Here is a 144,179-nt window from a genome sequence, read left to right as displayed (position 1 = left end):
TTTCCCTTGGTCACCCAGTAAGTCAGTGGCAGTGCTTAGAATACAATTAGCAATCCTGAGATGCAGTCACCTACTCTAACCACTACACCAATGCTTCCTCCCTCCAGACTCTGATCTTATTTACACAGGAGTCAAGATGCACTAATCCCATTGAAATGAGACTGGGGTGTAACTGAGATGAAAATCTGGCCCTGCTAGTCTTCTCTTTCTTTTCATTTCCCCCATTATCATTTGCCCTTTTTCTCAATGATAACACGCAGGTTCCATGCTGAGCCTATCATAGCACTGTCTGATTTTATATAAATGGTCTCTGAGAACACAATGCACTGAAGCTGAGAGTGGAATGCATCACTAGGGAGGGAGAGAGACTCATACCAGCAGTAAAAAGAGGCCAGCTGTAATCTGTTTCTCTTTCTAAACTGCATTTAGAAATGACATTATTTGTACAGTGGCACAAAAGGTTAGGTCTCCCATTTGAAGAGGCAATAATGCAGAAACTTCACTGGGATAAGAGTCTTCAGCCAAGTTAATTGCCTCATAAAATGAGAAACCCAATTCTTTTATTCCTTAATTAAAATTAGAACAGGAAAAGAAGCTTAAATTGATTTAATTGCTATCCACCTGTCATTTGCAAACATAATAATGGTTTGTCCACAGGATGAGTAAGAAATAAAGCTGACACAGTAGAGTCTTTCCAGGGACCATTGATTTGCAGATTCAGCTTTCTTGTCTGTCTTGTTAGAATGCATGCCAAGCATGGTCACATCACATAATATATTTTTATTAATGTGCTCTGTTACTAATTGGAATGGTGCAAATTCAGTCTAGACATACAATGTGCTCTGAAATACCAGCATGGATTCTCTCAAGACTGTTTGCAGAGTTGCTCTCAAAGGAGTTTGCAGGAATTAGGCAACATCAGCTACACTGTGACCTTTGTTGATTTCAGAGTGAATCAGTCTATTGACTTTCTAAAGGCTATCCTAAGTTTACATTCAGCTTATTTCAAGGTCTTTCTTGGTCTCTTGAACAATTTAATTGCTATATTTGGTCACTGAATTATTATTACAAGGCATTAATATAATGGATCTGTTATAGCATAAAATTAGAGAGGAAAAATGCTTAGTAGGACATCTTGTCCATTTCCCTGTCAATAGATGAGTGTTTCTTGGGCCTGGTCTACACTAGGAGATTATGTCGAATTTAGCTCCATTAACTCGAATTAACCCTGCACCTGTCCACACAACGACGCTATTTATTTTGACATAGAGGTCTCTTTAAATTGATTTCTGTACTCCTCTCCGACGAGGGGAGTAGCGCTAAATTTGACATGGCCATGTCGAATTAGGGTAAGTGTGGATGGAATTCGACGCTAATAGCTCCGGGAGCTATCCCACAGTGCACCACTCTGTTGACGCTCTGGACAGCAGTCCGAGCTCGGATGCTCTGACCAGCCACACAGGAAAAGCCCCGGGAAAATCTGAATTCCTTTTCCTGTCTGGCCAGTTTGAATCTCATTTCCTGTTTGGACATTGTGGCGAGCTCAGCAGCACTGGCAACGATGCAGAGCTCTCCAGCAGAGGTGACCATGCAATCGCAGAATAGAAAGAGGGCCCCAGCATGGACTGATCGGGAAGTCTTGGATCTGATCGCTGTGTGGGGTGATGAGTCCGTGCTTTCGGAGCTGCGATCAAAAAAACGGAATGTCTGAAAAGTTTTTTTGGAAGTAAGAGAAGTGTAATAGGAAAGTAAATATTATTTTGTTGGCGGGGGGGAGAGCGTCCGTTTGACTCTTTGGGTCTTCTGGTACCCTTGTCTCAGCTCCTTGATTTTCACGCGGTACTGAATTCCGTTTCATTTATTTTATTTTTAAAGGTGTGTTGGAAGGTGGGGGAAGGGGATTGGTAACTGGAGAGGATAGTCAACATTAACTGGGTAAAGAAACGGGGGCAGGTTCAGCTTCTGTTTAAACAAACTTAATAGTCACAGGTTACCCTGCTCACTCTGGAACCTAGCTTTCAAAGCTTCCCGGATGCATAGCGCGTCCCGCTGGGCTCTTCTAATCATCCAGCTGTCTGGCTGGGCATAATCAGCAGCCAGGCGATTTACCTCAACCTCCCACGCCGCCATAAACGTCTCCCCCTTACTCTCACAGAGATTGTGGAGCACACAGCAAGCTGCAATAACAATGGGGATATTGGTTTCGCTGAGATCAGAGCGAGTCAGTAAGCTTCTCCATCTCCCCTTCAGACGTCCAAAAGCATACTCCACCACCATTCTGCACTTGCTCAGCGGGTAGTTGAAGAGTTCTTTTTCACTGTCCAGGGCGCCTGTATAGGGCTTCATGAGCCAGGGCATTAGCGGGTAGGCTGGGTCCCCGAGGATCACTATAGGCATCTCCACATCCCCAACAGTTATTTTGTGGTCCAGGAAGTAAATACCTTCCTGCAGCCGTCTAAACAGACCAGAGTTCCTGAAAACGTGAGCATCATGAACTTTGCCCAGCCAGCCGACGTTGATGTTGGTAAAACGTCCCCTATGGTCCACCAGTGCTTGCAGCACCATTGAAAAGTAGCCCTTTCGGTTAATGTATTGGCTGGCCTGGTGGTCCGGTCCCAGGATAGGGATGTGAGTTCCATCTATAGCCCCACCGCAGTTTGGGAATCCCATCACAGCGAAGCCATCTATGATCACCTGCACGTTTCCCAGGGTCACTACCTTTGAGAGCAGTAGCTCAACGATTGTGTTGGCTACTTGCATCACAGCAACCCCCACAGTAGATTTGCCCACTCCAAATTGATTCGCGACTGACCAGTAGCTGTCTGGCGTTGCAAGCTTCCAGAGAGCTATGGCCACTCGCTTCTGGACAGTCAGGGCTGCTCGCATCCGCGTGTCCTTGCGCTTCAGGGCAGGGGACAGCAACTCACAAAGTTCCAGGAAAGTTCCCTTATGCATCTGAAAGTTTTGCAGCCACTGTGATTCATCCCAGACCTGCAGCACTATGCGGTCCCACCAGTCCATGCTTGTTTCCCGGGCCCAGAATCGCCATTCCACACCATCAACATGACCCATTGCAACCATGATGTCCACGGCGCGGGGTCCCGTGCTTTGTGAGAGGTCTGTGCCCCTCTCAGACTTAATGTCCTCACCGCGCTGCCGTAGCCTTCTCGCCCGATTTCTCAGCATCTGCCTCTGAAAAAGGTGGATGATAAGGTGCGAGGTGTTGACAACGGCCATAACTGCAGCAATGATCGCAGCGGGATCCATGCTCGCAGTGCTGTGGCGTCCGCGCTGTCAATCACCAGAAAAGTGCGCGAATTGATTGCCCGCCAGCGCTTTCACGGAGGAAGGGCGGGAGGAGGGTTGAATGACGACAGTTACCCAAAACCACCCTCGACACATTTTTTGCCCCAGCAGGCATTGGGGGCTTGACCCAGAATTCCAGTGGGCAGCGGTGACTGCGGGAACTGTGGGATAGCTGCCCACAGTGCACCACTTCCAATGTCGATGCTTGCCCCGTTAGTGTGGACTCACAAAGTCGAATTACTGTCCTTAGTGTGGATACACACGTTCGACTTTGTAATATCGGTTCCACAAATTCGCTTTAAGTAAAATCGAACTACTCTCGTAGTGTAGACATACCCTTAGAGTACATTCTTGAGTGCTTTGTCCACTCTACTTCTAAATTCCTCAAGCAATAAGGCTGACATAATTACCCTTTGGACAATATTCCAGTGTAGCAGACATCACTGTTAAGGTTTTCCCTGACAATAAGTCTAATTTTTTCTTTGCTCAGTTTCAGCTCATTACTCATAGTTTTGCCCCCTTGGTCCACTCTGAACAATTCCTCTTTCTCTTAGTTGATTAAGCCCTTCATTCAAATAGCTGTAGATAGATATCTTGTCACCACATTTCAAGCCCTGAAACGCTTTTACCCACTTAGTTATACATAACAGGAGTCATTCTCTCTTGCTTTTATGCACTTATGCATATGTGTTGTAAAATTTTACTGCATTGTATCTTTGTACTCATTTTGCACAGGACTAGATACTAATCTCCCACTGGGAAGTCTTCCTGGGGATGCTACAAATAGCCTCTGAGTTATGGCTGCAGGGTCACGTGACCAAGTCACCATCAGCACCCACTTGCCTGGACACCTGAACAATGCGTTTCATTTCTTTGACATCTCTTACATACTCGTGAGGGAATGGCTGACAACATTCTGGGAGGTCAGACTATTGATGTAATGGTCCCTTCTGGCCTCAGAATTTATGAATTTATGAATCTTCATTAGGTCCCTCCTCATGAACGGCAATCTACCAGAGCATACACCCAGAAAGACCTGCTGGAGAACACAGACACCATTACAAGATCATATAAATGCAAGAGGTAATAGTATGAACTGTAATGGCCAAAAGTTATTCATTTTCCCACTTATTCCTAACAAGTAGTACTATCCAGGAGATACCAGTTACTTTCCTTATATTATAACTGTAAATTCAGATTATAATATCTATGTACAATCTAAAAGATTAACAAATTTTATTGGTACAAGGATGCCAAAAGGTGCATGTTGCAGTTACTCTCTGGCTACTCTCTGGCATTACACCTGGCAGTAGGTTGCTCTACCATTTTGTCAGTCTCTGGCTAGCACTCCATCTAGGCACTGGGGTTTCCTTGTTACTTTACTCCTTAAAGACATAAATGAGCAGACTGACTGGCTCCTAAACCAAGCAATATTCAAATGTAGCCTCTTGCTCAAAAAAACAAGTATTATCACAGATGTTCAGTCCCTTTAATAATCAGGCCTCTTTAAAGTGTCTGAAGTTAGCCACCCAAAAATAAAAGCTCCCAAAAGCACTAATGACTTTTGAAAACTTAGGTCTGTATCTACAGTGTTAAAGTTTGGGAATAAACCATAGATATGGATAAGACCATAAGAATTGCCCTACCAGATCAGACATGAGGTCCATCTAGTCCAGTATCCTGTCTCTGACAGTAGCCAGTATCAGATGCTTCAGAGGAAGGTGTAAGAACCCTGCAGTAAACAGATGTAGGATAAGCTAAGACCCACATTAGGTCTCATCCTGATATCAAATGATTAGAGATTGTTAAGCCCTGAAGCATGAGGTTTAATATCCCTCTGAAAGTTTTATCATTAATTATGATAATTCTGGATATTCTTGATAGGCATATAAGTGTCCAGTTCCTTTTTAAATTTTGCTAAATTCAATAACATTCTGTGGCAATGAGTTCCTAGTCCAATTATTTGTTGTGTGAAAAATTATTTCCCTTTTTTTGTGTCAGTTCTGAATTTTGTCATCTTTTAAATTCACTGAACATCCCCTTGTTCTTGTGTTATGAGACAGGAAGAATAGAAGTTCCTGATCTCTTCCCTATACAATTCATCTTGTGAGGGTGCTATGCTGGTTCTATACAAACAGGAACAGTATCAGGTCTAGATAATACTTAGTCCTGCATTGAGTGTAGGGGACTGGACTAGATGACCTCTCGAGGTCCCTTCCAATTCTGTGATTCTATTTGCATAGAATGAGCTTGATTCTGAGCTTATAAGTGGATAACCAAGAGACTACACTGTATAAAAAGAGGATGCAATTGTAGTGTAATTGCCATTGATTCTGTAGTGGGGTAAAAACATTCAGATAAGGGCATCTAAGGGGGGAAACAAAGCTAACAGGGTATAAAAATATGGAAGGGGGCATAATCTATACAAGGGTAGGAACAAAGTTTGAACTGAATATAACCAATACAGTTTTGTCTTCCTAATATACACAGCCTGAAACAATAGCTCTGAGAGGTGTGAATGTCCTCTATTCATCTCAATGGATTGCTAACTCTAAAACCCAAGGGTCACAATCAAAATCCCAACATTGTTATTTCACTACACATAATTTTAGTAGAAACATCCATCTAATGTGTTTATCTCACAATCCCAAACTGCCTCACATATCTTCCAAGTTCCAAAAGCCTCAACAGTCTCCTACCCAGATGCCAAGATTCCAAGCTCCCCTATCAAAAACAACTTCTCCAATGTATAACAACCTATGCCGCTAAAAACTGAAAGGGTGGAGATGGCATAAAATAAATTGAATTTAAGATCAAAATGAAATATACAGTTGACATTCTATGTATTCCATATTCACTTTGAATGCTTACATTCAAATTTATGTTGCAGAGAAGACAAAATGGTTTTTTGTAGAACTTGCCTGTTTTAACAGTAATAGTTTCTAATCTAATACATCCTCAACCGAATTTTTGGTGGGTTCTTGTACTGTGAGATCATTTGTAGCACAATATGGCACCTGTAAGTGGAAACAGTAATACACCATATGAGATCTGACATAGTCATATTTTTCTGCCTCTTTTCCCGCTCATTAATCATTGACAGATACCTGTAAGGATTTGCCATTTTCTGATAAGCAAGAACATGTTAGCCAAAACACATTGCTGTTTACGCAGCACTGGAAACATCCCCACACTGCTAAGCTGAGAGTCATCCCCAGAAGACACTTTTATTGTAAACCTGTCAAATTGTCTTATCTGCAGTAGCAACAATAATGTAAGCAGATACATTGCAACAAAAGAAGATGTAGTAGTGCTAAACACCATCATGAGTTTCTAGAAAGTCATACAAGCAGGAAGCTTTAGGAGAATAATTTCTCTTCTGCACATACATTACTACCTTGCATTTCCCCTTGTGATCATGACATATAAAAGGTTGAGATATTAGTTGTCCCAGTTACAGGGCTGGCCGCACTTCTGTGTCCCTCTGATTTCTCTGAGTGCACCACCATGGTGTTAGCCTCATTCCTATACCTATCCTGGGGTGGAATTCCACAATTCTCCCACTCTTAGACCAGACCGTGAAGCTACAGTACCCTGTGTCTCAACCATGCTTACCCAGCAGGGCTGATGCACACACTCTCATGAATAAATATCTTTACCATAAAAAAGTGCCAGTTCTTAGTGATATTAGTGTGATGGATTTGGAGCTGCTCTGTAATTATTGAATAAATTAATATTGTATGTTGACCTGGATAATGGGATGTTTGCTACATGAATATATTGGTTTAATTTACTGGGGGGCTGTTGGGGAAAACAAGCAGGAAGGAAAAAGAATGGATAAAGATAAGCTACCCTGCTGCAAACATTTAAGAACTCTTTAAGAGACAGTGTGAGGACAGGAACAGGCTATAGTGTCACCAAATATACCACCCAGGATTACAAAACTAAACATACACCTTTGTTTAAAAAGAATTACAGTTAAAAATGCTTAAATGCACTCCAACTAATACTAAAAATATTATTACATTTCCATTACAAAAATTCTACACATTTAAAAAATTCAAATGTTAAAAATCTGGAAATGAACAATTAAGGGCCCTCCCACTTCCTACTAGGCATATAAACCTTCATGTAATACCACCCCATCTGATTTACACCAGCCAACCAATATTAACTTTGTCCCTTTGTTTGTTCTGTTAAGGAAATATGCTATTGAATATATATTGTTCATTTTATATATTATTAAACGTGTACCAAATACTCAAAATGAATACACTCCCAGGAAATATTGTTATATCGCAGTTCTATATATTCTCGTATTATAACATGTTGGCAGAGTGAATATTTTTATGAATGGAATTTAAATTCAAGTCTCACCTCCTCCACTGACTGCTGTTAATATTTCTGTGCACTTCACAACTGTTATTATTGAGAAAGGCTTCACACATCCCTCCCTATGATGCAGATAATTATCATTCCTCTCATTTTATAGAGAACTTCTGCCAGAGCAGGGAATAAAACTGACATTGCTAATATGGCAGACCCAGCTCTTTGTCCTATCCCTGTCTGATCTGGGGAGGAGACAGTCCTCTTCCCCTCACCCACCACAGGGCCTGACTCTAGCTTTCTACTGCTTTTTTTTTATATATAGGCTCCAATGACTCTAGTTAACTTGTTCCCTCGCTAATTTAATATGGGGTATGTGTATTCCTCACAAGTTCTTTATTACTCTATATCTTTTGTAATTCCTCCCCTAACCCCAGTCACTCCAAATACTATAAGGCAGTGGTTCTCAAAGCCTGTCTGCTGCTTGTTCAGGGAAAGCCCCTAGAGGGCTGGACCTGTTTGTTTACCTGCCGCGTCCACAGGTTCGGCCAGTCATGGCTCCCACTGGCCGCGGTTCGCCGCTCCAGGCCAATGGGGGCTGTGGGAAGCGGCACGGGCCAAGGGATGTGCTGGCCACCCTTCCCGCAGCCCCCATTGGCCTGGAGTGGTGAACTGCAGCCAGTGGAAGCCGTGATCAGCTGAACCTGCGGATGCGGCACGTAAACAAACCAGCCCAGCCTGCCAGGTTCTTTCCCTGAACAAGTGGCGGACCAACTTTGAGAACCACTGCTATAAGGCATCTCTTCTAAGTAAGGTCAACAAAACTAACAAATATTGTGTTTTTAGCCCAGCTATTTTGGAGAGAGGAGCAAAAATAAACAAAAACATTTCTGAAAAGTCAATAACAAGGACATTTTTAGACACCATAGCTGAGTTTTTCAAAGGCATGTAGGAGATTTAGAATCACAACTCCAACTGATTTCAATGGGAATTGTGCTTCTTAGTTCCCTAGGCAGCTTAGAAAACCTCATCTTATAATTTTAATACTACTTTTCTCTTTCCCCCCAAAAAAATTCCCTGAAAAACTGTATCAAAGTAGGAAATGTGGTAGTGAAATTTCAGAATAATTAGTTACTCATGTATGTGCGTTGAAAATTGGGCTTCAGCTGCTCCATAATAAATAACAAAACCAAGAGACAACTAATTAAATCATTAAAGTTTGCTGGCATTTAAATTTGTGAAGTTATTCCCAGGACATGAATTTAAATCCTTCTGAATGTAAGTGTTTTTAAAGGTGTCCTAAACCAGAAGAATGTAAAAATCCAGAGTTTGAGCCATGACCATTATATTTCAAACATTTCAGGTGTGTGATAAAAATAAACAGCTTGACTTGGTCAGTTCAAACTAATTTTGTTGCATTAAGTATATATGCCAAAGGGGGTGCAACTAAGAAGGTAGCATGAGGCATTTCGAAGACATCATAAAAAAAGAATACTGCTGAAACTAAATTTTAAAAATAGAAAAATTAAGTGAACTTGATATTTCAAAGTGGAAACATAATTTTTAGTGACCTTCATGGAAGCTGCAAAAGAAAATTAGCTGCCCCACGAGATACTGTTAGGGTATGTCTACACTACGTGATTACTCCAATTTTAGAGAATTCGATTTTTGGCAACAAATTGTATAAAGTCGAGTGTATGCAGCCACACTAAGCACATTAATTCGGCGGTGCACATCCATGTACCGAGGCTAGCGTCGACTTCCGGAGTGTTGCAATGTGTGTAGCTATCCCATAGCTATCCCATAGTTCCCGCAGTCTCCCCCGCCCATTGGAATTCTGAGTTGAGATCCCAATGCCTGATGGGGCAAAAAACATTGTCGCGGGTGGTTCTGGGTACATCCTCCCTCTCCCTCCATGAAAGCAACGGCAGACAACCGTTTTGTGCCTTTTTTTCCTGGGTGAACTGTGCAGACGCCATACCACAGCAAGCATGGAGCCAGGTCAGCTCAAGACAGCAGTCATGCACATTGTAAACACCGTGCACATTATCGTGCAGTTTATGCTGAACCAGAACCTGAAAAACCAGGCGAGGAGGAGGCGGCGACGGCAGTGCGGCGACGAGAGTGATGAGGACTTGGGACATAGAATTCTCTCAAACAGCGGGTCCCGGCGCTTTGGGGATCATGGTGTCACTGGGGCAGATTCTAGCCGTGGAACGCCTATTCTGGGCCCGGGAAACAAGCACAGACTGGTGGGACCGCATAGTGTTGCAGGTGTGGGACGATTCCCAGTAGCTGCGAAACTTTCGCATGCGTAAGGGCACTTTCATGGAACTTTGTGACTTGCTTTCCCCTGCCCTGAACCGCCAGAATACCAAGATGAGAGCAGCCCTCACAGTTGAGAAGTGAGTGGTGATAGCCCTGTGGAAGCTTGCAACGCCAGACAGTTACCGGTCAGTCGGGAATCAATTTGGAGTGGACAAATCTACTGTGGGGGCTGCTGTGATGCAAGTAGCCAAAGCAATCACTGAGCTGCTGCTACCAAGGTAGTGACTCTGGGAAATGTGCAGGTCACAGTAGATGGCTTTGCTGCAATGGGATTCCCTAACTGTGGTGGGGCGATAGATGGAACCCATATCCCTATCTTGGCACCAGAGCACCAGGGCAGCCAGTACATAAACCACAAGGGGTACTTTCAATGGTGCCGCAAGCACTGGTGGATCACAAGGTACATTTCAACAACATCCTGGAATGGCCGGGAAGGGTTCATGACGTGCGCGTCTTCAGGAACACTAGTCTGTTTAAACAGCTGCACCAAGGGATTTACTTCCCAGACCAGAAAATAACCGTTGGGGACGTTGAAATGCCTATAGTTATCCTTGGGGACCCAGCCTACCCCTTGATGCCATGGCTCATGAAGCCATACACAGGCAGCCTGGACAGTAGTCAGGAGCTGTTCAACTACAGGCTGAGCAAGTGCAGAATGGTGGTAGAATGTGCATTTGGCCGTTTAAAGGGTCACTGGCACACTTTACTGACTCGCTGAGACCTCAGCCAAATCAATATTCCCATTGTTATTGCTGCTTGCTGTGTGCTCCACAGTCTCTGTAAGAGTAAGGGGGAGATGTTTATGGTGGGGTGGGAGGTTGAGGCAAATCACCTGGCCACTGATTACGCGGAGCCAGACACCAGGGCGATTAGAAGAGCACACCAGGAAGCGCTGCGCATCAGAGAAGCTTTGAAAACCAGTTTCATGACTGGCCAGGCTATGGTGTGAAAGTTCTGTTTGTTTCTCCTTGATGAAAACCCACCCCCTTGATTGACTCATTCCCTGTAAGCAACCCACCCTCCCCTCTTCGATCACAGCTTGCTTTCAAAGGAAATAAAGTCACTATCGTTTAAAAATCATGTATTCTTTATTAATTGATTATAAACATAGGGAGAGAACTGACAAGGTAGCCCGGGTGGGGTTTGGGAGGAGGGAAGGAAAAGGCCACTTCAAAAGTTCAAAATAATGACAGCCTTTTGCTTGGGCTGTCCACTGGGGTGGAGTGGCAGGGTGCACGGAGCCTCCCCCCGGAGCATGTCCGTTTGATCATGCAGCAGCCGCAGCGTTGCATCCTGCCTCCTCTGATCTTCCTGCCGCCACCTCTCACCTCGAGCATCCCTCCTGTCCTCACGTTGGTCCCTCCTGTCCTCACGTTCATTGNTCTCACCTCGAGCATCCCTCCTGTCCTCACGTTGGTCCCTCCTGTCCTCACGTTCATTGGCAGCATCCTGTACTTTGATACCGTGTCCTTCCACTCATTCAGGTGAGCTCTTTCATTGCGGGTCGACTGCATGATCTCTGAGAACATGTCGTCTTGCATGCATTTTTTTTTCGCCGCCTTATCTGAGATAGCCTTCGGGACGGAGGAGGGAGGCTTGAAAAATTTGCAGCTGCGGGAGGGAAAAAAAGGGAGAGAAGTATTTAAAAAGATACATTTTACAGAACAATGCTTATACTCTTTCATGGTGAACAACACTATTCACATTACATAGCACATGTGATTTTGGTACAAGGTCGCATTTTGCATCTTAATATTGAGTGCCTGAGGCTTTGGTGTTAGAGATCACAGACGCAGGGCCGGGCAACAGAATTCGGCTTGCATGTGGCCATGGTAAGCCATTGTCTTTCGGCTTCTGCAACCTTCATAAAAGCAGCGCCCTCCTTTCCCATACCAAGCAAAGCCCATTGAGTGCTGCGGCTTTCGTGTTAATGTGCAGCAGCAGAAACCAAACTAACCCCCGCCCCATCCAATTCTCTGGGATGATCGCTTTACCCCTCCCACCACCGCGTGGCTGGTATCAGGGAAGATCCCTGCTAGCCAAATGCGAAAAGCTCAGCGCCAATGCCCCCCTCCTCCCCACCGTTTGGCTAACTGCAGGGAAGGATTTCTTTTCAGCCACAGGTAAACAGCCCAGTAGGAACGGCCACCTCTGTCCCCTTAATTAAATTCCCGTATTTCAATCAGGTTATCATGAATGATATCACTCTCCTGAGGATAACACAGTGAAATAAAGAACGGATGTTGCTTGAATGCCAACAAACACCGGGACCATATGCTGCCAGGCTTTGTCATGCAATGATACCAGATTATTTGCTTCTAGCATGGCGAGGTAAAGTGTCCTACCATGGAGGACGGAATAAGGCTGCACTGCCCAGAAACCTTCTGCAAAGGCTTTTGGAGTACCTCCAGGAGAGCTTCATGGAGATGTCCCTGGAGGATTTCTGTTCCATCCCCAGACATGTTAACAGACTTTTCCAGTAGCTGTACTGGCCAAGAATGCATCCCAAGTCCTCAGGGCAAATTAATCATTAAAATCACTTGCTTTTAAACCATGTTTTATATTTACAAAGGTACACTCACCAGAGGTCCCTTCCATGGCTTCACTGTCTGGGATACCGCCTTGGGAGGGTTGGGAGGGTACTTCAGTCAGGCTGAGAAAAAGATCCTGGCTGTTGGGGAGAACGGAGTACTGTGTGCTCTCCACAAGCTCCTCCACCTCCTCCTCATCATCTTCCCCGTCCGCAAAATCCTCAGGCATGGCTGAGAGTACCCCCTCACCGGAATCCACGGTCAGGGGTGGGGTAGTGGTGGCGGCCCCCCCTAGAATTGCATGCAGCTCAGCATAGAAGCGGCATGTCTGCGGCTCTGCCCTGGAGTGTCCGTTTACTTCTTTGGTTTTCCGGTATGCTTTCTGGTCTGAGCTCCTTAACTTTCACGCAGCACTGATATGAGTCCCTATTGTGGCCTCTCTCCATCATGCCCTTGGAGATTTTTTCAAATGTTTTGGCATTTCGTCTTTTGGAACGTAGTTCTGCTAGCATGGAATCCTCTCCCCATACAGCGATCAGATCCAGTACCTCCCGTACGATCCGTGCTGGTGCTCTTTTTTGATTCTCAGACTGCATGGTTACCTGTGCTGATGAGCTCTGCGTGGTCACCTTTGCTCTCCATGTTGGGCAAACAGGAAATGAAATTCAAAAGTTCGCGGGGCTTTTCCTGTCTACCTGGCCAGTGCATCCGAGTTCAGATTGCTGTCCAGAGCAGTCACAATGGTGCACTGTGGGATAGCTCCCGGAGGCCAATACCGTCGAATTGCGCCCACACTAACCCTAATTCGAACTGGCAATGTTGATTTCGGCGCTACTCCCTTCGTCGGGGAGGAGTACAGAAATAGATTTTAAAAGCCCTTTATGTCAAAGTAAATGGCTTCGTTATGTGGAAAGGTGCAGGGTTAATTCGATTTAATGCTGCTAAATTCGACCTAAACTTGTAGTGTAGACCAGGCCTTAGTAAATGCTGAGCTAAAGAATGGGGGGAGGGGAGCAAACTTTTTGGAAATTTTGCATTTCATTTTATTATCAGCTAGTCTTTAAAGACTGACTTTTTTGTAAAGAACATGGTTAGGAAGGAAGGTGTGATTTTGAGAGGATGGGGCAGGCAATGAAAGGGTTGGGATGAGGAAGGGAGGGAGCAGAGTGTGAGGGTTCGGGGCAGGTAGTGACAGGGTTGGGATGGGGAAGGGAGGGAGCAGAATGTGAGGGTTCGGCAGGGCCGGCCCACAACATTTTTGCACCTGAGGCGGGGAGCTCAAATGACGCCTCCATGTCCCCTCGCTTGGGCCAAAACTTTGAAAGGTCTCAATTCTGCCTTCTTCCTGTTCTATTCCTCTCATGGTACTGCTCTGCTATCTACCCCAATAAAGGAGAACTAACAACTTAAAATGCCTTGTTCAAAAATTTTAAGTAACACTTAACTTTCAAACACCTGAACAGCAAATGTAACTTTTCTTGTCTGAATAGTAAACCCTGGCATTTTTATATGTTTGAATAATCAAAGTGGTGCTTCCCTGCCTTCTTGGTTGCAAAAATTTGAACTGCTTTCTGAAGGTCCACAGGCTGGGCCAGCTCATGCTCTATTGAGACGGTTGCAAGGCCGACCACCCTCTACTGTGTCATTGAGGAGCGTAGATATGTTTTTATTAACTTCCGCTTGGAGAAGCTGTGTTCTCCACTGGCAACTGTTACAGGAAATGTTAGAAGTATGCACAGAGCAACAAAAGCATTTGGAAAGAGGGTCATCTTATTTGTGCACCTATATTCCAGAACAGCCTTTGGAGTTGATCCTGCTGAAATGTATCTTGAAAGGGCTTTCAGTTCATCACCTAAATCACTTGCATCAATATCGCACATGTCATCATGCGTCAACACTGTCTTTAGTGCCCTGCATTGCTGATATAGGTCTTCTTCAGCTATAGTGAGGAGTTTTGGAATATCCTACAACATCCCAAATGTACTGCTGTGTTCCTTGAGCTGCATGAAAGGTTCTTCAACTGACTGTATTTCACAATCTAGCACCTGGTTAAAGAATTCAGCTTTGAATTGCTGTTTGGGGTTTCTTATGGGATTATCCCATGCCTCATAATCAAAATGTCTTCTTCTTCAGTGACTCTTGTATTCTTGAACGGGTGGGAAAATAGCTTCAGTGTGAAGTTCCTCTGCCAACTTCTGTACACTCTTCAGAATGTTTTGAAACCCCTCATCTGACCGATAAGACTGTAGGTATGACTTTGCTTTGTCCAGTTGTTCCATTGCTCCAGATATATCAAGGTCAACACCTTGGAGTCTCTTGCTTACAACATTTATTTCAAACAGTATGTCATTCCACAACACTAAGACACACAGAAATTTGAAGTTATGTATGTTTCTGGCGGTTCCATTTCCCTCTGCCACTGTTCTCCCATGAACAGTTCCTGTCATAGCATTATCCTCCATAATGGCAACTATGGCATCATCTATCTTCCCAATTTGGTGTTTGATAGGCTTTATCGCCTCCACTAGACTTTCCCATCATGTGGCATTCAGTGGTTTCAGTGTCAGAGAGGATGTTCCCAGATGTTGCTTCAAAATTTGCCATCATAAGAACATAAGAAAGGCCATACCGGGTCAGACCAAAGGTCCATCTAGCCCAGTATCCTGTCTACCGACAGTGGCCAATGCCAGGTGCCACAGAGGGAGTGAACCTAACAGGCAATGATCAAGTGATCTCTCTCCTGCCATCCATCTCCACCCTCTGACAGACAGAGGTTAGGGACACCATTCCTTACCTGTCCTGGCTAATAGCCATTAATGGACTTAACCACCATGAATTTATCCAGTTCTCTTTTAAACTCTGTTATAGTCCTAGCCTTCACAACCTCCTCAGGTAAGGAGTTCCACAAGTTGACTGTGCGCTGCGTGAAGAAGAACGTCCTTTTATTTGTTTTAAACCTGCTGCCTATTAATTTCATTTGATGACCCCTAGTTCTTGTATTATGGGAATAAGTAAATAACTTTTCCTTATCCACTTTCTCCACATCACTCATGATTTTATATACCTCTATCATATCCCCCCTTAGTCTCCTCTTTTCCAAACTGAAGAGTCCTAGCCTCTTTAATCTCTCCTCATATGGGACCCGTTCCAAACCCTTAATCATTTTAGTTGCCCTTTTCTGAACCTTTTCTAGTGCCAGTATATCTTTTTTGAGATGAGGAGACCACATCTGTACGCAGTATTCGAGATGAGGGCGTACCATCGATTTATATAAGGGCAATAATATATTCTCTGTCTTATTCTCTCTCCCCTTTTTAATGATTCCTAACATCCTGTTTGCTTTTTTGACCGCCTCTGCACACTGCGTGGACATTTTCAGAGAACTATCCACGATGACTCCAAGATCTTTTTCCTGACTTGTTGTAGCTAAATTAGCCCCCATCATATTGTATGTATAGTTGGGGTTATTTTTTCCAATGTGCATTACTTTACATTTATTCACATTAAATTTCATTTGCCATTTTGTTGCCCAATCACTTAGTTTTGTGAGATCTTTTTGAAGTTCTTCACAGTCTGCTTTGGACTTAACTATCTTGAGCAGTTTAGTATCATCTGCAAACTTTGCCACCTCACTGTTTACCCCCTTCTCCAGATCATTTATGAATAAGTTGAATAGGATCGGTCCGAGGACTGACCCTTGGGGAACACCACTAGTTACCCCTCTCCATTCTGAGAATTTACCATTAATTCCTACCCTTTGTTCCCTGTCTTTTAACCAGTTCTCAACCCACGAAAGGACCTTCCCTTTTATCCCATGGCAGCTTAGTTTACATAAGAGCCTTTGGTGAGGGACCTTGTCAAAGGCTTTCTGGAAATCTAAGTACACTATGTCCACTGGATCCTCCTTGTCCACATGTTTGTTGACCCCTTCAAAGAATTCTAATAGATTAGTAAGACACGATTTCCCTTTACAGAAACCATGTTGACTATTGCTCAACAGTTTATGTTTTTCTATGTGTCGGACAATTTTATCCTTAACTATTGTTTCAACTAATTTGCCCGGTACAGAAGTTAGACTTACCGGTCTGTAATTGCCGGGATCATCTCTAGAGCCCTTTTTAAATATTGGCGTTACATTAGCTAACTTCCAGTCATTGGGTACAGAAGCCGATTTAAAGGGCAGGTTACAAACCTTAGTTAACAGTTCCGCAACTTCACATTTGAGTTCTTTCAGAACTCTTGGGTGAATGCCATCTGGTCCCGGTGACTTGTTAATGTTAAGTTTATCAATTAATTCCAAAACCTCCTCTCGTGACACTTCAATCCGTGACAGTTCCTCAGATTTGTCACCTACAAAAGCCAGCTCAGGTTTGGGAATCTCCCTAACATCCTCAACCGTGAAGACTGAAGCAAAGAATCCATTTAGTTTCTCTGCAATGACTTTATCGTCTTTAAGCGCTCCTTTTGTATCTCGATCATCAAGGGGCCCCACTGGTTGTTTAGCAGGCTTCCTGCTTCTGATGTACTTAAAAAACATTTGGAGTTTTTGGCTAGCCGTTCTTCAAACTCCTCTTTGGCTTTTCTTATTAATTTGGCAGCGTTTATGCTCCTTTCTATTTGCCTCACTAGGATTTGACTTCCACTTTTTAAAGGAATTCTTTTTATCTCTCACGGCTTCTCTTACATGGTTGTTAAGCCACGGTGGCTCTTTTTTAGTTCTTTTACTGTGTTTCTTAATTTGGGGTAAACATAGAAGTTGGGCCTCTATTATGGTGTCTTTAAAAAGCACCCATGCAGCTTGCAGGGATTTCACTTTAGTCACTGTACCTTTTAACTTCTGTTTAACTAACCCCCTCATTTTTGCATAGTTACCCCTTTTGAAATTAAATGCCACAGGGTTGGGCTGCTGAGATGTTCTTCCCACCACAGGGATATTGAATGCTATCGTATTATGCCATCGATGAGTTGATGCAGAGAAAAATACTTAGATGCTTTGAATTACATTAAAAAATTCAGCAGCCTCACTAGAAGATGAAGCTGCTTTACTCACCACTAAGTTCAATGAATGAGAACTGCACGGGACAAAAAAAGCTTGAGGGTTTAACTCTCGGATCTGTGTCTGTGCTCCTCTGTTCTTTCCTCTCATGTTGGCACCATTATCGTAGCCCTGACCTCTCATGTCAGCTATCGCAATTCCTGTATCTTCCAGCTTTTTAAGAAGCACATTTGTCATACCCGCTCCTGTAGTATCATTAATGTTAATAAATTCTAGAAAATGCTCTCTGACAGTCATCATTGGAGGGACATTTTCACTAGGTTCTGTTGTTGTTACAAAACACACCATTAAAGTCATTTTTTCCGTATGGCTGATATCAGGTGTGCAGTCCAGAATAACAGAACAATATCTTGCTTACTTCAGATCTGCCACAATCTTCTGTTTGACTTTTGTTGCCAGTAACTCTATGATCCTATTTTGAATGGTTTTTCCAAGGTAGTGGTGTGTGTACATTTCTTGGGTGGTGACTCTTCTTAGATGCTCCTGGAGTACAGCATCAAACTCAGCCATCAGCTCCACAATTTTAAGGAAGTTTCCATTGTTTGGCACATAGAGCTGATCTGAAGTGCCAAGCAGTGCTAGGTTTTGAGTAGCAAGCATTCTCACAATGGCAATGAGCTTTTTCAGAACATTTTGGCAGTAAAGAGACTCTGATGCAATCTTCTCTTGATGCTGATAATCTATGGTGGCCTTTAACCTTAGTCTCATCTCAAGCTCTTTCCACCTATGGAATGCTCTCTGGTGATTTGCTGCCTTCTCGTGGCATGCCAGATTTCTAGCTAGATTTTTCCAGTCCTTTGTTCCTGGAGAACTCAATGCGACTGGAAAGTTAGACTGGAAGAGTTTGCAACAGAAACAGTATGCAGCATTCTGGGTTTTTGAGTACATAAGCCATGGCCTCTCCACTTTGTCACCATTGGGGATTTCATGCCAGTAATGTGTTGGATGGAAACTTCTATTTTCATTGTCTTTGGGGAACATGAAGTTTTTCACTTGCTGTGGCCCATGCAGTACAAGGAAGTCCCTCAGGCTACTGCTCAAGTGGGTCCACAGTCCTGGATCATCTAGACTTAAGGAATTAAACTCCGCAGCAGCTGTTTCTTGCGCCTCCATCACACTCTTCTCTGATCTACACTTTTCTTCAGGAATGTGCATGGTTACATCCATTTGAGATGAAGATATGGATGCTGGAGTAGCTACCAGGTCACCCGCACTCTGACTAACTGGAAGATCAGGCATCTCCTCACCACTCACATCCTCACTGGGGCCGAAAGGCTCACCGTGAACATTTGTGTCTATGTATCTCAGGAGACGTCCTTCCTGCTTAGATAGAAAAGCTTCCTTTGCTTTCTTTCTTTTTCTGAAACCTGCCCCAGAGGGGCATTTTCTTCTTGCACTCATGACTGCTGTTCTGTGCCAGCTATAGTGGCTCTCAACACTCAAGTGAAGGGGACAAATAAGCAGGCTGGTAGCAGGGCCTGAGTGAGGGAAGATATCAGGGTCTTAAGGGCCTAACTGGCTCCTACTACTTCAGTTGACTGCCTGTTCTCCTCAAGTGGGTTCAGGGAAGCATCAGGAAACAGGAAGCTCCCTGAGAAGCTGGTGTTAATCAGTCTAGGCTCCTGGGGGTGCTAGAGAGGTACATAAGAGACACCTCCTCCTTTCACTCCCTGCAGCGACTGCTGCTTTCTGTTAGTCCCTCTCACCTTTTCTCCTGCCTGCCTGTTATATCTCTTGTGTCCTCCTTCCTCCAGCACACCACTCCACCATCTCCGTGCATCTAGAGCAGAGAGAATACATATGCGCCAGCAGCAGACACAATTTTCTACACTCTGGGTCCTAGTGGCGCCCCCCTTCCCCCCACAGTCTGGCACCTGAGGTGGCTGCCTCAGTTCGCCTCATGGTTCGGGGCAGGCAATAACAGGCTTGGGAGGGGGCTGAATATAAGAGTTTGGGGCAGGCAGTGACAGGGTTGGGGCGGTGAAGGAACAGTACTGAATGTGAGGGGCAGGGCATGGTAGGTCTTGGGCAGTGAGGTCAGGGGTTGGGAGACAGGGCAGAGTGTGACAGGTAGGGTGACCAGGTGTCCAGTTTTTAACCAGAACACCTGATCGAAAAGGGACCCTGGCGGCTACAGTCAGCACCGCCAACCGGGCCATTAAAAGTTCGGTCTGCGGTGCTGCGGAGCTAAGGCAGGCTAACCCTACCTGTCCTGACTCTGCACTGCACCCCGGAACTGGCCGGCAGGTCCAGCTCCTAGGCAGGGGGGCCACAGGGCTCCGCACATTGCACCCGCTCCAAGCACCAGTTCCACGCTCCTACTGCGAGGGCGATGCCTGCGGGCGAGAGCAGCACGCAGAGCCTTCTGCCATGCCTCCACCTAGGAGCCAGACCTGCTGGCTGCTTCCCGGTGCAGCGCGGTCCGCAGTGCCAGGACAGGCAGGATGCCTGCCTTAGCCCCCACGCTGTGCCACTGAGTGGGCGCCGAAGCCCATGCCCCAACCCCGAGCCCCAACCCTAGCTCTGAGCCCCCCCCAAACCCAGAGCCCGCTCCTGCACCCAAACCCCTCATTCCCGGCCCCACCCCAGAGCCTGCACCCCCATATGGAATCCTCACCCCCTCCCGCACCCCAACCCTCTGCTCAAGCCCAGAGACCCCTCCCACACCCTGAGTTTCTCTGGCCCACACCCAGCTTGGAGCCCCCTCCTGGGCCCCTCATTGCCAACCCCACCCCAGAGCCCACACCCCCAGATGGAGCCCTCACCCCCCTGCACCCCAACCCCCTACCTCAACCTGCAGCCCCCTCCTGAACCCTGAACCCCTCATCTCCATCCCCACCCTAGAGCCTGCACGCCTGAGCCCTCACACTCAGCCCCCTCCACTCCCCATCCCAACCCTGTCATTGCCTGCCCTGAACCCTCAGACTCAGACCCCTCCCCGCCCTATCCGAAGCCTGTCATTGCCTGCCCCATCCCCTCACACTCAGCCCCCTCCCTACCCTCCCAACCCTGTCATTGCCTGCCCCATCCCCTCACACTCAGCCCCCTCCCCATCCCAACCCCGTCATTGCCTGCCCCGTCCCCTCACACTCAGCCCCATTCGCTGCCCAGTCCCCTCACCGCCCCGCCCCCTCATTCTCTGACCCGCCTCCTGCCCCGTCCCCTGCAAGTCCGCTGGTCTCAGACCCTGAGCCTGACCCTTTCCCCGGTCCCGCCCCAGCTCCTTTCCCCAGCCCGGTCCTGCCCCGCCCGTCCGCCCTCGCCCTCCAGCCCGCTCCCCCGGCAACGCGCCTCCTCCCGTTGGCCTTTCGCGTTGCCCTGGTAACAGGAGAAGCCGCCGGGCCTGTCCTGTAACCGCCGCGGGGTGCGGGAAGGCGGCAGCCGGGGCGGGACGGCGTGGCTGGGTGGCGGGTGCCGGGGGCTGGGACCGCGCTGCGCTGCGGCCGGCGCACGCACGCTCGCAGGAGCAGAGCAGGAGCCAGGCTGGTAACTGCCCCTGTCCGCCCGGGGGAGCAGCGAGACGCCGGGCTGATCCCGCGCTGCGTCCGAAGCTGAGCAGCGCCGGGGTCTGGGGCCGACTCCACCGCCAGCACCCACCCGGCGTGAGCGTCCCTGCAGCGGGCACTGCCACAGAGCCAGGTACCTACCCGTGCCAGTGCCAGCCTCACCCCGACTGCTCCCTGCCCCCACCCAGCCGGGTACCTACCCCGTGCCAGTGCCAGCCTCACCCCGACTGCTCCCTGCCCCCACAGAGCCGGGTACCTACCCCGTGCCAGTGCCAGCCTCACCCCGACTGCTCCCTGCCCCCACACAGCCAGGTACCTACCCCGTGCCAGTGCCAGCCTCACCCCGACTGCTCCCAGCCCCACAGAGCCAGGTACCTACCCCGTGCCAGTGCCAGCCTCACTCCGACTGGTCCCAGCCCCACAGAGCCAGGTACCTACCCCGTACTAGTGCCAGCCTCACCCCGACTGGTCCCTGCCCCCACAGAGCCGGGGCTGCCCCTGTGCCAGTGTCAGCCTCCCCCGACTGGTCCCTGCTCCCACAGAGCCGGGTACCTACCCCGTGCCAATGTCAACACCAGCCCCACCCTGACTGGTCCCTGCCCCCAGAGAGCCGGAGTTGCCCCTCTCCCCTGTGCCTGTGCCAGCCTCACCCTGACTTGTCTCTGCCCCCAAAGAGCCAGGGCTACCCTCTCCCATGCCAGTATCAGCCTCACTCTGACTGGTCCCTGCTCCTGCAGTGCTGGGGCTGCCCTCCCACCTCTGTGGAAATGTCAGTCTCACTCTGATTGGTCTCTGCCCCCACAGGGCCCCTGCCCTGCCACCATTCTAGTGTCAGCCTCACTCTGGTACCTGGTCCCACAGAGTTAGTGGTGCTCTACATTGGCTGCTCTGCACCCCAAAGGCACATTCACTCCAACTGAACCTGCTCTACACCCTGTTTTCACTCCTCCTTTGATCCACCTTTACCATGGTGCTGAGTCAACTCCACACCCCAGTGTTACTTTTGCTGTGTCTCGTCCTTAACTCCACAAAGATGGGGCTGTTCCAAACTCTATTGTCATGTTGCTGCACTTAAAAATGATAAAAGAAATAGTATTTTTCAATTCACCTCATACAAGAACTGTAGTGAAATCTCTTTATCATGAAAGTGCAACTTACAAATGTAGATTTTTTTTGTTATATAACTGTACTCAAAAACAAAACAATGTAAAACTTTAGAGCCTACAAGTCCATTCAGACCTATTTCTTGTTCAGCCAATCGCTAAGACAAACAAGTTTGTTTACATTTACGGGAGCTAATGCTATCCGCTTCTTATTTACGTCACCTGAAAGTGAGAACAGGCGTTCCCATGGCACTTTTGTAGCCAGCATTGCAAGGTATTTACATGCCAGATATGCTAACCATTCGTATGCCCCTTCATGCTTCAGCCACCATTCCAGAGGACATACTTCCATGCTGATGATTCTCGTTAAAATATAGTGTGTTAATTAAATTTGTGACTGAACTCCCTGAGGGAGAATTGTATGTATTCTGCCATATATTTCATGTTATAGCAGTCTCAGATGATGACCCAGCATGTTGTTCATGTTAAGAACACTTTCACGGCAGATTTGAAAAAATGCAAAGAAGGTACTAATGTGAGATTTCTAAAGATAGGTCTAGCACTTGACTCAAGGTATAAGAACCTGAAGTGCCTTCCAAAATCTGAGAGGAACGAGGTATGGAGCATACTTTCAGAAGTCTTAAAAGATCAACACTCCAATGCAGAAACTACAGAACCCAAATCACCAAAAAAGAAAATCAACCTTTTGCTGGTGGCATCTGACTCAGATGATGAAAATGAACATGTTTTGGTCTGCACTGATTTGAATCGTTAGTGAGCAGAACCCATCATCAGCATGGATGCATGTCCTCTGAAATGGTGGTTGAAGCATGAAGGAACATATTAATCTTTAGCGCATCTGGCACGTAAATATCTTGCAATGCCGGGCACAACAGTGCCATGCGAACGCCTGTTCCAACTTTCAGGTGACAATGTAAACAAGAAGCGGACAGCATTGTCTCTTGCACATGTAAACAAACTTGTTTGTCTGAACAATTGGCTGAAGAAGAAGTGGACTTGTAGGCTCTAAAGTTTGACATTGTTTTATTTTTGAATGCAGGTTTTTTTGTGCATAATTCTACATTTGTAAGTTCAACTTTCATGATAAAGAGATTGCACTACAGTACTTGTATTAAGTGAATTTTATTTTTACAGTGCAAATATTTATTAAAAAAATATAAAGTGAGCAATGTACACTTTGTATTCTGTGTTGAAATTGAAATCAATATATTTGAAATGTGGAAAACATCCAAAAATATTTAAATAAAAGGTATTCTATTATTGTTTAACAGCACAATTAATCGTGCAATTAATCACAATTAATATTTTTAATCGCTTGACAGCCCTACTCTGAACCCTAGTGTCAAGACTTCTCCAATTCATTGCTGTAGGTGTAGAGCTAGGACTGCGCCAATCCCAAATTTCACACTCACTCTAACTATTGCCACCACAGGACTGGAGTTTCTCTAAACCCCCGGTTTGTTGCTCCTCTCTAGCCTGTGCTGCCACCACACAGCTGGAGTTGATCCAAACCCAACTGACATACCATCTCTACCATGGAGCGGAGGCTGCTCTATCCCTAGAGTTACCTCAAAGCCACCACCCAACAGAGCCAAGGCTCCTCTAAACCCCGGGGTGTTGCATCAACTCCAAGAGCTGCTGTCACAGAGCTGTGGTTACTCCAGATCCCAGTGCCATACTCACTATGAGCTATTCCACAGAGCTACTCCACAATTCAGTGTGCGTGGGGTATTTGCAATTGAAAAGTTACAAAATTAAAAAAAAGTTGAAACACTGCACATGTAGTGAATGTCTGTGTAAGTATACACATAAGAGTCTAAATTACTTTATTTCATTGTTTGCTTTTGACAGTTTAAAAGAAAAATATAGAGGGGAAATGGAGCAGAAATTTCAAGTGTTGCAGGAACAATTTGTGGTTGGGTAAGCACTGGCTTTTGTTTTGGGGGTTGGAGCCCTTAATGGAATTGAATTTTTGTTGTTTTTTTAAAAGATGTAGAACATAGTTTTAAGATAATTCTTCTCCCATGCCTTTCATTGCTTTTTCTATGTATATTATGGAAAAGTAGTAGTCACTATTAAGTAGGGCAGTACAGCTCACTCCATGGTAATTTAATAATCTGATACCTGTCTGTCATTTATTTAAATGTTTAAAACTATTTTAATTTACGTGGACAAAAGAAAGATGTATGAGCAATTTTTGGAAGCCCTAAGAATTTTCTTAAAATTGTTTTTAAAAGAACAGTTAAAGTTGGTAAGCCACAGTAGTATAGATACCGATCACATCATTTACAAAACCCAAGCTCTTAAGAGCAAGGAAATGAAAAGTTAGATATAATTAATCTTAGGTTGCCTACATAATAAACATAAACACATTATTTTGATCAAGTATTAAGAAATGCACTTTTTATCACAACAGAACAGTCTTAACTCTGACACAAAATAAATACAATTATTTCATCTGTAATCTCAATACAAAACCTTTCTAAAGAAGAAATATAAACATTGCCAGATTGTGAACTTCTTACTTAGTTACTGACACAAATAGTACCATTTAAATCAATGGGACTTATTGCAAAGCACTGTACTACTTAACATAAGTGTGGCAGAATCTGGCCCTACATATGTACACATTAATGAGACATTTATCAGCTTCAGATACAAGTCCATATACATATAGCCAGACTATGGCCCATCCTGCTCACTGCTAGAAGGGAGCAGGGGCATCGTAAGGGATCCTTTTACTCTTTTCTACCAGTGCCACATACCTCTTCTTTTTTCATGCAAGGGAAGCAGGCTTTGCAGAACCACTCTGTCCCTGCCTTCACCCAGGTGGGTGAAACCTTGATTCCACATGTGGTGTAGTTAAGTTGACACATCAGGGAAAATATACTACAAGTATAGAGACCTGGATAGTTTATCCCTTCCCAGAGCAGCAGAAAAACCAGGAGAGAGATTGTGACTTACTGTGGTTTTCCAGGAGCAGCACAACAAAGTACCACCCTTTATTATGGGTTAGACAACAAACTGATGATTTGGTCCATAATTTATAAATAAAAAATGTTATATGTTTTCCTATAAAGCAACATATACAGCATTGTAAATCTCGAGTAATTATAACTATTTTATAAAAATATTCTGTCTATAAATATAATACTTGAAACATAAAAGTATTCCTTAAAGTTATACAAAAATCAATATAACACATTAAAAATGCCATGGGTCAGAATAAAGATTGTGTTGTATTGAAAAAGGTGTTTGTTTACACTTGATAAGAATAACATATTTATGTTTTGTATAGAATACGTTAAAAATGTATAATGTTACATATACGGTTTAATATGTCTTGAATTATTTTTCTTTGCTTATAAGTGCTTGGATTTTGTAAATGATCTGATAGGTAAGTATGGTGATGTCACACAACAACCTTAACTGTTTTTTTTTTAATAAAATGTATTGTTTTTAGACTATATTTTAAAATTAATTGGAAGGATCCTTTAAAGGTCAAATTTGCTCTCCTCACTAATAAATCTGACAAATTTTTTACTTTATTTTATCAACTGGTGGTTTAACGGCTTTGGTTGAGATTTGAGACATTTTTGCAGTAATTCACTTCACATAAAAAGCAGTTTTAATTTAAAAGTTGGAAGTTTGCAAATTTTTTAGTCATATTATAAACTAATTCCTTTGGCAATAAAAAAAAATCCATTGGCCAAAATATTGCTGTCTTAAAAAGCAGATACTGCTCTTTCTAAAAGATTTTAATATGCATAGTTACTGGGACTAGCACAGTGTACACTTAGCCATCAGTGTACTAGGGAAAAAAGAATATTCCTTGAACATTAGCAAGACAAATTGTATAAGGGTTAGCAAAATAATAAAGATTATTTTATTGCTATAAACACTCAGAATACACAGATTATCTATCCACATATGTGTATGGATGATGGAAGGAGTGTAACTGTTAAGTAACTGAGCTCTGACTAATGCAATTAGGTTTTGGAGAATTTGATATTTTTTAAATGTTGACAGATAATACTGATGTTTATTTTTAAACGTTTTGATTTGTATCTATTTAAATTTTCACAGTTGTACAAAATTATGCATTTTAAGCCTTTTTTAATCAATTTAGATTTTCAAATTGTGGGAAATTGTAGAGGAACCTGACAGTAATTGTTTTATGACAGTGGACTTTGAGATTCAAAAAGTTAAACCTAAACTGTTAAAAGTTAATCCATTAAAACATGAATTCTCAACATCAAATGTCAAAATATACAATGTAAATATCCTTAAATTAAAACTCTAATAAATTCTCAAGCAACATTTTTCTTACTTTGCCTATCTGGAAATTTAGATGATCATAGATGGAAATATTTTTTCATCAGTTTGTGTATGTATGGTGAAATCAATGTTGTTTACTGATATTTTCACATAAAAATCTAAACCATCCAAGCCTAAATTTAATGGAATTTAATAGCAGCAGATCCTGATGGACTATTGCAGGGATAGGCAACCTTTGGCACGCAGCCCATCAGGGAAATCCGCTGGTGGGCCGGAACGGTTTGTTTACCTGCAGTGTCCGCAGGTTTGGCAAATCGCAGCTCCCACTGGCCATGGTTCACCGTTCCAGGCCAATGGGGGCTGCGGGAAGCGGCGGCCAGCACATTCCTTGGCCCACACCGCTTCCTGCAGCCTCCATTGGCCTAGAACGGCGAACCGCAGCCAGCGAGAGCTGCGATTGACTGAATCTGCGGACGCTGCAGGTAAACAAACCAGCCCGGCCCACCAGCGAATTTTCCTGACGGGCCGCGTGCCAAAGGTTGCTGATCCCTGGACTATTGTATTAATAATCAGATTACATTATTCCTTTTTTAAAAGCTATAATAAAGGAAAAATACATTAACATTCTAGTATCTGGTTTAAATATCTAAAGACAAGTGAACTTATGATTTAAGATGAAACTTTCCTTATCCTATGTTGTTGTGCATAGACTTCGGTTCACATTTACATACATAATATCGTAGGTGATGATACAGATGTCTGCAAAATCTAAGTATAATGAGGAGAGAGGGCAAAAAGGAAAGAATGATTTTCTGGACACAGCATTTTTAGAAAGTTTTAGGCTCTAATTTCCGTTTCTAAATTAAAATTTTAACTATTATAAAGAATAAGGACAAACAGGTTCTTCTTATGTCTATTAGGAAACATTAGGAAAATTATACAAACTGTTTAGAAACCTGGATGAGAAGGAGAATGAACGGAATTGGTGATTGACATGTCACCCCTTAACATTCTCTTTGTTAAACTAAATAGATTTAATCTATCACTATAAACCAGGTTTTCTAATCCTTTAATCATTATTTTGGCTCTTTTCTGAATCCACTCCAATTTCTCTACATCCTTCTTGAATTGTGGTCACTGTACTCCCAGCAGCAGTTGCAGCAGTGCCAAATATGGAGGTAAAATAACCTCTGTATTCCTACTCGAGATTCCCTTGTTTATTCATCAAGGGAGTGAGTGCATGTTGGCCACAGTATCACACTGAGAGCTCATGTTCAGCTGATAATCCACCATAAACCCTAAATCTTTTTCAAAGTCACTGCTTCCCAGAATATAGTCCCCCATCGAGTAAGTCTGGCTTATATTCCTTGATCCTAGATGTGAACATAACACACATTGTTTGCTTGCACTCGGTTTACCATGTAATCCAGATTGCTCTGAATCAGTGACCTGTCCTCTTCATTATTTACCATTCCCCCAATTTTGTGTCATCTACAAACTTTATCAGTGATGATTTTATGTTTTCTTCCAGGTCATTAATACAAATGTTAGGGCCAAGAACCAATCCTTGAGGGACCCACTAGAAATACACCCTTTCCATGATGATTCCCTGTTTATAGTTACATTTTGAGACCTATCAGTTAGCCAGATTTTAATCCATTTAATATGTGCCATGTTAACTGTATATAATTCTAGGTTTTAATCAAAATGTCATGTGTACAAAGTCAAATGCATTACAGAAGTCGGAGTATATTACATTAACACAATTACTTCTATCAACCAAACATGTAATCTCATAAAAAATAATTTAGTTTGACATGATCTATTTGCCATAAACCAATGTTGCTTGGCATTAATTATGTTACCCTTCTTTAATTCTTTATTAATTGAATCCTTTATCTGCTACTCCATTATCTTGCACAGGATAAATGTCAGACTGACAGGCCAATAATTATCTAGGTCAGTCTCTTTATCCTTTTTAAATATTGGCACATTAGTTTTCTTCCAGTCTATTGGAACTTTCCCAGTGTTCCAAGACTTATTGAAAATCAATAAAAACAGTCTAGCTTCTCAGCCAGCTCTTTTAAAACTCTTGGATGCAAGTTATCTGGACTTGCAGATTCAAAAATGTCTAACTTTAGCAGCTGTTGTTTAACATCCACCTGAGATACTAGTGGAACAGAGTGTTATCATCATATGGTGAGACAATATCATCAGTCTTTTCCCAAATACAGAACAGAAATATTTATTGAACACTTCTGCCTTTTTTGCGTTATTATATGTAATTCTACCATTTACATCTGTAACCCTTCTGCCAGGTGAAATCGGCAACAACAAAGGCCACGTTCAATGTCTAGTGGTTTCTCTTAACAACACAAAATAGAACTGGCTCAAGGTCTCACCAAGGAATCTGGGAAAACGAAATAACACCGTTGGGTGCTTCTAAGGGGTAATACTTTCCCTCTCACAAGCATTAAGTCTGTGTCCAACAAAATGATCGTTGATTAAAAGGGGAAGGAGGACCCAACATTAATTTGGCAAAACACCGCAACCATAATTCAAAAGCATGTGACGATAGGCAAACACCCACCACACAGTATGTTGGGCATTATTCTTTGCTTCATTTTCTCACTTTGCAGTGTGAAAGCCCAACAAACAAATGTCCCTTAACACACACACCCTCCTCCTCCTCCTCCTCCTCCTCCTCTGTAGGACCCACTCACAGTTGCTTGGTTAGTGGAGACCCAGAGTTCAGAGGTGCATTCACAGAGGTTCACCTCCCATCCCGCGAAAGGTGAAGGAATGGAGCAATGCCTCTGCTGCTGCAGCCACTGCTGCAACTGCCTCACAGTTGCTGCCATTCACTTTGCCATTGCTGCCCACGGCTGCCGCTGTTCACTCTGCTACCGCTGCCTCTCTGCTACATCGTTCACTCTGCCACCTGCTTCTCTATCGTGACATAACATCCTGAAGTTCCAACACATAATCCAGCTCTCAATGACTTCAGCAGATAGTGGGGAACCTCATTGTTAGTGCAAGCTGTGCAGTCACTTTCACTGCAACACTGTCCCACAGCAGGTGTAAGGTTCAGCACCCAGACCTGGTTATCAGTGACTTCAGCTCTAGTGATCACTGAACAAAACAGAGACTCTCAACTGACTCTAATCAGCTACCTCTTTAAACAGTGGAGACAGGAGGCCCAAATGATGTCTAGAACTCCTTAGGCAGTACCTACACCACCATATAAGAACACATAGGCGCCAACTTTTCCCGGTGCTCGTGCACCTCTGGCCCCGCCCCGATTCCACCCCTGCCCTGCCCCCATTCCAACCCCTTACCCAAAGTCGGCATCCCAACTCCGCCCCCTCCCTGCCCCTATTGAACCCCTCCCCAAATCCCTGTCCCGGCCCCGCCTCTTCCCCCGAGCGCGCCACATTCCTCCTCCTCCCCCCTCCCTCCCAGCACGTGCCCCCGTGAAACAGCTGTTTCGCAGCGCAAGCGCTGGGAGCCAGAGGGAAAAAATGGGCACGCAGCACACTCAGGGGAAGAGGTGAAGTGGAGGTGGAGGTGAGCTGAGGCAGAGGGGCGTGGCAGGGAGCTGCTGGTGGGTGCAGAGCACCCACCAATTTTTCCCTGTGGGTGCTCCAGCCCTGGAGCACCCACAGAGTCGGCGCCTCTGTAAGAACACCTACCCCCACCCCCTCTCTTCTTCACTGGGATTTGGCATTCCTTCCCCCTGCTTAGAGAGTGAGATTCAGTTTAGCTTTTACCCACTTGATCTTTCTTAAATAGGTTGTAATAATTGATTTTAATGTTCCAGTTACGTGAATCATCCCACCAAGTTTCAGTAATAGTATCTAGCTTGAATTCATGCTAATAAATGAGCAATTCTAATTCCTCTTGTTTGTTACCAAGGCTCCTAGCATTGCTTTGTAGATAATTAAATAATTCCTTCTCTTCCTGTCCTTTGGTTCCTTGTTTAATTTTGTACTCAACATCTTGATTCTGTGCTAAATGAGTCCTCGTATCTTCCATCTTTTTACCCTCCCCTTTTGTTACTAGTTAAACCCCTCCAGCCCACTGAACTTATTTAACTTCAAGAAGTTCATTTTTTACGAGGGGCAAATTATGGTCATGAGCAGTGAATGGTTTCAGTAGACATTTTTTGCTTCAGCCAGAGAAAAGAAGAATGGGCATAATATTTGCTAAACATGTAACTTTTCAGATTAAATATCAGTTTAAGAATAAGGAGGGATGGTTTATTTTATTAAAGGGCACAATTGCTGGCTTAGTAATAACAGTGGGCTCAGTATATACTACGAGTCAAAAGCAAATAACTTTTTAAAGGATTTCTTTAAAATGTTGCAACATTATTATGGGAAAGGGAAATTATATTTGGAGGAGACTTCAATTGTACACTGATTCCTTACTGGGACAGATCTGATAAAAAAAATTAGCTAAGGAAATGAATGCAGCATTAGACTTTCTATACCAACAATTCTGTCTCAGATTGCTGGAGAGAATTGCATCCAGCAGAATGAGATTATACATTCTAGTCAGTCATAATTTATATACAATAATAGATTTAGTGTTAATCTTTAAATCCTTAAAGAAATGAGGGTAATCTACAGAAATTGGTCCTATTACATGGTCAGATCGTGTCCCATTGGAAGCAATAATTGATAGTTTGGATGGGTCCCAAAGATCACTTTTTTGGAACATGATTTTTTGCTTCTCCAGGACAAAGATTAATCTGCAGAACAATATAAAGAGAGTTCTACTATAGGAGGCAGGTAAAGAAGTATTTAGGGATCAGCTGGTTAGCAGAGCCTCTCATTTGAAAAGGGAAATAAGTCAAGAACAATTAAAAGCAGAATAGGACATAAAAAGGTTACAAGAGATTCATTAAAACATAGGTTCAAAAAAAGTATACAGATAATTCATTAATATTAGGGGGGAATTGCATATGTTGATGACAGACTACTGAAAAAGCCATTAGATATACGGATGTTTTACAAAAAAGGAAATAAAAGTGATAAGTTATTGGCTTCGAACTCTAAAGGCATTCAGTAGCAAAACAATCAGCAAAAGAGAGTTGTTCATCCTAATGAAATGTGTCACTTTTGCTGCTTATTATAAAGGTATATATACTTCAGATACTCCAAGCTCTGAAGGTATTCAAAATTATCTAGAAATACAGCAGGCTTGCCAAAGATGTATGAAATTGATAAAGAACTTTTAGAGAAAGAAGTATCAGAAGAAATTGTAGAGGCAATTGCAAGGATGAAAAGTGATAAAACTCCAGGATCTGATTGATTTTCAGCTAAATGTTTCAAGATGTTTATATTGGGGGATACCTTTAATTGTCAAGGAACTTCCACTATCTATGAAAGAAGCTACTGTTGTTCTCCCTAAAGTTGGAAAAGACCTTATCTTTATGCACCTCTTATAGGCCATATCACTGCTGAATCATGATACAAAGATTTTATCAAAAATGCTAGCTAATCAATGTGCAATCCTGGCCATGGAGGAGAATGAAAACAGCAGGAAAGATAAACTATTATTTTACCTTATTGGGGAACAAGACAGAGAAATCTGCAGCACTTTGAAGCTCACCATTGCCTCCAGCCTCACTGCAGTCCTAGGAGCCCTGGAGACCTGTTGTTCCCCACAGCAAAACGAAACTGTGGAGCAACACAGGTTTTTCACTAGAGACCAGTTTGAAGGGGTGTGGAGATAGATCCCTATGCTACTGTTTTATATATATATGGGGCTAGACAGACTTCCTTAGTCGGGACTGTGGCAGTTGGGATCACCACCTGTGGGAGCGGCTGCTCAGGGAAGATGATCCCATATTAGACAGATGCTTAAATGTCGGGCATGCAGTAGAAGCCGCAAAAGACAGGATGAAAGCCCTAGGAGGCACAACACCCCAAGAAGTACATGAGATGGGACAACAGAAAAGGAGAGTAGGTGGCCAGGATATCATACCCATAGTGAGATGCATTTACTTTGGGAGAAAGCATGAGCTGGTAAAGGAGCAGTGCCCTGAGCTAGGACAGTATTGCATGTGGCAATTTGAGCCATTTTGTCAGTGTATGCAAGAGCAGAGGAAGGTCTCAAAGATTCAGTGAAACTTGTACAAGAGGGAAATGGACAGCAGTGATGACATGAGTCCAAGAGCATATCAGGTTCAGGCTGCTGGGACACAAAAGACAACACCAACCTCTGTACATGCAACTCTGTTAATAGTGAAATGCCCTCTGCGATTTCAGCTGGATGGTGGGGCTTCCCGCAATGTGATTCCTCAGTGTGAACTGGACTCAAACACACTCATTACAAAGGGAAGGCGCAGTCTGCTAATGTACAGTGGGAGCATAATGTAGCCCAGGGATTGGCAACCTTTGGCACGCGGCACACCAGGGTAAGCGGCGTGGGCCGAGGTATGTGCTAGCCGCTGCTTCCCGCTGCCCCCATTGGCCTGGGGCGGTGAACCGCGACCAAAGGGCGCCGCAATCAGCCGAACCTGTGGACACGGCAGGTAAACAAATCAGCCTGGCGGGCCGTGTGTCAAAGGTTGCCGATCCCTGATGTAGCCTATAGGAATATGTGACCTCATAGTATTAACTGAAGTTTGTGGTGGTGGATGGTAAGCACTCCAGACCTCTCTTGGGGTATACAGCTATAGAAGCCATGGATCTGATCAGGATATAGTGTCAGAATTTTATAGCTGCAGTGCAAGAAGCAAAACGGGGTGTTCCGTGGACAATGGAGACAATTTTAAAAGCATATGGGGATGCTTTCAAAGGCGATGAGTGCCTCAAAGGAAAGCTGCAACCAGACGTAGACCCCAGAGAGATAGCTCAGTGGTTTTAGTATTGACCTCATAGACTCATAGACTTTAAGGTCAGAAGGGACCATTATGATCATCTGGTCTGACCCCCTGCATGCTGCAGGCCGCAATACCCTTCCCTGGACTCTGCCGTTGAAGTCCCCAATCCTGTGTTTTAGTGACTTCAATCGGCTGAGACCCTCCTGCTAGTGATCCCTGCCCCATGCTGCGGAGGAAGGCGAAAAACCTCCAGAGGCTCAGCCAATCTACCCTGGAGGAAAATTCCTTCCCGACCCCAAATATGGCGATCAGTAATACCCCGAGCATATTGGCAAGAGTCTCTAGCCTGACCCTTGTTGGCCATTATGCTATTCATGTACCGTTGCTTGGTTTTCCTTGGCTACTATGTTTTACCATTAAACCATTCCCTCCATAAACTTATCCAACTTAATCTTAAAACCAGACAGGTCCGTCGCCCCCACCGTTTCCCTCGGAAGGCCGTTCCAATATTTCACCCCTCTGACGGTCAGAAACCGTCGTCTAATTTCAAGCCTGAACTTCCCCCCGGCCAGTTTGTATCCATTCGTTCTCGTGTCCACATTAGTACTAAGCTGGAATAATTCTTCTCCCTCCCTTATATTAACCCCTCTGATATATTTGAAGATAGCAATCATATCCCCCCTCAGCCTTCGCTTTGTCAGACTAAACAACCCAAGCTCCTCTAATCTCTTTTCATACGACAGGTTTTCCATTCCTCTGATCATCTTAGTCGCCCTTCTCTGCACCCGTTCCAGTTTGAGTTCATCCTTTTTAAACATTGGAGACCAGAACTGCACACAGTACTCCAAATGAGGTCTCACCAGTGCCTTATACAACGGAAGCAGGACCTCCCTATCCCTACTAGATATACCTCGCCTAATACATCCCAAGACTGCATTGGCTTTTTTCACCGCCACGTCACATTGTCGACTCATAGTCATCCTGCGGTCCACAAGGACCCCTAGGTCCTTCTCCTCTTCCGTTACTTCTAACCAATGCGTCCCCATCTTGTAATTAAAATTTTTATTAGTCATCCCCAAGTGCATCACCTTACACTTTTCACTATTAAATTTCATCCTATTTCTGACACTCCAATTCACAAGCTCATTCAAGTCTCCCTGCAGAATATCCCTATCCTCCTCCGAGTTTGCAACTCCTCCCACCTTCGTATCATCCGCAAACTTTATCAGTCCACTCTTGCAATCGGTCCCGAGGTCAGTTATAAATAACCCTGCTAAACCCAGGGTTGTGAGTTCAATCCATTTAGGGATCTGGGGCAAAAAATCTGTCTGGGGATTGGTCCTGCTTTGAGCAGCGGGTTGGACTAGATAACCTTCTGAGGTCCCTTCCAACCCTGATATTCTAACCTTGGGTTTTTTTTATATTCTAACCTGTGTGCTTACCACAAAAGGAAAATTGCAGTGACACTGTGCCATCCAGTACTGAAGGAGCTTGAAAGTCTGCAGAGCAGGGGTATCATAGAACCTGTAGAAGCCACTAGAACCTGGGTAAGCAGCATGGTGGTGGTAAAGAAGCCAACAGGCAAATTACACATCTGCAGAGACCCAAAGCCAGTGAACCAGGCATTGAAAAGATGCCACTATCCACTGCCCACAATTGATAAAATTTTGCCAGAACTTTCCAAAGCCAGAATCGTTATGGTATATGATGTGAGGAATGGGTTTGGGCACATAAACCTGGATAAAAAGTCCAACATGCTGACACCTTCGCAACACCATTTAATTGCTACAGATGGCTGTACATGCTGGTGGGCGCAAGCCTAGCACCCAAAGTGTTCTAGACGGGACCCTGGAATGACTGCCTGGGTTAAAATAATTGCAGATGATATCCTCAGTATAGGTGAAAGGAGCAATGAAACAGAAGTTGAACAAGACCATGACAGAAAACTACAGGCTTTTCTACAGCAATACAAGGACAAGAACATAAAACTCAGCCAGAAAAATGCAATTCAAAGAGCTCGAGGTGATATATATTTTGGGACATCTGCTCACAGCAAAGGGACTGAAAGCAAATTCTAACAAGATCAAAGCAGTCAGAGACATGCCTGTGCCAGTGAATATGCAAGGGGTATGGCTCATAGGAATGATACATTTTCTGTCCAGTTTTTCTCCCTTCCTGTCTGCAGCAGTGGAACCAATACATCAACTCACAAGGCAGAATGCTGAGTGGGCAGGTTCCCAACAGCAAGCATTTAACATACTGAAATAAATTATAATGGATGCTAGGAGAGCCACTGACAGTCCAGTGTGATGCATTGGAGAAAGGTTTGGGTGTAGCTCTTTTACAGAAGCAGCCGGTTGCTTATGCCTACAGAGCCCTGTCAGAGATTTAACATGGGTATGCCCAAATAGAAAAAGGGTTTGTGGTTGTTGTATTTGGGGTTGAGTGATTCCATCAGCACACTTATGATCACTCATTAATAGTGCAATCAGACCACAAAATTCCTAGAGACAGTCATGGCAAAGTCCATTCTTAGTGCTCCAAAGAGATTGCAGTTCATGTTGATGCACATCCAGCACTACCAGGTAGAGATCAGATGTTGTCCAGAACAATTACTGGGGTTAGCTGACACCCTCAGCAGGTCATATATACCCAGCACGAGGGAGTTGGGAGAAGAGAAATCAGGATATTAAATCCATTAACATGCACTATCTTCTAGGTTAAGCTGATGGAAATCAAAGACATTATGAAAAAAATCCAATTACAGGCAGTCAAGACAGCAATACTAGCAGGGTGGCCAGAAGACATAAGCTAACTACTGGTAGGAGCAGAACCATATTTTCAAATTAAAGATGAGCTGAGTTGCAGGATATAATTATATTTTGAGGAAGAGAGCTATTGTCCCCACCTCACTGCATTGGGATGTCATAAAAAAATATGCCTCACTGCCAGGCATGACAGCTGTCTTAGACAGGCTCAAGAGTATATTTACTGGCCAGGAATGAATACATTTGATAGAAGGGTGTGACACCTGTTGTTTGTGTGATAACCACTTGCAGAAAGAGACTGTTACCACATGAGCTGCCCACCTGACCATAAGAAAAAGTTGGAGTGGACTTATTTACCTTCAAGGAAAAACAGTACTTGTTTACAGTGGATTACTATTTGTATTTTTGGGAGTTTGATGCTCTGCCTGATTCCATAAGGAAGTCAGAGATCAGCTATACCTTTTTCATATCCACTGGTTCTAGAATGTCTCTGTCTGCCTTGATCTTTACCTGTCCCACTCTCCCATGGTACCAGTGCCCTCAAGTTAGGCATTATGGCTCAGATCCTCAAAGATATTTAGGCTCCTAACTGCCTTTGAAATCAATGGAACAGTGGTTCACAATCTATTTACCACTGTGGATTGCATATGCAGCTCTCTAATATATATACTACCTCTATGGCCCTGAGGGTGTCACATGGGTTGCAGCTGTGTGCTGATTGGGCCATGGGTTGAGAACAACCGCAATGGAAGTTAGGAGCCTAAATACCTTTGTGGATCCCATCCTATGCTTTGCAACTTTCTAGAAAAGTTATTTTATACAGAAAGCTAACTTTCATAGACACAATGGCTTCTGGTCAATTAGGAAAGAAAAAATCTAACTAATTTATATCAATCTTTGAATAGAGTCATAGAATTTAAGGATAGAAAGGACCACAAGATCATTTAGTCTGACCTCCTGACATCTTTCCTAACAAAGCAATATGGTTTATATATGCATCAGAGGAAAAGGATTTGGATAGACAAATTACTCGAAAGGAATGGGCTTTGATCTGGAAAAGAAGATGACCAGAAACTTCAGTTTGTAGTACAATAAAAGAAAATTTGTTTAAGATCCTGTTTCAGTGGTACTTTGCGCCAGTCAGGTTAAAATGGAAAGAGACATTGAACAGAGGAAATGTTGGAGAAATTGTGATGAAAGAGGAGATTTTATGCATGATGGACATTTCCAGTCATTAGAGAGTATTGGGATGCAATTAGTAATGAAATATTAAAAATCGTTGGGGCTTCATGGTAGAAATGGTCGCACTCAGAGAAATGAAGAATTAGTCACTCATGTGCTACTATATTCCAGGCTACTGATTGCCTCTCATTGAGAAAAGAAACACAGCGCAAAATTAGAGAAGTGGTCCTAAAAAATAAGGGAGGATGTTGTTATGGAAAAATTAACCTTCAGTTACATACCCCAGTAAAATAGAAGACAGATGCTTAGATACTTGATTACTATTTATTCAATACTCAGACAATGTACATTCGCCTGCAAAGAAACTACCATGCCTATCCAATTTTTTTGGAATATTAATGTTTGATAGAGACACCTGGTTTGATAAATAGTAGTCAGTCGTTTCATACAATTTAATAAAATCACCAGAAACAAGACAGGCTGGTGGTAAGAGGCTCACTTTGTAATATGATAATATCCTGCTAAATAGAGAGATGTTCACTATTATATCATTGCATAATGTTTCTCTAAACAAAAATACAAGCCCAGTGTTGTAATATTAATGTTTTATTCCTGACAATTATATGGCAATTATTGTAAACCTTCTTAAATAAACAGTTATAAAAATGGTTAAGAGGTGTAGTCCTTCTCAAATATACGTTCGATTTAATGTTTGGATAATAATTGAAAATATTTAAATAAATTTTAAAAATGAGATAATATCCTGACTTACTTTTAATCGAGAAGGCAACAAATACTGAGTTTCTGATTACTGCCTTTAATATCCAGTTCAGGAATGTAAATACCGGGCTAGTTAGTCTCTGTTCAAATCTCTCGACAGTAAATAGCCTTCCTGCTTATGAAGAGTCATGACCTGGAAGTAACATTGTAAAAATGTCATTCATCAGTGTCAAAGGAGTCTGTTGAAAAGGATGAATTTCAAACTTAACTTCAGAGGTTTGGAAACCTTACTACTTTGTGTTTGAAGATATTGTGCAACTCTGCTTTTAGGAACAGCACAAGTACAATGGAAAAAGGTTTCTTCATCTGAAGGGGATATTTTCTCATGACTGGGCTTTTTTCTCTTTTTAGTGAATGTAAAACTGTTGATTTAATAGGGAGATGCTTTGTTGCTTGAGCTCTTTTACCAGTCAGACTGGGAAAGTCAATAACTAGCAGTCTTGTTAACTAGACTTAGTTTTAACAACCTTTTGGCCTTCACATTGGTCAAACAACGGGTCACAAAGACCTCTAAAATACTTTTGTTGTTTTGGTGACATTCTGGAAGTTATTTCTGTACTAGGACTGCAGGATCTGAATGATTGCTTCAGTCTGATAGTGGGAAGACAATGGATATGTCTACACCAGAGCAGGAGGTATAATTTCCACCTCTAATCAAGCTAGCACCCTACAAATAGTAGTGTTGCAAGTGGCAGGATGGTCTAGCTGCTTAAGTATGTATCTATGTTTCAGATGGGATCGTACTCAGATGGCTAGCCCATCCTGCTGCTCACATCACCAGGGCTATATTTCTACTTTTAGCACACTACCTCAATCAGAGCTAGAGCAGGTATGTATATCCAAGCTGGAAATTACACCACCAGTTGCTAGATATACCCAGTGTCTGTCACTTTCTCCTACACTATGTGAAGAGCACAGTCTGTCTACTATTCAGAGATGCTAATCGCATCAGTGAAAAATGAACCTGCTTGAAACAAGGTGTTTTTTAAACTTATCTAAGTGTCTGATGTTATAACAAAAAATAATGCTGTTAATATATCAAGCTTTTCTAATTAAAATGTTTATATATTAAAATTGTTAATCTGTTTCTGAAAATATCAGTTCACTTATATGTGATAGAGTTAACTGTTTCCCCTTGAATAATTAGAATAACCACCTTTTCTTTTGGGTAGGGATATCTGTGCTTGCTATGTGCAAGCTTTCTAAATACTCAGCTAATTTAAGTCTTTCCCTATAGGATTTTCAGGGTAGGTTTTACTTAAATGCCCAAATTAATAGAAGGGTTCAGTCAAAATATTCCCTTCAGCTGGCTTATCAAGCTTGACCACGCTAATTTTTTAGTTGCTCTCTTTTGGTAAGGCTGGACTCACAACAGTATTACTCTAGTTTTACACTGGAATAAATCCACAGAAATGAAGTTACACCTGTGTAAAACTGGAATAATGCAGCAGTGAATGAGGTTCATAGTTAAAGAAAAAGACATAACTTTTCCATATGAGAGGGTGAATGGAGAAGAAATCTCATAGGACAGATGCTGGTCTTCCTGTTTATCCTTCACTCTGGAAGGCACCCACATACCACGATAATGGGTATGGTCTAAACAATATAGAAAAGAGACATAGGGATGGAAGCACTATCTGACAGCCCTTCTTAGGGCAAATAAAGATTGGGAACCATTACATTAGCTATGGGTTGTATGACCAAATCCAGGTCTGGCAGGATGTAGTTTTGAACTCTCCACACTTGGGATTTTGAGAGATGGAACTTGGTGGAAATGAAAGTTTACTATTCAGCAAAGCATGTTATTTATATGACCTACTATCAGATCTACAGGGGAAAATATCTGTTTGACAAAAAATAATGAACACAAGCTGCTAATTTAACTATATATTGTTCATATGGCAGCACTATTGTGTGGCTATTATTGTTGCATTGATTCTTCCACAGTAGTCCACTGCCTGTTCAAATAACATGCTAAATGGATGGTAGACTATAATCAGAAAGTATTATAAGGTATTTATACTTGATAGGAAGTCCAGAATACATGCTGGAACTGCCATGCGTAAGGGCTTTGAAAAAAACACTGTAGCCTCTGACCCTAACTTCAAGCTAAGGTAAGAATCATGAACTGGGATTCTGTCTATGTTTGAAGTCATCCTTTAGCTTTAAGGCTCCTCCCCTTCTGCCCCCACCCCTAAAGACCTGGTATTTCTATGAGAGTAAATAAGTTACAGTAATCTGAATAAAAATATTTTTTGTCTCTAAATCTATATTTGGAAAATTTGTGTTTTTATTATTAGAGCTTCTCCATGTGAAGCTGAGCTTCAGGAATTAGTCCACCAAATTGACATCATGGTAAACAACAAGAAACTGGAATGGGAAAGGAAGGTGCGAGCTTTAGAGGCAAGAATGGATGTCCGGGATCAAGAATTAGCAAATGCCCAAAGCAAGTTGGATCTGAAAGGTCAAGAGGTACGTACATGAATACCATCTCCTATAAAGAAAGCATTTAATTCTGGGAGTTAGTTAATAGCATGCTTTATAAATATGCCTGTTCAGTGTATCACATCAGAATACAGAACAAGTTCTTTAAAGATCAGTAATGATCTCTGATATTTTGTATTAAAATGTGGTTCTGCTCTGAAAAATTACTGTAAAAATGTCATTGAGCGGTTCAATATTTAGTGTGTCTCAATTATGTCCAGTTCATATATGTCCACTGTTTACAAGTAAAAAGTTGATTTGATGGTTTTTCTAAATGCCAGCCCAGCTAATTCAATCTGGGATTTTAAAGTCAAAATTGGTTCATAGAATCATAGAATATCAGGGTTGGAAGGGACCTCAAGAGGTCATCTAGTCCAACCCCCTGCTCAAAGCAGGACCAATTCCCAACTAAATCATCCCAGCCAGGGCTTTGTTAAGCCGGGCCTTAAAAACCTCCAAGGAAGGAGACTCCACCACCTCCCTAGGTAATGCATTCCAGTGTTTCATCACCCTCCTAGTGAAATAGTTTTTCCTAATATCCAACCTGGACCCCCCCACTGCAACTTGAGACCATTGCTCCTTGTTCTGTCATCTGCCACCACTGAGAACAGCCGAGCTCCATCCTCTTTGGAACCCCCCTTCAGGTAGTTGAAGGCTGCTATCAAATCCCCCCTCATTCTTCTCTTCTGGAGACTAAACAATCCCAGTTCCCTCAGCCTCTCCTCATAAGTCATGTGCTCCAGCCCTCTCATCATTTTTGTTGCCCTCCGTTGGACTCTTTCCAATTTTTCCACATCCTTCTTGTAGTGTGGGGCCCAAAACTGGACACAGTATTCCAGATGAGGCCTCACCAATGTCGAATAAAGGGGAACGATCACGTTCCTCGATCTGCTGGCAATGCCCCTACTTATACAGCCCAAAATGCTGTTAGCCTTCTTGGCAACAAGAGCACACTGTTGACTCATATCCAGCTTCTCGTCCACTGTGACCCCTAGGTCCTTTTCTGCAGAACTGCTACCTAGCCATTCGGTCCCTAGTCTGTAGCAGTGCATGGGATTCTTCCGTCCTAAGTGCAGGACTCTGCACTTGTCCTTGTTGAACCTCATCAGGTTTTTTTTGGCCCAATCCTCTAATTTGTCTAGGTCCCTCTGTATCCGATCCCTACCCTCTAGTGTATCTACCACGCCTCCTAGTTTAGTGTCATCTGCAAACTTGCTGAGAGTGCAGTCCACACCATCCTCCAGATCATTAATAAAGATATTAAACAAAACCGGCCCCAGGACCGACACTTGGGGCACTCCGCTTGAAACCGGCTGCCAACTAGACATGGAGCCATTGATCACTACCCGTTGAGCCCGACGATCTAGCCAGCTTTCTATCCACCTTACAGTCCATTCATCCAGCCCATACTTCTTTAACTTGGCGGCAAGAATACTGTGGGAGACCGTATCAAAAGCTTTGTCAAGTCAAGGAATAACACATCCACTGCTTTCCCCTCATCCACAGAGCCAGTTATCTCGTCATAGAAGGCAATTAGGTTAGTCAGGCACAACTTCCCCTTCGTGAATCCATGCTGACTGTTCCTGATCACTTTCCTCTCCTCTAAGTGTTTCATAATTGATTCCTTGAGGACCTGCTCCATGATTTTTCCAGGGACTGAGGTGAGGCTGACTGGCCTGTAGTTCCCCGGATCCTCCTTTTTCCCTTTTTTAAAGATGGGCACTACATTAGCCTTTTTCCAGTCATCTGGGACCTCCCCCGATCGCCATGAGTTTTCAAAAATAATGGCTAATGGCTCTGCAATCTCACCCGCCAACTCCTTTAGCACCCTCGGATGCAGCGCATCCGGCCCCATGGACTTGTGCACGTCCAGTTTTTCTAAATAGTCCCGAACCACTTCTTTCTCCACAGAGGGTTGGTCACCTTCTCCCCATGCTGTACTGCCCAGTGCAGCAATCTGGGAGCTGACCTTGTTTGTGAAGACAGAGGCAAAAAAATCATTGAGTACATTAGCTTTTTCCACATCCTCGGTGACTAGGTTGCCTCCCTCATTCAGTAAGGGGCCCACACTTTCCTTGATTTTCTTCTTGTTGCTAACATACCTGAAGAAACCCTTCTTGTTACTCTTAACATCTTTTGCTAACTGCAACTCCAAGTGTGATTTGGCCTTCCTGATTTCACTCCTGCATGCCTGAGCAATATTTTTATACTCCTCCCTAGTCATTTGTCCAATCTTCCACTTCTTGTAAGCTTCTTTTTTGCGTTTAAGATCAGCAAGGATTTCACTGTTTAGCCAAGCTGGTTGCCTGCCATATTTACTATTGTTTCTACACATCGGGATGGTTTGTTCCTGCATCCGCAATAAGGATTCTTTAAAATACAGCCAGCTCTCCTGGACCCCTTTGCCCTTCATGTTATTCTCCCAGGGGATCCTGCCCATCTGTTCCCTGAGGGAGTCAAAGTCTGCTTTTCTGAAGTCCAGGGTCCGTATTCTGCTGCTCTCCTTTCTTCCTTGTGTCAGGATCCTGAACTCGACCATCTCATGGTCACTGCCTCCCAGGTTCCCATCCACTTTTGCTTCCCCTACTAATTCTTCCCTGTTTGTGAGCAGCAGGTCAAGAAAACCTCTGCCCCTAGTTGGTTCCTCCAGCACTTGCACCAGGAAATTGTCCCCTACACTTTCCAAAAACTTCCTGGATTGTCTGTGCACTGCTGTATTGCTCTGCCAGCAGAAATCAGGGTGATTAAAGTCTCCCATGAGAACCAGGGCCTGTGATCTAGCAACTTCTGCTAGTTGCCAGAAGAAAGCCTCGTCCACCTCATCCCCCTGGTCTGGTGGTCTATAGCAGACTCCAACCACGACATCACCCTTGTTGCTCACACTTCTCAACTTTATCCAGAGACTCTCAGGTTTTTCTGCAGTTTCATACCGGAGCTCTGAGCAGTCATACTCCTCTCTTACATACAACGCAACTCCCCCACCTTTACTGCCCTGCCTGTCCTTCCTGAACAGTTTATATCCATCCATGACAGTACTCCAGTCATGTGAGTTATCCCACCAAGTCTCTGTTATTCCAATCGCATCATAGTTCCCTGACTGTGCCAGGACTTCCAGTTCTCCCTGCTTGTTTCCCAGGCTTCTTGCATTTGTGTATAGGCACTTAAGATAACTCATCGATCGTCCCTCTTTCTCAGCATGAGACAGGAGTCCTCCCCTCTTGCGCTCTCCTGCTTGTGCTTCCTCCCAGGATCCCATTTCCCCACTTACCTCAGGACTTTGGTCTCCTTCCCCCGGTGAACCTAGTTTAAAGACCGCCTCACTAGGTTAGCCAGCCTGCTGGCAAAGATGCTCTTCCCTCTCTTCGTTAGGTGGAGCCCGTCTCTGCCTAGCACTCCTCCTTCTTGGAACACCATCCCATGGTCGAAGAATCCAAAGCCTTCTCTCCGACACCATCTGCGTAGCCATTCGTTGACTTCCATGATTCGACAGTCTCTACCCCGGCCTTTTCCTTGCACAGGGAGGATGGACGAGAACACCACCTGCGTCTCAAACTCCCTTCTCCTTCTTCCCAGAGCCACATAGTCTGCAGTGATCCGCTCAAGGTCATTCTTAGCAGTATCATTGGTGCCCACGTGGAGAAGCAGGAAGGGGTAGCGATCCGAGGGATTGATGAGTCTCGGCAGTCTCTCCGTCACATCGTGTATCCTAGCTCCTGGCAAGCAGCAGACCTCTCGGTTTTCCCGGTCGGGGCGGCAGATAGATGACTCAGTCCCCCTGAGGAGGAAGTCCCCGACCACCACCACCCTCCTCCTCCTCTTGGGAGTGGTGGTCGTGGAACCCCCTAGGACAGTGCATCTTTTGCCTTCCAATCGGTGGAGTCTCCTTCTGCTCCCTTCCCTCAGATGGGTCATCTAGTCCACTCTCCGCATTAGTACCTGTAGAGAGAACATGGAAACGATTGCTCACCTGTATCTCCATTGCTGGTGCATGGACTCTCCTCTTTCTCCTTCTGGAGGTCACATGCTGCCAAACCTCTTCACAATCCTTTTGTCCCTGCTGCGCCTGCTCTGAATCTTCAGAACATTGTGGCCGTAGAAGCATCTCCTGACGTCTGTCCAGGAAATCTTCATTTTCCCTTATGCAACACAGAGTCGATACTCATTTCTCCAGCCCTCGAACCTTCTCTTCCAATATGGAGACCAGCTTGCACTTTGTACAGACAAAGTCGCTTCTGTCCTGTGGAAGAAAGACAAACATGGCACAACCTGTGCAGGTTACAACAGCTGATCGCTCACCTTCCATATCACCGTCCTCTTAAGAACTTCCTCAACTGCTGCAGGAACTACTCAGAGAAACCTGCAGATGAAAGCCTCAAGCTCTCCCCAAGCGAACTCCCAGGCAAACTCCCGCTGTTAGCCTCTGCTGTTCACCACTCAGCTGGTTCGCTGCTGACTGCCCTTATATACCAGTCAGGCCCACTCAAGGCCCACCTGGAACAAAGCACTCCCAATTCACACTTTTCAAACAAACAAGCAAGCAATCAAGCACACGGTCAAACTGACCAACTGTCCCAGCAGCAGACACTCAGATACTCACCAACACAGCCCCCCTAATGCAGCACTTAGCGTACCTCCTCTCGGACAGCTCCCAGGCAAACTCCCGCTGTTAGCCTCTTTCCTTCTTGTGCATTCTCACTAATTATAAAGGTTCTCCAGGCCAAATTAGGCCTTCATTTACACCTTGGCAACTCCATCATTATTACTATTTATATTGCAGTACCACCTAGGATTACTGATCGAAGATCAGACACCCTTTCTGCTAGACACTGTACAGATGCACAGTCATATCTACTGGGTATACATTCAGAGACTATAGTGCAATCCTAGTATCTCCCAACAATTTGCATTTGTGTAATTCAAGTTTAGTAAAGAAATGTGGACAAAAATCCATCTTGTGAACTCTTGGCTATGTTGGCTCTGCAGAGTTAATAGGAGTAAAAATTAGCAAAAAAAATTGTTTTGTCACTAATGAAAGCAGGTGTGATTTTCTATACACACATGAAAGACGATCTGTGCAGTAAAGTTCTATTTTACCTTTTTCACTATCTACAATGGCAACCCCTTCTGTTATTCAGATTTACCTACATTTTGTTGCCACGATGCTTGTGAGTTTGTTTCATTTTAGCGGGATGTTTGTTTGTTTGTTTGTTTTTGTGTTTTGTTTTTGTTTTTAAGTAATGCATAAACGTGCACATGAAAAGATAAAAATGTAAAGAGGTTCATTGTTGCCTTAAATGAGTGATGGGCACTGCTTATTTATGAGGATAGTCCAGCAAAATTTTCACGCAGATGTTAATCTGCCCAGTTCTCAACTCAGCTACTCAGGTCAGGTGGTGGTCTAAGGAATTGCTCCTAAGACAAGATCTTTCATTACACAATTATATAATGCTATAATCAAATTATAATGTAAATATGCAATGGACTTTTTGGGTACAAAATCTCAAACTTAAGCAATTTAGTTTTGTGGTATCTAATTTTACTTTTTAATAGCTTGTTAAAATACGTACAATAAAAATATTTACCTTTGGGGCACCAGTCCTATTTACAATTTTGTCTATGTTAAATATTAACCTTTTAGGAATTATTTGGAAAAAGTAAAATTGAATGTTTATTCTAAATGTAGGTAGGGATACTTCGACAGAAGTTAGACAGCTTGCAGAAGACTAAATATGAGATGGCTCAGGATTTCGAAGCTCAACTTCAAGCACTGAAGTCTCAAGTAAGGAAAAAGTCAGATTCAGTATTTTACAGTGGTTCAATATTTTCAGGTTAGTTTAGTAGATTTTGAACAGTTTTCTAAACTTACTTTATATTTCCATTTCTAATCATATCAGCTAATATTTCTTTAGAATTATATTTAAAGACTTACTTTGTGTTGAGAATTTGGTTTGATAAATATGAAGTGTTTTTGTACTCGTTCAATTTGTGTTATCTACATTTAAAAATTTTATCCTTAACTATTTTCTAAAAAATGTTTCTAATGTATAATTTAATAGATGTGTCTTCATGGATTTGTTAATGGTAAATTATCACACTTTTTAACTTTGGGTGACCATATCCACTTTCTTGGGTTCAATTATCATTTCTATAAGGAGAACTCTGAACCTACTTCTCCACACTGATCAAAGGACATGGAAAGAGTCTCTGCCAGATGTAAGACCTGTGGACTATGGACTAAGTACCTTAAAGGGCTAAAATCACTTAATCAGGGTCATGATAATTAGAAGATGATTGCACACAGGGAATCTTGATTTGAGAACTGTCTTTATGTTGACATGTTTTAGATTGCTCAAGGTTGTCTTGTTTTTAAGTTAAGATTATTTGTGTTATGAAGGCTACTGGAAAGCTCTGGAAACAGCTTTCAGGTTCATAGTTTTCAGGTTCATAGTTCCAGCTATGAACAGATTGGTAGTTTTCCATGAGAGAGGAGGTATAAAAACCAGAGGGAACTGGAAGGAGGAGGCATCAGGTTGGATTCATTTTGCTTTTTGATTATTTTGTTTGCTCCATGTCTGTCCTTTTTCTCTGTTTTTCTCTGTTTTCCACTCTTAGCTATGAGTCTAATGGGTGTCAGGTTAACTGAACTTCAGTCCATAGTAATACAGACTAACACGGATACAGACTAACATGGCTGCTACTCTGAAATCAGTCCATAGTGTTTCTCAGATTTTAACAATGTAGCCTAGACAGTCCTAGATTTGGTCTTTTCTTTCTTATCTGATGATGTCTTCAGTGTTTTCTGCTAATGGGAAAGGGAAAGAAACAAAGGCTTGGGCTATACTTAAAACTTATACCAGCATAGCTATGTCAGTCAGCGGTGTGAAAAAAGCCACACCCTAGTGACATAGCTTTGCTGATAAAACCCCCAGTGTAGATGCAACTATGCCAAGAGAGGAGTGCTTCTGTTGGCATAGGTAATGTTATTTGGGGAGGTGGTGTTCTTACACCAGCAGAAAAACTCCTCCTGTCAGCGCATGCTGCATCTACACCAGGGGCCTGTGCCTGCATAAGCTCTGTAATGTAGACATAGTTTGTCCAACAACCAGACCTCTTCAACAAATCAGCCTTCCAGTAAAACCTCAGATGGACCTCGGACGTGGCGTGGCCAAGTAAAGAACTATAATTTTGATCTGATGGTGACAACATTCCTTACCCACATACCACCAGACCATAAAATGGAGCATCTGTTCTTTTTTAAACTTCCATTTCCCTTCCTAGTCTTCTGTTTTATCTGTGTTTGCCTGTATTTGGTTGGAGAAATTGATTTGACAAACAAACAGCTTTGTAAATAAGCTGAGAGTGTTTTGGTTGCCAACTAATTACCACTTCCAGTCATTTACGAAAACAGTTATGAAACAAAAGCTGTTTTTGTAACTTACAATGTTTCCCTGCATTGTAAATATAGATACAAGATTTACATCTTGGTGTGACTACTGAGAAGTTAAGCATTAGACTGTGAAAAAAAGAACTCTAGTTTTCCTCTAGTGATTCTGTACATATATATTCCACAGTATATAAATGTAAGTAGGTATAAGTGCATCCAGTGCACTAGAGTCGGAGACTTTTGCTACTATTACCACCAAGTGGCTTATGCTGCCCTGCTTTCCTCATGCTCAGAAACAAAGGGCATAAAAGGGGCATGACCACCACATCTTTCTCAGTTCCTTCTTACCATCTCTAGCAAGAAGTGGAGCTCCCCATCACTCTTCAGCTTCAGTTAACCAGCCACTAGTCAGAGATTTCTCTAATTGTACAAGGTTCTGGTTATAGTTAGCCTTAGCATAATTTAGTTTATTAGATAGAGTTCTTTTATTTAGGAATTCAGTAGGAACAAATCCCCAAGATTCAAACAATGTGCCACATGCTGGGCTGTGATTGTTGTTACAGATAGGCACAAAAGCTGCCTAATTTGCATAGGTGAGGGATGTGTGAGGGACAAATGTCCTATCTGTACCCCCTTTCCTATGAGGATGAAGAAACTGGGATTTCCACCTCAAAGTCCATCTTATAAAAGATTTAATGCTTCCCTCCATAGTGCATGACCCTGATCACAAGAGAACGAACAGCTCGGCCACAAGGAGCACCCCTCCAGCTGCCCCAGAGTCTAAGACAAAATGCTGCTCTTCTTTTTCTCCGGTGGCCTCCTTGAAACATTTTAAACTTTCTTCTTTATCTGAGAGGCAGTTGAAGTTTCACTCTGCACCCCACATGAGTTCTCCAGTGTCATGTCAAGGTCAGGTCACAAATACTGACACTTACCAGCACTGTCTGAGGTGACACTGTCAACACTGTTTCCACTGGTGCCATTGAGCTTGCGGTCTTCACTGTTATAAAAACATATTTGTTCCCAGCACTGTTCGGTCCAGTACCCCTGGCACCTGCAGCAGAACACTTGCTTCTTACCTTACCTTACAGTCTCCCCCAGGTCAGTGCCACCAGCATCATTTACAATCACAGATTCCTCACTTCCACTGGCTTCTTCATCACAACCCTCAATGACGGCACTGTCAGCACCACTGACACTGACCTATTCTTTTGCCTTCCGACCATTTTGCCTGCTTCCACCAGCTCCGTCATATACATCCTCTATGTCAGTACCTTTAGGACAGCACCAGGTTTTGCTGACATTGAGACCTCCACGAATGCCAAGTGGAATGCTCATCCATTCACTAAGGAGAGTTATACCGCCTCTTCAAATTTGGACCATGATAGACCTGTATTTCCTCCACAGTCTTTCGGGTCTCCTTTTAGATCACACTCTAGTGATGCCAGAATCAAGGGACAAGATTGGCATTTTTACAAGGAAGTCCTTGTATTATGCCTATCACCCTCATGGGCAGTTCAAAGAGTGGAATCCCCCTTTGGCTTTATTGCGCATCTTGGACTGCCCCAAGAGTGTCTAGACCACTGTTGGAGTCTCAGTGTAGGAGATGATTGCATTCTCCCTTTCTGGAGACTTCAAGGGAGGATCCTCCTACCATCCCTCAATCCCCTCCTTTGCTGAAGTCCACAGAAAAAGATGCAAGAGAAGAACATCTAGGTGTTCCCATCAGCATATTTCATCTTCTTCGATGCATAAGGCCATCATCCCACAGTTGACATCACCCTCCTCCCCACCCCACAGCCAATAGAGGGCTTTAAAGTGTTTCAGGACCTCATGGCCACATCTCTAGGATTGCAGGAAGAGGCTGGTGCAAGACCACCTACAGAAGTTTTTTGATATCTTACAAACACCTACCACAAGAAGGGTTGTCCGTCCCATTAATGAAGCCTTGGCAGATGCTGGCCTCTGTCCTGCCCATTCTTAAACATGTGGACAGGTGTTATCAGGTTTCTCAGCAGGAATTTGATTATTTCTTCACCCACCCTGTCCCAAAATCCCTTGTGGTTATGGTAGCCAATGACTGTTCAAAGCAGTCTCATCCTAGGCCACTCCAAAGGATAAGTTTAAAAGATTGGATTTATAGTGCCTTTCTGGCACTATCAATCGGCCTATATCACTGTGCTTCTTCAGATGATGGTGTTGAGTTATCAGGCACTGTACCTTTATTAACTGGTGAGCAGTTTCCAAATTGGGGGACAAAACTGCCTGAAGAATACAAAGAACAGTTCTTGGCCACGATCTCTGAAGGACATCTCACTGCCTGAACATCGCTCAAAGTGGTCATCAGTGTGGCCAACACTACCTTGTTGTGTACAATGGATTGTATATGTGCACAATCACGTAGGAGGAAGAACAGTTATTTACCTGTACAGTAACTGTTGTTCTTCAAGATGTATTATGCACATATACATGCTTCAATTCTCCTGCCTTCCCCACTATTCGGATATTAGATAGGCAGTGGTCTGAAGGAACAGAGAGGGAAGCTGCAGTCACACCCCTTGTATGCCATCAGTCTGAGCACGGGGAGAGCAAATGTTGCCTGTTGTGCTGCCTGGTGATAATGCTGGCAAAAGTCTTTGGCTCAACTGCATTGGGCACACTTATACTTACAGTGAAATATATATGTGCACAACACATCTCGAAGAACAATAGTTACTGTACCAGTAAGTAACTATTTTTTTTAGCACTAGTTGTGGGGTGGATTTTGGTACAATTAAATAATCCATAAATTACATCAGATCTAAATCCTGCCTTACATTATCATATTTCCTGTTATCGCTGTGGTATCTTGTATGGCTTGTCATCAACTCAAGTTAAACATTTTTTCTCCAAATGCTCTCCACTGCCATCATTTTCTGTTTCTGTTAACAACTTCACCATCCTCTCTGTTACTGAGACTCACAACTTGGCGGTCATAGATTTATAGATTCCAAGGCCAGAAGGGACCATTGTGATTATGTAGTATGACCTCCTATATAAAATAGGCCATAGAACTTCCTCATAATAATAAATAAGAAATAATAATAATTAATGAATAATTAATGTAATCTTTCATGACAATTGTGCCCTTGAGTGTATTTCTTTCTTCTGCACATCCAAGCCATGAGCAAATCCTACCTGTTCCCTTCATAATATTTTTAAAAAATCTGACCATTTCTATCCATCTTAACAACAGTCAGATTATTTGTTTACACTCTGAACATCTTCAACACCAACTAGCATAATTTCTCTCTCTCTCTGGTCTTGGGTCCCAGCTTGCCAAAATTTTCTTTGTTATCCAGCACTCAGACCATTTCAACCCCTTCATTGATTTCTTATTGCTCTACAGGTATGAAGTGCAAACTTCTTGTTCTGGCTTGTAAAGCCATACATCACTCTCTCCTGACTTCAATTGCCACCTGCCCCCTTTGCTTTCTGCGACTTCCTTTGTTCTACCAGACATGCCAGTCTTAATGCCCCCTTCATTACATTCTCCCTCTTCTGCTTCTTTGCCTTCTTTCATGCATCTCTTTGCATGGGACATCCTTCAAATTCTTATTCATTAAGGTACCACTCACTCTTTCCTCATTCAGATCCCTCCTAAAAGCGCAATTCTGTCCTGAAGAAGATGAATATTATGTTACACTAATAAAATAATACCAACAGGATCTTATAAAGTGGGCAAGGCAAAACGCCACATTTATTGTAAATACAGAGCGAGAGAGAAAAATTAGGATATGCAATTCAATATTATTTCACTACCATTCCTTATTCATTCACACATTCATTCACACATTCATTCTGCAGAGTTGGTATAATTACCAGCTTAGAGGTTGCTCATGGCAGAGTACTGGCCAGGTAGTCTACACATGAGGGTAGAGCTGAGTCCTTGTCAGATGCTCATCCGATGCTCCTGGAGGGTGGTTGCAGAACTGGACTCAAAATTTTCAGTCTTTAGAGTCTGTTCTTATAGGATTTTGTCCTTATACAAGTCTATGGGAATTGCTTCATTCTGCTGATGTTTGTTTGAGGTGATTTTCAAACGGCAGGTGGCACATTCCTGATGACTGAATGTCTGAGTGTTATCTTGTTCTCGGAGTCTTCAGCCCTCCATGGGCGGGCGGGCGGGGGGGGCACTTGGGTGGATTCCAGCCTGCCCTCCGGTGGTCATCCGGTTTTCTCTAGTCTGCACATTCTTCAGCCAATCGAGACTGAAGTTGTAATTCCTAGGCTGGCACTTCCCTGACCATTCATTCTTTATCTAAATCAAGCATCCATTCACATACATCCTCTATTTTAACATACATTTATCACTTATTACTTTACTATTTCTTAACTTCTAGCAACTCTCAGGATGTTGCAAATCTACTTAAACCTTAACATATATAGCAAACAAGTTAAGAGCTGTGTTCTGTTTTAAAGAACAATTACAGTTGTTTTTGAGAACAGACTTTCTGTTTTAGGATGTGTTAACACAATTAGCAGTTTGGCCTTGCATGTTTCTCACAGAGAGGGAAAGACACAGAAATGGAAAAGCAAGAGGCCTAAACTGTGGGGAATTCAATTGAATTCAATCTTACCCCTTGTCTCTCTTGGCCTCAGACTTGTTATACACATACGCTTTATGGTTCTAATACAGAAATTCCCTGATATGGTCCAACAATAAAGACTCCCTACCCCAGATGTATCAGTTTATATACATGCCTAAACTAAGTAGCCACATGATCTGATTAGTGTAATCCTTTTCCGACCTCATTTCTTCCATTCCCCTCATTTGTTTACTACCCTCACTTGTGTGTCATACCTAAACCTACACTGTGAATTCTTCAGGGTTGAGACATGGGGCCCAGCATACTTTTGAGTGCTAAAAAATAATATATCATAATAATATAGGGTGTTAATCTTGAGGCCCTGCTAATTAAGATTAACATTAATTTAGGGCTAAAATTCAGTGGAATGTAAACACAAAACTCTGGTGGCTGAGGGACTGGCAGCTACTAGACTCCCATATTATTTGGAGAAGTGTCCATGGTAAAAATTGTAAAATATTGGCAAATGTGGTGACAATGGCCATTTTAAGTATGGCCCACTTCCTTCCACCTCAACCCCTCCGAGAATCCTCCTGCTACTGCCTGATTCCCTCCCTTTACCCTGTCACCAATGTCTTCTGCTGCTTAGCTTACCTTCTTCCATCTTGTACCCAGCACCTGAGTTGTTCTTTGTCCTCCTGTTGTCTACCTCCCTGTTCTTTCCATGGCTCCAGAGCCATCCCTTCATTATAGGTATCAGTATGCAGAGTTATATTTGGTATTATTTGGTACCTGATGATCCCAAGGTAATGAAACCATCATATCCCTAATATATCAACAGTTTTAATGTTAAAATTAAGCATTTAAATACCTTAAACTGCTAAACGTCTTCATGAATAAGTGAATATAAACCAGTTAATCTCTTATTCTGGTTACTGAAGTACTTTTAAAAATTGTCAACACAAGATGGCACTAAACAAATGTAAAACAATTCATATAAATACAGTACAAGAATTGATTTTACATGATTAAAAACAAAAGTGCCATACAAAATTTCAACAGAAAAAAACAACAGTGAAGTAAATCTGTGTTTAACTGGGCAGTTAATAAACACTCAGGGTTATATGAAAGCTTAGTCTTGTTCATCTTTAATCATTTACTTTTAGTAACTGGTGCTTTGTTACAGAGATTCACTAATTAGAATGTTTAAGCTTCACTGCATTTACTAATTATGACTTAAATAAAAGATTATCTGAGATAGAAGAGTGACACATATTCTTAATATTCATCTCTCCTTTCATTTTTAGTTTTGTAAACTGACACAAAGCTATGAAAAACTACAGTTACACCAGATAAAACAAGATAGGGTTCACGGTAAAGAAATATGTGCAGAAAATCTGGAAACTCCATTTGAACTGAGCAATTTAAACCAGAAATTGGAAGTAAGTATATTTTGCTGTTATCTAGTATATCCTCAGGATTCATACTTGGTTTACAGTTTCAGGCTGTAAATCCCATAAGCATGTACAGTGTTCTGTATACAATATGGAAAGAACTGTGTGTTGACAGTGTTTTCTGTTCTTCAAAGGCATTAATTTTATTAATACTGTTTTTAGTCCTGTTAATATAGATCAGCCAGCTCATAAATTTAAATTTGAAAGAAACAGTTACTCTGTCCCTGATCTCTGAGGGACATATTATTCAATAAGGGAATGGTTCAGAGGAATTTTTGCATTCAGGGGGATGTTCTAGGCTTTTCATGTTTTGGTCACTATTAATTAGTTTTAATAGATTTCAAGACTAGAAGGGACAATTTTGATTATCTAGTCTGACTTCTTGCGTAACACAGAGCATAGGATTAACTCCTCCCACCTACAGAGGATTGTTCCTGCCTGATAGGGCATATCACCAGCCCTCCAATAGAGGTGTGGCTATCTCTTCCACATGGAAAAGCCCATACCATTATAAAATCTGTCAAGCCTTGGAGCCCACCAGAGTGGCTAACAGTTGTTACTACGAGAGTAATGCATGGTTTATGCATCCATCTAGGGCTAAATATATATCTTCCATGACACTTTCAGAACCTGCTAATCTGAGAATGACCTTATCCAAGGTTTGAACATGAATACAATGCAACACAGTGCTACCAGTTGGTAAATTATGCAGTATGAAAAATGAATGCTTGGAATGTGTTCAGCAGAGTCTAGTTTTAAGAAAATAATGACTGTATTGAAAATCTACTGAAGCTCAGCAATACTTTACTAGTTTCTTGAACCAGCAGTCCTCACTTTGTAGTCGGATGAATATGCATTGTATCTGATGTTGTGAAGAAATAAAAGCTGTTTATATTTGCTTATAATTCCGAAACAGACAGTAGTAAAAGTATAGAAAAATTATGGATCAATCAGCTTCATAGGGCATAGATGCAGCAAACAGAATCTGACTGTTCAAAATTCATAATTACACTGAGATAGGAAAACTGCACAAATTTATCTACGTCTCTGGAACCTACATTTCCATTTGGAAAAATGAAGTTCCTAGTCTTGGTTTTAAAGGTATTTGGGGGGGCGGGGGTTGTGTGTAAATCAATGCATTGTTACTTTGATTCTTTAGCCAAACTGAAAAAGCAACAATCTCCAGTAGCTATGGAGTACTACTAATTATTTTATTGGGTATAATCTTCAAAGTCTAGTTATGAATATTTAAATTCGAATACTTTTAAACACCTAACTAAAGCTCCGTTACAGAAATATGAAAATAATAGAAATTGCTAATCAGGTTTGGGTTTAAATTCTGTGGACTCAAGGCAGGAATTCCTCCTACCACTTAAAAAACTTCACAAAAACCATTACCAGAATGAGCAGCAAAAAAGGGCAAGAGAGGAAAAGTTTCCCCCTTAGCTGCCCTCCCACATTCTTAAGAAAAAATATAATTCTGCACTGAAATTGTTCATCTGAACACCAAGAGCCTGACTTACTACTGCATTATTCCAATTTGTACTGGTGTAACTCCATTGAAATCAGAAGAATCACACTGTATAAAACTGGAGTAACACAGTGGTGAATCAGGCCTCTAAGGTCTACAACAACTGAAGATATATGAAACTTTAAACATTTTTCTAACATTTTACTTCAGTTATTGTGGATATTATTCAGCGTGCTCAGAATAACAACTTTTTCAACTGCTGGAATTTTCTCCTGTTGCAAGAAAATGAAAAACTTTTTTTTTTGCATTTCCTGACTTCTTTTCTTTCCACAGATTTGATTGTCCCTCATTATTAATAATAAATATATATTAATTACACAAGTGACTTTTCTTAGAACTATAAAAAAAATCTGAATGTTCATTATTAAGAGTGCACTAGTGCAACTTGGAGAAAAATGATTTCAAGGCTTAGTGACCTTGTGTTGCTTTTTTCAGGAATTTAAAGCAAAATCAAGAGAATGGGATCAGAAGGAGTCACTATATCAAAACCATCTCATTTCTTTAGATGCTCAACGAAAATTATTGTCTGAGAAGTGTAATTTATTTCAGGTATAGTTTCTACCTTCCTGCTTTAGAAAAATATTAATTGAACCATGAGCTCAGCTAAAGAGCTATTTTAACTAACACTAAAATGTTTCTAAAACACTTGTTTGCAGCGGTGTTGTAGCCGTGTTGGTCTCAGGGTATTACAGAGACAAGGTGGATAAGGTAATCTTTTGTTGGACTAATTTCTGTTAGTGAAAAAGGTCCTACACACTCCTATCACAACATGCAGTATATCTCATCCAGTGCACTAAGTGCCCTAATAACAACTGTGTGGGTGAAATGAGACTATGTTCTCAAATTAACTCACACAGAAAAATGATAAAAGACAAAAGCACCATATTGCCCCTGGGTGAACACTTTTCAGAAAACAATCACTCCATATCTGACCTCTCAGTCCTCATTCTCAAAGAATCCTCGTCACTTTAAAAAGATTCATAATTTTGTTAGACACTAAAAATCATGGACTCAATAAAGACACTGGATATATGGCTCATTACAACAATCTATAACCCACTAACCTCTTTTGTTCAATGACTGCAGAGATGTTAACTGCCCACTTCACCTTGAATGGTCTCTTACGTGTTAACTCTTTATGCTAAACAATCTATTCCACCTTGTATTTAGCTGTGACCTTCTGAGTAACTTTCCCAGACCTAAAGAAGGGTTCTGTGTAAGCTCAAATGCTTGTCTTTATCACCAACACAGGTTGGTCCAATAAAAGATATTACCTCACTCATCTTGTCTTTCTAAAACACTGCTAAATTTACCGTGACTCTAAAGAAGAATTAATATGCACAAATTGCTGTAAATCCAGGGGAATCCTCTCTGAAACAACTAATACTTGATACTTGGAGTAGTTTTTATTTAAGTTTTTCTTATATATTGTGAATACGTACCAAGTGAGTATTACAAATATTTGGAATAGATAAATATGGAAAAATAATGTATACTCAGTTTTGCTTTAAAAAAGCATGATGCATATAGGGTCTTGCTCAGGTTCTTGTCTAGGTGGTACCTCTTCTATGCTATTTATTAATATACAGTTCATTAGGATGATCTGTACTGCAAGAAGACTTGCAAAGTAAGTAGTGCAAATTATTAGTGTTCATTCAATAATTGTCTATGTTGATCCCCATTCATGAGAACAGTGCGACCCCAGAATCCAAGCTCAAAAATCTTCTAGAAAGTAATGTTTGATGTATCCACTCATCCTTCTTTCCTTGCACTGATTTCTGGGATTGTAACAGTTGAAGTGGCTTGACACACTTTCCAGTCCTCTTGACCACCAATGGTTCAGCAAGTTGTCCTCTGTGCTCTCCTCATTGGCTTTGAGGTTTACTGTTTTGTTTATATAGTTACTTGGTCAGTCAGTTTTTAATTTTTTAATCTACTTTAGCACAAAGGGTACATTTTTTTGGAGTCTTGATAGATTATACAACTATAAAAGCCTTCTTGCCTAAAGACAGGTTCCATGCCATCCAGGAGATAGGCTCCAGGCTATCAGAGAAGAAGAAGGCTTGCGGAGAAGCCTGGCTGGGGCCAAGATCTGGGGTGGACTGTTCCCAGTCAGGGCCTCCCTGAGGGAAGGGAATAGTTTATATTTCTTTGCATTTATTTATTTTGAACTTTGGGTACCCGGGGAGGGGTGGAACTGCTATGTGACCTAACTGGAGGGCTAAATCACCTGGAAGGTATTGAAAGCTGGATAGATCAGCTGAAGGCCCTGAGAGAAACAGAGGCCGAATCTCTGCCATAAGAAGGCATGCTGGCATTGAATATGGCCACAGACAGATAGGTGCCTAAATACTTTTGTTGATCTAGCACTTCGTGTAATATGAGGCTAAAACCTTCGGTCAGTTTACCTGAGTTTAGACGGGTGTTGAGCCACCAAAAGATATCAGAACACACAAAATAGGACCTAAGACAATCTATAGCATGCCTTTTCACTGCCTCCATCAATGAAATATGCTACTTGTAGTTCTGTACACTTTTTTATGCAGCATTACTCTTTCAAGTGAGCTCTAGACCTGATGCCCAATTTGAAGGAGCAGTCCTGCTGTCATTTTTCAGCTAATTCAGACCCATCTTCTGGATAATTACTGCTGCTTGTGAATCTTCCAGGAGTGGGGATCCACATGGTCAATTCTTGAAACAGTGAAAGTGGTTACCATAGTAACTGATTTTCCAAGGTGACTGTGGATCCATAAACACTGCCCACTTTCCCCAACTTTCAGTTGAAGGATTCCCTAATTAGTAAAAGGGACTACAGGATGGTTGGAGGCCAATCCCATTATACCCTCAGCTCAGATCCCTGTGTAATAGTACTTTCTAGAAGATTCTGAAGGTACAATTATTCCCCAGCTGAGTGGATCCATGTGGGCAATCATCTCAGAGAAGCACAGTTACTATGTAACTAACTGAGTTTTTTATATATGGATCGTGTGGTGTTAGCTTAAAAGTGAAGGGCAAATTTCTGCCTTCAAATGCACATACACAACTCTTATTGAAGTCAATATATTGGAGGGCAAAATTGCCCTCAACTAATTATTTTTCTGTAGCTATGTGGTCCAAATATATCATTACATTCACATTAGTATTTACTCACATTATTGTCTATATCTTTCCCTTCTAGGGAAATAAGCACAAGAAGGGAAAACTCTTTGAGAAATTCTGCAAACTTAAATTTTCAGAGTTTCGACTACATTCTTCCACTGAGGGAAAGGGATTTGAGGCCCAATAAAGACAAGAGTGGAACATCCCTTGTCCTTTGGAGAAGCAGCAAGGAAATCCTCCAGCGTGCACGAGCCTCTCTGTGGTGCTCTATCCAACTCCCATTGTAGTTAATGAAAAGACCGCTATTGATTTTATTGGTAGTGGTCTGGACTAAATGGACGAAATATAGTTTTTGAATTTCACTGAAATTATTTCCTTGTTCTATAGAAACAGACACAGAATTATCAATTCCAAATCAGCAATAAGAACCAGAAACAGGAAGATGTAGCTACCTCCAGCCAATCCAAAATTGAGAGGGATGAGTTCATCATTGAAAAATTAAAGTCAACTGTGAATGAAATAGCAATGAACAGGAATAAGTTACAAGAGGAAAATCTAAAACTACAACAGGAACTAACAGTGTACCAAACACAGTGCCAGGTAATGACTAGTAATGGTATTTCTTCTCTATAAGTACAGTGGAATAAAGCTAAAGGAATTAATGTTGAAGCATTAATTATTGAGGAATACATTTTCAAAATTCCTTTGGAACACTTGTATGGAGGATGATTATGTAAAGTACATTCATTCTTTACAAAACCCATAATGTGCTTCCAGATGTGCCATCTTTTGAATGACACACAAGAGAAAACAAAAATGTTTTTGATATGCAGTACTGTCATTTATTTTATTCTTGTCTATGTTTTATTCCTCACACTTTATACTTCACCAAAGAAACCCAGCTTCATTCACTGTATCTTGTGTATCAATGGCTTTCATGAATGTTGTTCGTCTGGCTTACGTAGAGTAGTACACAAGATGCTATGAACTTGTATCTAAGGATCTAGAAAAAATGTATGGTAATATATTTTGTTATAGGCAGATCTGGTAGCGCAACCTGGTATTAGGGTTGCCCACCACCCTTGAAGCCTGTCGAAGTTGTGGTAGCCTGTCCCCTGGTTTTGTGGGATTCAGTGCTGTCCAGAATCTCTGCAGTGCTATATACTGCAGCCCCATCTGCGATATACCCTTCTTTCCCTCAGCTTGCCTTCCATGCCAGAACTTGGGAGGGTATCCTTGGAAGGCAGTCTTACGGGTATCTTTTTTAGTTCTTCTTTGACTAGGGTCTCTATGGGTGCTCCAGTTCTGTGTGATTTTTGGTAGCAGTGTCAGCTATATAGGGCTGTGTGGGCAAACTGCCTTCAGTTCCTTCTCAATCACCTAGGCCTCTGATAGAGTATTTAGCATGCCCACGTTAGAGCTGGTCAAGCTTGCCTCTGACTTTCAGTTAGTTATAGTGTTTTGTTTAATTTAATGTAGTATTTAGTATTTATTTTCTTTATTCTTGAGAGTCTTTACTTATTTCCCTGATCATCCTCTCACCCTCTCCTCCTGGGACGTCGCCCTCCATTTGAGGAGATATGCCAGAATCATTGGGACTCAAGCATGTGTGACATTTATGCAAATTATTTGCAAATATCTAATTAAGTCATTTGCATGTATGCAGATTATTTGTATATACACATACATTTCTGCTTAACATCTAAGCATCACAAAACTTGGCAACTGTGGCAGGAGGGTGGATGCCTGAAAGGTGTATTGGAGCTGCCTTGGTGGGGAGGTAAGCTGCAGCAGGTGGATTTGTGGGATGGTCTGGGGGTTGTATGGGTGGAGGTGGCTGAGAGATGCTGGGCCATATCTGAGGTTTATGGAGCTGTTTGGACAGAAAATGGGGTAACTGTGGTATTGTAAGGGAGGCTGGATGAAGCTGTGTTTGTAGGAGTATCCAAGAGGGAGAAGACGGGGGTAAAGTCATTGCATGAGGGAAGATGAGTGGTAGCTTAGGGAAGATATGTTTGTGAGGGTGTCCAGGAAGATAGTAGGGGAGGTGTCTGGGAGGAAGAAGGAAAGAGCTGGAGAGGGTATCTTGGGAAAGTTGGGATGAACCGAGTGGGGCGGTGAAGGGTTGGGGGAGAGCTGGGTCCTATTGGGAATGAGGGAGAGAGGAAGCATGGATGAGGGGGACTGGCTAGTTACTATGGTGGGTTGCCTGGGGCTTGTATTGGGCCCCCCTCACCTTCTGTCCTTCCCACCATTGATTGCCTGCTCCTTCTGGCTGCGTTTTCCCCCACTGGGATCCAACAGGGAAGCAGTGAGCCAGAGGCCAATTGGCTGCCTGCTCAGGGGGAGCCACAGCAGCCGAGATCTTAGAGTCATTGTGGAGAGTTCTCTGAAAACATCCATTCAGTGTGCAGTGGCAGTCAAAAGAGTGAACAGAATGTTAGGAATCATTAGGAAAGGGATAGGTAATAAGACAGAAAATATCATAATGCCACTATATAAATCCATGGTATGCTCACATCTTGAATACTGCATGTAATGCTGGTTGCCCATCTCAAAAAAAGATATATTAAAATTGGAAAAGGAACAGAGAAGAGTAATAAATATGAGTAAGGGTTTGGGACAGCTTCCATATGAGGAGAAATTAAAAAGGACTAAAGGGGGATATAATAGAGATCTATAAAATCATGAATGGAGTGGAGAAAGTGAATGAGGAAGTCTTATTTATACACCTTCACAAAACACAACTAGGGTCTCCCAATGAAATCAATAGGTAGCAGGTTTAAAATAAACAAAAGGAAGTACTTCTTCACACAACGCACAATCAATCCGTGGAACTAATTGCCAGGGATGTTGTGAAGGCCAAGCGTATAACTGGGTTCAAAAAAGGATTAGATAAGTTAATGAGGATGGGTCCATCAAAGGCTATTAGTCAAGATGGTCAGGGATGCAACCCCATGCTCTAGGTGTCCCTAAGACTCTGACTGTCAGATTTTGGGACTGGATGACAGGGGATGGATCACTTGATAATTGCCTGTTCTGTTCATTCTCATTGAAGCACCTAGCATTGGCCACTGTTGGAAGTCAGGATACTGGGCTGGATGGACCATTGGTCTGACCCAGCATGCCTATTCTTATGTTCTTTAACAACCATAAGCCATGATTAAAGGTCATTCCTGCAGCTTGTTGAACTCAGTCTGAGCTGTGGTCTGGAAATATTTGAGGTGTGGCCTGTATGTGTGTGTGACACTTGGCAGGTCTGCATAGTTCAGGTGGTGGTAGTGAATTTACTAGTGGTAATGAATTTATATGACAACTCAGTCACACACATCTAACAAAGAAGCTGAACAGGTACAGGGAAGAGTTGAGTAGAGTTGGTTGGAAATTTTGGAAAATACTAATTTGTCAAAACTGACACTTTTTGCAGGAAAGTGTTGGTTTTGACTAATTATTTGATTAAGAAGAGTTCAGAAAAAAAAGTTTTGAAATTGTCTAAATGTTTCTTTTGATATTTTCAGCACAAAAAAAAATCCAGTTTTCCAGTTTGAAATTTCTTTTTGATTTGGAAATTTAAACTAATTAGAATAAAAAACATTTTGAAATTATCAAAACAAAATGTCTAGTTAAGGCACATAGTGGACAAATGAAGCACTGTTTGTGAGAAAAACTGCTGGCTTGCGGAAGGTTTAAACATAGCTGCATTCTGGGTTCTTTGAATTATAAACCTTGTTATTGCTTTTATTATTTAATATCCATTCCTGCTCAATTCCAAAGCAGGAGTTATATGATTATAAATATAGTAATAAGAATTTACTGGGTTTGTGTCCACTCACTATCGCCTCACAAGGAGCTGACAGATTCCTGGAATCCAAATCTTTCCTGCCTCTTTAGAAGCAATGACAGTGTTATACATCCGAAGAAGTGAGGTTTTTACTCACGAAAGCTTATGCCCAAATAAATCTGTTAGTCTTTAAGGTGCCACCAGACTCCTTGTTGTTAGTGTTATACAGGGAATTTAGCTGAAAAGCATGCAGGATCCAGCAGCCAAACTAGAAGGCCTTGCAGAATTTCTGGTATTTATAGTAAATGCTTGACAATACATTCATACATTTAAAATCAATTCTTAAAAGAATCAAAGTCTAAGGTAGCCATGAGTAAGTCCTTGTAGCCTCTATTAAGAGTTTATTAAATTTAATATTTACTTGGAAATGCTCAGAGATGCACTTCGGTGTTTAACTAAAGCTTTTAACCCTTTAAACAAAGGGCCAGTCCAGTGGTGGAGTTGTAGCACAATACTTGAAATGCTAGAGATCCTATATACAATTAAAGCTTGGTCCACCCCTCTCAAGCCAACAAAAGCTGTGAGAATTTAGTCAGTATGCCCAACTCCTGCAGGAGAGAGAGAGAGAGTGCTTCACATCACTTCAGCAATCCTTTCAGACAAAGAAAACCACAGTCCTCTTTGGTTAGAAGAAAAGTCACTCTAATCTGAGACCCCCCTTCTGGGGGAATAAAGCTTTTGAAGGGACTCACTTGCAATAGCTGCTCTGGATTCACTTTTCTGAGATGTAAATTTCCATCATCATTTTTGAAGGTTAAAAAGCTTTCTTTTCACTTTTAAATGTATTGAAATAAAACAAAGAAGTGATGAAAAACACTAACATTTTCTTAGCATACTATCTTAAAGGCAAAGTCTACCACCATTGGAACATCCTTGTTTCTTTTATCCACTACTTGGTTGTGTTTTTTTTTTTTTGCCATTGCTCAAAAGCTATGTTTTCAAATTATATGCTCATATTTTGGTATAATTATACTGGTTATAATGAGGGCTTATACATAGATATTATTTCAAGCATAATACCGTTGCCCTTTTTGACCCAAGCAGCTAGTCGGGTTTGGGGCCCTATGGGTGTTCCAGTTGGGAATAAAAATTGGTGTTAGGTAATTCTTTGATGCAGTTTTGTGTATTTACAAAGAATGTACAAAGTCCTGTAATCTCTGAATGCAGAAGGAATCAAATAGCAGGAAACAGCTTATTTTGCTTGCAGCACCAGGAGCACTCTTATCAGCCTGCATTCTCTGACCCAAAAGTCTCTCCCCAGGTTTCTTCCAGGATCAGCCACCGTGCTCCTTTAGGCTGTCTTTTTCTTGTCTGTTCTCAGCTTATTAGTGTAATCACACACACACACACATGCTTGCTCACTTCTGGGCAGATTCACACACTCCTTTTGCCTTACGGGGGGCTTCTGCTTCCAGTTAGGGTGAGTTCACACCTATCAGTCTCAATCCCATAACAAGCTTTCACCAAGCTCATAACAATATGATGTTTACATTTCAGTTGTTTGTCACATTTTTAATTCCAAGAAATGAAAGGTGAAGTAGGATCAACACTAGAGAAGTCCGAGGGCAAAGCTCAATAGTGATGGTTTGAAAGCGTGTATAGTTGATGCTATAAATAAACTGTCATCTCTGACTAGATGCAGATAGCTTTGGAGATGAATGAGTGCATGTTTTAGCTAGATAGATTCTACTTCAAAGTGGCCTCTGCATGTTCCCACATGTGGAATCTAGTCACATACACTGCAAGCTTCTGGAAGCTTCTAGAGAGTGTCTGTTGGAGCCATTCACCTCCACCTAATCTTCTCCTTATTCAGGATTCCCAGGATATAAAATGTTAGACCTCAATGTTAGGAAAATATAAAATACCACTAAATGGTACTACTGAATCCTGCATCATAGAGTATGATCTAGAACAGTAGTTCTCAACCAGGGTTCTTTGGTCCCCTGGGGGGCCACGAGCAGGTTTCAAGGGGTCCACCAAAATAAACTGGGCTTCAGCCCTAGGTGGTGGGGCTCAGGGAGGGAGCGCCACCTCTTCCCCCTGTCACCTCATTGGGCCACCCAGCCTGCAGGTCAGCACCAACAACAAGTTTCACACTAAGTAAAAAAAATAATATTCAGTTTTTATTTTTGTATGTATATTATCCTTTTCTTTTTATATTATATATGTATATGTGTGTGTTTAGCTGTATAATTATCAATTTAATACAGCTTTTAATATACTGGATATGCAGGAAAAACAGTTGTGGCACAGGTGGGTCGTGAAGTTTTTATAGCATATTGTGGGGGCTCAGAAAGAAAAAGGTTGAGAACCCATGGCTAGATAGAACACACTGAAGCAAACTGAAACTGTTTTGGAAAACTTAAATAAAATGAGAAGTTACCATAACACTGTAGAAGGTTTCCTAGGAATATGTCAGAGATAAACGTATCCTAGCAATGCATGACCTAAAGAACTTTAAGTATCTTATTTTTGAGCGACATTTCTGGAGAGAGAGACTGACTGTTGAAAACCTTACAAAAGCAATGCCTACTCCAAAATAGGAACTGGCCTCAGAATAAATTCAAATTAAATATGTAATGTAAAGTATATGTCAGAATATTTATGCTACAAGAACATGGAATTTAAAGCCACTATTGAGTCATTTTAATCATTTATTTACTTAGAACGTGGAGGCAGGACTTTCAGAGATGAGAAATGAGCTGCAGTCACATGATGCCCTCTGGAGAGGGATGGAAGCGGAATTTCAGCAGCTGCGTAAAGAATTATTCAAAATTGGAGAATGTAAGAACATCCAAGAAAATCAAATAAAGTATGTATTTGAAAGACATCATTTACATTGTAAAGAATTTGTGAGCTAAATAACGTTTTTCTTCCCTTTGGTTTATATTGTTTTTTTTTAAAAGATATTGTAGATTAGAAAATCAAATTCATGTTTGAATTAGTATTTTAGTAATTTTATTTTATAAGATTATAATCAATAGCTACACACTCAGTTAAACAGTTTTCATGATGCTTAATTGTTTAAAAAATATATTTTATATGGCTTTATATGCTCATTTGATTAAAGGAACACCTTTCCTTTGGTCTAGGTACTCTAACACCGTTTTAAAAAATGCATTGATTAAAAAAACAAGACTCTCTAACACCCCCTAGCTAGGCTAGTAAACGTGTGTTTTGCTGTAGCCATGTGGCATTATATGGCATGTGGGTTCACAAGTGATTTCAGGATTCTTACAGCAGACAGGTGGTCCATGGATCTACCAAGCTCCACCCTGGTTTAGGTGACCAAATCTTCTCCCTTTTCCATAAGAGGGCAGCCCTTCCCTGATTGAATGGTGAGGCAAAAACTCCGTAAGCTGTGGCTCATGGCATTGTCTGCCCACTTGATGGGTTTTTCTCATGCAGGGAACAATTTGACCCTCAATATTTATTATTAATGCTTTTTTATTTAAAGGCTTCAATCAGCCTATGCACAATGTATTCAGGAACTGGAAAACAAAAAAGCAGAGCTATTACATTTGGAACAACACCAGGAAATTCAGCAAAAAGAGCTAAAAAAGGTATTTCACATTTGTAAATATTTTGAAATCTTAGTTGTAATAGAGTTGGGGTTTTTTTTAAGTATTAAGGCAAAATCATGACCTTGCTTATACGAATGCACTAAAGTGCATAAGAGAATAGCTGTATTTTCACAGGTAAGAAGGAAGCGTATGTGTGTACTGTGTTCCCAGAAGGAATAGGACAGCTGTACACTCAACACCACTGTACACTGGGCAAATACCAGAACTGGGCGAAACATGCAAATAGTGGCAGAGACCCATGTCAAAGGGGCACAGTCATGGAAATAACTCCTACACAGACCATTTGGTCTGAGACATAAGCTGCTCTGGCTGAACAGCTGGAGCAAGTTACTATGGGCACCTTGGAATATAATGCACATAATACAACTCAGTGCAGGGCTTCTTTGGTTGAACTTTGTGCCATACTGCTCGTACAGGACCCTGATGAGGTCAGTATAGCAGTGGCATGAGGTGACATATGGCTTGGTGGGTCTCTATACCAAATGTGGCTGTGTTACTCTCTCTGGTGTGTAGGGGATGCCCAGCCCTTTCTTCCCACATACAGCTTATACTATTGACCAGGGATGTGAGCAGCAGCATCTGCAATTGGGAGCAGCATACATGGTTGCTGAAGCAGATTTATAGTGACTTTGGCCTGGTCTACACTACAACTTTAATTCAGATTTAGCAGCGTTAAATCGAATTAACCCTGCACCCGTCCACACAACGAAGTCATTTAATTCGAAATAAAGGGCTCTTTAAATCGATTTCTGTACTCCACCCCGACGAGCGGAGTAGCGCCAAAATCGATTTTATCATTTTGAATTAGGGTTAGTGTGGCCGCAATTCGATGGTATTGGCCTCCGGGAGCTATCCCACAGTGCACCATTGTGACCGCTCTGGACAGCAATCTGAACTCGGATGCACTGGCCAGGTAGACAGGAAAAGCCCTGCGAACATTTGAATTTCATTTCCTGTTTGCCCAGCGTGGAGAGCACAGGTGACCACAGATAGCTCATCAGCACAGGTAACCATGCAGGCCGATAATCGAAAAAGAGCACCAGCATGGACCGTACGGGAGGTACTGGATCTGATCGCTATAGGGGAGAGGATTCAGTGCTAGCAGAACTTCGTTCAAAAAGACGAAATGCCAAAACTTTTGAAAAAATCTCCAAGGGCATGATGGAGAGAGGCCACAATAGGGACTCAGATCAGTGCCGCGTGAAAGTCAAGGAGCTCAGACAAGCCTATCAAAAAACAAAGGAGGCAAACGGTCGCTCCAGGTCAGAGCCGCGGACATGCCGCTTCTACGACGAGCTGCATGCAGTTCTAGGAAGGGCTGCCACCACTACCTCACCTCTGACCATGGATTCTGAGGCGGGGATAATCTCATCAACTACACCTGAGGATTCTGCGGACGGGGAAGAGGAGGAGGAGGAGGACGAGCTTGCAGAGAGCACCCAGCACTCCGTTCTCCCCAACAGCCAGGATCTTTTTCTCAGCCTGACTGAAGTACCCTCCCAACGCAGTATCCAAGACCACGACCCCATGGAAGGGACCTCAGGTGAGTTTACCTTTTAAAATATAAAACTTGTTTTTAAAGCAAGGGTTTTTAATGATTACTTTGCCCTGAGGACTTGGGATGCATTCGCAGCCAGTACAGCTACTGGAAAAGTCTGTTAACGTGTCTGGGGATGGAGCGGAAATCCTCCAGGGACATCTCCATGAAGCTCTCCTGGAGGTACTCCAAAAGCCTTGCCACAAGGTTTTTGGGCAGTGCAGCCTTATTCCGTCTTCCATGGTAGGACACTTGACCGCGCCATGCTTGCAGCAAGTAATCTGGTATCATTGCATGACAAAGCCTGGCAGCGTATGGTCCTGGTGTTTGCTGGCATTCAAGCAACATCCATTCTTTATCTTGCTGTGTAATCCTCAGGAGAGTGATATCGCTCATGGTAACCTGGTTGAAATACGGGAATTTAATTAAGGGGACAGAGGTGGCAGTTCCTACTGGGCTGTTTGCCTGTGGCTGAAAAAAAATCCTTCCCTGCAGTTAGCCAAGCGCGGGGGGCGGGGGGAGAATTGGCCCAGAGCTTTTCGCATTTGGCTAGCAGGGATCTTCCCTGATACCAGCCACGCGGTGGGGGGAGAGATAAAGCGATCATCCAGAGAATTGGATGGGGGGGGTGGTTAGTTTGTTTTCTGCTGCTGAATGTTAACAGGAAAACCGCAGCACTCAACGGGCTTTGCTTGGTATGTGGGAAAGGAGGGCACAGAAGCCGAAAGACAATGGCTTACCATGGCCGCATGCAAGCCGAATTCTGTTGCCCGGATCTGCGTCTGTGATCTCTAGCAGCAAAGACACAGGCACTGAATATTAAGAGACAAAATGCGACCTTGCACAGAAATCACATGTGCTATGTAATGTGAATAGTGTTGGTCACCGTGAAAGAGTATAAGCATTGTTCTGCAAAATGTATCTTTTTAAAAAATTCTCTCCTTTTTTCCCTCCCTCCAGCAGCTTCAAATTCTTCAAGCCTCCCTCCTCCGTCCCGAAGGCTATCACAGATAAGGCGTCGGAAAAAGAAGACGCGAGACGAGATGTTCGCAGAAATCATGGAATCCACTCGCAGTGACAGAGCTCATCTGAATGAGTGGAAGGACACAGTTTCAAAGTATAGGAAAGAAGCCAGTGAACGTGAGGACATGAGGGACCAACGTGAGGACAGGAGGGACGCTCGAGATGAGAGGTGGCGGCAGGAAGATCAGAGGAGGCAGGATGCAACGCTGGGGCTGCTGCGTGAGCAAACAGACATGCTCCGGCGTCTGGTGGAGCTTCAGGAACGGCAGCAGGATAATAGAGTGCCGCGACAGCCCCCTCCCCATGTTCCATAGCCTCCTTACCCAGACATGTAAGAACGCGGGGGGGAGGCTCCGTACACCTTCCCATTCCACCCCAGTGGACAGCCCAAGCAAAAGGCTGTCATTTTTTTAACCTTTTTTTAGTGGCCTTTTCCTTCCTGCCGATCCTCCTCCCAAACCCCACCCGGGTTCCCTTCCTCTTTTTATAATCTATTAATAAAGAATAAATTATTTTTAAACAATAGTGACTTTATTTGGTTTGAAAGCAAGCTGGGGGAAGGGGGAGGGTGGGTTCCTTACAGAGAATGAGTCAATAAAGGGGGCGGGTTTTCATGAAGGAGAAACAAACAGATATTTCACACTGTAGCCTGGCCAGTCATGAAACTGGTTTTCAAAGCTTCTCTGATGCACAGCGCTTCCTGGTGTGCTCTTCTAATCGCCCAGGTGTCTGGCTGTGCGTAATCAGCAGCCAGGCGATTTGCCTCAGCCTCCCACCCCACCATAAAGGTCTCCCCCTTACTTTCACAGAGATTGTGGAGCACACAGCAAGCAGAAATAACAATGGGGAGATTGGTTTGGCTGAGGTCAGAGCGAGTCAGTAACGATCGCCAGCGATCTTTTAAACAGCCAAATGCACATTCTACCACCATTCTGCACTTGCTCAGCCTGTAGTTGAATAGCTCCTGACTCCTGTCCAGGCTGCCTGTGTATGGCTTCATGAGCCATAGCATTAAGGGGTAGGCTGGGTCCCCAAGAATAACTATTGGCATTTCAACATCCCCAACAGTTATTTTCTGGTCCAGAAAGTAAGTCCCTTGCTGCAGCCCTTTAAACAGAGTAGTGTTCCTGAAGACGCGAGCGTCATGAACCCTTCCCGGCCAGCCCACGTTGATGTTGGTGAAACGTCCCTTGTGATCCACAAGTGCTTGCAGCACCATTGAAAAGTACCCCTTGCGGTTTATGTACTGGGTACCCTGGCGCTCCGGTGCCAAGATAGAGATATGGGTTCAATCTATTGCCCCACCACAGTTAGGGAATCCCATTGCAGCAAAGCCATCCACTATGGCCTGCACATTTCCCAGAGTCACTACCTTTCGTAGCAGCATCTGAGTGATTGCTTTGGCTACTTGCATCACAGCAGCCCCCACAGTAGATTTGCCCACTCCAAATTGATTCCCGACTGACCGGTAGCTGTCTGGCGTTGCAAGCTTCCACAGGGCTATCGCCACTCGCTTCTCAACTGTGAGGGCTGCTCTCATCCTGGTATTCTGGCGTTTCAGGGCAGGGGACAGCAAGTCACAAAGTTCCATGAAAGTGCCCTTACGCATGCGAAAGTTCCGCAGCCACTGGGAATCATCCCACACCTGCAACACTATGCAGTCCCACCAGTCTGTGCTTGTTTCCCTTGCCCAGAATCGGCGTTCCATGGATAGAACCTGCCCCATTAACAACATGATCTCCAAAGCACCGGGGCCCGCGGTTTGACAGAATTCTGTGTCTGTGTCCATGTCCATGTCCTCATCACGCTTGTCGCTGCACTGCTGCTGCCTCCTCGCCTCGTTTTTCTGGTCCTGGCTCAGCATAAACTCCACAAGAACGCGCGAGGTGTTTACAATGTTCATGACTGCTGTCTTGAGCTGAGCGGGCTCCATGCTTGCCGTGGTATGGAGTCTGCAGTGTTCACCCAGGAAAAAAGGCGCGAAATGGTTGCCTGCCGTCCGTTGCTTTCATGCAGGGAGGAAGGGAGGGGTGAGGCTGTACCCAGAACCACCTGCGACAATGTTTTTCGTCCATTCAGGCACTGGGATCTCAACCCAGAATTCCAATGGGTGGGGGAGACTGCGGAAACTATGGGATAGCTACCCACAGTGCAACGCTCCAGAAATCGACGCTAGCCCCGGAACATGGACGCACACCACCGAATTAATGTTCTTAGTGTGGCCGCATACATTCGACTTTATACAATCTGTTTCCCAAATTCGAATTATATAAATTCGGATTAATCCCGTAGTGTAGACATACCGTTTGACAGGAGATCATGATATATCCCTTAGATGTTTATATCTAAATTTAATTGCTCTAAAATGTTTATATTTTTGTAATAAAATGAAAATATCAACTATTGATCATGTGCATTATTATGGGAAACTAATTAAAACAAATTCAGATGTAGTTTGGCTGGTTTTTGTTCTTGCTTCTAAGTAATATGAGAATCTTCTGGTGTTGCATTATTTGTTACTGGCAGAAGGATTATGGTTTCAGAGTAGCAGCCGTGTTAGAGGAAGGTTTTGCAGAAAATATTACCTTAAATGTTATGCATTATGGCAGCAGTAGCTGTCATAAAGTGACTTTGGTGGCAAATTTTTATTCTGTAATAGCTAATACTAATAAGAGCTCTGTTCCATAATACTGTATAAGCTCTTTATTTCTGTGATTATTTCTCATAAAGAGCTTCTGTGGATTCATTTTGAGTGAAATGAGTACTTTTAAAGCAGCCTAAATTAATTTAGAGGTAAGGTAAATACGTCTTAGTAAGTAACACCTTTCAATAGATTTAACGTAAGAACATAAGAATGGCTGTACTGGGTCAGACCAAAGGTCCATCCAGCCCAGTATCCTGTCTACCGACAGTGGTCAATGTCAAGTGCCCCAGAGGGAGTGAACCTAACAGGTAATGATCAAGTGATCTCTCTCCTGCCGTCCATCACCACCCTCTGACAAACAGGGGCTAGGGACACCAGGGATACCTTTTGTCTTAAGGTATAATTATTAAAATTAATATTTTTACAAATCCTATGCTTGGTTTTTTTTGTTGTGAATTTAAATATTACTACCACCTTTGACACCACGTAAATAGACAAATGATCTAAAGAATAAATTATGGATTGTGAAAAGATGCTGAATAAAGAAAAAAGTTAATTGCATTGAATCATAAAGACATTTTATTTTAAAATTGCTTTAAAATCACTGATACAGTTAGAAGAATAGGGGAGGAAAAAATCACTAGTAGGTAATAAGTGATGTGATCTTATATACTGCATAAACATTGTCTTTTGGGAACATATTTGCTACAGATAAGGGACCATCTTTATCACGAGGAGCAGTCCCATAGCTCTGAGCGGGAAAGAATGAGGACAGAAATCTCTGACCTGACAGAAGAGCTTCATCAGAAGGAGATCACTATAGCAACTATCATGGAGAAAGCTACTCTTCTGGAAAGAAAGTTAAAAATGGAGTTAGAGATAAAAGAAAAATTGTTAGCAAAACAACAGGTATGCAAGCAAGCAAAAAAAAGACTAGGTCATTCTCCAGCTCATTACTGATAATGACAGATAATTATCTGCTAAAAAAAAAAATTACATCTTGTGCTTTTGTTTTCATTGGCCTGCTATTATATTTAAGCTTTATGAAATAATACAAAAATAGAGCCAAAATGGTGCCAGAACAATAAAGGACCAGTAAACGTCAATTGTGCAACATCTAACTTTAACATATGGTCCATTTTGATCATCAGTACTGTAGTTACATTTAAGCACATAGAAGATCTTGAAAAATTCTAGGTTGGTTTTATTATACCTACTGTATCATTAAATTTGTTCATTAGATTAGCCAGAAACTTTTTCTAATTTTGACCACTCTTTTTAACCTATTGATTAAAGAATGTTTATGAAATTTTTTGGAGAAGTCTGTCAGTTGTAAAGCTCAATTGTTAATCTTGCAGTATTGTAAATCATTGTAAACTTCAGTTTTAAAAACAAATAAGTTCCATCCTTTATTCACATATTTGAAAACATCTCGGTAACAGAAACACAACTTACCCAAACCCTTGAAATTTAGAGGTGCTAATTTCTATTTTTGTAGGGAAATTAATGCTGCTTCTATTCAAGAAAAGCTTTCACTATATTAGTGTCATGATTCTTTATGAATGTTTTGAGTAAAGTATAAACTTAAACTTACACAGAACTATACTAAATATTTTGTAGCTAATATTGTTAAGTTCAACTAAGAATTTAATTTTTCCTCAGATGTCAGAGATGAGGTATGAAGCTATCAGCTCGGAAAACACACATTTGAAGAAGATGATAGAAAATCTGCAGTCTAGAAGATACATGGTAATTTTTGTAGCTGTGAAATATACAAAGCAGTTATTTATGTTTGTTGTTGTAATGATCTCGAGGTTCATTAAATAACAAATCAGTGAATGAGAAAGGAATAAGACTAATAAAAGAAACTGGAGAGCTTCTGCACACAGCCATGCAGTGTTCCCAACCTTGGCCTCTAGGGAAAATCTCCAAATTCCTACACTAATTACATTGTCTCTTATGAGGGAACATCTCCAAATCACAATCCTTCATAAATATTGTGACAGTTTGACCGTCTTTGGTGCCCCCTGTTGTGCTAAGATACCATTGAGCCTGCCTGTTATGCCAGCCTGGGCACCCTTTGTATCTGTCTTGCTGAGCCAAGCTAGTAAGCTTCCTTCAGCACATGGGGTTATGTTATAAAGAAGAAATAAGTATATTGACTACAAAAGGTGAATTTTAAGTGAATATAAGAGATAACAGACAGAACAAAGCAGATTACTGAGCAAATAAACCAAAGTACGCCAGCTAAGCTCAATATACTTAAGAAACAGGTTACAAAATGTAATTTCTTACCCTAAGTGTTATTTTAGTCCCTGGTAATGTTTAGTATCAGGTAACAAGACCACCTGACCTAGTAGTGTCACAGTTACGTCCAAACACCTCCCAGGAGGGAGAGAGATTAGTATCTTCATGGTTTTGTTGTTCCTTCCTGATGGCTCATCAAATTTGATGACCTGTTGTCTGGTGGGTGTCTTCCCAATACACACTCAGTTGTAACTGTTACATTCTCCATATTCCTAACTTTAGATACAGAAATGATACATGCATACAAATTGGATAATCACATTCAGTAAATTATAACCTTTCCAATGATATCTTACAAGATCCATCTTGCATAAAGTACATCTCCGTTATGTCATATCCATAACATAAGCATAACATTTCCAAAAATTCTAAGGCATTCTAATTCAGCTTAATAGAGGATCTTCCCAACCATTATAAATATAAATATGTAGGTACCTATATTGTTTCCATTGACACACTTATTTTAAACATTTATCAGTGAAATCTATAGACCATTTTCCCCTTTAAGAACCTGATGAATGTATTCATTAGTAGAAAACAAATATTATTTGCAACTTTAATTACTAAAATTATGACCTGCTTATTTTGAAGTATTTCCTCCATGGATTTTCATTTGTGTTACATAAGAGCCCAATTATTTGATGTACTAAGCACCTCCAGTAGAATTCAGAGCTTCCTCATTGTCTGTGGAAGTTAATGGGGGTTGAAGATGCTCAGAACTATGAAGAAGGTGCTCAGCATTTTGCAGATTTTAGCCTTTAACTCGTTAGCCCTTTTGCACCTTTCCAATTCTTTTAACCCCAAAAATCTAACAAGAGCTTCTTTTTTATACTAGTTGTAATTTTGGTTGAATCAATGAGGTTTTGGACCTGCAAACTAAATAATTTTACAGTAGCTTTTATAATGACAGCCTTGCAAAGTCACCTCTGAGGGTAATGTTGGAATAGGATTTCACTCTCTAAACTCAGTTACCATTTTTTTTTCTATTGCATCTTTTTGAACTCCAGGGAAACCTGTTTATTTATAAACAAATGTCTAAGAAGATTTCTCCAGGTTTTTTATCAATAGTCTGATATGTCTTTCTAGATGTTTTGCCTTTCACACCCATGTATTGCTACTATAGATAGCGTTTAAACGAATAGTCTGATAATGCCTTTGTGTATTTTTTCTTATTATTCTTATTAGTGGAAATATTACTTGAGGAGGAAATATAGTTAAATCAACTGCAAACTTTGGCAGCTAAGGATTACTTTCATGGCTTAGTTTTTCAAGGAGAGTATGTCAAATAAACCGAACAAATTTACTACTCTACTGCCTTGAATGCATTGTTTGTGGAAAAATTCTAATTTAATTTCATTGTGTTTCAAAGGCTATTATTCCCATTAATGTCGTTCTTTTTTTCTAGAGGCACTTCTACTGGTGTATCATTTACTATGAATGCTGTGTGATTACATATGGTAACTAAGTATTTAGCAAAGAGTGTTGCCTTGTGTTTCATGTTAAAAATATTAATTCTAGTTACAGTGAAAAAATGCCCATTTAATGATGATTTTATTTTCTTCCACAGACTATAGATTTATCTAACACAGAACATGAGAGTTACACAGCTTCCATTCATGAACTTGAGTGTGAGAATGAAAGGTTACGAAATAATCTTGGTAAATTGCAGAGTGATTCAGAAACATCAATACTGGCTACTCTGGATAGATATGGAGAAACAAAGCACACTAAGCAAACCCAATTAGAAATGCAAGAAAAGGAAGAGAGGTAAAATTTAAGTTGCAAAGATACATTAATTTTTCCATAAGCGTTTTGTAAGCGTCTTTTAAAAGAGTCAAATCCTGAAGTCCTTACTCTGTTTTTGTTCATTTAAAACTCCCACTACCTCAATAGACATTTAGTTCAATTAGTAAGCAAGTACGGCTGCAGAATTTGGCCAGAATTTAAATTATTAAAATATCTGTTTATTATTTATAGATTATTTTTGTGCTGTTTCTTCTCAAATCAATAAAAATTTTGAAGATAAAGTACATTGGCACCTGATACTGGAGACCCATGGAAGCCAGTGGGAATCTGCAAGTGTTTAATATTGCAGAATTGTACCCAATGGATATAAACCCTGGTTTCTGAGTTGCAGGCAATATTACAATATAATAACATCAGAAATCTGGTATAATACATTTAGCAATAAATCAGGACTATAATTGTAATTTTAGGGTTGATATCTGCTCTTATACAAAAAATCCTCATTTTTGTTTGTCCACTGGTTATGGTGCAGGAACTCCAGTGTGTGCTAGGGTGCCTAACTGAAGAGAACAGAGGCAATTTTCAAGACAATTTAGGACTATATCTAATTTTCATATACATTTATATGAATTTTATTATCAAAATATACACAACCATAATTTGTGTGGTACCTCAATCTTCCTTGATAATATACTAATAGAAATATTTTTGTTTGTTCTGAGCAATAAAAATTGGCAGTTTATCAGCTTTGTCTTCACCCTGCAGTCACAGAGATAAGTTAGTCAGGAACACATTTTTATGACTCCAGGGGATACATTTGAATCTCTGACACTAACCTGTGCATCTTATGTTGTTCAAATATGAGGGAAAAATATGGTTTCATTTATTTATTTAGATGTGTATACACACTAAAAAAGAGCAAATATCCATTTGTTATGGGCACCCAGAACATAACTGAAATTTATATCTATCTACCTATAAAAATACTGAAACATATCTAAAGTACAGCAGTACAATTCAGTATGGCCCACTACCAGCAAATCAAGGAATTCAGAAGCTTAAATCTCCAACAATTCCCCACTCTGACATTTCCTCTCCTAATTTTGAATTCCTGTGAAAAGATGAACAGGAGTACTTGTGGCACCTTAGAGACTAACAAATTTATTAGAGCATAAGCTTTCGTGGACTACAGCCCACTTCTTCGGATGCATATAGAATGGAACATATATTGAGGAGATATATATACACACATACAGAGAGCATAAACAGGTGGGAGTTGTCTTACCAACTCTGAGAGGCCAATTAATTAAGAGAAAAAAAACTTTTGAAGTGATAATCAAGCTAGCCCAGTACAGACAGTTTGATAATAAGTGTGAGAGTACTTACAAGGGGAGATAGAGTCAATGTTTGTAATGGCTCAGCCATTCCCAGTCCTTATTCAAACCGGAGTTGATTATGTCTAGTTTGCATATCAATTCTAGCTCTGCAGTCTCTCTTTGGAGTCTGTTTTTGAAGTTTTTCTGTTGTAATATAGCCACCCGCAGGTCTGTCACTGAATGACCAGACAGGTTAAAGTGTTCTCCCACTGGTTTTTGAGTATTTTGATTCCTGATGTCAGATTTGTGTCCATTAATTCTTTTGCGTAGAGACTGTCCGGTTTGGCCAATGTACATGGCAGAGGGGCATTGCTGGCACATGATGGCATATATCACATTGGTAGATGTGCAGGTGAACGAGCCCCTGATGGTATGGCTGATGTGATTAGGTCCTATGATGATGTCACTTGAATAGATATGTGGACAGAGTTGGCATCGGGGTTTGTTACAAGGATAGGTTCCTGGGTTAGTGGTTTTGTTCAGTGATGTGTGGTTGCTGGTGAGTATTTGCTTTAGGTTGGGGGGTTGTCTGTAAGCGAGGACAGGTCTGTCTCCCAAGATCTGTGAGAGTAAAGGATCATCTTTCAGGATACGTTGTAGATCTCTGATGATGCGCTGTGATGATGATGTGAAAAGATGAGCTTTTCAGAATACTCTGAACATCATCAAGTTCAGGCTACTTTGGGCCAACACCTTTCATCCCAAACTGTTTTCCCAACAAAAAAACAAAAATATACATGTGGTGGAGTGGCCATTTACTGAGCACCCCCTTATGGCCAGGGATTGCTTTACAAGAACTCTCCCTATTAGCCCCCTCTTGCAATCCCCTTTAAGTACTAAACACTGTCTTAGTTGTGGCTTACAGCACCCCTTTTTGGGTCTGGTTTAATATCAAATAAAGTTCGCACAATCCTCACAGTCTTTACTCACAATGAGTCTAGGGTTACCAGAGAGCAACTGTGAAAAAACAGGACGGGGGTGGGGGGTAATAGGCGCCTATATAAGAAAAAGTCCCAAAAAATGGGACTGTCCCTTTAAAAACGGGACATCTGGTCACCCTAAATGAGTCCCACACATAATGTCCATAACCGTAACTTAACAGTTCATACTTAGCTCCTGTTCTTGAGCCACACCCAAAGCTCTTCCTCTGTAAATCTGCTCCACCCAAAGCCAATAATCCTGTCTGGCTGGAGCTCACTCGTTTGGCCCTGGCTTCCCTCTGCAGCAGTGTCTCCCTTCATCTGAGACAGAATGCAATCTATATATTGCCCTCCTCCAGAGAGCTCCTCCTGATTGACTGGAGGAGAGGAGAGCCCTGTCCCATCATACATTACAGAGCTCCTGATCCTAGGCCCTTAAAGGAACTGTGTTCAAGGGTTTTTCCCACCTCATGCAACTCCTAGTTCTGCAGGACCACTTCCTCTGTTCCACTATCATTTTCTGGGCCCATTTTCCATTCCAACACCTGACACCAGGTCTTCTGGCCCCCGTATTCTTAAAGGGCCAGTATGCCCCGTTATAATAAAGGAATTACATCACCATTAAAATAAAATGTGGCCATCATTAGGATGACAGGGTGGCAGCCAAAGGGCAGCTACAATATAGTATTTTGCACAACAGTGAACATAGTTGAAAATGCACCAAGGGAAAATCTTTTCTCTTAGAGAGTACCATGGGATTACTATTACTTATTATTTATGTAATGCTTCTGCCAGGTGCCATCGACAGCACCAAGGGCTCTGTTCATATCTAGGGGTTTCTCTTAACAGTACAAAACCAAAGTGTCTTGGGCCTCCATTCAGAAATCTGGGAAAACTAAACACCACCCGTGGGTGCCTCTAAGAGGCAATGTTTCCCCACTTGCAAGTACTGAGTCTGTGGATAAGAAAAGAAAACTTTATTAAGAGCAGAGGGATACACGGCATTAACTTGGGAAAGCACCACAACAACAACTCAGAAATAGGTAAACAATAAGTAATTAATTAAACCACCCTCCCCACAGGATCTTGGGCAGCAGTCCTTTGCCTCAGTTTCCCATCTTGTGATGTGAAAGTCCAATGGATGAATATCCATTAAACACACCACTTCCTTTTCCCCTCCACTGGACCCCAATGATGGTCTGTTGTCTGAGGTTAGTGAAGTGCCACAGTCCAGGGGTGAATTCAGGTTGGCACCATTGAGGGTTGGCAGAGTGATGCTACTGACTCTGCTCACCGCTGTTGCTGCCACCTCTGTCGCTACTTGCAGTCATTGCCTCCTCTTGCTTCTCGCCAGCACTGCAGTCACTGGCACTGTTTGCCACTGTCACTCCACCAGTCCATTTGTAATTTCAGCTCTTAGTGATTTCACAGGGTAGCAGGCAACCTCACTGGCACTGCCTCCTAAGCATTATATTTTGTCACAGTACTGGCCACACCACGAGGTCTAAGGCTCAGGGCCTATCCCAGTTTATCAGAAACTTCAGCTCTAGCAGTCACATAGAAGAAACAAGGACTCACAACTGAATCGGATCAGCTCTGTCTAAACACTGGAGAGGGAAGGTCAAATGGCTTTAGTACCCTTTAAACAAGTCCACACAACCAGATAAAAACTCCTGTCCCCAGCCATCTCTTTCACTTGGATTTGGCATCACTACCATTCACTTAGCGAGTGAATTTAGGGTGATCCTCCTCAATTAAGGCATATTAAATATAGTTCTACTGCTCTTTATTATAGAATAAGGATAATGACATTACATTACCCCTGCATCCAAGACTAAAGTGAATTTTAACCCAGACCAGCCAAAACTGATCACTTGGCAGAGCAGGCTGGTCTGCTGATCACCTAGGCAAAGTAAGTGTGTCTTTGAAAATAAGGTCTGCTCCTGAAGTCTTTCTCCCCAGTTCATCAATTAATGGCAGGGGAGAGCTCATTCAGACAACTACGTTTAAATTGTGATAGCACCTAGGAGCCCCAGTCATGACTATGCCCCCCTTGTGTTAGGCATTTTACAAACACTGAACAAAAATATGCTCCTTGCCCCAAAGAGTTTACAATCTAAAGATCTTCAATGACAGACAGACCAGACAAGAGCACAGTTTTTAAGGATTCAGCAGAAAAACACACAAATTAAACTCTATAAAACTCGGTTTATGCTTATCAGATGGTTTAAAAGCTGTATTTATATTCCTTGAATTTTAGTCTTAGTGAGTCTAGTTTTTTCTAAATTGAAGCTTAGGGGAAAGTTGTGGCTTTCAGTCTCTGGAATTCTGTGGTATTGGAGCATGTTGTGTGTTTTAGAAGGAAGCATGATAACTATGGTGGTCATAATGCCTCTGGGGGCATTGGAGGAGCCTGATGAGGAAAGATGTGGTCTCCTCTGCCTATATTTTTTATATTGACATCAATGAGACTACGTAAAGTTAAGCAAATGCTTAAATGCTTTGCTGGATTGAGGCCAGAGTATATAGTGCCATGTGGGATCATAATGAGGAAGTATATTCTTTGTGCAGGTAATGATGTACTTTGTTGAATCCATTACCATAATTTGTAAGAGGAGTCTTTTTATGCCTTTTAAATAGTAACAGTTGAATGTAACAGTTTGTGTACTTCTAGCAAGCAGCACAGACTAAATAGGTGAGGTGCTTTTTCCCCACCAAAAAGCTGCATTTAGCATAAACTGAGATTAACACCACACAGCTAATTATAACCCAAAGAACCAAGAAGAAAGAAACAATCAATTACCATTGCTGATTTTGTTAGGAGAGTCAAAATCCTACTCACTCTATACAAACAGTCCAATGTCTACACAATCATAAAAAGAAGAACAGGAGTACTTGTGGCACCTTAGAGACTAACAAATTTATTAGAGCATAAGCTTTCGTCCACGAAAGCTTATGCTCTAATAAATTTGTTAGTCTCTAAGGTACCACAAGTACTCCTGTTCTTCTTTTTGCGGATACAGACTAACACGGCTGTTACTCTGAAACCTACACAATCATAAACTCTTACCGGGGAAGTTAAGTGTCTGTATGTTGCAAAGTTCATTCATTGATTAAATCCTCAGATCCATATTATTTTACTATCTTTTCACTTTCTCTGTAACTTTTCTCGTGATGAAGTAACAGCATAGTCTGAAAATATAATATTTTTGAGTCTGTATCTGACTCATCTCTGCCGAATGGAAACTATTGTGTTGTTTCCGTGTTCTGTAAAGGGCTGTTTGTATTGGTAGCCTTTTCTTCCACTGTGTGGCTCAAATCATGGCAGCAAGATCTGAAGTGAATGACTAGTAAACATATGAAGCTTGTCATAGTCTTATCTTAGTTTACTGTTAGTATCAGTATTGGTTTTGGCTATTTTTATTAAAAACTGTATTGATAGTCATAAATATTACATTTTGTAACAGGCCCAGCTCCATCCTTGTCTAGGGTTACCATAAGTCCGTTTTTTCCTGGACATGTCTGGCTTTTTGGTAATCAAACCCCTGTCCGGGGGGAATTGCCAAAAAGCCGAACATGTCCGGGAAAAATACCGGCCAGGCACTTCCCCTCCCGGGCTCCAGCTGCTCTGCTCCTCCCCTGACTCTTCAGCTCTGTTTAAGAGCCGAGCTGCCCGAGCGCTCGGGCTTTGGGCAGCCTCCATGCCTCCAGACCCCAAGCCGCTGGCTGGGCACTTCTCCTCCCGAGCTCCAGCTGCTCTGCTCCGGCGGCGCAGGGTCCGGAGGCAAGGCGGCTGCCCGAAGCCGGAGCGTTCGGGCAGCTTGGCTCTTAAACAGAGCCAAAGAGTCAGGGCAGGAGCACAGCCGCCGGAACCCGGGAAGGGAAGTGCCCAGCCGGGGGCGCAGGGTCCGGAGGCATGGGGGCTGCCCGAAGTCCGAGAGCTACTGGCTTCACGGTTTGCCAGGAGCCTCCAGACCCTGCGCCCCCGGCTGGGCGCTTCCCCTCCCGGGCTCCAGCTGCGCTGGGGAAGCGCCGGCCGGGGGCGCAGGGTCTGGAGGCTGCCCGGCAAACCGTGAAGCCAGTAGCACTCGGGCAGCCCTTTTCGCGTGGCTGGGAGGGAGGAGGGGAAGTTAGGGCGGGGACTTTGGGGAAGGGGCGGGGAAGGGGCGGAGTTGGGGTGGGGGCAGGGCCCGTGGAGTGTCCTCTTTTTTTATTTTTTAAATATGGTAACCCTATCCTTGTCCCCTGCAGAAATCGCACAGACTCCACTAGGTGTGCTCTTAGTAACACTTTATTTCTATTTCTCTTCACCAGGATCACCACAGACCCCGTTCTCCTACCTATTTACAATCTTTGCTGAGCTTTATGCTTGCTGAGTAGCACCTGCAAGGAACAGAGATCTTCCTACTCTGGGACCACTGCATTGCCAGGCTCAGCTAGCCCTGTTTCTCCCACCTACCCCTTCTTGCACTTCCTTCCTATGCCTCTTTTATAAGGGGCCAACTGAATGTTTACCCCACCCAGCCCATCACCCTGATTAGATAATTACTCCCATTCAGCTTCTCCTGGGACACTAATTAGCCTCCAAGTGATCAGAGTATAGGCTCACCTACTTACTCCCTAAAGAAAGACATTCTTAGTATGCTGTATGATTCATATGTCAATGTACATTACTGTACCAAGTAGCTTACAGTATTGTGTAGGATCTGGATATAAAATATTAAAATAACCTATAGCTCTCCAAATGCAAAACACCCATATTTATTAGTCAAATAAAGGTCATATTAACAACAATTCTCTCCTTTCCCAAGCCTCACACAATTCCTCATCCCCTCAAACATTTAGAAAGCTCTGCTGAGATCCTTTACATATCATCCATTAATGTTTTACTCCTCTTTCATTAAAATCATAATGCAAGACATTGGTTGGGGAGTATCAGAGTTGTTAAATTACTTTTGTATTTATTCTAAGATATTAATATGGATACAAATTTTGCATAAAACATTTTTCATACATTTTTGTTTTTTCTATAAGATAGCCTTTTACAAATGCAATATACTGTAAATGTTTATTAGTAATGGAGACTGACAATATTCTAGTAGTTTTCCATTAAGTTTTCCATTCTAGAAAAGATCAGTGGGCCTGATTCTGACAACAGTCATACCAGTATAAACCAGGAGTAAAACCTTAAAGTCAGTGCAGTTAGGGTTGTGGAAAACCAATATGAGTAAAAGCAGAATCTGATCTAATAGGAATTTATTTAAATTATGGCTGTTAATTAACTCAAATGATTAATGCAAAACAAATTAACTAGATTTTAAAAATTAGTGGCAGTTAATCACAGTTTTAATCACACTGTTAAACAAGAATAGAATACTAATTTAAATTTATTATAAATCACCTGGATCGATCGGTCTTCAGCTGTCGTTAAGACTACATCAATCACAACACGTCCACCATTCTTCTCGCATTCTTGCCTTTCTTCTCCACGTTCATCTGAAATGTTTAACAATGTCATCTTCCCATCTTCTTGGTGGCCAACCAGGTGGTCTTTTCTGTTCTTGTGGGTACCACCCAGTAATGATTGCAGTCCACCTATTGTCCGTGAACCGTGCTATGTGGTCCGTCCATCATACTAACTTCTTGGCCCAAATATACATACTGTTCCACTTCTTCAACTTCTTCTTTCGTAAGACATCTGATCTCATGTATTTCGTTTTGCAATGGTTCATTTTCAGACTGACCTGACTGCTTTTCTTGTCGAGTCTTTGTAGCATGCTCTGCAGTTGGTTGGTGCTTTCAGCAATTAGTACGATGTCGTCCGCGAATCTGAGATGAGATAATCATTCTCCATTTATATTAACACCATTCCTCCAATTGATCTTGTTCATAACCATTTCAAGGCAGGTGGTAAATAGTTTTGGTGAAATCGTATCTCCTTGCTTTACACATTTCTCGATTGGGATGCAGAGCGGAGTTTCGAGGAGAGTAATGTCTGTTGTACATCCAGTATTCGCTTCCTTTAACAAACCGATGTACTGCATATTAATGCTCTGCTCTGCGAGCGCCTTTAATATTGCGTTGAACTCGACGCTATCGAAGGCCTTTTCATAGTCGACGAAAGCAACGCACAGTGGGAGTTTGTATTCCCTCGCTCTTTCTAGGAGCTGGCTAAGGGTAAATATATGGTCGATCATGCTGAAATTTCTTCGAAACCCTGCCTGCTCTCTCGGCTGTTGTTCATCCAAACTCTGCAAGAGTCGGTTTGTTATCAACTTTGTAAAGAGTTTATAGATATGAGAGATCAGGCATATAGGGCGATAGTTCTTAAGATTTTCTCAATCCTCCTTCTTGTACAGCAAGATGGTATTCGACTCCTTCCAGCTTGATGGTATTTTTCCTTCTTCAAGATATCGACTGAATCTTAAAGCGAGGGCCTTCCAAAGTTTTTCGCCTCCTGCGGAAATCATTTCTGACGTTATTCCCTTCTTCATCTGGTGTAGTGCGCTTCGGACTTCGCTGACGATTATTGGGGGGACGCGTTCTTCTGACTCTTGGAACGTTGAGAGAGGGACATTGATTCTTGATTTGAACAGTTCTGTATAGAAGTCCTTGCAGACCTCCTCCATCCCTGCTCTGTCAATTACTGTCTCTCCATCCTTGTTCTTCAATGCTGTTACGCTCAATCTATACTGCATAAATTCCCGCTTGCATGTCCTGAGGCTCTTGTGTGATTCAACTGTTTTAAAGAGCTTTTCTTTCTGGAAGTTCTCAAAGTTGTCCTTCAGTTTTTGCCGTATAAGCTTGCACAGAATGGAGTACTCGAGGTTGTTATCCAAGCTCCTTTTCGTATTTCTCTGCTTCTCTAACAAGCTTTTTGTTTCGTTTGAGATTCTTCCCTTTGCCGCCATCATCTTTTTGATTTCAGCTGCTTTTATGCAACGTCTCAGCTTATCAGCAAAGATACTATAGTCCTCATTATACTTTTCCGTCTGGCTCCAGTCAAACCCAGAAATCGCTTTCTTCGGCTTTGCTTCATCGAAAATATTATTATAAATATTATAAATATTTTGGATTTTTTTCTACATTTTCATATTGATTTCATTTACAACACAGAATACAAAGTGTACAGTGCTCACTTTATATTATTATTTTAATTATAAATATTTGCACTGTAATAAAGATAAACAAAAGAAATAGTATTTTTCAGTTCACCTCATACAAGTACTGTAGTGCAATCTCTTTATGAAAGTGCAACTTACAAATGTAGAATGATTATGTTGCTTTATTTTTAGTGGCTATGTAAAAAAAAATGTAAAACTTTAGGGCCTACAAGTCCAGTCAGTCCTACTTCTTGTTCAACCAGTCACTCAGACAAACAAGTTTGTTTACATTTATGAGAGATAATGCTGCCCAGTTCTTATTTATGTCACCTGAAAGTGAGAACAGGTGTTTGCATGGCACTGTTGTAGCCAGTGTTGCAAGGTATTTACGTGCCACATATGCTAAACATTCATATGCCCCTTCATGTTTCGGCCACCAGAAAGGCAATTCCTTAAGGTATGGTAGGCAATTTGTTAACAAGAAAATGGGTTCATCCCTAATAAGCTTTATGAGTACTCAGTGCAAAGAAATATTTCCTGTTAAAGCCCTGTGTAGCAGAAGTGAAGTATTTGTGAGTCCTGACCATCAAAAGATACCTGGGTATCAAGAGGGCCTTCCTCTCTCTGCCTAAGTTCAGGCATCAGACGCTCATCTATGTACAAGGCAAGTAATTTTTTTAATGGCTTATTCCCAGCTGGTATTTGGTCCTTTCCTACTCCTGAGACAGCATGTAGGTGTCACTGTAGCAGTAGGGATGGACAAATGCTCACAGGCCTTTTGCGGTTGGATAGCTACATAATATAGGGAGCTCTTGGGTACAAGAGAAGGTGGGATGCTGTGACACTTCCCAAGGGTACCCAGGGTTGTGAGGCACCTTGCTAGCAGCTGCCCTTAGAGGGAAGAAGCCTTGTTTGTGTCTTCCAGGGTTCAGTTCCCTGACTCCACCAGCCACAGGCAACAAAAGCGCTCCCCTCTCAGCCCACGCAGCCTTGGCTGTGTCTCACCAGGCAAGCAATAGGCACACTCCAATCCCCCAACACTCCTCCTGGAGTGACTAGCCCTATGCTCACAGAATTCAGAGATACACTACTCCCAGTGCAATAGCGCATCCAACTTACCAGTTTCATGTCTGCTCGACTCACAGCACTTCCATTTGTTTACAGTGAAAACAAGTAAAAGTTTATTTATCAAAGAACAGATATTCTAGAAGAAGCAAGTAGAATTAATGGAAACAAATGGTTATGTATAAAATAAAACCATAACTTGTTTTCTAGAACTTAAACTTAACTAACAAGACATTCTCCTGTCTCTTAAAGGATAGCTCATCCAAAGTTTTTCTTCCAGTGTTAAACAGCCAGACTGGTTGTGATCTTCCATCCATAAGAACAGCCAGCTAGCAGCTTGTCCCCTAGGTGAAGGGTACCTGGATGTACCTTTGCACCCCCGGAAATAGTTCCATTGTTTTCACTTGTAAACAGGATAACCCCGGCTGCTTGTTTTTGCCTGTAATAATCTCTTGGGGAGAGTCTTCAATCACTTGATTAGCATTTTGCTCAGACTGTAAATATGTGTTCATTGTGAGGGATAGGATACTTTAGTTTACATATAGCCAGAGAGGTAGATAAGCATTTCCTGCCTAAAAGAAACTTATCAATTTAAGAGCATAATTTTCAGTATAGATATATAACTCCTTACATATTATCTGTACATACATTTTGCAGTGTGTGACATAGGCTTCAGTAGAGACGTTACATGACACATTCCTTTCACATACACAACAACTCCTATGGGATGTCAGGTTTTATTACTATTACATCGCCAGAAGTGCCCATGACAGAGCTCAAAAGGCCTCAAATTTTTTTGCTGCATAACTTCCTTCATTACACAATGTCAGTTATGGAATTAAACTCTAGTTATGCATGGATGGGTTTCTTTATTGTCATAATTATATCAATAGTTTCCCAACAAATCCACATAAATTACCTTTTATCTTACTTTTTTTTTGCATTTGATAATATCAATTACCCCATTCAGTACATCTGAGTCAAATTGTTACCCCTTTCTGGATGACAGTAGGAATTTGATAAGAAATAATACCCTAGAAATTTCCTACTAGTGTTCTGTATGTTTAGATACACAAAAAGTTGAATATAGCGTATTTTAACTGATTTTTTTAAACCTTGTTTTGTATTCTGTTTGTATTATTCTTTTGCTACTCACTTTGCAAAATAGTCCAGGCTATGTTAATACTGCCTGATAAAACAACACAGTGGGGGAATATACAAACCAACATGAGAGGTAAACTGCTCTGCAGGAGATTATCTTAATAAGCAGTTAGAACTACAACTCCTGCTGCAGAGCCTTGTGTCCTGCCAGTTTCATTTGTTGGAAGTTTCATTAAATGCATTTTAATGCCTTGTCTGATTTTGGTGTTCTTCAGTGACCTGATTTTTAAAAGAAACAGCATTTCAGATGTCCTGAATAAATTATAATGTTAAACTCCCTATTAAGGGAAAAATAGTGAATTCAGACTCAGAAAAAAAGCATATTGTATAAATATCTATAGTTCTCAATTCATTTTAGCCAGTGAAGAACTGAATTACCCCAAAATATATAATAAACATTAAATTGAAAATTAAAAGACAATTAAAATAGTTAATTAAAAGAAAAACAAACTACTTACTGTCATACTTTATGCGGTATAGCAAAGTAAAAATGAATGGAAAGATAAAAATTGTGATTATACCAATTTGAAGAACCTATGCAACGGCAAAATTCCAGGAAGTAAAGATTTAAATAATTTGCAGCCACAGATATTATAAGGTTTAGGTTTTCTGAACCTGTGTATTTAATTCGTGGCTATTTCTACTTTCTAAAAGTTATTCTAGTGCAATAAAATAATACATTTGTCTAATTATCTTCTTATATTCTTCAGACTAAAATTTCCTTTTCAAAGTCAATGTATTGTTGTTGCTATTTTTAATCATAACATTTATGATATATTGTTTTTGGTTGCACTAGCTGTATGCTAGCCACTGTAAAAGGGGAGGTATGGTTATTTTCTAAAAGAGCTTTAAATATTTTTAGAATTTTATTCTTTTACTTATCAGAGGGGTAGCCATGTTAGTCTGGATCTGTAAAAAGCAACAAAGAGTCCTGTGGCACCTTATAGACTAACAAATATATTGGAACATAAGCTTTCGTGGGTGAATACCCACTTCGTCAGACACATGCGTCCCCAAATCTTTGCTAAAACTTAGATATATACCTACAGAATTTCCCTTCATCCATTAATCTTGTAATTTAATCAAAAACCAGTCCAATTTTTCTGGCATGATTTGTTGTTTATGCTTCCATTACCCTTAACAGAGGAGGAGAAAACCCACTAATTGTTTCTCAGTTTTATTAGGGATTAAAGTTAGTTTTAATGGATGGAAATTGCCAGGATCTGTTTGTTTGTTTGTTTTTTGAAGATGAAGACTGCTCACAAACACACCAGTATATACTATTTAAAGTTATTGTAATGTAATTTGGGATACTTTGAGTAAGAAATGTGGTCCACTTTTTATAAGATACTTAAATATTCATTGGGTCAGACAGAGAAACTCTATAGCCCAGTGGGTGGGGTAGTTACCTGGGAGACCCAGGTTTCAGTCCCTGCTCCAATCAATATTTTAGTATTTTATACAAAGTAGAATAGCTTCAATAGGAGGGAGAGCGAGAGCAAAGACCACTGCTGAATATCCTATAGCCTGGTGGTTAGGGAACTCACCTCAGAAGTGGGAGATCTGGTTTTCAAGTCTCTGCTCCAAATCAGGCAGAGTGGGAACTTGAATCTGGGTCTCCCATTTTCTATGTGAGTGTGCTAACCATTTGGATTTTAGGAAATAAGAAGGATAGCTCCTCCTCAGTTTTTTGTGGAAAAAGGTCTGATCTGGTTTAGGCATCTAACCTCAGGAGAGGGCTCATAGTTGTGAATCCAGAGTGCACATGGGCACTTCCTCCAGCCCAAAGTTAAGTAAGTGACTAACTCCCTTTGAGGAATAGGGCTTAGGCCACACCCCTCTCATTGACATTTCCTACTGGCTAGCTTAGGCAACTCCCTGCTCAGCCTGCTGGTTTATGTAAATTCTCTTCTTAGATTCCTAATTCTTCTCATGCATTTATGGTAGCTTGTGAACCTAACTTGGAGCTGTGGATTCCACTAGGTGGCAGGATGCCTAAAAGTTAGATGTTGTGGGTATATCTACACTGCAATAAAAGACCCATGACACCGAGTCTTAGAACCCAGGTCAATTTACTCAGGCTTGCAGGGCTCGGGCTGCAAAGCTAAAAGTAGCAGTATAGGCATTCTGACTTGGGCTGGAGCCCAGGCTCTGAAACCCAGCAAGGTGGTAGGGTCTCAGAGCCTGGGCTCCAGTCCAAGCAGGAATGGCCTACACTGCTATTTTTAGCCCCTCAGTCCAAGTCCCGTGAACCCAAGTCACTTGACCCAGGCTCTGAGAATTGGTACCACGTGTTTTTCTTTGCAGTATAGATATACCCTGTATTGCTAAGTCTAAGCTCTTATTGTGCATCTAGAGCTTAGGAGACTAAGAGCCATATTTTCAAAAGTATTTAGGCACTTAAAGATGCAGATAGCCCTCTAGGACCATATTTTCAAAGGTATTGAGACACATGAAGGTTCAGCTAGACCTAAGAACATAAGAACTGCCATCCTGAGTTAGACCAATGGTCCATCTAGCCCAGTATAATGTCTCTGACAGTGGCCAATACCACAGCTTCATTGGGGGAATGTACAGAACAAGGCAATTTTGGAGAGATCCACCCCTGTCTTTTCCTCCCAGCTTCTGGCAGTCAGAGGTTTAGGGTTGCCCCAAGCATGCGGACTGTGACGGGGCTTGGGTGGCCAGGTGACCTAGTGGTTAGATCACCAGGCTCTGAGCCGCCTGCTGGGCTGAGTAGTCTTAGTCCTTAAGGCTGAACGAGTGGTAGGGGGACCTGGGCCCTCCCTCTCCCCCAGGTCCTAGCTCAGGACCCTGTGTATATCAACCCCTGGACAGTTGGTGTCTCTCCTGGTGGAGAGTCAGAACCTGCTGTCCTGGGCTAATTCCTATAAGTCCCCCACAGCTACTCTCCGCCATCCCAGGAAAAGAAGTTGGCATTCAGGTGGGCTCTTCTAATCCAGTATTGAATGTGGAAGGAAAAGGGCTAGAGGGAGAGGTACACCTCATAATTCAGGGGTTCATATCATTCACGACATGTAGCCTTTGGAGAGGGGCATGGTCGGTGACTAGAGTGAAGTGAGTGCTCAGAAGGTAATAGCATAGCGAATCCATAGCCAATTTTACTGCCAATACCTCTTTTTCAATTACAAAGTGAGCCTTCTCTCTTGGGAACAGTTTCCAGCTAATGTACAGAATGGGTGTTCATCACCTCCTACTACCTGTGATAAAACTGCTACTGTGCCCACATCCGAAGCATCCATCTGTAGCAGGAACTCCTTGGTGAAGTCAGGGCTATATAGGACAGGTTCTTGGCAGAACTGGACTTTCAGGGTTTGAAAGCCTCCTCCCAGGCTCTGGTCCACTGGATCTTTTTTGGGCTCTTATTCTTGAGAATATCGGAAAGAGGGGCTGCAATGGTTGAGAACCCTAGAGTAAATCAGTGGTAGTATCTGGCCAGTCCTAAAAAACGGTATACTTGTTTCTTCGAGAAAGGTGGGGGGCACACCTGGAGGGCCTTAACCTTGCTGAACAGGGTTGTACTGTGCCTTTTCCCAAAGTATACCCGAGGTAGGTGGTCTCATCCTTGCGAGGTGACATTTAGCGGAGTTTGCCATCCAGCCAACCTCCTTGAGAGATCGCAACACAGTCGTCACGTGTTTTAGATGGTCCTACCAGTCTTGACTGTAGATCACAATGTTGTCTAGGTATGCGGCGGCATACTGGCTGTAGGGTTGGAGGCCTCTCTCCATTAGCCTTTGGAATGTGGCTGGGGCCCCATGCAATCTGAAGGGCATTGTCTGGAACTGAAGAGCCCAAAGGGGGTAGAGAAAGCTGTCTTTTTTCTGGATTCAGGTGTGAGGGGGATCGGCCAATACCCTTTTGTTAAATCCAGAGTGGTGATGTACTCTGGCTTCCCTAGCTGGTCAAGCAGTTTATAAACGCAAGGTATCAGGTACGTGTAAAATTTTGCATTGACCTTTCGGAAATAGGTGGTCCCATCAGGTTTAGGGACCAGCACTAAAGGGCTTTTCCAGTCAAAAAATTATTCTTCGATCACACCCCACTCTAGCACTGATTGGAGTTCTCGCTTCATGGACAAGAGGGTAAGGGTTTTCCCTGACCTTAACTTCCGGTTCCATCTGAATATTGAGGGTTATCAGATGGGTTCACCCCGGTTGGGTAGCAAATACTGAGGAGAAGGAGGTGATCAATTGCTGAACCTGGATTCTCTGTTCTGGAGTAAGGTTGTCCCCAATCTTGACCACCCTTGGCTTTGAGACCTTGGCAGCCTGTGGGCCTAATTTGGGCTCTGGTGGGTAAGGAGTTAGTAGGCTTTCCTGGGCTTTCCACGGTTTTAAAGGGTTCATGTGGTAGATTTGTTATACCTTCTGCTTGTTGGGTTGTCTGATTTCGTAGTTCACCTGTCCTACGTGTCGGATCACCTCATATGGCCCCTGCCAGTGGGCTAAGAGCTGTGTTAGAGCTGGGCAATAACAAAAGTACCTGATCACTAGGTTCAAACTCCTGGAGGAGAGCCCATTTATTGTAGGCTGCTTCCTGAGTGCTTTGGGCATGTAGGAGGTTCTCCCTGGAAAATGAGCCTAAAGATTCAAGAGATGACTGCTCTTCTAACATTTCCCAAATGAGGTCCAAAGTCCCTCATGGTTGCCATCCATATAAGAGCTCAAATGGTGAGAAGCCAATGGAAGACTGGGGAGATTCTCACATCACAAATAAAAGAGGAGAAAGTAACTGGTTCCAGTGTCAGACATCCATAAGGACGAACCTTTGGAGCATCTTTTTTAGAGTTCTGTTAAAGCACTCCACCTGGCCGTCCATTTGGGGATAGTATACAGACATCCTGAGGGTCTTGATTTTCAGTAAATGGCAAAATTGCTTCATCAAGTTTGTTCCTTGATCTGTTAAGATCTCCTATAGCATCCCAACTCAAGTGAAGATTTTCATAAGTTCTGTGGCAACAGTTTTGGTGTTCATGGAGCGTAATGGTACAGCTTCTGGGTACCAGATTGCGTAGTCCACTACAACTAAAATGAACTGGTATCCTGTAGCGCTCTTCTCCAGTGGGCCAACTATGTTGATTCCAATCCACTCAAAGGGTACACTCATAAGCAGGAGGTGAATCAAGGAGGCTCTCTCAGTTGGTCAAAAGCAGTGAGCTGACACTCCAGGCATGAGGCACAGAAATCCAGCACATCTTTGTAGACCCCAGGCCAAAAAAAACGGGCCAGAATCCAAGCTAGTGCCCTTCCAAGGTGCTCAGTGAAGGGTATCACATGGGCCAGTTGCATAACCTCCTTCCAGTAGGGTCGGGGCACCAAAAGCTGATTCCAAACCTCCTCAGTTTCTCAGTCTTTCTCTGTGCGATATAGATGGTCACCCTGAATCTCAAAGTGTGGGAACAGTCCCATTTGATGGGATTCGACAGATTCCTCATTCATTGCCGCCACCTGAGTGTATGCTCAGCTCATTGTGTTGTCTACCCATTGCTCTTCCACAAAGTTGGAGAACTGAGTCAGAATCTCTGACTCAGGTAATGGAGGGGGCTCCTCATCTGGTTGGGATGCGGTTTGGTCTTGCTGGGTTGGCTCTGAAGAATAGGAAGTCCCCTCACCAACAAGTATAGCATGGCAGGGCTAGCTGAACCCAAAGGTTTTCTTTAACCCTTGCTATGCCAGCTGGTAGTTCCTCTGCTTCATCACAGGGACCTATACTGAAACTATCCTCCATGAACGCATCTAAGTCTTTTTTGAACACAGTTATACTTTTGGCCATCACTTTTGGCAGTGAGTTCCACAGATATTGTATGAAAAAGTATTTCCTCTTGTTTGTATTAAACCTGCTGCCTTTTAATTTCATAAGGAAACCCCCGTTTTTGTATTGTGGGAAACAGGGGTGTTGGAATAATTTATATAGTGGGGGTGCTGAGAGCCATTGAACCAAACTAAACCCTGTATATGATGGAAACCACTTCAAGCCAGGAAGTGTGATAGCACCCCCAGTACCCGTATTTCTAGCACTTATGGTGGGAAAGGGTAAATAGCACTTCTCTATTCACTTTCTCCACATCATTCATGATTTTATTGACCTCTATCATATCCCCCCGCCTTAATCAACTCTTTTCTATGCTGAACAGCCCAAATCTTTTTAGTCTCTCCGCTTATGGATGCCACGCTGTACCCTTGACCATCATTGTGGCCCTTCTCTGAACCCTTTCCAGTTCCACTACATCCTTTTTGATATGGGGTAACCAGAACTGCACAAAGTATTTAAGGTCATGTTAATGGGCACTATAGGGACAGAAATCAAAATTGAAGAAAAGAAACTGGAGAAGGTGGACAATTTTACATGTCTTGGAAGGACCATCAGCCAAGATGGTACTAGTTCCAAGGGAATAAGAAGAATCAGGAAGGGAAACGCTGCATTTGGAAGACTCAAAAACATCTGGCAACTCAAAAACATCTCCCTCAAGACAAAACTGAATGTGTACAAAATAATTGTTATTGCCATCACAACATATAGCAGTCAGACATGGCAACTTACCAAGAACAATACGCAAAAAGCTGGATGCATTTCATCACAAATGTCTAAGAATATTGGGAATAACATATAGAGATAGGAAGACAAATGAAGAAGTCAGAAAAATTACTCGACAAGGTACTCTCTCACAAATAATCTACCAAAGAAGACATCAGTGGCTAGGACATGTGCTGACTTACCAAATACCAGAACACTTACCAAATACCGCCCTTGAATGGAAGCCAGAAAACACAAAAAGAAAGAGGGAAAGACCGCGAATAACATGGAAACAAACAGTTCTGAATGACATCAAGCACCTCAACATGAAATGGGAAAGTTTGGAGAGAAGGGCAGTTGACAGGCAAGGATGGCAAATGTGGGTAGCCCAATGTGCAGCAAAACACGGGATGGACTAAGGTCTAAGGTAATACCATGGATTAAAGTGGCATTATGATATTTTAAGTGCCAAGGCACCTAATTCTCATTGAAACCAATGGGAGTTAGGCACTAAGCACTTCTGAAAATCCCACTAGGCGTCTGCATCTTTAGGAGCGAAAAACTCCTTTGAAAATATGGCCTTTAGGCACTTTTGTAGTGTTAGAGGCAATGGAAGAACCCAGTGGGCATATAGACCTGTGGTTTTTTATAACCATAACATCTCAGAATAGAAATCTAAACAAATACTTCAAAATAAAATATAACTAATTCTAATTAACGTGTTAAGCACTTGGAAGTGTGACCAATTTTGACATTATAGAACAGTTTTTTGGTTACTCCTTTGTGCCCCACTTTCACTAGAATTTCAAAATGCAAAGGTCAATGGGTGACATGAGCACCTTTCCCTGATCGGTTTGTAACTGAGGTCACTTTAGTTAGCATTCCACCAAAGGGGGGGAGGGGCAGTACCCTGAATTAGCGCCTGTTTATGCTTATGTGTTGGTGCAGTGCAGTGTCAGGTTTGAAGGAGCCAGAACTTTGTAGTTGTTGCACATGAAAGTAGAGAACATATTTGCATGAGCTAAGAGATTTAGGGCTTCTGTGGCTGGCCAAAAATTTCTCAGAGTAGGTCATGAAGCTACTAAAATATGTGATGGCTCTTTAACTGGTAAATCTTGGGTCTGGTTTTCAAGAAGTAAAGGGCCCGCGTGTTTCCAGTTTAAAGTCTAATTTACATATTCAGTTGCCATAAATGCATGCACAAACTGGGTACTTGTGTTTACAAATATGATAATTGTCCATGCAAATCAAATGTGCAAATTCCACATGTATTTTGTATGCACATTAACATACCAGACTTTTTGAAAATCAGGTCCATTGTATGCTTCTAATTTTGTGTTCCCAGACTACAGTTAAATTTTCAATCATCAGATGTATGCAGATGAACTTGTTGCTGGTTTATTTTGAGGCTAGGACATGTTTTATTTTATTGTGAACATAATTATGTTATTTCTGTTTTAATTTGCTCTTCTGTTTCCATGGTAATTATGACACAGGAGAAAGGGCAAAAATATATTTTTTTAGATAGTAAAAATAGAAACATGTGGTGCTGTTGGTGGGTTTCTTATTTTTAAGTAGTAATTTCCAGATGCCATGCTGGATGTTTTTGTTTTGTTTTGGGGGTTTTGTTTGTTTGTTTTTGCTATTTGTATTCATAATTCTGGAAATGTTTGCATAATGGAAAAGGAGCCTTCATTCAAGTGTATTCTTTAATGCTTTCAGCCATACCACCATGATCTATATTTCCACCAGAACCTCAGGGATGAGCCTGGTCAGTAGCTAAATGGGAGACCCCCCAGGGAAATCCAGGATGTTGCAGGAAGTGATATTAGTGATTTAGGTGGTGGCATTCTTCTCTAACTTCTCCAAAAAATTTTAATGTTAGGGGCATTACGCTACTGTCTTTCAGCTGAGACATAAAACCAAAGTATGACCACTTGTGGGCATTAAAGATCCCTTGGTTCTGTTTCTTAAGAGTCAAAATGTTAACCCTGGAAAACAGTCTAGGGACTTGATCCTGTATTATTGAAGTCACTAGGGCTTTTGTAATTGATTTCAGAGGGAACAGTATCAAGCTACAAATTACAGTTGGGGTTATTACATTTTGCCTGTGTAAATTTCCCTTGCAGTTTCAGTTGGATGGGGATTACTTTGTCTCCACCACAACAATGAAGTTATTCCTATGCTGTATGTGTATATGGGCACATCTTCACTACCCGCCGGATCGGCGGGTAGCAATCGATCTATTGGGGATCGACTTATCGCATCTAGTGAAGACGCGATAAAATCGATCCCTGATCGCTCTGCCATCGACTGCGGAAATCCACCGCGGCAAGAGGCGGAAGCAGAGTCGACGGCGGCGCGGCAGCAGTCGACTCGCCGCCGTCCTCACAGCCAGGTAAGTCAACCTAAAATACGCAACTTCAGCTACGCTATTCACGTAGCTGAAGTTGCGTATCTTAGGTCGACCTCCCCCTGTAGTGTAGACCTAGCCTAAATTAATGATTCCATCCTAGACCAAATGATAATACAAATAATAAGCAAAATGCGAAAACTTGATAAATGGTTAACCTGCACCTTTTCAGAATTTGACTTGCCTGTATAAACAAATAGTCATGTTTTCACAATTTTTCACATCTTTTCATACCTTTAATCTTGTATTAAAATTAAAACTCTGTTTTTACACATTATGGTAGATTGAATTGGCAGAAATTTAAGGTCAAAATGATCAAACATGAATGTCTAAAGTTAGGCTACAAAATCCATAATAAGGCATCTAAGTATAGGTGGCCTGTTTTTCAAAGTTAGTGCACAGCATAGATCCATTGACTTCAGTGGAGACTGCGGTTGCTAAGCATCTTTGAAAAATTACGCCATCTATATTTAGGTATGTAAATATTTTTTGTTTTTACTATCTTAAAAAATATTATAACTGTGGACCCGCAGGTTTGGAAATGTTGGCCTTTGTGAAGTAAATTTCAATATAAATCAGTAATAACTATTATTAAATACATAGAGAATCAGGTTTGAAAAAACAGAACACAGAGACCTTTGCTGTGGGCTTTTAGAGGAAATTACTTTCAAAAAGGTCAAAACACAAAATGAGCAATTCCATGTTTTTATTATTCATGCCAGCTCTCATCACCGTGGCGGCTTCTTCACTGTGCCCTTAATCCAGCAGTGGACTAAATAGGCTTTAAAATGGTGGGGTGGGGAGGATTTATTCTGTACACCAAAGAGCAAACTGTATGTATTCAGTGAGCGGTAAGGAGTAAAGTGGAAAATTCTGCCAAAGGTAGAGTAAACATTAAATGATTCTGAGTGTCTTACTTTCAGAGTATCTCATCTTGGAGTGGATAATAATTACAGCATTCTAATTGTACTTACACACTGCTTATTTTAATCCCCACTTCATTTGTAATTAGAGAAGATATTTCTTCATTACTTCTTTGAGGTGGCCTTTACATATTCCCACTTGTGAGATGCTCCCTGCCCCCACAACTCCAGCACCAGTGAACTTCTATTTAAAAAGTATTTTAAAAGTTCCTAGTATTATTGCATAGACACCGCCTTACAGCATCAAATATTCAAAATGAGATTATACCAGGTCTGTGTGGTCCCTGTCTCAATTCCTTCCTTTCTGCACTTAGCTATGGGAACAGGGACCTTCACTCCATGCTTGGAGACTATTTTTTTAAGCCAATTTCCCTTGTACCGGATAATGTTGTGCTCTTTTGAACACTTGTCAGATTTTACCACAGAGGTGTTGGTATTTCAGTGAGAGATAACATAATCATTGTCAAAGTTTGTATACTAGTATATTATATTAGTAAAATGCTTTGGGATCCTTTGGGATTTAAGTTGGTATACAAATTTAGGATTGCTATACAGGGCCGGCTTTAGCAGGTGCGGGGCCCCACGCCAGACGCAAATTGTCTCGCCCCCCTCTGCCTCCTCCCCGCCCCATTGGATCCCTCCCCAAATTCCCGCCCTGGCCCCGCATCTTCCCCAAGCACACCGCATTCCTCCTCCTGACCCCTCCCTCCCAGGCTTGCGCTGATCAGCTGTATGGCGGCACAAGCACTGGAGGGAGGGGGAGAAGCAGGATGCGGCCTTTTTTTTTTTTTTTTCCTGCTCCGCTGGCAGCCCCGGACGTTGCAGGGCCCTCTTAGGCGCGGGGCCCCATTCCTGGGAATCGGCTTAAAGCTGGCCCTGTTGCTATAGTGTTTAATTAAAGTAGGTATTGAGTACTCCATGTTACCTACAAAAGCAGAACCCTTCTTTGTAATAAGCTCAGACTTTAATACAATGGTGGAAACTTTTACCACTACGAAAAGTATTCTAAGAGAAAAACCTGCTGTGTAAGAAAAAATGAGGTTATCAGATTTTTCTGTTTTTCACACTTTGGTACATATTACAAATAAAGATACAACTGGAAATTATTCTAATTAAGAAAGCATGTGTATAAGTAAGAAGAAATCAAAACTGCATGCTATTTCTCAATATGTTTTTAGCAGTTGCTCAGACAGCTACCAAGAGAATTTGTTTGCAATGGGTAGCAAGTAGATTTCTTTTCTAATACAACAGTTAATTACAGTAGCTGTTACTTGACTGATCTTCAGGTAGATAAAAAACATATGATTTCACATCTACTATGGATTACAGTCAATAGGGTCCAAAGATTATGGAGTACCATAATACTGTACTTGAAGGATTCTTGAATCAGCTTGAAGTTCTTCAGTTATTATTGTTAGAGAAAGAAATACCCCTATTCAGTTTAAATATGTATTAAATGTTTCTTCTTTTCTCATTCTTGTTTTGACCTGCGCTCATTGAAGTCAATGGCAAAGCTTCCTATTGAGTTTAATGGTGCAGGATCAGGGGCTCCACATGCTAAAGCTTTAATTTGATTTATTAAAAGCATCAGTTCTAGGGGGGAGGGATAGCTCAGTGGTTTGAGCATTAGCCTCTTAAACCCAGGGTTGTGAGTTCAGTCCTCAAGGGGGCCGTTTGGGGCAAAATCAGTACTTGGTCCTGCTAGTGAAGGCAGGGGGCTGGACTCGATGACCTTTCAAGGTCCCTTCCAGCTCTAGGAGATGGGATATCTCCATTCATTATTATTATAAATCCTAGGCACCTGCATGTATTTACATCCATAAGACATTTGAATGAATCAAAATCCACTAACCCAAACACCATAAATAAGGTCTCCCCTTCCTATCTCTCTTACACTCTCATATTGTAGCTCGTTGTATCAGTTAAAGCATGAGAAAATATAGATGTTAACAGGCCTGCAGGTCAACAACATTGGTCTGTATCAGACCAAGGTGGGGAATAAATTTCAGAGATTAATGTCATTCTCTGAAAGTGCCATGCCCACTAGTGTTTTAAGCTGATTTAAACATATCCATCATGGAACTCATACTTGAAGCAGTTTGAAAAGCAAAGATGACAAAATTATATTAACAGAAACCATGGCCTAACCACTATATTTCATAGTTTAACTGGTCTTCATATTTTGAAAACATTATTTTTATTATTTTAGAACTTTCAAAATAAAATTAAATGGCAAATGAAACCAGCACAACCCACTATCTATATCTCTACAGAAACCAAAATCTTACTCTACATGGTCAAGGTGATATCATTGGTACTAAAAGTGGCAGCAGCTTATCATCTCAGAGACTTAGCAGAAATCATGACCAGAAACTAGATGGTAAATCTCCATCACCACCAATGTTATATCCTTCACACTACAACAGCCCATTTCCTGAAAAGCACAGGTGTGATGTTTTACTGAGCCATGTGTACAGTGTGGAAGAAGTCAACCCAATGGTGAGTAGTTATTTTACTTTAAACACAGAGGTGGCCAAAGTTCAGTCTAAAGGCCAAATGTGATTCATGGATTCCTATAATATAGTTTACACTTGCTGTTATGGTATATTTCATGCTCAGCCATACCTCAGTGTTAATGGTGATGGTGGTTATCACCGCTATTATGAAAATAAGGTGTGAGCTTCAGGCTTTTAGCAAGTTGCCAATATGGCCTTCAGCTGGGGCACCCTGCTTTAACAACTCTATCACAGTAAATTCATAACAACTCTAATAAGGATCCTAATGTGCTGTTAGAAAAATAAACTTCCTTTAGAAGTAGATTAATGGATACAATGAAAGGAATCTGTGTACCTTTTATTCTAGGTGTAAACTATTGTATCCAAACATGAAGGAGAAAATCCTGAATGTTGTAATCTCTATTTTTCTTAAAGGGAAAGAGTAAAATTATAGCATTGTCAGTCCTCTCCACGTCACTCTTCACAGTGGGGTGTTACCCATCTCCATGGCAACTGGGGGCAAACCATTTCTTTGCTGCAAGCCTGAGTTTAGGACTGCCAATCAAGAAGAATTGCCCAGAATTCTCTGCCTCCAAACTGTACATGCTGCAGACTCCAGGGCTCCCTTTGTAGCAGAACTTTTGCAGAGAGAGAGAGAGAGAGAGAGAGTGTGTGTGTCTCAATTTCTTCATTGGCTTTAGATTTGTGTCCTCAACATTGTTAAACGGGGAAAAAAAAATTCTTTTGGCTCTCTGAAATGGGTTTGAAGGACAGCACCTTTCCTCCCTGTCTCCCCCCACAGTAAATGGCAGACAAAGACAACAGGCCAAAGGGAAACTAGCTCCCAGCCAGCGCATGGGCTAGGTCAATTGAGCAGAACGTTTGGAATCTGCCTTCATTGAAACCGGGCCCGTATCTGTGGCATGGGTCATAGAGTAAGTTTTTCAAAACCCATCCTGGCCCCCTCGCCCGATCCTCCCCTAGTCATAGGGCCCCTATTTCAACAACTTGTAGAGCAAGGAGGAAAACTTCACTGGAGCCCTCTGACTCTTGTGGGAGGGCAAGTTCTCCCCATAGCAACCAAGAGGAAAAATTTCTGCTCCCAGACAGCCTGTAGGCAAGGTCTATGCTAAGGTGCTTGAGAAGACCACAAAACATGCCCTCTTCCTATAAGCAATTTTACCTGTAAGGCCTCAGCTGCCATGAAAAGTTAGATTAAATGATCCTTGTGATCCTGTCTAATCTTATGGTTCTATACCAGCTCCTGTGACCTTTCTGATACCAATGGGTAATTTGCCTTCAATGGTTCCAGCTCATTCCTCATTTTGTGCAGTCAGTCCCTAGTCAGCACAGATCCAGCAGCAGGGAGCATGGGGTGAAGTGATTCAGATCCTCTACTCTGGTAGATAGGCCTTCCTCCTCTCCCCTTCCAACCTACAAGGGTCCCACAGGAGGTCATAAAATGGCCACTATTTTCCTTAAGGAGATATGCAGGATACATCCCTGTAGACTTTCCTTACAATCTCCCAGGAATAGCACTCTCCCCTTCATGGGCCCCTCCCACCTTTTCCCAGGGATTTTTGACCTAGGGACTGGTGAAGGATCTTAGCATTTAAAAGGACAGCATAAGAACATAAGAACGGTCATACTCGGTCAGACCAAAGGTCCATCTAGCCCAGTATCCTGTCTGTAATGGAGGAGGAGAAAGACCTCGGAGTCCTGGTAGACCGCAGGATGACTATGAGTCGACAATGTGACGTGGCACTGAAAAAAGCCAATGCGGTCTTGGGATGCATTAGGCGAGGTATATCTAGTAGGGATAAGGAGGTGCTGCTTCCGTTGTACAAGGCACTGGTGAGACCTCATTTGGAGTACTGTGTGCAGTTCTGGTCTCCAATGTTTAAAAAGGATGAACTCAAACTGGAACGGGTACAGAGAAGGGCCACTAGGATGATCAGAGGAATGGAAAACCTGTCATATGAAAGGAGACTCGAGGAGCTCGATTTGTTTAGCCTAACCAAAAGAAGGCTGAGGGGGGATATGATAGCTCTCTTTAAATATATCAGAGGGATAAATACCAGGGAGAGAGAGGAATTATTTCAGTTCAGTACTAATGTGGACACGAGAACGAATGGATATAAACTGGCCGTGGGGAAGTTTAGGCTTGAAATTAGACGAAGGTTTCTAACCGTCAGAGGGGTGAAATATTGGAATAGCCTTCCGAGAGAAACGGTGGGGGCGAAGGACCTGTCTGGCTTTAAGATTAAGCTAGATAAGTTTATGGAGGGAATGGTTTAATGGGATAACATGATTTTAGTCAAATAAACAGCGTGCCATCGCTGGTAAATAGTATCAATGGCCAATGAGGGTCTGGCTGGAAAATCTTGCCTGCATGCTTGGGGTTCTACTGATCGCCATATTTGGGGTCGGGAAGGAATTTTCCTCCAGGGTAGATTGGCAGAGGCCCTGGAGGTTTTTCGCCTTCCTCCGCAGCATGGGGCAGCGGTCGCTAGCTGGAGGATTCTCTGCTACTTGAAGTCATTAAACCAAAGGATTTGGGGACTTCAACAGCAGAGTCAAGGGAAAGGGGTTGGGACGGCTTTTGTGGCCTGCATCATGCGGGAGGTCAGACTAGATGATCATAATGGTCCCTTCTGACCTTAAAGTCTATGAGTCTTCCAACAGTGGCCAATGCCAGGTGCCCCAGAGAGAAAGAATAGGACAGGTAATCATCAAGTGATCCATCCCCTGTCACCCATTCCCAGCTTCTGGGAAACAGAGGCTGGGCACACCTTCCCTGTCCATCTTGGCTAATAGCCATTGATGGACCTATGCTCCATGAACGTATCTAGTTCTTTTTGAACCCTGTTATGGTCTTGGCCTTCACAACATCCTCTGGCAAGGAGTTCCACAGGTTGACTGTGCCTTGGGTGAAAAAAATACTTCCTTTTGTTTATTTTAAACCTGCTGCCTGTTGATTTCATTTGGTGACCCGTAATTCTTGTGTTATGATAAGGAGTAAATAAACTTCTTTACTTTCTCCACACCAGTCATGATTTTATTGGCCTCTATCATATCCCCCCTTAATTGTCTCTTTTCCAAGCTGAAAAGTCCCAGTCTCTCCTCATATGGCAGTTGTTCTATACCCCTAATCATTTTTGTTGCCCTTTTCTGAACCTTTTCCAATTCCAATATATCTTTTTTGAGATGGGGTGACCACATCTGCACGCAGTATTCAAGATGTGAGCGTACCATGGATTTATATAGAGACAATATGATATTTTCTGTCTTATCTATCCGTTTCTTAATGATTCCCAACATTCTGTTAGCTTTTTTGACTACCGCTGCACATTGAGTGGATGTTTTCAGAGAACTCTCCACAATGACTCCAAGATCTCTTTCTTGAGTGGTAACAGCTAAGTTAGACCCCATTATTTTATATGTATAGCTAGGATTATGTTTTCCAATATGCATTACTTCGTATTTATCAACATTGAATTTCATCTGCCATTTTGTTGCCCAGTCACCCAGTTGTGAGAGATCCTTTTGTAGCTCTTCACAGTCTGCCTGGGACTTAACTATCTTGAGTAGTTTTGTATCATCTGCAATTTTTGCCACCTCACTGTTTACCCCTTTTTCCAGATAGTTTATGAATATGTTAAATAGGACTGGGCCCAGTACAGACCCCTGGGAGACACCACTATTTACCTCTCTCCATTCTGAAAACTGACCATTTATTCCTACCCTTTGTTTCCTATCTTTTAACCAGTTACCAGTCCATGAGAGGACCTTCTCTCTTATCCCATAACAGCTTAATTTTCTTAAAAGCCTTTGATGAGGGACCTTGTCAAAGGGTTTCTGAAAATCTAAGTACACTATATCCACTAGATCCCTCTTGTCCACATGCTTGTTGACCCCCTCAAAGAATTCTAGTAGATTGGTGAGGCATGATTTCCCTTTACAAAAAACATGTTTATTCTTCCCCAACAAATTATGTTCATCTATGTTTCTAACAATTTTGTTCTTTACTATCGTTTCAACCAGTTTGCTCGGGACTGAAGTCAGGCTTACCGGCCTGTAATTGCAGGGATCACCTCTGGAGCCCTTTTTAAAAATTGGCATCACATTAGCTATCCTCTAGTTATTTGGTACAGAAGCGGATTTAAATGATAGGTTACAGACTACAGCTAGTAGTTCTGCAATTTCACATTTTGAGTTCCATCAGAACTCTTGGGTGAATACCATCTGGTCCTCCTGACTTATTACTGTTTAGGTTATCGATTTCTTCCAAAATCTCCTCTAATCACACGTCAATCTGGGAGAGTTCCTCAGATTTGTCACCTAAAAACAATGGCTCAGGTTTGGGAATCTTCCTCACATCCTCAGCCGTGAAGACCAATGCAAAGAATTAATTTCGTTTCTCCACAATGGCTTTATCATCCTTGTGTGCTCCTTTAGCATCTCAATCGTAAGCATAAAGTCTTAAATCCTCTGCCGAGAGAGACTCTCCCCTTTAGATCCTCTAAAGAGGCGAAATCTCTAAACCTGAGGCTCTGAGTAAGATACATCAGACTCTCAACTAAATTTTCCAGAATTAAGCACAAATGGGGGTTTAGCTTCATAAGTGCTTATTTTCTTAGAAAATGAAACACCAATAAATAAGTTGTTAAATAAATAAAAATTGGAAAGTTGATGAAGAGGTGTGTGATTTTTCCTCTGCTGGTTTATAAAGGAGTGGGAATTTCTCTATTGAGACCTACTCGTACCTAACGACTACAAATTTTTCATTACTCTGCCTTAAGTTAAGCCTGCTGCATTCTTAGTAAAGGACATAGTTATACTAACTGAGGTAGTATTCCTGCCAAATACACAGACAGGAAAATAAAATAATTCAAACAAAACTTGGGTACAACTGCCTCAGGGCTGATAGTATTGCCTGCAATCTCTTATTGTGGGAGGTCTATGCTCAACTCGGAGGCCACTGTGAGTGTGCACAAAGAAAAACACGACATAAAATCTACTTTAATTATGCTTCCCTAGCAACTTTTTCAAGAATGATGCTTCACCTGACTGAGTTGCTATACATTCAAATATATGTTCCCAGGGCAACCATAGAATAGCATTCTAAACTCTGATATCCTTCTAAATGTTTTGTTGGTAAGCTCTTTAGGGAGCACAGAGACAAAGCAGTCACTGATGCTTTAACAAGGGAATAAGGGGTTTCTGAAGTCTGGGCAGATTTCCCCCTTTAATTGTCATCTGGGAATGAATCGTCTAAGAAAATGGGTGCTTGAGATGTCCAAGAGACAAGTTTATCCTTTCCCCATGTACATTAAAATAAACCAACACTATCAGTAAGACCCTTTGTGATACCAGAAAATAAAAGGTGCAGTCGGCCATCTTCTACTAATTGGAACAACAGAACCAGCTTCATGAAGAAACAGTTATTTTGGAAAGGGCACAAGATTCTTTGTGGTACAAAGAGAAACAATGACATAGAAATCTCAGGTGTCTCAACAGGTCCATAAGGAGATCAATATTTTAAGTGGAAATACTGAAATCCATCATTGCAGAATTTTCTTCCCCAAACATCAGAATACAAAAATAAATTTCCTGTAGTTCCCACTGATCAGGGAGAGTCACCCAGAGATACTTTAGCTTCTGCAACACAAGAAGCTTTTTCAATACAGAGTACTCCCTTTTTGGACTTGTAAGTTCTATGCGGTTCACAAATGCCGTATTTCAGCCCTCCCTTCAAGTGAAAAGGATACATGTCTGTCTTTCTCTGGACAACCTTCTCATCATGTTACTCAGACCTCAGCAGCCATCACAAAATACCTTCAGAAACAAAAGTTTGAGCAAACAAGTGGAAGGGCCAATTACAGCGCTCACAAAATTCCAGCATTTAACTTATCTTCTACGATAACCTTTATTTCAGAAGAGAGACAGAAGAAAATAAAGTCTGACATTAGCTGACCTCTATAAAGACAAAATCTCTGACAGCTCCTGGGCTTTTTGGTCTCGTGTATACCCAGCACGATTGAGTGTCTTGGTTGCTAGTATTACTGAATTAACATTCTTTTAGAGAACTGTCTATCTAACTTCTTAAGATGCAAAAAGTCTTTTTTATTCAATATATCCCATCATTTCAAATAGTGTTTGCTAGAGGCTATTCTAAACTACAGCAGGGACTGAAGTGTCCTGTGACTGGCCCAAGGGTCTTGAGGATAGCAGGGGAGCCAAATTGTGACCAGTAGTACATTTAAATATGTAGTGACACACCTAAGGACTAAGTCTATGTTTTAGTAAAAGATAGAAAATATGCAAAGTTACTAGCTTGTAAAACTTAAGATGAAAATTTTGTTTTATGCTTCAGTAATGTAAAATTATTGCTGTACTTTCAATTCATTACTAACTGTGCCTGCTCTATGTATTGTTCAGCTTCCCCCAGAGAGGTCCTTACCTACAACTGCAACAGAAAAGTTCTTTCAAGAAGAAGAGAAACGAGCAAAAGAATTTGAAGAGATTTTAAATTCACACATTGAAGAACTGCAAAGGCATTCTGAAAATACAGTCAAAAAATATGCCAGGCTAAAGCAAAATAGACATATATGAGCCTTTTAGCTTTTTATTTGCAGTTTAAAAAAAATAAAGGTATAACCAAATAGTTACTCTTCTGATTCTCAAAACTAAACTCTGCTACCATTTTCTTGAATTTACACAGAAGACAGCTAGTGTCTTGTAACATAAATGGGGGGGAGGGGTTTGCATTCCTATATTAACATGACATATTGCTCTGTTATGGCTTTAGTTACAGCGAATATTTGCAATCTAAGACATATCTAGAAATTAAATATGTAATTTGTTTTTGTCTACTTGAATTGTGTGCTCGAGAAACCCATTTGGACCACTGTAAATTAAGTAAAGATACATGAAACTTGATGGGGTAAGAGAGCTATATAATCAATGGAGCTGGCCACTTGAGACTATACCTAGTCTAAGGGGATTCTCTAGCTTGCATAGAACTGGAATAACAGGTTGACACTGTCCTATTCACAGCTTAGAGCATCAGGGGCATAGCTGTGCTCTGGTTATGCTTGGCTACAAGAATAGCCGTTTATGTCCATTGCAGCTGAGCCTGCTCTAACCTGTGCTTAGGACCAGGCAAGCCCACGGCATGGTCAAGAGTAGGGAAAGGGCAAACATATCTTGAATTCACCTTTCCCACCACAGTTTGCATTGCTGTGCTAAGCAGAGTTCAGTTGGAACAGAGCATCTTACCTATAATTAGGGCCCTATCAAATTCACGGCCATGAAAAACGCATCACGGACCGTGAAATCTGGTCTTTTGTGTGCTTTTACCATATACTATATAGATTTCACAGGGAAGACCAGCGTTTCTCAAATTGGGGATCCTTATCCAAAAGAGGGTTGCAGGGGAGGGAGGGGGAGGGTCGCAAGGTTATTTTAGGGAGGTTGCGGTATTACCACCCTTACTTCTGCGCCGTCTTCAGAGCTGGGGAGCTGGAGAGCAGCAGCTGTTGGCTGGGTGCCCCGCTCTGAAGGCGGCGCCCCACCAGCAGCAGTGCAGAAGTAAGGGTGGTAGTACCATACCATACTATCCTTACTTCTGTGCTGCTGCTGGCAGTAGCTCTGCCATCAGAGCTGGGCACATGGCCAACAGCCACTACTCTTCAGCTGCCCAGCTCTAAAGGCAGCACCACAGCCAGCAGCAGCGCAGAGTAAGGGTATCAGTACCGCAACCCCCCCTACAATAACCTTGTGACCCATACACACAACTCCTTTTTGGGTCAGGACTCCTACAGTTACAACACTGAAATTTCACATTTAAATAGCTGATATCATGAAATTTACAATTTTAAAAATCGTATGACCGTGAAACTGACCAAAATGGACTGTGAATTTGGTAGGGCCCTACCTATAATGGTTTAAAAGTTTTTCATTAATATTTAAATATCTGAAAAAAATTATTCTTAAAAGTAAATCTTTTTGTAAAGCAAATATTGGTGTTTAAGTATAATGTTGGCCTATTGTTTTTATCACAGTGTAGAACATGTAAAACCTTTGTCCTCAGACTACCTAGATTGCTGAATATCCCCTTTGTAAAGGCTCTTAGCAGTTACTACTTTTCCAATCCTTCTTCCAACCCAATGCTCTGCATCTTGAGTAACTGTCTGTTTCACACAACAATTCCTTTTATTTGCAGTTCATACTAAATTATTTCCTTGTGTAAGTGGAACAGTCAGAAACTACAGGAGACATATTAACAATCGACTTTAATGGAATAGTTACAGAAAAACTACAGTACAGCATGTACTGCATTTTCTGTTTGCAACTTCATGGAAAAAGCTGGATAAAAATAATACTGGTGAACCAAATAGACTGGTTTGTGAGTAACAGAATTATCATTAATATTCAAACCCACACCAAAATGTGAATTGTTTTTGGAAGCTATATTTCCAATATAGCAAAACACACTATTTCACACTTAGATAAAATAGCCAGATTTTAAATACCAAATTTGCTCAGTTTTCAATAAAATGGGTAATGATAATGAAAATATAAAAGAACCTTAAACTCAGGCAAATAACTAAAGAAAGCTGGAGAGTAAAGAGTGAACAAAAAGATGATGAAAGAGTATTTGAACAAACTAAATAAATGTAAACCTTCAGTTTAAAAGACAATGCATCTGGAAGTTTTAAAAGAACTATGGTATAAATTTAGGAAATAATATTCAGTAAATTATAAGTCAGAAGTCTGCCCTGGAGACTAAGAAAGCAAAAATTTGCCTTTAAGAATGATAGAAAGGAAGATACTAGAAGATATTGACATATTAGCCTTGTTTCTTTTCCAAGTAAAATATTCAAACATATAACGAGTCAGTATTACTCAGCTCCTCAAAGGTACTTAGGTGTTGTTCCACAGCGGGTTACAACACCTAATCCCTGCACAGTCCAGTGAAATCCTCAGCCCCAAGCATGGAGAGAGTTATGTGCCTGAGGCCAGATTCACAATGGTACTAAAATGCATTAAGTACTTAATTGCCTCTTTAGGTGCCAACATTTAGGCACTGCTGACATTCTCAAACCACCACTCAGATGTCACCTGATCTTGTAGCATTGCAACACTTAAATACCTTTGTGAACCCAGCCCATAGGCACCTACTCCGTGGGTGCTCCAGGCTCAACCACAGAAAAGAAAGAGAGGGTGCTCAGCACACACCAACCATAGCTGTTCAGTGGGGTCCACCAATCAGGTGTTGGGTGGGGCCACTAATCAGCTGTTGGGTTGCTGGTAGGGAGGTGCTCATGGGAGGGTTGAGAGCAGTGAATGGCGGGGGGTGGGAAGAGGAAAAGCGAGGGCAGGGTCTAGGGGAGAGGGGGCGGAGCAGGGGGAGGGGACTAAGCAGGGGCAGAGCAGGGGCGGGAAAAGGCAGAGTGAGGGCAGGACCTTGTGGGGAGGGGCAGAGTGGGTGTAGGGCCTCAGGGTGGAGCAGGGGTGGAGTACCCACTGGGAAAAATAAAAGTTAGCACCTGTGACCCAGCCCCTAAGAAAGGGATCCTCAGAAGTCAGCAAGCTAAGCAGGGAGCTGCCTGAGCTAACCAGGAGTAAAATGGTGGGGAGAGGGGTGGGAAAAAAAGAAGGGCTTAGGCATCTAAACTGCTGACCTTTTGTACCTGGCTGATGGGCCAGAGATAGGTATTTCCTTCTGCTGGCGATCCTCAGCTGCAAACCTTCTCCTGGAGCTAGGTGCCGAAGCCAAGTCAGCCGCTTATGTAGTCCATGTCCTTACAGCTGATAACATCTCTCTCACTGCCTCCTGTTCATGGGCAATACTCTCTCATGTTTGCCGGATGTTTCCCCATGCACCCTACCTATTGGTGGCCTACATCTGGACCACCTGCTGCAGGGACTGCCAGGTATGTGCCTGCTCTAAGCATGCCTACAGGATCAACCTTCCCTAGTTTGAGAAGGGCTTTGAGCTGTTCATTAGCTGTGGGCAGCATCAGGGTGTAGGTGGCTTTGTGAATACCAACCAGCAGAAACTTAGATGCCTACAAGGTTAGTGGCACCTAAATGGTGGAATTAGGTGCCTAAAGAGGTAGGTAGGCATCTAAATATTTTTGGAGATCTGGGCCTATGTGACTATTTAGAAGAAAGCTGTCCAACAAATTAGTTGATTAAAAAAATACATCTGGCCAAATTAATAACCTTGTTTGCTGCAATTACTCATTCAACTTTCTTGCAGTGCCATATACCATAGACTCATGGTACACAGTGCACCAAAATGCCATTTGGAAACTTCAGGTAGTGCACATAGAAACTTACTTGCTAACCAATGTTTCCTGCACAGATCACATTACACCTGATAGGCACTGGTTGTCATATAATTTCTAGATATAAATCCAAGTGCTGGTTTTTACCCACTTACCTGAAATGTGATCTTTTTCTTTGTGTAATAACTTCCCAGATGAAATCAGCTAAGGTTGCTGAATTGACAATCCCCTACTTTAAACAGCAGGGAGTTGCTGGTAGAGCAATTTCATCAAGGGATCCTTGACTCTGAATCTGCGTCATCTAGATTCACCAGAACCCAGATATATTGACCTTCAGGGCAAACTTTAAAGCCTATTTGCTCTCCATTCCCCAGAGGCGAGGACCAGGGAGTGGTAAGGGAATGTACTTTGTTCATTGTGAATAGGTGAGGAGTTCACAACTTAATTTGATAACATTTGTAAATGCAGGGAGGGGCAAAGGGGTTATGTACAGATATCTGAACCAACAAACTATGCAGGGGCATATTTTAAAAATCAAAATACATTTGATACTTTTATTAAGTACGTAAAAAAAGGTGAAAACTCATCCATGATCAGATTGATTGGGAGGTGCAATCTAGAAATTGCTGGGTGGTGGGGCACCTAAAATACTTTGTGCTCTAATTGCCACATTTTAGTAAAGTTAGTGGGAAAACTAGGAAAATTTATGGTGGCCATCAAATATAATGAGGATTGAGATATAATATACGTGATGACCAACTGCAGGACCTAAATTTGTATAGTCGACAAAGAATACTCAAAAGGGGACAAGGATCAGAGGCTATATAAACTTGCAGGTAAGAATATAAATTAAAATGTTTTAATAAATTACAATTTAAAATAATTAGGAATTATTGTGCATAAATTCCTTCAGAAGTTGCTAGGACAAGATGCAGTGACCTGATGCTAAAGTTTATGAAAACTTGAGTATGAGCAATTGAGCAATAGAGCAGATATCTAAGCAGCAATACTGTTTTTAACATTTTTCAAAGGCCTCCCAAAAATATTTTTAGCACCCCAATTGAAAGGCTCATTTTAAATAAAAAGCTGCCAGCTTCCTTTGCAGCAGGAGAAATGAAGATCAGTTGTGTATTCTTGCCAACCTGTTTTATCAAGGGATAATTTTGAAATAGATTGTGGCCTACGGGCTGCTAACCTATCCTATCCATTTTTCCAAGACTTACATTGGAAGTGAGATCTGTCAGTGAAATAACAATAAAGGAGCATAAATATATTAAAATCACTCACCTGAAAGTTGGGTAGATATTTTCTTTTTTCCTTCTCTTTAGCCTCCTCTTTTTCTTACCTTCCATTTCCCATCCATTCTGTCTATCTCCAACCCAATTTTCTCATTTGTGTTTTCTCTTTATTATTATTCTGTCCCACCTCATCCCCAGGGCTATTGGTGGGGCTATTCAACACACACACAGTCATCTACAAGTCAGTCCAGGGGCTTCCAAAAACCCTGGAAATCCACAAAGTTTGTGGGTTCCAAAGGTCAGCCATTCACAGCCATGTTGAGAACTAGGAAAACACCCTAGTGATGGGCTCGCAATGTGAAAGTTAGCTTTGCAGCAAAATGAAATTCATCTCTCATTTAAGGGGGAGGAATAGCTCAGTGATTTGAGCATTGGCTTGCTAAACCCAGAGTTGGGAGTTCAATCCTTGCGGGGGCCATTTAGGGATTTGGGGCAAAAATCTGTCTGGGGATTGGTCCGGCTTTGAGCAGGGCGTTGGACTAGATGACCTCCTGAGGTCCCTTCCAACCCTAATATTCTATGATACTTCTATTGGGAGAGTCCTAAAGAGCATGTGGCCCAAAGGCCAGCTCTGTAAAGTGACAGGATTAATCTGTCTGGTGCGCTAACCCACATTCCATTCCACTCTAAGGGCAGGAAGTAAAAACAACTTGCTTCTACAAGTCACACCATAAAAGCTACCAGTCATACTAGATCTGAACCTGGCTAACAGGCAAAACTTGTAATGAATGCAAGAACAAGTCAGACACTAGTCTCAATGATCAGCGAGCCATGTAGGGAGTGGCTACTAAAACTCTACCAAATCAAACCAAAGATGGACAAATGTTATGAAAAATCATCATGATATCACATCTTTCTTGGTTTTTTCAAACCTCTAAATGTTGGATTTTGACACTGACTTTGGCTTATCCAGCCAAAAGTTAGTACGTTGCTGTTATTAACAGAGATACTGGAGAGTCTGAGGGTATGTCTAGTCTGCAATGTAAACCTAGGATTAGTGGGACTTGAGTCAGCTGACCCTGGATTCAAGAACCCAGGGCTTGAGCGTCTACACTGAGTGTTAACCCTACATTAGGGATTTTCTAAAAAGAGCTTGAACCTTGGGATCTGGCATCCATACTGCAGCACGCAGGCCTGAATAAAACCAACCATATCTCAGACTCCACAGCACTCTCCTGAAACACGACCACTCTAGTCCTTTGACTGTGGTGCACTGTGGGAAAACTTGACTGTCCACCCTACACATTACAGACAGTGTGAACAGCCTGCCAACACACCCTGCCCAGCACTCATTTTGATCTGTGTGTTCCCAGCTACTAGAGACAGCACTATGGAGGAGGCGCCTTTTGAACAACTTCTTTTGCTTGCGCTTTCATTCCTGTGTCAGGAAGCAGGCAGTGCTTCCATGAGACACTGGTGGACATCAGTGGCGTGTTCTGACCCACCAAAGGCACCTGGCACAGCTTATGATGGAGCAGTAGGAAAACACAAACATGGCCAGCTCAGACTGGCTGATGCTGCTCATGGTACTCAGTACAGTTACCGCTGCCCCTTATGTAGCCCAGTGCTTCTGGAGCAGGCCACAAGCACAGGCTTATGGGAGTACATTGTCATGCAGATCTGGGATGACCAGCAATGTCCAGAACTTTTGCATGAAGAAAACTACATTTCTGAAGCTTTGTGAGCAGCTTGCCCCGACCCTCCAGTGTCAAGACACACAACTGTGTCCCCGTTGCTGGTCCAGAAGCGGGTTGCTGTAACTGTCTGGAAGCTGGCTACTCCAGACTGCTAACGTCCATTGCCAACCAGTGTGGGTTAAGTGGTGGTGGAGGTTTCTGCACCAGTCAGGCATGCGGTTTACCCCAAGGCATAAAAGATATTTCTGAGGTAATTGCTGGCTTTGAGAAAATGGGGTTTCCTAACTGTGCTGGGGCCATTGATTATGTGCCCATAATTTTCCCTCTTCAAGAAGCACACGAGTACCTAAACAGCAAAGGGGACTACTCCATTTTTGTTACAGACCTTTGTGAACAACAGAGGTCAAGTTATAAATGTCAAGGTAGGCTGCACTGGAAAAGCTCATGACCCCAGGAGTCTGTATTCATGGACCAGCTGGGACATTATTCTCACCAAATAACATTGTCATAAATGGAATTACTGTGCCCACCTTTTGCCTTGTCTTATGAATCTATAACCTGATTTCAGAGGCCCTGGCAAAAGAGAGCTTAATTACATTCACAGCAGGTGCAGAATGGTTGTTGAATGTGCTTTTGGCAGATTGAAATCCCATTGGAGATGTTTACAGACCCATTTGGATGCCAGTGTCATCAGTGTTGTCTGCATTACCGTGGCTTCCTGTGACTCCAAAGTTCCCTCTAAATTTTCCCATACATGTATGGAATGAATTTTGTTATGTGCACCAATATGGAGGTGATGTGTGGCGGGGTGGGGCCGAGGGGTTCAGAGTGTGGGAGGGGGCTCAGGGCTGGGGAGAGGGTTGAGGTCCAGGGGGGTGAGGGCTGCAGCTGGGGATGCAGGCTCTGGGGTGGGGCTGGGGATGAGGGGCTCAGGGTGTGGGAGGGGGCTCAAGGCTGGGGCAGGAGGTTGAGGGCTCCACCTGTGGATGCAGGCTCTGGAGTGGGACCAGAGATGAGGGGTTTGGGGTGCAGGCTGCCCCAGGACTGCAGCAGGGAGGACTCCCCCCCAGCCCTTGACCTCACTCCCCGCAACAGCTCCAGGGCCAGGGGAGAGTGCCTCTCCCCGCCTCTCCCCCGTTAAGGCAGCTCTGGGGCTTGGGGAGAGCATCTCTCCCTGGCCACAGCAGCTCTGGGGCTGCGGGAGAGCCTCTCTCGGCAGGGCTGGGGGAGAGGCCTCTCCTCACCGCAGCCCTGAGCTCCCGCGCAACCCTTGATGGCCCGTTGTGCGGCCACACAGCTTAGAGGGAACTTAACTCTGCACCATATTTGTTAAGCCAGAGGTGAGCCATTTCCCCCTGACTAGACCTATGAAAGCGATGGGCCACTGAAATGGTACCCTCAACCAGAAAGTGCCCCTCCACTGTTGGAACTGGATGCACCTGGGCAACAGCAGTCAGAGATGCTTTGTGCTCCCACATTATGGACTTGCAAGGCCCAATGAAAAAGGGGGTATTGTACCTTCGTGAATATGCTTGTGGGTGATGGGTATAAGACTCATTGATTGTGGAGGGTTTCACTGCTTGGGGGATGGGGGGGTTGATTGCCACGCAATGTACTTATGAATAACCTGACTGCTTTTGAATGGGGTGGGGGGGATGATTCACAATCTGGATTGATGTAAAGAAGTGATGGAAGTATGAATTGATGTAGATAACTGTATTGAGGAATAGTGTTTGTACGCTGATTCCTAGTTCTCCATGATCATGTGTTTACCTTTATTATTTTAAATACACATCGTATGCTGTGGTACAGTGATAGCAATAAACTTTAGTTATACATGTGTATTAGAGAAGTACATTACCCCATTGCCAGGCAGACCAGCTGCCATTACCACACCAAAACACCAGTAACAGAATCTTTAAAAAAAATAAAAGTGCACAAACAAGTGCAAACAGTGAAACCATGTAAAGGACAGAAACCCCCTACTATTGCATGTCTCCTGGCCACCTGTTCTCCTTTCCCTTCTTTTCCAATTTGCCACACACTTGGTACTAGGAGTGGGTGAGGGTGGAGGCATCCACAAAGGAGGCGGTCAATATGGAGGGCTGCATGGGGCAAAGACGCCCTGCCTAGCCACTCATGTGACCCAACTGCAGGGCCACTCAGGCATAGAATTCACCAAGCTATCTCTGGACCACATCACTGAGTAACTCTCAGGGATTCAGCCATGGTGTGGGTGATGCAGCAGGAGCCTGTACTCTTGCAGCCATTAGTGATAGCAGCCATTCAAACAGCTCTTTCTGCGTCTACACTCCAATGTAAGCCACTGTGCCCTTAAGAGCACCCCAATGCCAGATGGCAAGGGGCTGCCTGATATATAACAGGAAAGGTCAGCTGGCCTGACTAGCTGAATACACCTCACACACTGTTGCCATGATATTTATTTTAAAAATATTTTGTAATATATCATTTGAAAACGAATAGCATACTGGCTGGGAATATAACTGTGAAATGTATGTAGTGAAGGTGTATGTGAAATTATGGATACTCTCTGATATTGGGTTTTGGAGTCTCTAAACAGACCAAGGAGGCAAAACAGGTCTTTACCCAGACAAAGGCAAATGGCCAGTACCTTTTTGGTTCAATTGCAAACCAAGCCAGGTGTAGTTATTTGCATAAGGGATCACGGGATGTGTAACTCCACTAGGCAGTGAAGACACCTGGAGTGGCCATCGCCAACTGGGATAGCCTCCCAGCAAGTGACGCAATGTTTTAAGTCTCGAGAGCCAGGCATGCTCTCCCGAAAAAAGCAAGTCTCCGTGATGCGGGGGAGGGGGAAAAAGGAGAGGGGGAAAAAGGGGAGGCCCTCCCCTTGCTAAAAACTAAACTAACAACTTAATAAGCTAAACTAACACTAAGAAAAAGATTCTAAGAAGATGAGGCATGCTAAAAGCAGGTCTCTCTCAGGTGAAGGTGGTTGAGAAGGAATTGATGGCAGTTCGTCCACAGCACGGGACATGTACAGTGCATGTGTGGGCTGAAAGGACACAGCTAATGAAAATCTCTAATCACATGCATCCGAAGAAGTGGGCTGTAGTCCACGAAAGCTTATGCTCTAATAAATGTGTTAGTCTCTAAGGTGCCACAAGTACTCCTGTTCTTTTTGCGGATACAGACTAACACGGCTGCTACTCTGAAATCTTATCACATGAGCACCTGAAATGGATCACGCATAGGGACACTACTTGAAGAAGAACCTTACTTATGAAGAAAGGTTAAACAAATGATTGAATGTTTAATCTTGAGAAAAGAAGACTGAGGGGGGAACCTAAAAACAGTCTTCAAATATGTTAAGTGCTGTTATAAAAAAAGACAGTGATCAATTGTTCTCCACGACCACCGAAGGTAGGACCATGAGTAATGGGCTTATGGGCAGCAAGGGAGATATAGACTAAAACTTTCTAACTACAAGGATAGTTAAGCTTTGGAATAGGCTTCCAAGGGAGGTTGTGGAATCCCCATTATTGGAGGTTTTTAAGAACAGGTTAGCCAATCACCTGCCAGGGAAGGTCTAGGTTTATTTAGTTCTACTTCAGCTCAGGGGGCTGGACTTGATGACCTCTTGAGGTCCCTTCCAGGCCAGCCCTACATTTTTATGATTATATGCAGTAACAGGTAAATACCCATAGGTTCTGACCCGGCAAAGATTTAAGCACATTTAACTGTATGCACGAGTAGCCCCACTGATTTAAATGTGACTACTCACTTATACAATGTTAAAACACATGCTTGGGGGTTGAATTTTCAAAAATGGCTAAGTTACTTAGGCACATAGACCCCTAAATACCTCTGAGAATCTGGGCCTATCTACCCCTTTAGGCACCTAATCCACCATTTAGGTACCACTGACACTTTCAAAACCAATGCTCAGCCGCCACCTAACCCCGTGGTTGCCTAAGTCCCTAGGGCACCTAAGTTTCCACCAACCTAGACCCAGATGCTGACCCACACATAATGAGCAGCTCAGAGCCCTTGCTCAAGCCGAAGCCCCAGAGGCCCCAAGGCTGGATTGGAAAAGCAAGCAGGGGATGCCCTATCTCACCAGCAGAGCCTGGTCCTGTAGGTATGGAGCGTAACACCCGATACCTGTCAGACCCCAGAGCAGAAAGGCTGGCAGCAGGCCAGCAATAGGTGGGAGAGAAGCACAGAACCCACACTGAAGATAGGGGGAACAGGAACTCATACGGCGAGTGGGAAAGAGGTATCAGGCAGGAAGACAGTTTCAGCTGGTTGGGCCAGGGCTACCTAAGCAGCTGACCTTGCTTAGGTGCCTAACTCCAGAAGAGGGTTAGTGGCTGAAGATCCCCAGCTGAGATGCCCATCTCTGGACCATCAGCCAGGTGTGCCAGGTCAGCAACTTGGGTACCTAAGTCACCTTTCTCGGCATTTCACTCCTGGAGAGCTTAGGTGGCCCTTCATTCAGCTTGCTAGCTTCTATGGGGTCCCTTTTTAGGCACCTCTCTCTTCTGCATTGTAGGGCGGGAACCTAAAAATAAATAAAATAAAAATAAATTAATGGAGATATCCTATCTCCTAGAACTGAAAGGGACCTTGAAAAGTCATCGAGTCCAGCCCCCTGCCTTCACTAGGAGGACCAAGTACTGATTTTGCCCCAGATCCCTAAGTGGCCCCCTCAAGGATTGAACTCACAACCCTGGGTTTAGCAGGCCAATGCTCAAACCACTGAGCTATCCCTCCCCCTGGATACCTAGTCCAGGGCTGAGGATTCCCCTGGGCAGCAGCCACTTCAGAGTTAGGCATTGCAATGCTGAGCCCAGCGATGCCTGAGTATCTTTGAGGGGCAGGGCCCCAAGCACTTAAGTACCAGTGACTTGCATTTTATCTGCATAGAGGTGCTCAGATACTACAGTAATGGACAAAGAAGAACCAAAATAGATAAAGATAAGGACTTTATTGTACTTACCGCTGAACTGACACGGACAGTCAGCATTATTTCCAGGTGTAGTGAGGCCTTTAAACACCCTCCAGAACTTTACTGTTTGAATTGCAGAAACTTCAGACAAGTCACTAGAAGAGGCTGAACAGCTCAGATGGACCTGGCCAATGTCCCAAATGTTACATGCTTTAGGATTCCTCGGGGTATCATATTTGCATTCAGGTAAAATAAAATTAATGTAAAAAAATTAACAGTAAGCATAAAAATAAACAGCATTTAGAATTGAGAGACACACTCAACTTTAAGAGGCCCAAGGTACTTTTCATGTCATTTTTCAAGACTTTCCTATACATATTCCACACAAAACACAAGCTTAATCAGAGAAACAGTCGGAGAATTAGGGCTGTGATTGCAATCTCCTTGGGCCATCTGTGTATGTGATCTCTGCAGATGCAGCATGCTCAGCTCTTGGGGGAAACAAAGGATGTTCCCTGCATTGCTCCCAATTCTGGGGTGGTTGTGTGGCTCTTCTTTACTGGTCATGGTGAGATCTATGATGAGCCTTTCTACATGAGGGAAATGCTGCACAGCGTCTTTGAGAGAATGAACAGAATGCAGGGGACTGGACTAGATGACCTCTCGAGGTCCCTTCCAGTTCTATGATTCTTAGCAGGATCAATTCCTCCTCTGCCAAGAGACTATTGGAAAGTATTTTTTTTAAATGTAACCCAGGGTCATTCGATCACTCACTGCTCACACCCTGTAAACGACCAATTGTGCCTGTTCTTTGGTGTTGGGGAAGGAAAAACAATTTGAAACTTACATAGAAGATAAAGACCAAGTTAAGAAAAAAATGAAATAACTATTGTTTGCAGTGTTGTTGTAGCCGTCTCGGTCCCAGAATGTTAGAGACACAAGGTGGGTGAGGTAATGTCTTTTATTGGACCAACTTCTGTTGCTGAAAGCAACAAGCTTTTGAGTTTACACAGAAGAGGTCTGTGTAAGCTTGTCTCTTTCACCAACAGAAGTTGGTCCAATAAAAGACATTACCTCACCCACCTTGTCTCTCATGAAACAACAAGTCGTTCATTACAAGGGTTTAACTATTCATTGCTATTTCATAAGTACTATTTGCAAGCCAACTTCAGGCTGGAGAGCTCTAAAAATACTGGGCCTAGTTTGGATGATCATATATATATATATATATATATATATATATATATATAGTTCAACAGTTTAACTTCACTGATTGCAGTGCAATTACTCCTGATCTACACTAGAGCAGTATTGCCACCTTCAAACATTCAGTGACATCAGCTTAAATATCATGAGATTTAAAAAGAAATACTTTTAAAAAAATTTACCTTCTGGCTTTTGAACCTTCAGGCTTCATGTTTTCAAGCTTTTCTCTGCACTGTGAAGGCTACAAAGTTAGCTTTTACTTAAAACAAAACAAAACCAGATTCTCTCTTGTAATCACATGGCTCCAGAACCTGGTGTCTTAAATAAAACGCCACATAATGTGGGAGTTGGCAGTACTGTTAGTGGGGAGTCTACATGAGCTACATTCTATACAGAATATGGCCCTAAATCCTGCAATTTATTGTGCATGGGCAGACTGCAGCACCTGCAAGGAGCCTATTGCTCCCATGTAGTTCCTCATGAAAGCAACATGCCAAAATGCAAAAAATTGCAGGATCAGGGCCTGGCACAAATTTGAAGAGCATTCTGTGTTTGAGCTTTTCTTTCAGCATATCCCTGGTCTGCATAGATATTTTTTGTCCCTGCACCCTAGTACATATTATTCCTTTTTTTAAATAATGAAGGCCAATTTCATATTTCCACTATTTAACTTTACCAAAAATAATTTTCAAAGTGAGAATTTAAAGGGGCAAGCATGCTCCTATTGTGTGATTGAACCAGAAGACTGAAGATCAAGTGCTCTAGCATCTAAAAAATGTGTAGTTTTACCCTCAAAACCCCTTGCAGTGTCAGTTGTCTTATACGCTTTGGTGACAGGGATTAAGATCTTGTTTGAGAAATAGCCACTTACACCGTTCTGTGAGTATTTGACAAAACTCCTTTATTTTCTTTATACTTCAAAGCCATTTATAAAAACTCCATTAAAACCTTGATCTTTAAGTATTTTACTTATATTTGATTTATGCTTTGAAAATTTGCTCCTAATAAATTGCTCCATGACTTGATTTATCAGAAGGCAATGCCAGGTTTATAATGACTTCACCTGATAATGAGCACCTCTTGGAAACCATATCACAAGACATTGTTGCAGAAATACCTCAGCATGATTTCCTGATAAAATGCTTGTAATCAATCATTCAATTTTGCCACAAGCCACTATATGCTGGGAAACAGTTTGAAATCTTATTTCTGAAATACTTTTGAACTCTAATGACACTTGGGTTAATACATAGTTAAAAAAATCATAGATACAATTAAACCTTTGTCTGGCAAGTTCAGAATATTCAACATTTGACCAACTGCCATTAGTTTAGTTCCTGATGCTTAAGTGTCAGGATTTATGTCAATTACAAAACATGATAAAGGAAATACATTTTTCTAATGCATATTCCCATATGCTGTAATTAAAAGAGATCCCAGTAAAAGATGCCAAAGTTGAGGTGCAAAATGTGATCTTCACAACATAAAAATATTGATAGGTCTACAATCAATTATTTGTAAAAGATTTTTTTTTAAAGTTTCAAATTAAGGCTATTAATTTAGTCTGTTATTTTGCATAATGAACACCTCAATAAGTGAAGTGTTCTATTTTACTCCTGGATGTAGCAGCCTTTAAAATTGCACATTCCAGTGCACTAGAAATAATGTACTAGATATTAGAATACCAATTTGAATAAACATTTTGATCCATATAGTTGATTATTTTGATTACAGTAGCACTCCGAATACATTAGGTGTGACACATTGTCTTTGTCCTAAAGAGCTCACAATCAGCGAAGATAGGTGACAAATGAAAAAAAATGAGGAGAGAAGACATGATCAATGAGGGTCATTATTAATTACTTGTGAGTTATGGTAGAAACAAGTCTTGACCGATTTTAAAGGAATAGCATAGTGGCTTTGTGAACTAGTTCAGAGGGAGCCTTCCAGGTCTATAGTGCTTCTCAGGATAGCAAGGAACACAAAACAGACTGACCAAAAGAATCCCTTTGTTGAACTCGGAGGGAAAACTCATGGGATTTAATACAGAGGACATGCAAAGAGCAACCCAGGATAGACAAGGATGGCAGAGCCTTGTCTGTACCCTAAGCAATATCTGACAGGGCAGGAAGGATTCAGATTCAAGGCTGGTCTCTAACTAAATGCAATTTTACTTACACTTGAACAGGAAGACGAAGGACACTGCAGAATTTACATGTGCTTCCTCAGCCACAAATTTTAATTCATTCTTATTTAAGGTAACCAACTTTTATCCAGTGAGGACCACGTACAACACAGAACCATGGCTGTCCCTAATAAAGAGGTAATTCTTCATCACAGGAAAGTAGAGGAAGACGAACATTATGCTAAAAGCCATGAGAACTACAGTTACAGCTGAGAAGGAGCATCAGAGATTGACCAGCTCCAGCACACACATCATTTAGCTCGATCTCTAACCACACAGGGGCATTTCCTCAATAGAAAAGGTCCAGATGATTTTTCAAGAACAGGAGATGCTTTGAGCAACAAGTAGTACAGTGGATAGATACGAACACCAGAGTTACAGACTGGCCTGTCAACTGGACACCATGTGGAACCATAAGTAAGCAATCAGGCAGTAGTGGAGACAAAAAAAAAAAAAGCCCTAAAAAACAAAAAAACAGGAAACACTGTTCTGTGCCTGTATTGCATCCTAAAGGTAGGCACATTTGGGCTGCCTGTCCCCACCCCTCTACTCACCACACAGGGGGCAGCCACTTACAGATAGGAGGTGAATTTCACAGGCACAGCTATGAGCCCCTGAGCAGGCAAAGTAGGAGGAGCACTGGAGTCTGTGCCGCTTTCCTGTAAGCTATGGGTGCAGTTCGTCCCCAGGAGGGTGACAAGCTTGTATGCTCAGTCCCAGTCGGGGACTTCCCGAGCTCCAGCTGAAACCTGGCCTGGAGTGTTTGCTGCTGGAGCTGGACCCAAGCACCTGCCTGCCTGCTGCGCTCTGGAGGAGCAGCTCAGTTTTAAAGGGCCATAGCCTTCACCACGCGCTGGCACCATGGTGCCCCACTCATCACCCTTGCAGTCAGGGGGCTAGAACCAGCTGCCTGTCCCCACCCTCACTCACTGGGCAGCTACTTACAGGCAGGAAGTGAAGACCCTGAAGTTCGCAGGCACAGCTGTGAGCCCCCACTCTGAGCAGTCCGCCCTGAGGAGCATCCCATAACGTCTTGTTCAGAGTTACGAACAGTTCAGAGTTATGGACAACCTCCATTCCCGAAGTGTCCGTAACAGGTTCTGCTGTACTTGGTTATTCAGTAGATAGCACACCTCAGACAGCAGTGATTCAAGACCCAGCTTGGAGCTAGTGGTCACTGCAAACATGTCAAGTGAGTAGCAGGAGAGAGATCAGGACCACTTCTGATTAAAATTCCCAGCTCTTTTTCTGAGCATAAGGATTTTAATTCCCACATCTTAAACCAAATCCAAACAGACATTTACATTTTGCTGACCCAAAATTTCTCCTGCAGTTTCAATGTGACATGGCATTCTACACAGTAACATCTTTACCACACAAGAGTGCAGGAAGTGAATAAGGTCCTAAACCTGCACATGAGTAGTCCCAATAGCTTCACTGGGACTATCCAGGTGCTGATAGTTAAGCACATGCAGAAGAGTTTGCAGGGTTACAGCCTTTTTCACTTCCTGCACTAAGCAACTGTGGGAAAATACTGATACACAGCTGCTGTGTTGTATTCATCCTCAGCAGCATCTGCCCTGAAGTGGTGATGAAGTGATCCCTAAACTACCTCTCCAACATGTTTTGAGGGGTTTTTGGGTTCTAAGTGCTTTGAGATCCTTGGATGAAGAAGGGATGAGGAGTAGAAGTGCATAGAATTATTCCAGGAATTTTGATATACTTTTCTTTTTAACTTCTTGGAATGCAACTGCGGTGGTTTGATGCTAGGTTCTAAAGAGAAATTGGGATCCATATAAGAATGGTCTATTTGAATAAAGTGTTTGAAAGCCTAACCTACATTATTCCATATTTTCTTCATCTCTTTATATTAGCTATTTTGCCATGAAAAACCTGTGGAATATTTCTCTTGAGCTTCTGCAAGATTGTTCTGGTAGATCTTATGTTATTCACTTTGAATGTTCAAGTCCCGCAGGAAAATGAAATCCTTTGTAAGTGCCCCACCCCACCTCTTCCCGCCCCGCTTCACCCCTGCCCCTCCTCTTCCCCACCCTCTCTCTTGAGCATGCCCCATCCCCGCTCCTGCCCCGCCCTCCCAGCACCTCCAGCACGCCACTGAACAGCTGTTCCACAGCGTGCAGGAGGGACTGGGTGGGAGTGGGAGGAGTTGAGCAGTGGGGCCGGCGGCCTCAGACATGCTTCCACCCCCAAACACGCCTCATCCTTGCTCCTCCCCCTCCCACCCAGCGCCTCCTGCACGCCACTGAACAGCTGTTCCCCAGCATGCAGGAGGCGCTGGGAGGGAGGGGGAGGAGTTGATCAGTGGGGCCCGCGGACTCCCTGGGATACCCTCGCGGATATCAGGATCCCAGTTTGAGAAACATTGCTGTATAGAATTTAATGAAACAATATTACATAATGTAGGCCATGTTTCACAATCAAGCCACTTTCTGGCTAAACAAGATGAAGATTCTACATAAGATTAATATCTTCTTTATTCCAAAAAAATATATATATATATATTTTAAATCAAAGCATTTCAAATGACATTAAGCACAAAGAAGAAATGTACTTCTTTAGAAGTTGTGAAACAGACATACAAAAACTCATGGGAGCAACATTACAGATTACAGTGATAAAATCTGAAAGCTGATTTATAGAAATTTATAACGCAACAGAGTTTCCTTTCACAATATAGAACTTCAAAGAGCTTTAAGAAAAAACAACATTTTAAAAGTCTGAAAGGCACATCACCTGGACCATAAAACGGATTGGCATGCTCACTAATCCGTTTTATGTTACATTCCAAAACAGAAATCATAGCACTCCAAGTAAGTAGAAGACTGAAGATGACAGTAGGTTCCTTTGTAAAGTACTATTAAAAAGTGGGATATTGGAAGAAAGGTTTGCGGGGGTTTTTTTGGCTCTTCATAAAATACGAGTATTAATACACGAAGTTAGAGAATTTAAAAAGCTGCATCATTCCGTTGTATTTGGGCGAGTTGCCACATAAACAAACACAACAATTAAAAGCACAACAACAGCCATTGTGGGAAGCACTACAGTGGTGATTTGTTGTCGAGCCTCTTGCATTGCCTGCTTTCTCTCCTTTTTATCTTTGGAGGTCTCCTTTTTGGGTTTTCCTTTCAGCTGCCTCATTCTTCTCTTAGGCTCTTTGTTGTCCCCCCGCCAAAACAAAAAAACAAAAACTGACTTGCAGAGATAGGCCAAGGAAGGTCTTTGAAAAATGGTGAAACAGTCCTTGCTACTTCAGATGGCTGCCTGTGCCACAATCTGTAAAAGGGAGGGGGGAAAAACAAATCTTTCAGACAGGATCAATGTGTATTTTGAATAATGATCACACACATTTTTGACTCCCCTTTGATATCACTTTCATTTAACGCACACCAACATTTACACAGCTACTGTCAATGAAGGCCTATCTCTGAAGACTCTCACTTCATTAATTACACTGTCCATGTGAAAAATTATAGCAGTTCATCATGGTGTGTACATTTGTCCAAAGGCCACTGAACTTGTGCTATGTTAAGTCAGATACAATGCAGGGTACCGTACGCTGGATGCACCAAAGCAAACAAGATAACAAAACTAAAGACAATGAGAATAATCAGAATTAGTCTTCTGTCACTACATAGCACCAGCTGCCTCTTCTTGTAACAGCAGGGGTTCCCTACCAGAGGTCTATGGCTTCCCACAGATTTGCATTACAGATAGCATGGGGAGTAAGCGCATACCTTGTCATTCTATTCAAAGACATCACACATTTATTATCCCCATAAGGCATTTAGTGGAATAAAGGGCCGTCTGATGGAAAAAAGAATTGGAAAGATGTGTTTAAAGCATGGATCTTGTTCTCTGGCAGCAAGAACAGTATTAAAGCATGCCATGAAACAATGCTGTGTCTGTGATTTTATTACATTTGGCATTTTCAGAAGGAGGAATTCATTCCAAGTGATAATCCTTGAGGCAAACCAGACTATTCTACACATGAGGTCATTGAAAATAAGCTGCTGTGAAGCTTCTACTAGTCCAGTGTCTAAGCAGAAGTACCTGTGAGGTGAGGTTAATAAGCACAGTACACAACGTGAAAGTCTCTCTGAGATGTACCTGCTCTGCCACATTCACATGCAGATCTCTTATTTGTGCATGCACATGTGGTGCTGTGCCTGCACAGTGCGCAAACGTCTGCTCTGACTGAAAATTAGGAGTGAAACAACACTTGACCCTTTTATTTATACATTTACGGTAAGTTAACAGACCACTAGCCAACCTTGTAAATGAATCTTTAAAAGATGCTACAGAGCACCCTGCCACCATGGAAATTTCCCAGCGATTTAACAATTACCTAAATGTGTCATTTAAGCCTTCCCATTAGCTAGGAAGAATCTGAACATAAGAATAGTCGTACTAGGTCAGACCAATCTAGCCCCGTATCCTGTCTTCTGACAGTGGCCAGTGCCAGATGCTTCAGAGGGAATGAACAGAACAGGGCAATTATCGAGTGAGCTATCCCATCATCCTGTCCCAGTTTCTGATAGTCAGAGGTTTAGGGACACCTGGAGAATGGGGTTGCATCCCTGACCATCTTATCTAATTCTTTACTGAACCGAGTTATACTTTTGGCCTGCTCAGCATTCCCTGGCAACCAGTTCCAGAGGTTCACTGTGTGTTGTGTGAAGAAGTACTTCCCTTAGTTTGTTTTAAACCTATTCATTTCATTGGGTTACCCTGGTTCTTGTGTTATCTGAAGGGGAAAATAACATTTCCTTATTTCATTTCTCCACACCAGTCATGATTTTATAGACCTCTATCCTATTCATCCCTTAGTCGTCTCTTTTCTAAAATGAATAGCACCAGAACTTTTTAATCTCTCTTCATATGGAAGCTGTTCCATAACCTTAAATGATTTTTGTTGCTTTTCTCTGTATCTTTTCCATTTCTAATATAGTGTGTGTGTGTGTGTGTGTGTGTGTTTTGAAGGGGAGGGGGGTTATTGGACTAAGTTTAGAGAATGTTTATTAGGTGTATCTGGCTCTCACATTCCCTCTCTAAATTCCCTGCTCAAAAATCCCCTGTTCACCAGCTCCTCTGGTTGCTCAGGAACTGGCTTTTAAAACCTCTGTTCTCCCTGAGTTAACACCGCCTCCTTGTCAGAGAATCCTAAAGGGAGTAGGGATAAAATGATGGCAGATCAGAGCCACTCTGGGAAGCTCTCAGTTTTCCCTAGCAGGCCACTAGGCACAGCACAGAGTACCTCCTCAACCTTTCAGATAGACCATACTATAAACTTCAATTAGGCAGGAACATGACAAGCACACAAGAACACACAAACTAAAACACAACAAACTCACCCCAAGGGCTACATAGTCGCTCCTCCTTCACCTGGAGAACTTCCTAGCAAAATTCCCATTTGCTGCTCCTGTTTGCTAGCTCAGACTTCACAAGGGGTAACTCAACTGTGCTTGGTGGTAGGCTCTACCTGGATAGCAACCTAGAGGTGCCTCTCACAACATATTGTCCCTCTGTATGAAATATATACATTGTATTAACGGGCATGATTGCACAAAAAGTTATCCTGGGTAGGAAGCAGCATAAACCCAGCAGAGTAGAGCTGCATACCCCCTCCACTTCATCAGACCCAAGCTTTCTGTTTTTGTGTCTCTCACTGCTAGCAATTAATAGCTTTGTGATCGCTTCATCACAGCTTTAAAAGGACAGAATATTGATAATTTCTATCCATCTGGTGTTCTTGCTACACATTAAGGTACACAATGTCACTCCAGATGCCAGTAAACTCCTGCTGATAGAACAGAAATCTGCATAAATGGCCTCCCTATTGACTGGAGAATGTAGCAAATTACTACAAAAAATAGTCTAATTTTACTGCAAGTATTTTTTTTTTTTATTTTATTTTCACCATCCAGCCCAAGTTCATAGCTTGACAGCAGAAAACAAAAACAAGCTAAAATCGTTTTGATTTACAGACTAAGAGTCATTTTAATTCTTCTATGTGAGAAACTGCACTACAAAGGAATTTTCCCATCCTCTCACGTAAGTAGTAATACACTGACTGCTGAGGTTCTCATCCAGATTTACTATTTCATTGAATGAAGTCAGTGTGGCATCATCCTACTTACCCATAGCTTATGGAAACATTCAAAATAGCACAGCAAACATGTAATACCAGGAAACTAGAGGTAAATCAATAGGCATGTGTTTCTGTCAGAGTCAGGTTCTGCATGGATAGACTACAAAAAAAAGGGAGGGGGAGGGAAATAGTTGGGGAGTTTTGTGTTTCTCATGTTGTGATGAAGTAGGAATTTTCTGTAATATTTTTATGAAGCCTGTGTGCCTCTGTTTCCCCTGTATTTTGCATAGTTACCCAGTGGCTGGGGGGTGAAGGGAGGACTAAGATTGCTCTCCGGGCAGACTGGGAGACATAAGTGTGCATGCCACTTAGCTGTTCCTCCAAGAGACCGTTCCAAACTAGGGGCGTAGCACTGATCCTACGGTGTCCTGATCGGTGACACTTCTGACTGGTCCCATATCACCTGTTCTCAGTTTCCAAACAAAACAATGTTTCTTCTGACTGACACGCCTGAAAAGTCAACCTGGATTCGGAGACAAGGTGGGTTTTTCCCCCTCTTATGTTTGATCAATAGAGAGATTCCGGCAATGATGATGACATACAGTGAGGACATAACCCAGCTTGACTCTTGGAGAGAGTCAGTTCTTTCAGCGTACAGCAAACTTGGGACCTGGATGAGTAGAGAATCAGAGATGTTCAATGAACTTCAGGATGGGTGCCAAATCCTTCATCATCTCAACACTCAGATCACCCGACTTCCGGGATTCCCAGTTTGTTTCTGGATCCTCTTCAAATGGGATTGCCTTGTTTTTAAAACCCCTGCATATACTTTCTTCAGCTCACTGTGGCCTCTCACTCCCTCCACATGCTCCCACTGCTGTTGATTAGGGTGAGAGAGTCTTTTACACTCCTGAAACAGCCTTTTTATATCTGCCTCAACTTTCCTTCTTTTAAACCATCTGAAAAGAAATTTCTTTTGTCCCTTACATTCCTCAATTCCTCCCTTCCTCTGGTACTTAGCGTTATTATTTCACTCTAAAACAGATGATATACAAAATAAAAAGTTTTATATTTGCCACTCAGTATAACTAGATGATCTGATATTACAGCCTAGAGAGAGAGAGAGAGAGAGAGAGAGAGAGAGAGAGAGAGAGAGCGCAACATGAAAATATTGTTTCTATTATTAATATAAATCAGTATGTTTCATATTTTTGTTACTTAAGGGACCAGGGAAATGACCGACAGGAAAAGCCTGTGGGACTTCCTACGATCCACAGTACAAACAGATGTTAAAATGAAACCAATTTCTCACTCAAACAATAAATGTGTGCCTTGTTCTGTACAGCATAACCCATCATTAGCTACACAGAGACCGAAAACATCAATTGTTTATAACCTCTTTAAAATGAATATTTCATTCTGAAACTAAATTAATTAAATCCTGAAGTATTGGAACAGAAGGTTTTCCATAAATGTCAGTTCCCTTAGAATTACAGACTACTGCTCCCAAGTTTGGGAACCTGGCATCAACATACAAATATGTTTCCAATAGGTTTGGGTCATTTGGCTTCATCACTAGCAGAAGCTGGGCTTATGTAGAGATCCGGCCTGAGGATTTCAGGGAAGGTTAGTGAGGCAATTCTTAGGGTTTCACCCAAACTGAACGAAATCATTTGCTATAAAAATGGGGGAGGTGGATCTCCTCAGGTCACTGCAGGACCTCTGCTGCACCTTTTGCCAGGGATCCATTTATAGCTTCCAATATTGAAACAAACGTTGCAAGAGAGAATTTGTCCAAGTCACTCAGGACTCAGCCATGGGAGAGTTGTGCACACGGTCTGGTGCAATGTAGCACATACACAGGATTTACAAACAACAACTATGCAATAGCTTGGGGTTTGATAGTGTTCACTTGTATAATAGGAAAGAACAAATCTCCACACTGCAATAATTCCTGGGTGAAATTCCTGGGCTATGCCAGTGAGACTAGACCAAAGCCACAGAGCAAATCAATGCCAGAGCTGGGATTAGAACAGAGTCCATTGTTCTCAATCCCATTAGAACACACTGCCTCTCGTTTCTGAGCTACCTCTTCTCGTGGCCAAAGGTCATGCTGGCCGTTCAATACAAAAGCCTAATTCAGGTGGAGGAAGAGTCACTACAGCTGTGTTGGTCCCAGGATAGGAGAGAGACAAGGTGGGTGAGGGAATATCTTTTGTTGGAACAACTTCTGCTGGCGAGATAAGCTTCCGAGCTTACACAAAGCTCTCCTTGAGGTGAAAGCAGAAAAGAGCTTGCAGGACCCTAATGCTATTGGTGGCAGCATGGGTATTGGTGATCCCCCACAGGTCCAAAATTATTTGTGTCCTCCCCAAAATTCAAATTCTGTGCCCACGGTTTTCACAAACCGTAAGGGCCATCAGCCCAAGGTGACTATATGGAGATAAGGGACTAGCGATGGATCACGAACCGTCTGAGTTTTTGGTCAAATCATTCATCTTTCAATCCTAGTGTGATCAACCAACTCTCTTTGTAAGGCGAAGAACTGGAAACTTAGTTTTTCTTTTAAACAGAAAGCTAAGCGTCTCCTTCACATTTCTAGTTCCCTAAACCAGAGAGGCCTCGTGGCTGCAGGTCGTGCGTGCCTCAAAGCCTTGCTCTGTTAGCAGTCGCTCGTCCTGGTCCAAGCTTTCGTTAAGGCTGGAACTGAAACATTAGACTAGTTCAACTAACCGGTTTTGGAAGAGAGATCAGATGCGTGTACACAACTCGACAGATACTCATGTGGGAACAGCACTGAAAACCGTTACCTTTTTTGTTTGTTGGGATTAATGACTAAATTATTAGATAGAAAGAAATCTTCTTAAATCACTAATCTGAAACAAAACGACAAGGTGCAGCAGAAAGTGGTACTGGTTATTCCATACGCGGCACCATTCCCTCTGAAAAAATACTAGTCCAGCATACCCTGCCTGACCATCTTTCAAGCAAGACTTGAGAGTTCTAACTACTTGGAGTCAACTAAAGAGTCCCTGGTACCTTCACAAGTATAAATGTTTTTATATGCAGTGCCTGGCCAAAGTCCAGCTAAGGTAATAGTATACTGTCACCTCCTCCACTGCTCCCCACCAAAATTCTCCCTGCAGTTTCAATTGGTCCTAAACTGTTGTGTAGGGTTAAGTTGTACCAACTGTTGCCCTGAAGTGGCTACATTTCAAATGAACATATAAATCCTTTTTAAAGAAAACCAGCACACAAGGAGAGAGCATTCCTGGTTTTACGGGACCGTAGTACTTCATGACTATATACAACTCTACCCCGATATAACACGAATTCAGATATAACGCGGTAAAGCAGCGCTCTGGGGGGGGGGGGGCAGGGCTGCGTGCAGATCAAAGCAAGTTCGATATAATGCGGTTTCACCTATAACGCGGTAAGATTTTTTGGCTCCTGAGGACAGCGTTATATCGGGGTAGAGGTGTAAAATGAAAGCTATCTTTAGTAATCTAAATAGTTCAACCACACACTATATAAACAACTATGACCAACTGCTACGAGACAGGAAAGCTAGGTTGTTTCCAGTTATTCTAACCAATGCCAACTCAACGCTACAATCTCTACAGCTCTCTCTATACACAAAACACATGCACAAAAGACTGTTTACCTGCACTTACACATGCAATCACATCTATACAGCTGAAGAATTTATTACAGCCAGTCTTACACCATGAATGTATTAGCCACATGAATCTGAATAATTTCTTCTATTTCCTAATCAAAGAGAGTTTACAAACCAAACTGGATTGACCAGGCCTTGCTGTCCTGTGTAACACCATAACACTCCATGAACGGCTACACTGCTTGAAATTCAAACAGGAACTAATATTTATAATTTAAGGTATCCCTTAGGCAGGGTACCTGCATATTAATAAATCACACATCAACAAATTAGCAGTGAGGCAGGTTTTGCTCCACTGAAGATAGTTGATGGCAGTGGGAAAAAGGGATGCTAGGAACTTGAACAGACAATGCTCTGCAGATTACTGTAGTGGCACTTGGGGATACCCTCTCCAGAGCAGAGATTAAATTGGGAATACACTCTAGCCTTATTATAAGGACAACATTTTCCACTAGGAAATGTGAAAAATTGCTTTCGGTTGCAACACTCCTGAAGCAAGATACAAGCCATATTGACAAGAGATTCTGTGGGAGCGTTTGCTTACAGTTAAGTGAGTTTGCCTATACAGGGGTGGCTCTACCATGCAGCCAGAGGGGCCAGTTACATGGATCAGCAATTTGGTCTCCTCTGCCCAGGGCTTAGCCAGCATGGCTGAAACTCTGTTATGACTGAAGGAGATGTGACCATATTGGGTCAGTAAAAGCAGTTCAGTTGCTGGGGGAGGACATAGTAGGGTAGGTCTGTACATGTGTCCATGAATGTGGTGTTGCCACAATCCCCCTTTTGACCACATCTAAGCCCCGGGGCACATGTCTGAGGATGAGTAAGCTAGCATGTCTGAGGGGTGTTGGTAAGTACACACCTCAGGCTGTGACAAGGCCCCGTACCCATGCCAGGGTGCAGTATACACAGGGCCAGATCTCAAGTTTCAACTGTCCTCCACGCCCACACTGCACTGAACCCTTTTCTGCCTGACCCTTACGCAAGCTATAAAGGTCCCTGTCCCCTCCCACTGACATCATAACAGCTTTCCATTGCAAGCTTTACAGATTAATGCAGGTGGACATGGGCAGCCGCTTGGTCCAGCAACCACACCAGGTTGGTGGTCGGAGTGCACTGTCCTTCACGACTTGGCCCAGAGTTCCAGGAACATTCACCTGTACCGGGACATTTCATGGAGGCTGGAGCAGACGGACATTCAGCAGACTTCAGCCTAGTGCCAGGAACGCACCGAGCCCTTGAGACTCCTCTACAAGAAGGCAGACAACTCCAACTGTCGTTCTGGGAGGGCTCGTCATACATGGCTGTGCTATGAGGAGCTGGACCGGGTGACATCAAGGGCTTTCAGTGCAGAGTGCCAAGTGGCTCACGACCCCCCTCTTCATCCCAGCCAGCTTCACTGCTCCACAGGATACTGATAAAGGTCTGAGCCAGGAGTGCCGGGAAGCTGGATACCGCAGACCTGGGCCAGTCTGGCTAGGGCAACAGAACCCTGAAGAGCTGGTCTGCATAGAATATTAACATGGAAAGAGCCACTGAATCATCCTCCTGCTCCCTTTTGGATCAACTCATCCTTCAGCAAGACTTAGGTGATTCCATGATTCAACTTGTGGTTCCTATTACATAACAGAACATCTGCCATTGAAACAGGCAAGTGTATTTAAAACAGTGCCCGTGTAATTGCTGGACAGCTACTGTTTACAGAGGGAAATGGTAATTATGAGCCTGATTAGGCAACCTTTACTCACACGAGTAGTCCCATTGCGGGGACTAGAACTACTCCTGTATGCACTGCCCAGTAAGAGTTATGCAATTTAGCCCTAAATGACTGAAAGCAACATGAATAAGTCTTACCCCTGCATTTTCAAATTAGTGATCTGGGTTATAGCCGTCTGACTTGTTCAGTTAAAAACAGGCAGGACACAGCTAAAATCATGCACAACCAAGAATTTAGGAGTTAATGTTAACAACTGCCAGGATTTTGAAATTACCACATTTCTGTGACATTTTTATCATATGGCTTCAAAAAGAGCTAACATTAAGACATTGATTAGAAGAGAATATTGGACCTGGTGAAAAAGATCAGTTCTCTCCTCTATAACGAAGACAAATTTTTGAGATACTACAAAATTTACCTCTGTCCATTTCACTGTCAACGTATTATGATTTGCTCCTACAATCCTTAATTTTAAGGATAAAAGCTTTTAGTTGCATGCATGACAATGAGAGAATTATTAAGGTAGTGCACAAAAATCAGTCTAACTTTGTCCTTTAGCAGGGTTTGGTTTTTTTTGCCAAATTACAGACCTAAATCAAAATTGACCCACCATTACTAGAACATCACATTTATAGTAAGTGCTGCTTTGAGATTCTCTAAACTATTCATTGCATTTGGAAAATGAAAACCATCACTATATTCTTCCACAGTGTCAGAGGGGAAAAAAGGCTGTCAAAGTAAGAAGAGCTATTTCAACCCGTACTGGGGGAGGGGAAAAAAAAAAAAAAAAAAAAGATTTATACATCTGGGAAGATGTAGTTCAGGGATCGGCAACCTTTCAGAAGTAGTGTGCCGAGTCTTCATTTATTCATTCTAATTTAAGGTTTTGCGTGCCAGTAATACATTTTAACACTTTTAGAAGGTCTCTAAGTCTATAATATATAACTAAACTAATGTTGTATGAAAAGTAATTAAGGTTTTTAAAATGTTTAATTTTAAATGAAGCTTCTTAAATTAAAATGCAGAGCCCCCTGGACCGGTGGCCAGGACCCGGGCAGGGTGAGTGCCACTGAAAATCAGCTCGCGTGCCGCCTTCAGCACGCATGCCATAGGTTGCCTACCCCTGATGTAGTTCTTAAACACAGGCCAAGTGCGAAAATTTTTGGTACATAAGGCAGTGCTAATTTGTAGTTTTATTCCATTAACAGAGCAGAACTCCATGAAAGAAGAGGAGAGAGAGAAGCATTTTAGGCGCCGTTAATTAGTGGCATCAGATTTTTTTGTAGGTAAAGATCAGTATCAAGAAGGCTCTTAGGTTAGGTTCTAGTATGAAGTAGTTTTCAGGAGAGAGAGAGAGAGAGAGAGAGAGAGAGAACACAAGTTAAAAATAAACATGAATTTGTCACAGAATGTATTAGTTTGGGGGAGGTTGCCAAAGGAAGAAAAGAAAACCTTGCCATTTCCTATTTACACAAACAGAGATCTTATTAAATTTAAATGCAATATGCTGCAAGACCCAGCAAATGACTTGATAATATGTTTGCTCAGCTGTTTTCTTTTAAACTGCAATTTTCTTCTGCTGTTACTGACAAGAACCCTCTGAAAACAAGATATTTCTCTTACTGGTGCATTTGTTCAGTTCAGTCAGCTTCTAAACAACAAACAACAAGCTGGAAGATTTAAACCAGTCACTGATAGCAGCCTGCAGTGATTTCAAATAACAAGCATTCAGCCTTTGTGAGAATGAACAGCAAAGGAAACCAAATGTGAAAATAACATGGGTTTTCCAATATAACTATGTTAGGGTCAACTGTCCACTGTGAATTTGACTTTCACTACCAACTCCTCTCACAAACTGAACAGTCATCATTCATCCTTTGAACTGGTGATGACCTAAGATGGGAAATACTCTGTTTCCTATTATCCAATATATATACTTGGTTACCTCTTTCATTCAAACTACTAGATTCCCCAAAAATCCACTCGGTGAAACTGCCTAACCATAAATCTATATATGAAACAGATTTATAAGGCACAGGCACAGCAAAACACCAGGAAATCTGAAGCCTGATGTTGCAGTTTTGTAATATGAAAGGACTGCTGATGCTTTTCATTATAATCCCCTTTATTGTCATTAAAACTTTGGCACTGAAAATGCCATTCAGGCTCAAACTTGGCAGGCAAAGTCTATGCCCACAGCAGGAGGGGACTGTTAATTCTAAAAAAACAAAAATTAGATTTTTTTGGCAGGGAATGGGAGAAAAACAGAGGAAGCGATCCCCCAGATATGGGGGCAAGATCCAACAACAGCAGATCAACAGCCTTCTGACTGCAAGGTGGCTGGGCCTATGTTGGATCCGAATGGTCAGGGGTAAGGTTGATCGCTCCATTCAGGACATAAAAGGAGGAAAAACCTCCTGAGGCTGGAGGTTACAGAGCAGTCTGGGGAAGAGCTCATGTGAGCGAGCTCCTTGTGTCCTCGTGGGGCTTCAGTACACCCAAGCTCGGATGCTTTTTACTTTACGAAGTATCTTGGAGATACTCACAGATTTAAAGTGAGACGAGGCTGCTGCCAGGGCATTTTGAGTGAGGGGTCCTCTCAAGCTCACTCCTTCAGGGCAGGTTGGAAGCCCTGTTGTTCAAGGCTTCTCAACGGATAGCTGCAGAAAGCCTTTGCTGGCTTTCATGCCTGTCTGCTCCTGCTTGCACGCGCACCCAGAGACGTCTGATTAGCCCACTAGATAAGTACTGCACGGTTTATAAATAAATGTAAAGCGAATCCCTCACCCCCAATACAATCATTGATGAGGGCGAGCTGGGAGCTAGGAGACTATCCCTGCGGGAATTAGGAGGGAGAAGGACTCCCCGGCAATCACCACGTTTTCAGGTTGGATGACTATTTCAGAACGTAAGCGATGCGATGGCTTTGCTGGTCCGGTTTTCATCCGTGCCCTGCTCTCCAAAGCGCTCACTCAGAGTCGGGACATTACCAAGGGGTGATAGAGAGATATTCTTCTCCCTGTCGCACATATCTGCACACCCAAAAACCTGCCATCCCCACATTAAAATAAATACCAAAATGTTAGGAGAGAACTGCCCAAACCACGTACACTCAAAGCAGGGTTCCTCCAGTGCTGGGGAATCCAGGCCTGCTGAAACTACTTGTTTTTCCTACATGCTTGATAATCTTTCAAGGGAGCGTTTGCTGCACACTCAGTCATTAGAATCAGAGTTTTTGTGGGCATTTTAGGGTTTTTCCCTCTAATCTACTAAAATCTAATTCAATCGACTCTCAAGCTTACTCCTACATTCGTGTTATATTTTACTAAACTATCCCACATGGTAACAAAGCACCATGGCTCCTCTGGCTTGATTGAACCCACCTGCTAGGTGACACATCATTACATAGAGCTGGATCAGGCTGATCAAATCCCTGTTAGTTCCCCTCAATTTACACATAAGAAGACAGGGCAACATTAAAGTAAACTAATTAAACTTTCTGCATTTAAATTAAGACCTAATAAAATAAAAGAGACAAAAGGAAAAGCTTTACATTGTCTAACCAAGGACTGTTTTCCCAGCATAACTGTCCTCCAACGAGAGCCCATAGGGCTTAGAAACAAAAAACTGCAGCCCCATTTTGTCTCATGAAGGTAAAATCTAATCGGTTCTGCAACAATGGCTTGCCCAACACGTTTATTTATTGAGGAGTAACACTTGAGTTAGGATTTTCCAGCAGCACAAGACCCATTAGCAGTAACATGGCACAGAGCCAGGTGGCTAATGTATCAGTCCATTACCAACAAGCATGAGAAATGCAGGTGGCTATGGGAGGGCATCTTGTAGAAGTTCTTCCAGAAAGTTCAAGAAGCAACTACAGGTTCATACCACAACCCGGAAAACAAAATAGAACCACAAAAGTGACTTTAAAAAAAAAAAAAAAAAAAAAAAAAACACTTATCAGTTCCCCTTATGTAACAGAAGTAAATAAGGAAGGAGGAACAAAGCACAATACATAACCCTCTCCAGGTAGTACTTCTACAAACAGTAATTAGTATTCCATAACCCTGGGAGGCAGACACCGAGGATCTCAAAGTACTTCTAAACCATCAATTAGCCTCACAACCCTGTGAAGCAGACACTGTTTTTCATCCCCATTTTGCATATAGGGAAGGTTCTGGTCCAAACAGTTTCAAGTGCATGCACATTTGTGCATGTGAGTAATTTAAGGGAAACTGCTCAGGACCACATACATGTACAAGGTACTTGTGCATGTGACTCCCTAAGCTGCATATAAACATCTGGTGTTTTGGATGTAAAACCTACATAGGCACACTATTTGAAACACTCATCTAAATGGCTTAAGACCACACAGTGAATCCAATGCAGAATTGGAAATGGAATCCAGGAGTCCCAAATCCCAGTCTCCTGCTCTTATTAGCCCATGCTCCCTTTTCTCTCATAGAATCATAGAATCATAGAATATCAGAGTTGGAAGGGACCTCAAGAGGTCATCTAGTCCAACCCCCTGCTCAAAGCAGGACCAATTCCCAGCTAAATCATCCCAGCCAGGGCTTTGTCAAGCCGGGCCTTAAAAACCTCCAAGGAAGGAGACTCCACCACCTCCCTAGGTAACGCATTCCAGTGTTTCACCACCCTCCTAGTGAAATAGTTTTTCCTGATATCCAACCTGGACCTCCCCCACTGCAACTTGAGACCATTGCTCCTTGTTCTGTCATCTGCCACCACTGAGAACAGCCGAGCTCCATCCTCTTTGGAACCCCCCTTCAGGTAGTTGAAGGCTGCTATCAAATCCCCCCTCATTCTTCTCTTCTGGAGACTAAACAATCCCAGTTCTCTCAGCCTCTCCTCATAAGTCATGTGCTCCAGACCCCTAATCATTTTTGTTGCCCTCCGCTGGACTCTTTCCAATTTTTCCACATCCTTCTTGTAGTGTGGGGCCCAAAACTGGACACAGTATTCCAGATGAGGCCTCACCAATGTCGAATAAAGGGGAACGATCACGTTCCTCGATCTGCTGGCAATGCCCCTACTTATACAGCCCAAAATGCCGTTAGCCTTCTTGGCAACAAGAGCACACTGTTGACTCATATCCAGCTTCTCGTCCACTGTGACCCCTAGGTCCTTTTCAGCAGAACTGCTACCTAGCCATTCGGTCCCTAGTCTGTAGCAGTGCATGGGATTCTTCCGTCCTAAGTGCAGGACTCTGCACTTGTCCTTGTTGAACCTCATCAGGTTTTTTTCTGCCCAATCCTCTAATTTGTCTAGGTCCCTCTGTATCCGATCCCTACCCTCTAGTGTATCTACCACGCCTCCTAGTTTAGTGTCATCTGCAAACTTGCTGAGAGTGCAGTCCACACCATCCTCCAGATCATTAATAAAGATATTAAACAAAACCGGCCCCAGGACCGACCCTTGGGGCACTCCACTTGAAACCGGCTGCCAACTAGACATGGAGCCATTGATCACTACCCGTTGAGCCCGACGATCTAGCCAGCTTTCTATCCACCTTACAGTCCATTCATCCAGCCCATACTTCTTTAACTTGGTGGCAAGAATACTGTGGGAGACCGTATCAAAAGCTTTGCTAAAGTCAAGAAATAACACATCCACTGCTTTCCCCTCATCCACAGAGCCAGTTATCTCGTCATAGAAGGCAATTAGGTTAGTCAGGCACAACTTCCCCTTCGTGAATCCATGCTGACTGTTCCTGATCACTTTCCTCTCCTCTAAATGTTTCATAATTGATTCCTTGAGGACCTGCTCCATGATTTTTCCAGGGACTGAGGTGAGGCTGACTGGCCTGTAGTTCCCCGGATCCTCCTTCTTCCCTTTTTTAAAGATGGGCACTACATTAGCCTTTTTCCAGTCATCTGGGACCTCCCCCGATCGCCATGATATTCTCTCTCTCACAATATTTTATAATACATTCAACTCCCACCCCAATTTGTATTTATTTGTGTATTTTGATTTATGCACCCACCCACTGCCCAGGAAGCATGTTCACTTACAGGCTGTGTCTGTACTAGCATTTTTCAGGAAGTTCCCACTGGTGCAGCAACGATGGGAGCACTAGTATAGACCAAATATAGGTGTAATTGCCACAGTGTATCACAGCAGGTCTAGACCACAGGGCTAAACACGCTTGTGCTCTGCAACACTATCATGGAAAATGGATGGTAGTGCCACTCTAGGATATTTTCCAAGAAAATCGCAGAAAAGGCATTGAAAATACAATAATTTAGAAATATCATCCAACAAATTAAGCCCTCCCAAGTTCAATCACATCCCACCAAAACCCTCAGTACTCCATCCAACCTTCCATTCAGATTTCATATCCCTTTAATAAAATAACTGACTTCTTATTCTGAATGTCTCTTAGCCCTGTTTCTGTTTTGCTTTCTCTGGCAGCACAGTTATTTAAGTCATTTCTAAACACGACCCATAGTCCTTTTTCTTGTTTCCATTCCACTGCAATCTTTCAAACCATCATAAATAAGTGCTTCAGTTCCATTGCTTTCTATTTATAATATCACAAACACCTTGCTTTCTTTGTAGATTCATGCAGATTGTTCCAAAAGTCCTTGTACGTTATGGCAATTTCAAGACACATGCCAAAAGTAAATGCTAAAAAGCAAATGTATTACCTAACAGATGCTACTGACCAACTTCTTAAAATACTGCTCCCTCTGCACACAACTGAACTGAATCAGCTGGTATCTACTCTTAGCATCTCTTCTTGAGATTTCAGAACATGCCCAATGCTCTCCTGCTATGTACCTCTAAGTACATCACACTTCCCAGATAGCCTAAATCTGGATCACTTTTAGCTGTAATCCCAACCTACGCTGGTGGAAGCACAGTCCGCATTTGGGAGTGTGGGCAATGGGAGGATCTCAAAAAGCCTTACAACATCAAGAACCTGATCCAGAGCCTAATGACTAAGTCACTGGATTAGGTAGTACCTGACCTTACTATATACCTGTGTCATTTTCAGAGGTTTCAGATGCCTCTAGTCTGTCATTCAGAAATTCTGAGTGTGTCAAATTTTGGAACACAGTATAGGACACATTTCTGAATGAGAAAGCTCCAACTCACTCTGTTTGCCAACAGCAAAAATAACCTTGACATTCCTATCTTAGAAATCAGCAGAATTTTATTTTTTAGTGTGGGAGGGAAAGGGAAATAAATCTTCAGGATCTCTTTGGATACCATAAAGAAGGGCACCGACCCAATTCCCACCCCATCCCCCTTTTACAGGTCACCTTTAAAGAGAGCATACTCCACATCTCTTTCTAGCCTCTGGCTGGCACTTAGAAATTCCCATCCCACATCATCTCCCGCTTGCATATATTTCATATATATAAGAATGCATATTTTTCATTCTTCCATTACTCCTTTTCTATCCTCCAGGGAGGTTTTTCATCTGGTGTCACAGCAATATCCAATAAATCTGCAATGAGAAGCCATGCTGTCTATAATCTATATTTCTGAATCTATAGCTAACACACTGTTTTGGGCTTTGAAGCAACTAGGGCAACTTAAAATGGCAAGCGTTGTTCTGTCTACCCATCCATAAATTAGGAGTGACAACAGCAGATTATTACTCATTCGCTCCGAGTGTTTGTTTGGCCCAGAGAGAGCTGGCTTTGTTCCAAGAGCTGGCAAACACTGGTTAATATACATGTAAATGTATTATTTCTCTCAGAGTAGGCAATTTCACAAAATGAAACACCGGATTAACGACGAGCCTAGTTTCCTGCTGATGTGTGTCTCAGATGCAGCGTTGCTGAAAGCCTTTGCAATCTTTTTCACACTGAGTCAACAGGGAAAAGCCACCATTTCATTTGATAGTGAGACAATTTCACTGTGGAAACATGAAAGCATTTTGTATAAATATTAATCACTGAAGTTCTTCTGGAGTTAAAGTGGGATGGAGGCTAGATTACATAAAGCTCCTGTACTGACCTGATAGGCCAATATATGCTGAGGAGGTATCGCCAACACTGTTCCAAATTAGGATGCTCTTCAGTACAATTATCAACCCTAGAAATAGATCGAGAAACCCCAATTTTTATCATGAAAGTGTATTTTCAAATACCTTTCACAATTCATAAGAGGCAAGAGGAGGCATCTTGCCATGTCAGCTTCCAAATTTTGGGGCTGAGCAAAATGAGTATGTTGTTTTCTTAGCAAATTACTACTAACCAGGTGTGGGGTGGGGGTGCGGGGGGGAGAATGCCATAGAAACCACAAAATATTTAAAAAGAAGAGGTAAGTAAACTAATGCACCAAACCATGGAGAAGGGAGAAAATGAATTTGTTTAGACACGATCTATCTAGATGCTTATATCATGCTCATCCCTCTTGTAAGAGCACATCAAGCTTGAAAGCTTCTCTCTCTCATCAAGAGAAGTTGGTCCAACAAACGATATTACCTCACCCTACCTTGTCAAGTCAGAGGCACATTCTGCCCAGTCCAACAGAATGGGGGAGATCGTGCTGTACAAGAAACTCATCTGGGAAGCCCATGCCCAGGTGTACGCCCTTCACAGCTCCAATGGGGCTCTCTTCGCTGTCAAGCAGATAGGGCTAAGGATGAAGGCAGGGATTTAGATCTACCAACCATTGGTGTCTATCCCCATACAATAGAGGTGCATTTGCTATGGGAGCTACTGCAACTTGAAGGCTCCAACAGCAGTCATAAAGCAATCTTACAGGCGGGGTTAGGGTTTACCCACTAGCACTGGGAAGTGCTCCAGCGTACAGCCCCACATGAGCCTGATAGAAGGCTGAGGAACACCTAGCATCAAGAGATCCTAATACTGGGTCTCAAATGCTAATTGAGTCTCTATAGAGCAGAAACACCAAAAATATTTACACACTTCAGAAGAAGTGGACTTAGAAGGAATGCAAAATGAGCTAGAGAAAGCTGGCTGGAATCCAAATAACGTATTGGAAATCAGCAGTAGGAAGTGGGAAGCGTTTCAGAAACAACTGGGGCAGCTGCAATCAGCATTCATCTCCATCAAGTGAAAAAAGGACACAAGATGAATGAAAACAAATGGCAAGTAAAACAGCTATAGACAGGAGAGGTTTAAAGAGAGAAAGAAACCGGACAAGACCTGGATTTATGGGGCTACATACATACAGATGGTGTCAACAGCAAGGAGGGGAGGGAAAGGAATTACTTAAGTCCCAAACTGTTCCACATTGATAGACCCATTCATTTCAGCCAAGCCCCCAGAGGGGCATGAAGGTCCACTCCCAGGGAACGGGATGTGAGCTTTACCATAGTAAAGGCGATGTAAACTAGGATTACTGTGATTAAATTTAGAATGGGAAATGTTAGAAAGGGTTCCTGTTCAAGCCTATGAGGAAAAGAACACTATAATTCCCCGATCAGATATATAAACATTATATGGACCATTAAATAAATTAAAATCACATTCAAAATACTTCTCATATTTATTTTTTAAAATAGTGTGGATTTTCTATTAATATCCAATGCACAAGATATTCTGGGGCTCATTATTGCTGAAATAATCACATGACTCGAAGGTTGATGACATTCAGCTATGATCCTTGTATCTAACAAGGCGTTTTGCAGCCGTGTCTTTATACTAAACACCTCCACCTCCCCATTGTGTATGGCTGCTTACATGGTACATATAGATAATCACACATGGACTCTCCTGAATGGAAGGGTGACATAGCAGCATGAGTCAGGGTCAGACAGAACAGAGGAAAGGATTTTAAAATTTATTGTCGGGTATCACTTGAGAGCTCAACTTTGTATGTGCAATGAAAAAACTGCTAAAGAAAACACCGCTCAATGAAAGAAGATGGCACTATTATTAGATAAGCTACCAGTGAGACATCATTGATCACCACATCTGATAAAGATTTTAACTGTACTTGAGAAGTGACAGATAATCAGAATTCTTCATAGGTTTCATTCAGTTCCGGTGACAGTTATACATACTACATAGAGGCTTTGGAAACAGATTTTTCCTGCAGCACTCTATTCCACTGCTGCATTTTATCGTCATTTTGACTACTGAGACTTAATGCTTATCTAGGAGAAACAGAGATGGGAACCCACAAGTTATATGAACGGTCAGGAAGAGGTTAATCAGTACATCCAGAGTACTGTCGAGATGGAAACAAAATTGACCTGTGAATAAAATCAGAGCCTAGAGAAAGAACAAAAAAATTGTTTTCTTAAACAGGTATCATAATATAACTCAGGTTTGGTTGTGTGTGTTTGTGTGGGGGGGACTTTTGGGGAGATTGTTTTTGAAAGTTTGACGTTAAGAGTTAATCGAACTTTACAATTTCTTTCTTCTTTTCTTGTTTTAAACACAAAATAGAAACAGATTAGTTACATGCAGACTATATGATAGAAGACCTCCCCTTCTTTCATTGTTCTGTTCCCACAAAGTTAACTAAACTACAGGATTTTAAACCTTGAAATGAAAGTGCATTTTTATTTGACATGCCTCTTGAGAACTCAAAACCCAATGCATATTTCCCCCAACTACTTTTGCTCTTTGTGTTGCTCTCAACACTTTCCTAGAAGGGAGTTTCATTAGCATGCAAAACAACAGCTCAATATTATTACTATTGTTTCATAAAGGGACACACAGTCAACTTGAAACCCAGTCAGTCAGTTTCAAGAAATGAGTTAAATGTAGTCTGAGATTTTATACCTGCCTCCAAATCTCCCTGACAACCTTCCTGCTTTTCCAACCACATTTTCCTATTTTTAAAATATTTGATTCAGAACAGCTCAACTGTGTGGCATAGGTCCTATACTGTTACATCCTGCCCCCTCCGCCGAGATTCTCCTTCTCTCAAGTGATTGGGTCTGTTCTTCTAGACCAGGATGATCTGAGTTTTCTATTCCCCTCTGCTGCTGTGAAGTACGGAGCAGCCGTGGTGTGTAGCCCAGTGACAACTGTGAAGGCCTCAGGGCCTATAAATTGCTCAACTTTCTATAGCTATCATTTTGACCCACTTATTTGATTCAAAGCTGTGTCTATACTGCCACTTTCAGCACTAAAACTTTAGTCGTTCTGGAGTGTGAAAAAACACGCCCCTGAGTGACATAAGTTTTAGCGCTGAAAAGCGCCGGTATAGACAGCGCTTTATCGCCGGGAGGCGTGCTCCCAGCGATAAATCTACCACCCCTCATTCAGGGTGGTTATTTTTTTTTAATCGCTGAGAGAGCTCTCCTCCAGCGATCAAGCGTGACTACGTGCTGTAACATAGGCAGTGTAGACATACCCCAAAGTCTCCATGAATGTTATACCTGCTTAGAGAAGGCCTGACACAAATGGAAGCAAGTGTACAGTGACAACCCTCAGCACCAGGAAAAGCAGAGGAAGAAAGCTCAACTGCTCAGCTGTTGGCAGAAAAACAGAGATTGCTGTGTCATTCAAAATGAGTAAAAGGGACGATGGCGGATCCAGGGAAACTTTTCTTAATCGTGAAGAACATGAAGAGGACAAGGCTGTCACAGAAGCAGAGCATGAGCAGCAGCTGAGCTCAGGTATTTGAAATGCATGGTCAGAAAGGGATATTAAAACAAAGGGCAAACATGTTCCAGGGAAATGCCTGAGAAATTCTAGACAACAGGAGCAGAAAATAATTGGACAAGTAAGAAGCAAGTAAAACCAGACAAGAATACAGAGCCTTAAAACCTTTATGCTGTTTCTTAGCTCCCATAGTTTCAAGGATTTATTTATTAAGATGTGATGTTAGAGCACCCAAATGGCAGGGAATGGCTTCACAGATGGTCCCTGAGCCAGTGGTTCTGCGGGATTATTTTCCACTGGCCTTCAACCAAATAAGCGACGCCGAATTTCGACAGCAGACGCTC

General features: G+C 42.3%; 1 protein-coding gene and 1 long non-coding RNA gene across 2 annotated transcripts in view; one reads left to right on the top strand and one right to left on the bottom strand.

Moving 5' to 3' along the window:
* Window positions 1–40,058: 40,058 nt before the first annotated feature.
* DEUP1 (deuterosome assembly protein 1) lies at window positions 40,059–105,991 on the top strand. Its single transcript, XM_034759584.1, has 13 exons — window positions 40,059–40,131; window positions 40,318–40,489; window positions 46,185–46,280; window positions 53,761–53,895; window positions 55,874–55,987; window positions 58,925–59,137; window positions 65,045–65,190; window positions 65,836–65,941; window positions 71,878–72,075; window positions 72,829–72,915; window positions 75,041–75,240; window positions 98,991–99,216; window positions 105,654–105,991. The coding sequence occupies exons 1-13, from the start codon at window positions 40,076–40,078 to the stop codon at window positions 105,825–105,827; spliced, it is 1,923 nt and encodes a 640-aa protein (XP_034615475.1). The 5' UTR covers window positions 40,059–40,075; the 3' UTR covers window positions 105,828–105,991.
* Window positions 105,992–123,246: 17,255 nt separating this feature from the next.
* Window positions 123,247–144,179, bottom strand: part of LOC117871222 — a 39,566-nt gene continuing 18,633 nt past the window's right edge. The window contains exon 2 of the long non-coding RNA XR_004644182.1: window positions 123,247–124,063. This is a non-coding gene — a long non-coding RNA (uncharacterized LOC117871222). The remainder of the gene's footprint in view (window positions 124,064–144,179) is intronic.

The sequence above is a fragment of the Trachemys scripta genome, chromosome 1 (assembly GCF_013100865.1).
Source record: "Trachemys scripta elegans isolate TJP31775 chromosome 1, CAS_Tse_1.0, whole genome shotgun sequence".
In the NCBI taxonomy this organism is placed as follows: Eukaryota; Metazoa; Chordata; order Testudines; family Emydidae; genus Trachemys; species Trachemys scripta.
Note: the sequence above shows the minus strand (reverse complement) of the source record. Positions and strands in the feature narration are given on the sequence as shown.

Coding starts and splice junctions, on each gene's coding strand:
- DEUP1 (XM_034759584.1), top strand. CDS start 40,076: ATGCGTAAGGGCTTTGAAAAAAACACTGTAGCCTCTGACCCTAACTTC. Junction 46,281..53,760: donor TTCAAGCACTGAAGTCTCAA/GTAAGGAAAAAG, acceptor TTTCATTTTTAG/TTTTGTAAACTGACACAAAG. Junction 99,217..105,653: donor TGGAAGAAGTCAACCCAATG/GTGAGTAGTTAT, acceptor TGTATTGTTCAG/CTTCCCCCAGAGAGGTCCTT.